General features: G+C 41.9%; 2 protein-coding genes across 2 annotated transcripts; both read left to right on the top strand.

Moving 5' to 3' along the window:
- The first annotated feature begins 63,011 nt into the window (after positions 1 to 63,011).
- On the top strand, positions 63,012 to 99,231 carry GABRP (gamma-aminobutyric acid type A receptor subunit pi). Its single transcript, XM_089477825.1, has 10 exons — positions 63,012 to 63,097; positions 72,807 to 72,911; positions 77,743 to 77,858; positions 78,960 to 79,027; positions 82,589 to 82,806; positions 84,880 to 84,962; positions 89,179 to 89,316; positions 90,723 to 90,875; positions 95,122 to 95,315; positions 97,366 to 99,231. Exons 2-10 carry the CDS (start codon positions 72,856 to 72,858, stop codon positions 97,666 to 97,668), a joined length of 1,329 nt encoding a protein of 442 aa, XP_089333951.1. The 5' UTR covers positions 63,012 to 63,097; positions 72,807 to 72,855; the 3' UTR covers positions 97,669 to 99,231.
- A 16,722-nt stretch (positions 99,232 to 115,953) lies between these two features.
- Positions 115,954 to 133,184, top strand: LOC149305260 (kazal-type serine protease inhibitor domain-containing protein 1-like). Its single transcript, XM_089478013.1, has 4 exons — positions 115,954 to 116,431; positions 125,508 to 125,668; positions 130,255 to 130,399; positions 133,042 to 133,184. Exons 1-4 carry the CDS (start codon positions 115,969 to 115,971, stop codon positions 133,179 to 133,181), a joined length of 909 nt encoding a protein of 302 aa, XP_089334139.1. The 5' UTR covers positions 115,954 to 115,968; the 3' UTR covers positions 133,182 to 133,184.
- The last annotated feature ends 7,700 nt before the right edge of the window (positions 133,185 to 140,884 follow it).

Consider the following 140,884-nt stretch of genomic DNA (forward strand, 5'->3'; position numbering starts at 1 on the left):
ATGAGGTTTGGGATCCAGTTCAAATTACCAGGGCTTCGCAGTCCAGAAGAAGGCCTGGGACAAGACTACATCTGTTTTGTTTTTCTTGGTCACGTCATTATTTGTTCATTGGTTTTGACATCTACTTTAAAACTGGTGAATTTCAAAGGAACTAACGATATACAAAATTTGAAATCCCATTTAAAGATTTTTACCCAGTCCACTAAGGGTTCAAAATTAGTGCCAGGAGGGCAATAACCTGCCTACCAATCTACAGTGCTATATAAATAATAATAATAATAATAATAATAATAATAATAATAATAATACCAAGTGAAGTAGCTTGACTGGGGAGGAAAGGAGGAAAGTCTTCCTGCCACCAGGCTATTTGAGCCGGTGGTGGTGGGGATGTGCCTTCAAGTCATTTCAGATTTATCGTGACCTTAAGGTGCACCTATCATAGGGTTTTCTGGGACTGAGGGAGTGTGACTCACCTAAGGCCACCCAGAGGGTTTCCATGGCCAAACAGGGAATCGAATCCTGATCTTCAGAGTCATAGTCCAACTCTCAAACCACTACATCACACTAGCTTTCACCTGGCACTGGATACTTCCTCCCATTTCCTCCCACCAGCCACACCAAATGTCTACTTCACTCCCCCCCTCCCACACACCATCGTCCCACACGCACCCTTTGCTGCTGGGAACACTGTGGGCACACCCATTAGAAGACCCCCTGGGCATCAGATCTCTGTGATTTCTTCCCAATTTTCAAAAAGTCAGTGAGGGAGGTGAGCAAAAGAAGAGCCCCTTTCCTCTTGGGGGCACAGTTAGGAGTCTCTTTCCCAGCACAGAGTCACAAGCTTAGCCAGAGGTACTTACATAGCCACCCAACCAGCCAACCTGCAGTCAGCTAATGCAAGCCCCTACCCATTGTGCAGATCTTCTGCTGGCTAACAATGTGGTGGTGGTTCAAGTCATTTCCAACTTATGGCGACCCTAAGGCGAGCCTGTCATGGGGTTTTCTTAGCAAAATTTGTTCAGAGGATGTTTGCCATTGCCTTCCCAGGGGCTGAAAAAGTGTGACTTGCAGAAGGCCACCCAAGGGCTTTTATGATCAAGCGGAGATTCAAACTCTGGTCTCCAAAATCACAGTCCAACACTCAAACCATTACACGATACTGATCCTACTTGATTAGCAATAGGGGGCTAAAAAATTTCACTGAGGCCAGAACCCACTCTCAGTAGCCCTGGACCCTTGGTGGAGAGAAATGATGGGCTCCTTTTATAGAGGGAAAAGGGGGAAAGCATTCTGGAATGTTAAGGGAGGAAAGTGATAAACCAATGAGGGAGGAAGAAGAGGAAACAGATGCAAAATGGAGCACTGCCTGAGGATTAGGAGGGAAGCAAAAAATAAAACAAAACCAGGATGCTATTGAGAGAAGTGGGGAAAGGAAAGAGCAATAACAATATGCATTTACTCCCATCTCCCCATCTACACTAAAGTCAAGAGGGCCATTCATTCTTTCATTCTTGTGTCACCTTTGGTGTGTAGAGCAAGCAACTCTGCTAAGGCTGGTCTTTTGTCCTCAGGAGATGAGTCACTTCTTGGCCTAGCTCCCATTCTCATCCTCCCCAGGTACTCTCCATTCCCTGCTCCAGTTCATTCCTTTTTTGTCTTGCTGTCACCACATAGACAACCTCTTGATTCTCCCCTCTTGTGGTTCTATGAAAAGCAGCTCTGAAGTGCAGAGGCAGTTCATAATTCCAGGTCCTCCCTAAAAGTCACATGCATGCTCAGCTGGAAAAAATAATAATATATAGAACGAGTCAGAGAGCTGCACCCAGTTCGTATTTCAACTCCTCACAGTCTGGAGACACACCGTGGGGGAGTTGCGTTTGCAGGATGAGGCAATTTCTGGTGTGAAACCAGAAGTAGCTACTCTTTGGTTGTTTCTCAAACACTCATCAGTTTATGACAGCTTGTACTGTCATGCAGATGACATCTTATATTGATTAAGATGCAGCCTTTCTTCCACAGAACTGTGTTCCTGTGTCTCATAGTTGTTATTGCTCCTTCCGTCCTCGCTCTCTTCTCTGGAAGGTAGAGGCCCTAGGCTGGACTTAGAAAGAGCTGGTGAGATAAGCAGTGGGAGTATATATCATGTAGGCAGCTGGTGTATGTATATTCCCAAATAAGGTAAACCACATAGGTGAGGGCACTGAAGCCTTGCTTCCCAAACTATCAGGCCGGGAAGTTGGACAGGCTGTGGCAGAAAGAGAATTAAAGAACTAGCAGCCTCCTCTTTCTTTCTTCTTTCCACTCCTTTTGAGCACCTTGTATCCCCCAGGTGTTGTTAGATTGCTATTCCCATCAGCCCTATCAGCATAGGTCAGGATTTAGGATGGTGAGAACTGCAGGTGAAAAATGTCTGGTAGGCAACACAGTGCCTACATTTTCCTTAGTCCCCCCTTTCCATCTCAGATCTTCAGAGAAGTGACTGCAAAAGGAGATGGTTGTTGTTGTTGTTGTTGTTGTTGTTGTTGTTGTTGTTGTGTGCCTTCAAGTCATTTCCAAATTATGGCGACCCCAGGGTTCAATTCTCCGCTTGGCTGTGAAACTCACTGTGTGACCTTGGGGAAGTCACATGCTCTCAGCTTCAGGGGAAGGCAATGGCAAACCTCCTCTGAATAAATCTTGTCAAGAAAACCCTATGATAGAGTTGTCATAAGTCAGAAACAACCTAAAGGCATGCAACACACACACACACACACACACACACACACACACACACACACGACAACCAATCATGGGATTTTCAAAGGAGCTTTGCCATTGCCTTCCTGTGAGGCAGAGAGCATGTGACTTGCCCAAGGTGTGAGAATGCAGTCTTGAAATATTTCATGCTGAATCAGAGGGGCTCAGCCTTGGATGACAACAGGAAATCTTGGGATAGCTGAATGAGTAGTCTTCTCATCTAATTCTATCCAGTTTTGTCCATGCTTCTCTCACTTTTCCTTTCCCACTTCCTACCAGAACTTGGAAAGCTGCGTGTTACAAGTAATTCATTCTTATTCCCTTTTACAGTACTGTATTTGGAAACTATCCCATTATTGAGCACTTTCACACTTCTTGATTAAAGCACTATGAAGCACTTTACTTGCCACGGCTTCCTCCCATGGAATCCTGGGATTGGCAGTTGAGAGAGGGGTCTTTCCCCTGAGAGTTCTTCTAGTGCTTCTGACCAAACTACAAAGCCCAGGATTCCAGAGGATGGGACCACAGTAGTTAAAGCAGAATCATAGTGCTATAATTCTGTAGCATGAAAGGGCTCACCATTAATCATCACAATCAGTGCATTATTTGCATCACTGCAATGGTGCCTGTGTGGTGGAGTGGTTTGAGTGTTGGACTACAACTCTGGAGGCCAGGGTTCGAATTCTTCCTGAGCCATGGAAACGCACTGGGTGACCTTGGGCAAGTCACATTCTCTCAACCTCAGATGAAGACAAAAGCAAATTCCCTCTGAACAAACCTTGCCAAGAAACCCCCATGAGAGGGTCACCGTATGATCACTATATATCCAAAATGACTTGAAAGCAGACAACAACATTGATTTGTGCTTCTTGTTGTTGTTTTATTCATTTCCATTTCGTTCTTCATAAGCTTGTGGTACAAAAGCAGCATAAATTTATAAATTTAGTCCAAATGCCTGTAAAGATGCCTTCTAATGCTCCTCAAAAGAGTATTACAGCGCTCTATACAGCACTCTATAAATAAAGCTTAATAATAGTTAATAATATCAGCTAAGAAAGCTTCTAGGAGTAGATGGTCAGAAAGGAGCCAAACTGCATCGTTGAGAAGCAAAATCCTAAGGGTTCTGTTAAAGCCATTGGCGTAAAAATTATTTTACCTCAGTTGAAGCCCCAGTCGACAGGTTCTTCATGGTTCCCTGATGCAGCTACAATGCGGTATCTCACAATACAGAAAACAGGCCGTGGCAGCTGTGTTGGCTATTTAAAAAATACAAATAAAAATCCATTAATGGCATTTATTAGCCAAACAAAATGCACAGCTGACTTGTTGCAAGCTTTTGAAGCTCCATGGGCTTCTTCATCAGGCAAGAAGAAGAGGATCCACTGGACTCCAAATTTAGCACTGGAAAATGTCTGTGCTGCCCCCTTCCCTTGATGATAATAACAAATAAAGATAATTTTGATTTCTTTCAAAGCTCCATGCTAGTTTTGCTTCTTGGTGAATCCATCCCTGGGTCCTCCAGACTAGTGACTTCAAGCAATTTGTATTGCATCTTGAAGCTTCTCCCTCAAAATGCTCCATCCTAACTTACAAAAAATAAACTTCAATAGAAAGCTGGCACATTTTGGTTTATTTGTGAGTGTCTTGCTTGTGACATGAATTGTGACCATAGACGCTGGTGTGAAACCATCTTCTTTCAGTTCCCCAGATCTGTTTCCAGATTGTGGCACCAAGTCTCCTTCTGCTTCTTTCCGACAGGGACATAGCCAAGGGGGGGGGGGTTTCTTGGGGTCCGGACCCCCCCTTCCATTAGAAAAATGAATGGTGTGTGCTGCTGCGCCGCCACATTCAAGCCCCATTATAATGGTGGCACTTAGTCTGGGCCTCCCCCTTCCCAAAATCCTAGCTACGTCCCTGTTTCCGAACACTTCCTTCTCACAGCTGGGCTACTTTTGTTCCCTGAGGTTATCAGAAACACACACATACACACTATGCTGTCATGAGGTTCTTAGTGCACAAACCCTGTCTATTCATGAGAATGTTAGTACATGAAATAGGAAAAGATAGACAGAGTTGAAATACAACCCCCGCTAACAACACCTTCCTAGAGAGATATTCTTTCAGGTAAAAAGGGAAACCCGTATGCTTTTCTTTGCAGTTTCCCCACTATCTCAGGGCTCTTGTGTCCCAAATCCAAGAGAATGTGGAGGGACCACTGTCTGTGAAAGAGGAAAAGGCAGAAAGAGGAGAGGAGAAAAGAGCTGCATTGGGAGGAAAGCAGGGCTCCGCAGGGACTTGAACCCCGTCCTGGAAACCAGGAGTGCCAACCACCAGCGCCTTTTGCTTTTTTTCTGGCAATGCAACAAGGAGAAAAGCAAAACCTGAGAGAACACAGGAGTGTTCTCTCAGGAAAAAGAAAACCTGACAGAGTTAAAACAAGAACATTTGAGTCATAAAGCTTCAAATGTTTCAGGTATTCACTTTTTGCAACCTAAAAAGAGTCATGAAATCTTGCAGAAACCTCCTTATTGACATCATAACTGCCTTTAAGATGCATCCTAGAGATTGGTTTTGTTAGGGATCTCTTCCTAACACACTGTTGTTGGTATTTGTTGAGCCTTGCTCTTAAAATACAGAAAAGATAACTTACCTGATCATCCAACTACAATGGGAATCGATCTGGGATGATTTCGGATAAACGGTTGTGTGAATTCTTCAAAGGGACCTAGAACCCCAGAAAAGGAGAGAAACCCCCCCATACAAACACACCGGGGAAGCATTCCCACTGTGAAATAAAGTGAATGACCGATCGGTTTAAACGACCATTGTTCCAATTTGAAACCGGTTCCTATCGTAATGTGATAGATTCCTTTTGGAAAGAATTGATTCCGGAGCGTGTTCATCAACTGAGAACGAAGTTGGATCTGAAATCGCATCATTCTGGAGAGGAGGGACAATAGCAGAGGGGCTGGCCACCCAGCCTTCTTCTTGCTTGAAATACACTATATGTTCAAGTCTACCAAACGCGTGGCTTGGCTTTGATTTTCAGTTTGGATCAGCTATAAGCTAATCAATTCATCCTGTGAATGAAGTGGGCATGAATGTTTCTCTACATGTTTCTAGAGGTAAGGCGACAGTGTGATCCTATTTGGGGGGGTTTGATTTTTTTTTTATTTTAATAATATGATCGATTACACGTTTTTTTGACATACAGCAAAAATAGCACAAGTGATCAAGGACTTTCAATGGTAGAAGTTCTTTGTCCTTTGGCGAGCATTAACCTTGGGTCCCTAAAGTCAACAGCGCAGGAAGGGGAGGCGAGGGTGTCATTTATAGAGGTTTTCGGGGGGTGGTAATGACAGTATATGTGATACAGGGGCTAATGGAGAGATGGGCATAAGGGCCATTTTGATCAGCCATTTGGTCATTCCTACAGGAAGAGAGGGCGTTACCAGCTGGGTAAGGGATGCTGATGCCCATAGTTACCTGTGCCCACCCACCTTTGTGCCCTTTGTGCCTATCCCCAAACTCCTGGTATAGTGCCATTTTTAAATGCCTTCCATGCAAAGCGGGTTGTTGGGTTTGTAGCCCGGACGCAATTTAATTCTGAAGGCAGGCGCTATTTCTTCTCAGTCCACTTTTCCACAGCAGATCCCTCTGAAAAAAGTGGGAGGGGTATATCATGGAAGACGGAGGAGACCAAAGATTTGGTAGCAATTAAGGCGAAGAGGGGGTGCAGATGCCACTCAATAAAAATCACCGCAATATAGATGTGTATCAAAGAATGGAAGCTAAGTTGAGAGCCAAAAGGCATGATAGGACAGGATCGGAAAGCCAAACAAAGGCCAAAGTGAACCAGCTAGCAAACAGGAGCAGGGCTGGACCAGTAACTATGCCCCATTTTTGGAGCTGAAGGAGATCTTTGCCGGCGATTCCAGTGTAGAGACCAAACAGGTAACTTCTGTAACGGATGTTGTGATAGTGTCGGGAGGTGCTGCTCTTCAGGACCCCAGCATGGCGCACCATTGACATTTGCAGCCAACGGAGGGCTCCGAGGATCTCTCTTCAGAAGGTGCATTTCACAAGGGAGGTCACCCTCCTCAGGAAGAAACTAGTGCTGGCCCCAGTGAAGAAGACTTACCTGGACCTGCAACGTTTGACGCACCGGAGAAACTATGTTGCATTGACAACTGTCTGCTGCTCTCATCATTTGCGGGAATCCCAGAGCTTGAAAACCAGCCATCCCCTGCAAGGCAGTGTAAAAGCACAAATGGTAATTAGTAATCTTCATTATAAATCAATTACAATTACAATGCAGCATAAGAAGGCAGGAAAGCAAAGCAGTTATCAGAGAGTGGAACAGATACTGTGAGTAACGATAAGAAAGCAACTAAGTACAATTACAAAGTAACAAAAAGCAAACTGAAACTGTGCAACAAATAACAGGATGCTGTAAAGTCAAATGGCAGAAAATGGCATACCTTACTATAGTCTCCAAGGTAAACAGTTTTCTTCATGAGCACCAATTCCATGACATTAACCACTTGTATTATGGCTTTGCAGGCTGTGGACTTCCCAACACCGAAAAATGTAGCAATAGTACATAGAAGCCTCGTCTGCTTTTCGTCCTCGTCCACTGATCTCTCTCTCTATCTCCATCTGCTTCTCGTCCTCATCCGCTGTCCTCTTTCTCCATCTTCGTCTGCTTCTTGTCCTCGTCAGCTGATCTCCCTCTCTACCTCCGTCTGCTTCTCGCCCTCGTCCGCTATCCTCGTTCTCCATCCTTGTCTGCTTCTCATCCTCGTCCCCTGATCTACCTCTCTATCCCCGTCTGCTTTTCGTCCTCATCCACTGACCTCCTTTCCATCCTCATCTGCTTCTTGTCCACTATCCTCCTTCTCTCCTCTAGTTCTCCGTCACCTTCTCCGTCTGATTTCCGTTTTTAATATTTGTTTATTTCCATCATAGTCACCCTGGAACGTTTCCTGGGGAAGTGGAGTTAATTCCTATCTTTGGGAACTCCATGGGCAAATGCAAGTCCCCTTTATCTGGGGGGGTGGGTGGGTTTGTAGCCAATTGCCATTTAAAAAATTAATATGGCTAATAGGCTCCACAAACAGCATCGCTTACTACACGCTTCTGTGGTTTGCGGCTTTTCACTCTGCCATCTTACTGGATTTCCCTTGAGACATCAGATCTGCCTGGACTCCTTTCTGAGCCCAGATGGGCAGGTCTCAGCAGTGTCCAGGAGTGCATTTGAAGATCTTAAACTTCTGTGCCATCTGCGTCCATTCCATGAGACGGCAGATCTGCCTGGACTTCTCTCTGAGCCTCGTTGCCCATGACTCAGCCGTTGCCAGGAGTGTATTTGCACATCTTAAATTTATGTGCCATCTGCGTCCATTCCTTGAGACGTCAGATCTGCCTGGACTCCTCTCTGAGCCTGGTTGCCCATGACTCAGCCATTGCCAGGAATGTGTTTGCACATCTTAAACTTATGTGCCATCTGCGTCCATTCCTTGAGACTTCAGATCTGCCTGGACTTCTCTCTGAGCCTGGTTGCCCATGATTCAGCAGTTGCCAGGAGTGTATTTGCACATCTTAAACTTATGTGCCATCTGCGTATGTTCTTTGGGACGTCAGATCTGCCTGGACTCTCCTCTGAGCCTGGTTGCCCATGACTCAGCAGTTGCCAGGAGTGCATTTTCACATCTTAAATTTATGGGCCATCTGCGTCCGTTACTTGAGACATCAGATCTGTCTGGACTCCTCTCTGAGCCTTGATGCCCATGTTTTCGCAGAGGCCAGGAGTGCATTTGCACATCCTAAACTTGTCTGCCAGCTCTGACCGTTCCTTGAGATCTTAGATCTGCCTGGACTCCTCTCTGAGCCCGGATGCCCAGGTCTCAGCAGTGCCCAGGTGGGTAAGGGATGCTGATGTCCATAGTTACCTGTGCCCACCCACCTTTGTGCCCTTTGTGCCCATCCCCAAACTCCTGGCATAGCGCCATTTTTAAATGCCTTCCACGCAAAGCGGGTTGTTGGATTTGTAGCCCGGGTGCAATTTAATTCTGAAGGGAGGCGCTATTTCTTCTCGGTCCCCTTTTCCACAGCAGATCCCTCCGAAAAAAGTGGGAAGGGGATATCATGGAAGACGGAGGAGACCAAAGATTTGGTAACAATTAGGGCGAAGAGGCGGTGCAGATGCCACTCAATAAAAATCACCGCGATATAGATGTGTATGAAGGAATCGCAGCTAATTTTGAGCCAAAAGGCATGATAGGACAGGATCGGAAAGTCAAACAAAGGCCAAAGTGATGAAGTGGAACAGTAAGAAGGCAAACCAGCTAGCAAACAGGAGCGCGGCTGGACCAGTAACCATGCCCTATTTTTGGAGCTGAAGGAGATCTTTGCTGGCGTTTCTAGTGTAGAGACAAAACGGGTAACTTCTGCAACGGATGTTGTGATAGTGTAGGGAGGTGCTGCTCCTCAGGACCCCAGCATGGCGCACCATCGACATTTGCAGCCAGCGGAGGGCTCCGAGGAGCTCTTTTCGGAAGGTGCGTTTCACAAGGGAGGTCCTCCTCCACAGGAAGAAACTAGTGCTGGCCCCAGTGAAGAAGACCTACCTGGACCTGCAACGTTTGACGCACCGAAGAAACTATGTTGCAGTGACAACAGTATACCACTCCAATCATTTGCGGAAATCCCAGAGCTTCAAAGCCATCCATCACCTGCAAGGGCAGTGTAAAAGCGCAAAATGGTCATTAGTAATGTTCATTCTAAATCAATTACAATTACAATGCACAAGAAGGCAGGAAAGCAAAGCAGTTGTCACACAGTGGAACAGATATTGAAAGTAGCAATAAGAAAGCAACTAAGAACAACTACAAAGTAACAAACAGCAAACTGAAACAGTGCAACAAATAACAGGATGCTGTAAAGTCAAATGGCAGAAAACGGCATACCTTGCTATAGTCTTCATGAGCACCAGTTCCATGACATTAACCAGTTGTATTATGCCTTTGCAGGCTGTGGACTTCCCAACACCGAAAAATGTAGCAATAGTACATAGGAGCCTCATCTGCTTCTCGTCCTCATCCACTGATTTCTCTCCTTATCTCCGTCTGCTTCTCATCCGCTGTCCTCGTTCTCCGTCCTTGTCTGCTTCTCGTACTCGTCCCCTGATCTCCCTCTCTATCTCCGTCTGCTTCTCGTCCTCGTCCGCTGTCCTCGTTCTCTGTCTTCGTCTGCTTCTCATCCTCGTCCCATGATCTCCCTCTCTATCTCCGTCTGCTTCTCGTCCTCGTCCGCTGTCCTCGTTCTCCGTCCTCGTCTGCTTCTCGTCCTCGTCCCATGATCTCCCTGTCTATTTCTGTCTGCTTCTCGTCCTTATCCACTGTCCTCATTCTTCATCTTCATCTGCTTCTCGTTCTCTTCCACTAATCTCCCTCTCTATGTCCATCTGCTTCTCGTCCTATTTGCCAGGAGTGCATTTGCACAGCTTAAACTTATGTTTCTTCTGCGTCCGTTCCATGAGATGTCAGATGCGCCTGGACTCCATTCTGAACCTGGATGCCGAGGTCTCAGCAATGGCCAGGAGTGCATTTGCATATCTTAAACTTATGTGCCATCTGCGCCCCTTCCTTGAGACGTCAGATGTGCCTGGACTTCATTCTCAACCTGGATGCCTAGGTCTCAGCAATGGCCAGGAGTGCATTTGCATATCTTAAACCTATGTGCCATCTGCGTCCCTTCTTTGAGACGTCAGATCTGCCTGGACTCCTCTCTGAACCTGGTTGCCCATGACTCAGCCATTGTCAGGAGTGTATTTGCACATCTTAAACTTATGTGCCATCTGAGTCCATTCCTTGAGACTTCAGATCTGCCTGGACTTCTCTATGAGCCTAATTGCCCATGACTCAGCCATTGCCAGGAGTGTATTTGCACATCTTAAACTTATGTGCCATCTGAGTCCATTCCTTGAGACTTCAGATCTGCCTGGACTCCTCTCTGAGCCTGGTTGCCCATGATTCAGCAGTTGCCAGGAGTGTATTTGCACATCTTAAACTTATGTGCCATCTGCGTATGTTCTTTGGGACGTCAGATCTGCCTGGACTCTCCTCTGAGCCTGGTTGCCCATGACTCAGCAGTTGCCAGGAGTGCATTTGCACATCTTAAATTTATGGGCCATCTGCGTCCGTTACTTGAGACATCAGATCTGCCTGGACTCCTCTCTGAGCCTTGATGCCCATGTTTTGGCAGAGGCCAGGAGTGCATTTGCACATCCTAAACTTGTCTGACAGCTCTGACCGTTCCTTGAGATCTTAGATCTGCCTGGACTCCTCTCTGAGCCCGGATGCCCAGGTCTCAGCAGTGCCCAGGTGGGTAAGGGATGCTGATATCCATTGTTGTCTGTGCTCACCCCCCTTTGTCCCCTTTGTGCCCATCCCCAAACTCCTGGCATAGTGCCATTTTTAAATGCCTTCCACGCAAAGCGGGTTGTTGGATTTGTAGCCCGGGTGCAATTTAATTCTGAAGGGAGGCGCTATTTCTTCTCGGTCCCCTTTTCCACGGCAGATCCCTCTGAAAAAAGTGGGAAGGGGATATCATGGAAGACGGAGGAGACCAAAGATTTGGTAACAATTAGGGCGAAGAGGCGGTGCAGATGCCACTCAATAAAAATCACTGCGAAATAGATGTGTATGAAGGAATCGCAGCTAATTTTGAGCCAAAAGGCATGATAGGACATATTTATTTTTATTAAGTGTATTTTTAAAGTGTGTTTATCCAGTATTTATTTTTATTAAGTGTATTTTTAAAGTGTATTTTTTCCAGTATTTATTTTTATGAAGTGTATTTTTAAAGTGTATTTTTTGCAATATTTAGTTTTATGAAGCGTATTTTTAAAGTGTATTTTTTCCAGTATTTATTTTTATGAAGTGTATTTTTTAAAGTGTATTTTTAAAGTGTATTTTTTCCAATATGTATTTTTCCCAAGTGCCTTTTCTGTGTGTTTTTGGTGCTTTTAATGCTAACAAGTCTGCCTTCTTTTAACAATGATGATGATGATGATGTTGATGATGATGATTATGATGATGGTGGTGATATTGATATCAGAAAGCGTCTGAGGCATGGCCAATGTAAGTTGTTCTTATTTTTACAAACTCAGGCGCAGTGAAGAAAAACCAAAGTCCCTTGACCAAGTACACACTTCTGAGAGGTACAGTTGAATCCGAGGGCAAACCCACTTCTTGTTAAACCAGCTAGACATGTTCAATATGCATAGCCATGTTAAACCATGGTAAGTGTTAAACCCAAGGGGTTTGGTTATGGAATAAGCCTCTGAAATATGCAAGAGGCCATGTTAAGTGAAGCCATGTGAAATGCCCAAATGTGCTGTTGTGTGTGTTTTGGAATGGAGGGGGGTGGTTTGGCCAGAAAGGGAAGTCCATTTCTGCCATCTGTCTAGGAATCATGCCAAAATGTCCTCCATTTTGATCATGCCTAAGATACATGCATGTAACATTTTTTAAAAATCATCCTTTTTTCCCGTGTGTCCTCCATTTAAAAAAATGTATCCTACATTTGAAAATGTTGTCCTACATTTGTCCTACATTTGTCCCGGTTTGGAGGTCCTGACTTATGGCAACCCTAGGTGCATCTTTCTTTGCGACACACTTGGACCAGGAAATAACATAATTCTCTTCTGCTAGATGTTTAAGGAAATCAAAGCCCTCTTCAAATACTATAACCTTTCTCTGTAAGTTAAGGGCAAGCCACTAAGCTCTGCTAGATAAGGGCTTTCCCCTGTTTCCCACAACAGCAGAAATATAAATATAAATAAAGTCATAGGCCCCTTGCTAATCCTAACTGTAGTGGATAATATTAACAGCAGCAGAAATCGAAAGACACTTGGTAAACCAAACCACAGCAGAAATCAAAATGTCCTTTGCAAAACCAAAGTATTATCTGTCATCCACTTACCTACCTTCCTTCCTTCCTTCCTTCCTTCCTTCCTTCCTTCCTTCCTTCCGTCCTTTTTTTCTTCTCTCTTTCCGTAATTAAAGTCTTAAAGCACTTATTAATCCTAACTGTAGTAGATAATACTAACTACAGCAGAAATCAACAGACACTGAGTAAACCAAACCACTGATACAGATTCATTCTGGGGGGGGGGGGGGCGGGGGACCCCAACCATTGAATTGAACTTAAATGGTGGATATTCTGGCTTCACAGAAATACATACAAACCACATTTACACATTGGATGACAAATCTCAGTTCTCTCAGGAAATGAAAATGTGACACAATGGCCCAGTATATATCGGGTTTTGCGGTGCCTCGTCACATGCAAGGGTTGCCTGGGGGCGGAGCGACCACACACCATGCAACCCTCACACATGATGAGGGCGTAACAAGGCCGCGTGGCACGTATGTAACATGTGCACCAGTGGCACACTTGTTACGCCTCCACCACAGCAGAAAAAGAACCCGTTTTTGCAGGTTCATTTTCCGCCGGTGGGAAGCCTCGCGATTTGGTGGCTGAGGCTTCCCTCCAGGAGAAAAATAGGCACCACCATGCCACCCTTGTTGGGCAGTCTGTACCGTGCCAATGAGAACATTGCTCTGTAAAACCTCAACTGTTTCAGCAGATTCACTTTTTGCAACCTGAAAAACATTTATGAGCATTACAGAGACCTGTTTCCTAGCATCCTTACTGCCTTTAAGAGACATCATTGAGCTTTCTCTTGTGAGGGATCTCTCCCTAAAACACTGTTGTTGGCATTTATTGCTATTGAGAAACATTAAAGAGGGCTTACCTGGTCTTGCAGCTGCACTTTCTGGAAACGGTTGTGTGGATTCTTCATAGGAGCTGCTAGGATGCCAGAGAAGGAGAAAAGCCCCCCATACACAAATACACACAAGATGCAAAAGCATTCCCTTGTTATTCCTGGTGTGGAAAGAGAGAATAGAGGGTTCTCCTGTTCTTGGGTCCCTTGAAGCCTGAACCTCTTGCATCTGAGACTCTCTCTCCTCCTCTGGTTCTGGGAAAAGCAGCCTCCAGATCCCAGTGCACCCCAGTCCCTCCCAGTAACCCCAAAGACCTTCTCTGGCCGATTCTGGAGAGAAGGCCTTGTTTGGATGGGTCAACTCTTCCAAAACCAGGAAAGCCGAGACCCCCCCCCCCCCCCCCGACACACAACAACACAAAAGCTGTGCAGTAAAGAAGGTTACACAGGGATCAAATGCAATGTAAGTTTACTTTTTGGTGTGTATGTGATCCCAAGAGGCATCTGGAACCAGAGATTAAAGGCTTCAGTGCCCCCTCCCTCCATTGACAAAGAGCATTTTACCAAAAACACAGCATTTCAAGCAACATATTTCCCACATAATTATTGCTATGAAATCCCTGAAAAGGAAGGCACTATAACAAGGTCCCCAAATGCATTCAAAATTCAGAGGGTCACTTACTGTCCAGTTGTCTTCGCCCGCAAACATCCAGAGACTGGGACCCAGAGACTGGCACAGGGACTGGCATCCATCCCAAAGAGGCAGCGTTTGCTCCATAGAAAGGACACTGCAGGGCCAGCAAAGGATGCCCAATGTCACTCTTTTTCTGCCAGAGAATCCCAGACCAAGAGGGAGCTGGAATGTGGGCAAGATCCCAAACTTTGGGGGACGGTGGTCTTGGAACCAAATCTCAGAGGATGCCAAGGACCCCCTGGATTATCTTCATGTTTTTTGTTACTTTGTTTTGATTAATTCTTTTTAGTACTTCTCCTCATTCCCTCCTCATTACTATTTTCCCTCTGGTTTTGGTTTTAAACTCTGTACTTGCATTAATTTTCCTTTTGGGACTAAAAAACCCCAAAGTATTATTTGTCATTAATTTACCCTTCCTTCCTTCCTTCCTTCCTTCTGCAATTAAAGCCTTAAGACAATAGCCGATATCCAGAGTTATAAACTGATCATCATAGATTCCCTTTGCTGAATTTAAGAAATAGTTAGCTCCAGCTTTCAGAAGCATTCTAGCTGTTTCTGTTTTCCTCTTTGAGAGGTTGTTTTAAGCCTCCTTTGGCCCCCAGATGGCCACTTTCCCCATCAAATATCACTCAATGGACAGCAATGGACTTTTCCCTCCATTGGTCCAAGGTTTCCAGGGACTACTTTTCTGTGCCACTATGATGCGTACGATGAAGGCGGAAGGATCCAGGCTGCCTCTGGCCAACTGCCATCCTCCATGGACTTCTCTGGTCAGAAGGGAAGGGGGAGTCAGGCTCAGCAGTTAACTAAGGGAATCTATGATGATCAGTTTATAACTCTGAATATTGGCTATTACACATTGGCTCTTATCAAGGGTTAGGGGGGCAATGAAAAGAAAGGACAGAAAATGAAACAACGGAGGGGAATTTGGGGTAAGTTCAATGGCTTGTCCAAAGCAGAGTGATTCCATGGGATTTGTGCAAGTGGACTAGTTTCCTGAGTGTCTGTTGATTTCTGCTGTGGTTAGTATTATTTATTACAGTTAGGATTAACAAGTGTTTTAAGGCTTTTATGGCAAAATAAAGGCAGGCAGGAAGGAAGGGCAAATGGATGAGAGACAATACTTTGGTTTTTTAAGTCCTCAAAGGAAAATTTATGCAAGTAAGAGGTTAAAAACCAAGATCAAGGGGGAAATAGGAATGAGGAAGGAATGAGGAGAAGTACTAAAAGAGAATTAACCAAAACAGAATAACAAAAAAGTGAAGATAAGATAATACAGTCGGCTCTTGGTATCCATTCGTATCGGTTTAAGGACCCTCCTCCCGCTTATGGATACTAAAATCCATGGATGCTCAAGTCTCATTAAAAACACGGCCATGGCCTGTGATTCCCTGGCAGCGCCAGAGTGATACTGGGCATCCTTTGTTGGTCTTGCAGGGTCCTTTCTGTGGAGCAAGTGCTGCCTCTTTGGGACGGATGCCAATCCCTGTGCCAATCTTTGGATGCCAGTCTCTGGATGTTCATGGCCGAAGGCAACTGGACAGTGAGTGACTCTCTGACGCATTGCTGCGATTGGGCTTTGAATGCATTTCGGAACCTTGTTCTAAGTGCCTTCTTTTGCAGAGATTTCATAGCAACAATTGTGCAGGAAATGTGTAACTTGAAATGTGTTTTTTTGGTAAAATGCTCTTTGGCAATGTTGGGAGGGGGGCACTGAAGCCTTTAGTCTCTTGGCCCACGTGCCAGCAAGTTATCTTTGCATTTGATCCCTTATTCACTTTGCATTTGATCCCTGTGCTTTTGTGTTGTTGGGTGTTGGAGGGGGTGGCGCATCTCTGCTTTCCTGGTTTTGGAAGAGTTGACCCTCCAAACAAGGCCTTCTCTCCAAGATCCGCCAGAAAAGGTCTTTGGGGTTACTGGGAGGGACTGGAGAGCACTGGGATCTGGAGGCTGCTTTTCCCAGATCCGGAGAAGGAGAGAGAGTCTCAGATGCAAGAGGTTCAGGCTTCAATATAGAACAGGAGAACCCTCTATTCTCTCTTTCCACACCAGGAATAACAAGGGAATGCTTTTGCATCTTGTGTGTATTTGTGTATGGGGGGCTTCTCTCCTTTTCTGGCATCCTAGCAGCTCCTATGAAGAATCCACACAACCGTTTCCAGAAATTGCGGCTGGATGACCAGGTAAGCCCTCTTTAATGTTCATCAATAGCAATAAATACCAACAACAGTGTTTTAGAGAGATATCTCTCACAAGACCAAACTCAGTGATGTCTCTTAAGGGCAGTAAGGATGCTAGGAAGGAGGTTTCTGCAATGTCTCACAACTGTTTTCAGGTTGCAAAAAGTGAATCTGCTGAAACAGTTGAGGTTTTACAGAGCAATGTTCTCATTCTGTCAGGTTTTCCTGAGAAAACACAAAAAAAACCACTGAGATGTTTTCCCAATGTGTAAATGTGTGTTTTTTTGTGAAGCCAGTATATCCATCAATTTGGGCTAAATTCAATGGGGCATCCTTCCCAGAATGAATCAATGGGATGTATCAGTGGTTTGGTTTACCAAGCATCTGTTGATTTCTGCTATAGTTATTATTATATGCTACAGTTAGGATTAACAAGTGCTTTAAGACTTTAATTACAGAAAGAAAGATGAAAGGAAGGGAGGGAGGGAGGGAGGGAGGGAGGGAGGGAGGGAGGGAGGGAGGGAGGAAGGTAAATGGATGACGGACAATATTTTGGTTTTTCAAAGGACATTTTGATTTCTGCTGTCCTTTGGTTTACCAAGTGTCTGTGGCTTTCTGCTGTGGACAATATTATCTACTACAGTTAGGATTAGCAAGGGGCTTATGACTTTCTTTATATTTATATTTATATTTCTGCTGTTCCTGGAAAGAGGAGAAAGCCCTTATGGATACTGAATTTGAGGGGGCAATATAGATCTACTTAAACATCTGGCACAAGAGAATTGTGTGATTTCCTGGTCCAAGTGTGTCACAAGGGAAGCTGCATCTCTTGGACTCTCCTCATGTCCTCTTTCCCATCTGGGCTCAAATATTGCTCCTAGGTCTGTCATATTAAGGCTAATGGAGATACATTTCTGTGAATTGCTCTTGCATTCTTATGTCTCTTGTATCCCCAGTTTTTATTTATTTATTTTATTTATTTAATTTATATACCGCCTTTCTTCCCAGAGGGATCCAAGCTGGCTCACAGTTAAAACCTTTAAATTTGTTATAAAATTGAACCAATTACCAAGTCTATATATAAAATCACATCAAACATACACAGGTTAAAAATTAAAAATCCACCTGCCCCATCTGTAATAAGGGTGCAGCTGGCACACAAGTTTAAGGTGTGCAAATGCACTCCTGGCCACTGCCAAAACCTGGGCATCCAGACTCAGAGAGGAGTCCAGGCACATCGGATGGCTCAAGGAATGGACGCAGATGGCACAAAACTTTAAGATGTGCAAATTCACTCCTGGCCACTGCCAAGACCTGGGCATCCAGGCTCAGAGAGGAGTCCAGGTAGATCTGACACCTCAAGGAACGGACGCAGATGGCACATAAGTTTAATATGTGCAAATGCACTCCTGGAAACTGCTGAGACCTAGGCATCCAGGCTCAGAGAGAAGTCCAGGCAGATCTGAAGTCTCAAGGAATGTACTCAGATGGCACATACGTTTGTTGTGTCAATGCACTCCTGGGAACTGCTGAGCCATGAGTATCCAGGCTCAGAGAGGAGTCCAGGCAGATCTGTCAGCAGGACAATAAAATCTGAATTTTTATTCCAAAGTATGTGTGTATTTATATATATTTCTGAGATTTTATTCCAAAGTGTGTGTGTATTTATATATATTTCTGAGATTTTATTCCAAAGTGTGTGTGTGTATTTCTGTGAAGCTAGTCTGTCCACTAATAGAGCTATAGTAACTACTCCAGCAATGGACAGCAATGGGTGTTTCCCTCCACTGGCCCAAGGATTCCAGGGACTACTTTTCTGCGCCACTATGATGCGTACGATGAAGGCGGAAGGATCCAGGCTGCCTCTGGCCAACTGCCATCCTCCATGGACTTCTCTGGTCAGAAGGGAAGGGAGAGTCAGGCTCAGCAGTTAAAGCAACTGGGGGCCAAAGGAGGCTTAAAAACGCCTTTCAGAGAGGAAAACAGAAATAGCTGGAATGCTTCTGAAGGCTGGATCTAATTTTTTCTTAAATTCAACTAAGGGAATCTATGATGATCAGTTTATAACTCTGAATATTGGCTATTACACATTGGCTCTTACTAAGGGTTAGGAGGGCAGTGAAAAGATAGGACAGAAAATCAAATAACGGAGGGGAATTTGGGCTAAATTCAGTGGCTTATCCCAAGCAGTGATTCAATGGGATTTATGCAAGTGGATTGGTTTCCCGAGTGTCTGTTGATTTCTGATAAGGTTAGTGTTATTTATTACAGTTAGAATTAACAATTGCCTTAAGGCTTTAATTGCAGAAGGAAGGAAGGAAGGAAGGAAGGAAGGAAGGAAGGAAGGAAGGAAGGGTAAATTAATGACAAATAATACTTTGGGTTTTTTTAGTCCCAAAAGGAAAATTAATGCAAGTAAATAGTTTAAAACCAAAACCAGAGGGAAAATAGTAATGAGGAGGGAATGAGGAGAAGTACTAAAAAGAATTAATCAAAACAAAGTAACAAAAAACGTGAAGATAATCCAGGGGGTCCTTGGCATCCGCCGAGATTTGGTTCCAAGACCACCGTCCCCCAAAGTTTGGGATCTTGCCCACATTCCAGCTCCCTCTTGGTCTGGGATTCCCTGGCAGCCAAAGAGTGACATTGGGCATCCTTTGCTGGCCTCGCAGGGTCCTTTCTGTGGAGCAAACACTGCCTCTTTGGGATGGATGCCAGTCCCTGTGCCAGTCTCTGGGTCCCAGTCTCTGGATGTTTGCGGGCGAAGACAACTGGACAGTGAGTGACCCTCCAAGTTTTGAATGCCTTTGGGGACCTTGTTATAGTGCCTTCCTTTGCAGGGATTTCATAGCAATAATTATGTGGGAAATATGTTGCTTGAAATGCTGTGTTTTTGGTAAAATGCTCTTTGGCAATGGAGGGAGGGGGGCACTGAAGCCTTTAATCTCTGGTTCCAGATGCCTCTTGGGATTACATACACACCAGAAAGCAACCTTCCAAGAAAAATAGCCAGCAAGTCCCCTTTGCATTGGATCCCTTATTTACATTGCATTTGATCCCTGTGTAACCTTCTTTACTGCACTGCTTTGTGTTGTTGTGTGTCGGGGGGGGGGGGGGTCTCTGCTTTCCTGGATTTGGAAGAGTTGACCCTCCAAACAAGGCCTTCTCTCCAGGATTGGCCAGAGAAGGTCTTTGGGGTTACTGGGAGGGACTGGGGAGCACTGGGATCTAGAGGCTGCTTTCCCCAGATCCAGAGGAGGAGACAGTGGCCTGTTACAGTCAGCCAAAATAAAGCTGCTTCAAGTCACAGTGGAGGTATGGTGTTTCAATGATGCATGCGTCCTAAGAGTCCAGAAGCCACACCAAAGCCACGCTCCAGTCCTTAGGTCTGGAGCGTGACTTTGGTGCGACTTCTGGACTCTTAGGATGTATGCATCATTGAAACACCATACCTCCACTGTGACTCGAAGCAGCTTTATTTTGGCTGTCTGTAACAGGCCAGTGTCTCAGATGCAAGAGGTTCACACTTCAAGAGACCCAAGAACTGGTGAACCCTCTATTCTCTCTTTCCACACCAGGAATAACAAGGGAATGCTTTTGTATGTTGTGTGTATTTGTGTATGGGGCGGCTTCTCTCCTTTTCTGGCATTCTAGCAGCTCCTATGACGAATCCACACAACCATTTTCGGGAATTGCGGCTGGATGATCAGGTAAGCCCTCTTTTCTGTTTTCAATAGCAATAAATACCAACAACAGTGCTTTAGGCAGAGATCCCTCACAAGAGAAAGCTCAATGATGTCTCTTAAAGGCAGTAAGGATGCTAGGAAACAGGTCTCTGTAATGTCTCATAACTGTTTTTCAGGCTGCAAAAAGTGAATATGCTGAAACAGTTTAGGTTTTACAGAGTAAATGTTCTCATTGGCGCAGTACAGACTGCCCCAAAAGGGTAGCATGATGGCACCTATTTTTCCGCCAGAGGGAAGCCTCAGCCGCCAAATCGTGAGGCTTCCCACCAGCGGAAAAAGACCCTGCAAAAATGGGTTATTTTTCTGCAGTGGTTGTGGCATAATGAGTGTGCCACTGGTACACTTGTTACATACAAGCCGCACGGTGCCGTGTGGACACCGTGTGGCACTTATTTAACAATACCAGTGCCATTGTTATGCCCTCGTCACGTGTGAGGGTTGTATGTGGTCATTCTACCCCCAGGCAACCCTCGCATGTGACAAGGGCGCTGCAAAGCCCCGGTATGTGCTGGACCAGTGTGTCACATTTTCTTTTCTTGAGAGAATGCACAAAAACCACTGAGATTTGTCTTCCAATGTGTAAATGTGGTTTGAATGTACTTCTGTGAAGCCCCTATATCCACTAATTTGAGTTCAATTCAATGGTTGGTCCCTCGCAGAATGAATCTTTATCAGTGTCTGTTGATTTCTGCTATAGTTAGTATTATCTACTACAGTTAGGATTAATAAGTGCTTTAATACTTTAATTACGGAAAGAGAGATGACAAGAAGGAAGGAAGGAAGGAAGGAAGGGAGGGAGGGAGGAAGAAAGGAAGGAAGGAAGGAAAGTGGATGACAGATAATACTTTGGTTTTGCAAAGGACATTTTGATTTCTGCTGTGGTTTGGTTTACCAAGTGTCTTTCGATTTATGCTGCAGTTAATACTATCCGCTACAGTTAGGATTAGCAAGGGGCCTATGACTTTATTTATATTTATATTTCTGCTGTTGCGGGAAACAGGGGAAAGCCCTTATCTAGCAGAGCTTAGTGGCTTGCCCTTAACTTATAGAGAAAGCCTTTACACAGCTGTGCCAGTGACACAAATGAGAAAGGGGCCAAGCGGCCGCTTTCTCTTTCCCTGCCACTGTCGGGGTGTCCTTGAAGCCTCAAGGACACCCCTTTCCGGGCCATGGGGAAGCAGCCTTTTGCCGCTTTCCCACAGCCTGGAAAGCGGCGTATTGGGGCCTCAGGGCTGCCGCTGTGCCAGCTGAGGCCCCAATCCGTCGGGGAAAGGGGCAGGTACAGGCCGCCCCAAAAGGGTGGTCTATAAACAGCCAGAGATAGCTTTTTTGAATTTTGCATGCATTCTCCTGTCTCTTGTAAACCCAGTATTTATTTTATTTTTATTTTATTTTTTTCAAGGTGGCTCACAGTGAAAACCTTTAAAATTGTTATAAAATTCAAATCCAATTACCAAGTCTATATATAAAATCACATAAAATATACACAAGTTTAAAAATCCACCTGCCCCACCTGTGATAAGGGTGCAGATGACACACAAGTTTAAGCTGTGCAAATGCACTCCGGGCAACTGCCGAGACCTGGGCATCTGGGCTCAGAGAGGAGTCCAGGCAGATCTGACGTCTCAAGGAATGGATGCATATGGCACATAAGTTTAAGAAGTGCAAATGCACTCCTGGCAGCTGCTGAGTCATGGGCATCCAGGTTGAGAGAGGAATCCAGGCAGATCTGACTTCTCAAGGAATGGACGCAGATGGCACATAATTTTAAGATGTGCAAATGCAATCCTGGCAACTGCTGAGTCATGAGCATCCAGGCTCAGAGAGAAGTCCAGGCAGATCTGAAGTCGCAAGGAATGGACTCAGATGGCACATAATTTTAAGATGTGAAAATACACTCCTTGGAACTGCTGAGTCATGGGCATCCAGGCTCAGAGAGAAGTCCACGCAGATCTGAAGTCGCAAGGAATGGACTCAGATGGCACATAATTTTAAGATGTGCAAATGCACTCCTGGCAACTGCTGAGTCATGGGCATCCAGGCTCAGAGAGAAGTCCAGGCAGATCTGAAGTCTGAAGGAATGGACTCAGATGGCACATAATTTTAAGATGTGCAAATGCACTCCTGGCAACTGCTGAGTCATGGGCATCCAGGCTCAGAGAGATGTCCAGGCAGATCTGAAGTCTCAAGGAATGGACTCAGATGACACATAAGTTTGTTATGTAAATGCACTCCTGGGAACTGCTGAGCTGTGATCATCCAGGCTCAGAGAGGAGTCCACACAGATCTGAAGTCGCAAGGAATGGACTCAGATGGCACATAATTTTAAGATGTGCAAATGCACTCCTGGCAACTGCTGAGTCATGGGCATCCAGGTTGAGAGAGGAGTCCAGGCAGATCTGACGTCTCAAGGAATGGACGCAGATGGCACATAATTTTAAGATGTGCAAATGCACTCCTGGCAACTCCTAATGTCTCAAGGAATGGAAAAGATTTAAAAGTCTATGATGAACAAAAACAAATATTAAAAACGGAAATCAGACGGAGACAGAGAACTGGAGTCCAGCTCCATCAGGAGTAAGCCTGAAGGAAGGAGACTCCGCCCTCCACAACTGCCATCTGCCGGCCTGAGAAGGAGTTCGCCAGGCAAGTCCAGCTCCATCAGGACTAAGCCTGAAGGAAGGAGACTCCACCCCCCACAACTGCCATCTGCTGGCCTGAAAGGGAGTTCGCCAGGCAAGTCCAGCTCCATCAGGACTAGCCTGGAAGAAGGAAGAGCCCTCCCTCCAGTCCATCTGCCTTGGTCCTTGCCTCAGAGGGAAAGAAGAACCACTGGACCTCATCCCCTTTCCCTCCATCATTCCCTTCTCCTTTGGTTTCGTGTCTTTTAGATTGTAAGCCTGAGGGCAGGGAACTGTCTGATTAAAAACAATAATTGTAAGCCGCCCTGAGAGCCATTAGGGCTGAAAGGCGGGATATAAATACCTAAATAAATAAAAAATTAAAAAATAAACTAGAGGAGAGAAGGAGGATAGTGGACAAGAAGCAGATGAGGACGGAAAGGAGGACATCGGCCGAGGACGAGAAGTACACGGAGATAGAGAGGGAGATCAGGGGACGAAGATGAGAAATAGATGAGGACAGAGAAGGAGGATAGCGGGCGAGGAAGAGAAGCAGATGGAGAGAGGGAAAAAAGTGGACGAGGAAGAGAAGCAGACGAGGGCGGAGAAGGGGAAACAGTGGATGAGGACGAGAAGCAGATGGAGATAGAGAGAGAGACCAGCAGATGAGAACGAGAAACAGACGAGGACAGAGAAGGAGGACTGTGTACGAGGAAGAGAAGCAGATGGAGAGAGGGAAAAAAGTGGACGAGGAAGAGAAGCAGACGAGGACGGAGAAAGAGGACAGCGGACGAGGACGAGAAACAGACGGAGATAGGGAGAGAGATCAGTGGATGAGGACGAGAAGCAGACGAGGCTCCTATGTACTATTGCTACATTTTTCGGTGTTGGGAAGTTCACAGCCTGCAAAGGCATATTACAAGCGGTTAATGCCATGGAACTGGTGCTCATGAAGAAAACATGAAGAAAACCTTGGAGACTATAACCAGGTATGCTATTTTCTGCCATTTGACTCTACAGCATCCTGTTATCTTCCATGATATCCCCCTCCCGCTTTTTTTTGGAAAAGTGGACTGAGAAGAAATAGTGTCTCGCTTCAGAATTAAATTGCGGCCGGGCTACAAATCCAACACCCCGCTTCGTGTGGAAGGCATTTAAAAATGGCACTATGGCAGGAGTTTGGGGATGGGCACAAAGGGCACAAAGATGGGTGGACACAGGTAACTATGGGCATCAACATCCTTTACCCACCTGGGCACTGCTGAGACCTGGTCATATGGGCTCAGAGAGAAGTCCAGGCAGATCTAAGATCTCAAGGAACGGCAGAGCTGGCACACAAGTTTAGGATGTGCAAATACAGTCCTGGCAACTGCTGAGTCATGGGCATCCAGGCTCAGAGAAAAGTCCAGGCAGATCTGAAGTCTCAAGGAATGGACTCAGATGGCACATAATTTTAAGAAGTGCAAATGCATTCCTGGCAACTGCAGAGTCATGGGCATCCAGGCTCAGAGAGATGTCCAGGCAGATCTGAAGTCTCAAGGAATGGACTCAATTGGCACATAAGTTTGTTGTGTAAATGCACTCCTGGGAACTGCAGAGTCATGGGCATCCAGGCTCAGAGAGAAGTCCAGGCAGATCTGAAGTCTCAAGGAATGGACTCGGATGGCACATAATTTTAAGATGTGCAAATGCACTCCTGGCAACTGCTGAGTCATGGGCATCCAGGCTCAGAGAGAAGTCCAGGCAGATATGAAGTCTGAAGGAATGGACTCAGATGGCACATAATTTTAAGATATGTAAATGCACTCCTGGCAACTGCTGAGCCATGAGCATCCAGGCTGTGAGAGGAGTCCAGGCAGATCTGAAGTCTCAAGGAATGGACTCAGATGACACATAATTTTGTTATTTAAATGCACTCCTGGGAACTGCTGAGCTGTGAGCATTCAGGCTCAGAGAGGAGTCCACGCAGATCTGAAGTCGCAAGGAATGGACTCAGATGGCACATAATTTTAAGATGTGTAAATGCATTCCTGGCAACTACTGAGTCATGAGCATCCAGGCTCTGAGAGGAGTCCAGGCCAATCTGAAGTCACAAGGAATGGACTCAGATGGCACATAATTTTAAGATGTGCAAATGCACTCCTGGCAACTGCTAAGTCATGGGCATCCAGGCTCAGAGAGAAGTCCAGGCAGATCTGAAGTCTCAAGGAAGGGACGCAGATGGCACATAATTTTAAGATGTGTAAATGCACTCCTGGCAACTGCTGAGCCATGGGCATCCAGGCTCTGAGAGGATCCAGGCAGATCTGAAGTCACAAGGAATTGACTCAGATGGCACATAATTTTAAGATGTGCAAATGCACGCCTGGCAACTGCTGAGTCATGGCCATTCAAGATCAGAGAGAAGTCCAGGCAGATCTGAAGTCGCAAGGAATGGACTCAGATGACACATAAGTTTGTTATTTAAATGCACTCCTGGGAACTGCTGAGTTGTGAGCATCCAGGCTCAGAGAGGAGTCCACGCAGATCTGAAGTCGCAAGGAATGGACTCAGATGGCACATAATTTTAAGATGTGTAAATGCATGCCTGGCAACTGCTGAGTCATGGGCATCCAGGCTCAGAGAGAAGTCCAGGCAGATCTGAAGTCGCAAGGAATGGACTCAGATGGCACATAATTTTAAGATGTGCAAATGCACGCCTGGCAACTGCTGAGACATGGCCATTCAGGCTCAGAGAGAAGTCCAGGCAGATCTGAAGTCTCAAGGAATGGACTCAGATGACACACAAGTTTGTTATTTAAAAGCCCTCCTGGGAACTGCTGAGCTGTGAGCATCCAGGCTCAGAGAGGAGTCCACACAGATCTGAAGTCGCAAGGAATGGACTCAGATGGCACATAATTTTAAGATGTGTAAATGCATTCCTGGCAACTGCTGAGTCATGAGCATCCAGGCTCAGAGAGAAGTCCAGGCAGATCTGAAGTCGCAAGGAATGGACTCAGATGGCACATAATTTTAAGATGTGAAAATACACTCCTTGCAACTGCTGAGTCATGGGCATCCAGGCTCAGAGAGAAGTCCAGGCAGATCTGAAGTCTCAAGGAATGGACTCAGATGACACATAAGTTTGTTATGTAAATGCACTCCTGGGAACTGCTGAGCTGTGATCATCCAGGTTCAGAGAGGAGTCCACACAGATCTGAAGTCGCAAGGAATGGACTCAGATGGCACATAATTTTAAGATGTGCAAATGCACTCCTGGCAACTGCTGAGTCATGGGCATCCAGGTTGAGAGAGGAGTCCAGGCAGATCTGACGTCTCAAGGAATGGACGCAGATGGCACATAATTTTAAGATGTGCAAATGCACTCCTGGCAACTCCTAATGTCTCAAGGAATGGAAAAGATTTAAAAGTCGATGATGAACAAAAACAAATATTAAAAACGGAAATCAGACGGAGACAGAGAACTGGAGTCCAGCTCCATCAGGAGTAAGCCTGAAGGAAGGAGACTCCGCCCTCCACAACTGCCATCTGCCGGCCTGAGAAGGAGTTCGCCAGGCAAGTCCAGCTCCATCAGGACTAAGATTGAAGGAAGGAGACTCCGCCCTCCACAACTGCCATCTGCTGGCCTGAAAGGGAGTTCGCCAGGCAAGTCCAGCTCCATCAGGACTAGCCTGGAAGAAGGAAGAGCCCTCCCTCCAGTCCATCTGCCTTGGTCCTTGCCTCAGAGGGAGAGAAGAACCACTGGACCTCATCCCCTTTCCCTCCATCATTTCCTTCTCCTTTGGTTTCGTGTCTTTTAGATTGTAAGCCTGAGGGCAGGGAACTGTCTGATTAAAAACAATAATTGTAAGCCGCCCTGAGAGCCATTAGGGCTGAAAGGCGGGATATAAATACCTAAATAAATAAAAAATTAAAAAATAAACTAGAGGAGAGAAGGAGGATAGTGGACAAGAAGCAGATGAGGACGGAAAGGAGGACATCGGCCGAGGACGAGAAGTACACGGAGATAGAGAGGGAGATCAGGGGACGAAGACGAGAAATAGATGAGGACAGAGAAGGAGGATAGCGGGTGAGGAAGAGAAGCAGATGGAGAGAGGGAAAAAAGTGGGCGAGGAAGAGAAGCAGACGAGGGCGGAGAAGGGGAAACAGTGGATGAGGACGAGAAGCAGATGGAGATAGAGAGAGAGACCAGCAGATGAGAACGAGAAACAGACGAGGACAGAGAAGGAGGACTGTGTACGAGGAAGAGAAGCAGATGGAGAGAGGGAAAAAAGTGGACGAGGAAGAGAAGCAGACGAGGACGGAGAAAGAGGACAGCGGACGAGGACGAGAAACAGACGGAGATAGGGAGAGAGATCAGTGGATGAGGACGAGAAGCAGACGAGGCTCCTATGTACTATTGCTACATTTTTCGGTGTTGGGAAGTTCACAACCTGCAAAGGCATATTACAAGCGGTTAATGCCATGGAACTGGTGCTCATGAAGAAAACATGAAGAAAACCTTGGAGACTATAACCAGGTATGCTATTTTCTGCCATTTGACTCTACAGCATCCTGTTATCTTCCATGATATCCCCCTCCCGCTTTTTTTTGGAAAAGTGGACTGAGAAGAAATAGTGTCTCGCTTCAGAATTAAATTGCGGCCGGGCTACAAATCCAACACCCCGCTTCGTGTGGAAGGCATTTAAAAATGGCACTATGGCAGGAGTTTGGGGATGGGCACAAAGGGCACAAAGATGGGTGGACACAGGTAACTATGGGCATCAACATCCTTTACCCACCTGGGCACTGCTGAGACCTGGTCATATGGGCTCAGAGAGAAGTCCAGGCAGATCTAAGATCTCAAGGAACGGCAGAGCTGGCACACAAGTTTAGGATGTGCAAATACAGTCCTGGCAACTGCTGAGTCATGGGCATCCAGGCTCAGAGAAAAGTCCAGGCAGATCTGAAGTCTCAAGGAATGGACTCAGATGGCACATAATTTTAAGAAGTGCAAATGCATTCCTGGCAACTGCAGAGTCATGGGCATCCAGGCTCAGAGAGATGTCCAGGCAGATCTGAAGTCTCAAGGAATGGACTCAATTGGCACATAAGTTTGTTGTGTAAATGCACTCCTGGGAACTGCAGAGTCATGGGCATCCAGGCTCAGAGAGAAGTCCAGGCAGATCTGAAGTCTCAAGGAATGGACTCGGATGGCACATAATTTTAAGATGTGCAAATGCACTCCTGGCAACTGCTGAGTCATGGGCATCCAGGCTCAGAGAGAAGTCCAGGCAGATATGAAGTCTGAAGGAATGGACTCAGATGGCACATAATTTTAAGATATGTAAATGCACTCCTGGCAACTGCTGAGCCATGAGCATCCAGGCTCTGAGAGGAGTCCAGGCAGATCTGAAGTCTCAAGGAATGGACTCAGATGACACATAATTTTGTTATTTAAATGCACTCCTGGGAACTGCTGAGCTGTGAGCATCCAGGCTCAGAGAGGAGTCCACGCAGATCTGAAGTCGCAAGGAATGGACTCAGATGGCACATAATTTTAAGATGTGCAAATGCACTCCTGGCAACTGCTGAGTCATGGGCATCCAGGCTCAGAGAGAAGTCCAGGCAGATCTGAAGTCGCAAGGAATGGACTCAGATGACACATAAGTTTGTTATGTAAATGCACTCCTGGGAACTGCTGAGCCGTGATCATCCAGGCTCAGAGAGGAGTCCACGCAGATCTGAAGTCGCAAGGAATGGACTCAGATGGCACATAATTTTAAGATGTGCAAATGCACTCCTGGCAACTGCTGAGTCATGGGCATCCAGGCTCAGAGAGAAGTCCAGGCAGATCTGAAGTCTCAAGGAAGAGACACAGATGGCACATAATTTTAAGATGTGTAAATGCACTCCTGGCAAATACTGAGTCATGGGCATCCAGGCTCAGAGAGAAGTCCAGGCAGATCTGAAGTCACAAGGAATGGACTCAGATGGCAGATAATTTTAAGATGTGCAAATACCCTCCTGGCAACTACTGAGTCATGGCCATTCCGGCTCAGAGAGAAGTCTAGGCAGATCTGAAGTCTCAAGGAATGGACTCAGATGACACATAAGTTTGTTATTTAAATGCACTCCTGGGAACTGCTGAGCTGTGAGCATCCAGGCTCAGAGAGGAGTCCACGCAGATCTGAAGTCGCAAGGAATGGACTCAGATGGCACATAATTTTAAGATGTGTAAATGCATTCCTGGCAACTACTGAGTCATGAGCATCCAGGCTCTGAGAGGAGTCCAGGCCAATCTGAAGTCACAAGGAATGGACTCAGATGGCACATAATTTTAAGATGTGCAAATGCACTCCTGGCAACTGCTAAGTCATGGGCATCCAGGCTCAGAGAGAAGTCCAGGCAGATCTGAAGTCTCAAGGAAGGGACGCAGATGGCACATAATTTTAAGATGTGTAAATGCACTCCTGGCAACTGCTGAGCCATGGGCATCCAGGCTCTGAGAGGATCCAGGCAGATCTGAAGTCGCAAGGAATTGACTCAGATGGCACATAATTTTAAGATGTGCAAATGCACGCCTGGCAACTGCTGAGTCATGGCCATTCAAGCTCAGAGGGAAGTCCAGGCAGATCTGAAGTCGCAAGGAATGGACTCAGATGACACATAAGTTTGTTATTTAAATGCACTCCTGGGAACTGCTGAGTTGTGAGCATCCAGGCTCAGAGAGGAGTCCACGCAGATCTGAAGTCGCAAGGAATGGACTCAGATGGCACATAATTTTAAGATGTGTAAATGCATGCCTGGCAACTGCTGAGTCATGGGCATCCAGGCTCAGAGAGAAGTCCAGGCAGATCTGAAGTCGCAAGGAATGGACTCAGATGGCACATAATTTTAAGATGTGTAAATGCACTCCTGGCAACTGCTGAGCCATGAGCATCCAGGCTCTGAGAGGAGTCCAGGCAGATCTGAAGTCGCAAGGAATGGACTCAGATGGCACATAATTTTAAGATGTGCAAATGCACGCCTGGCAACTGCTGAGACATGGCCATTCAGGCTCAGAGAGAAGTCCAGGCAGATCTGAAGTCGCAAGGAATGGACTCAGATGACACATAAGTTTGTTATTTAAATGCCCTCCTGGGAACTGCTGAGCCGTGAGCATCCAGGCTCAGAGAGGAGTCCACGCAGATCTGAAGTCGCAAGGAATGGACTCAGATGGCACATAATTTTAAGATGTGTAAATGCATTCCTGGCAACTGCTGAGTCATGAGCATCCAGGCTCAGAGAGAAGTCCAGGCAGATCTGAAGTCGCAAGGAATGGACTCAGATGGCACATAATTTTAAGATGTGAAAATACACTCCTTGCAACTGCTGAGTCATGGGCATCCAGGCTCAGAGAGAAGTCCACGCAGATCTGAAGTCGCAAGGAATGGACTCAGATGGCACATAATTTTAAGATGTGCAAATGCACTCCTGGCAACTGCTGAGTCATGGGCATCCAGGCTCAGAGAGAAGTCCAGGCAGATCTGAAGTCTCAAGGAATGGACTCAGATGACACATAAGTTTGTTATGTAAATGCACTCCTGGGAACTGCTGAGCTGTGATCATCCAGGTTCAGAGAGGAGTCCACACAGATCTGAAGTCGCAAGGAATGGACTCAGATGGCACATAATTTTAAGATGTGTAAATGCACTCCTGGCAACTGCTGAGTCATGGGCATCCAGGCTCAGAGAGGAGTCCAGGGAGATCTGAGGTCTCAAGGGACGTCCAGTAAGATGGCGGAGTGAAAAGCCGCAACCGCAGAAATGTGTGGTAAGCGATGCTGTTTGTGGAGCGTATTAGCGATATTAAAATAATTTTTAAATGGCAATTGGCTAAAACGGTCTCCCTGAAAAAGGGGATTTAGAATGACCCATGGAGTTCCCAAAGATAGGAATTAACTCCACTTCCCCAGGAAACATTCCAGTGTGGTCCAGTGTGATCGTAGTGATGATGCCGGAGAGGATGAGGACTGACTGCGGACACAACCTGGGGCTGGGTTCTTACCTGAATAGCTCCGCCGAAAAATAACAAACCCCTTTTAATAGATGAAGGAAGAAGATTAAATGAATTAAAAGATCCTCAGCACAGATACTCCATTGGATGGCGAGAGAAATTTTGAAGGATTTATGATTGAAAAGTCTATGATGAACAAAAACAAATGTTAGAAACAGAAATCAGACAGAGACGGAGAACTAGAGGAGAGAAGGAGGATTGTGGACAAGAAGCAGATGAGGACGGAAAGGAGGACATCGGCCGAGGACGAGAAGCAGATGGAGATAGAGAGGGAGATCAAGTGACAAGGACGAGAAGCAGACGAGGACGGAGAAAGGGAAACAGTGGATGAGGACGAGACGCAGATGGAGATAGAGAGAGAGATCAGCAGATGAGAACAAAAAACATAATTTTAAGATGTGCAAATGCACTCCTGGCAAATACTGAGTCATGGGCATCCAGGTGCAGAGAGAAGTCCAGGCAGATCTGAAGTCTCAAGGAATGGACTCAGATGGCACATAAGTTTGTTGTGTAAATGCACTCCTTGCAACTGCTGAATCATGGGCATCCTGGTAACGCCATCTCTTCCTGTAGGAATGACCAAATGGCTGATCAAAATGGCCCTTATGCCCATCTCCCCATTAGATGCTGTATTGCATATATTGTCATTACCACCCCACAAAAACCTCTATAAATGACACCCTCGCCCACCCACCCCCCCGCACTATTGACTGTAGGGACCCAAGGTTAATGCTCGCCAAAGGAGAAAGAAATTCTTCATCGTTTGTGCTATTTTTGCTGTACTCGAAAAAAACGTATAATCTATCATATTATTAAAATTTTAAAAATTCAACCTCCCACAAATAAGATCACACTGTCGCCTTACCTCTAGAAATACGTAGAGAAACATTCATGCCCACCGCGTTCACATCAATTAGCTTATAGCTGATCCGATGGGAAAATTGAAGCCAAGCCTCGCGTTTGGTAGACTTGAACCAATAGCGTATTTCAAGCAAGAAGAAGGCTGGGTGGGTGACACTCCTCGGCCAGCCCCTCTTCTATTGTCCCTCCTCTCCAGAATAATGCGATTTCAGATGCAACATCGTTTCCACATGATGAACACGCTCCGGAATCGATTCTTTCCAAAAGAAATGCTGGAAAACTAGTGTCAGGAAAAACTGGGTGTTTTGAGTTTGCCTCGCTGTGTCATGACAGGAATCGATCACATTACGACAGGAACCGGTTTCAAACGAGAATGATGGTCATTTAAACCGATCAGTGATTCGCTTTATTTCATAGTGGGAATGCATCCCCAGTGTGTTTGTGGGGGGGGGGGGTCTCTCCTTTTCTTGTGTTATAGCAGTTCCTATGAAGAATCCACACAACCGTTCATCCGAAAACATCCCAGACCTGTTCCCTTTGCGGTTGGATGATCAGGTAAGTTATCTTTTCTGTATTTTAAGAGTAATGCTCAACAAATACCAACAACAGTGTGTTAGGAAGAGATCCCTAACAAAACCAATCTCTAGGATGCATCTTAAAGGCAGTGATGATGTCAGTTAATGAGGTTTCTGCAACATTTCATGACTGTTTTTAGGTTGCAAAAAGTGAATACCTGAAACATTTGAAGCTTTACGACTCAAATGTTCTTGTTTTAACTCTGTCAGGTTTTCTTTTTCCTGAGAGAACACTCCTGTGTTCTCTCAGGTTTTGCTTTTCTCCTTGTTGCATTGCCAGAAAAAAAGCAAAAGGCCCTGGTGGTTGGCACTCCTGGTTTCCAGGACGGGGTTCAAGTCCCTGCGGAGCCCTGCTTTCCTCCCAATGCAGCTCTCTTCTCCTCTCCTCTTTCTGCCTTTTCCTCTTTCACAGACAGTGCTCCCTCCACATTCTTTTGGATTTGGGACACAGGAGCCCTGAGATAGTGGGGAAACTGCAAAGAAAAGCACACGGGTTTCCTTTCTTACCTGCAAGAATATCTCTCCAGGAATTTCTAGGTCCTCCAGCCCAACTCTTATGTTCAACATCTGCTGGAAGTTCAGAAAAGAATTGTGCGGGAGGACATGCAAATGCCTAGAGAAGTGGTCTCTCTAGGAATCTCTAGGTCCTTCCATGCACCATCTGTTCAAAATTGCCCATAGAGTCACAACGGAGGACCTATAGATTCCTAGAGAGAATGTATTAATCAAATCTGCAAAAGTCAAACTTGGAAACATATAGAGGGCTGACTGTACTTCCATTGAAATGAATACATAGTTTCTGTGCACCAAGATCTTAGTGACAGCAGTGTGTGTGTGTGTGTGTGTGTGTGTGTGAGAGAGAGAGAGAGAGAGAGAGAATTTCAGGGGGGGGGGAAGTAGCCCAGCTACTATTGTAGGCTTTGTCATGAGTTTTTCACAATCAGCACTAGTAGCAAATCTTGCTTTATTCATAGAATCATAGAGTTGGAAGAGATGCCAAGGGCCATGCAGTCCAACCCGAGTCTGCCATGCAGGAATTCTCAATCAAAGCAACCTCGAGAGATGGCCATCCAGCCTATGCTTAAAGACCTCCAAAGAAGGAGACTCAAAGGCAGCAACTTCCATTTTTGAACAGCTCTTACTATCATGAAGGAAACATATTGTGACAAAACAGATAATACTGGCCTCCTTTACGTGAGTGGGATTAGGTTTTGTGAACCAATACCAATGACCACCACCTCCTCCTCCTCCTCCTCCTCTTTGCTGGCTCTAGATGAGAGGCCAAAGTTCAGCTAAAATGATGGTCCTGTTAATCACTGAAAGGTTAACTGGAGCAGTGCATCCATCAGCAAGTTAAAGATTGTCTGGTCCAAAGCCCACATCCATTCTCAAAGGTTTCTGGGAACATGTGATTATTTAAAATTCCCTTGGGGCCAAAGGGGGAGGTTTTTCATAGAAAGGAATAGATCTCCAGTCAATACAATATAGTGTTTAAGTGACTTGGGAGAAAGGGAGGTTGGGGAAGCCATCATCCAAAGAATAAGAGGATCAAGAATACGGAATGATCACTTTCCATTACTTTATAGTGTGCACACTGCCTTTGTTGTTGTTGCTGTGCACCTTCAGGTCATTTCTAATTTATGGCAACCCTAAGACGAACCTGTAATGGGGTTTTCTTGGCAAGATTTGTTGAGAGGAGGTTTGCCATTGCCTTCCCCTAAAGTTTAGAGTGTGTGACTTGTCCAAGGTTACCCAGTGGGTTTCGTGCCCAAGCAGGGAATCGAACCCTGGTCTCCGGAGCCTTAGTCCAATGCTCAAACACTACTACACCATGCCAACCCATAGGGATTTGCAATTTAGCCCTCAGGATGGAGGACGTGGAATCCTCTTGTTCAATTGTCCCTGTTGTTAATTGCCACCAAGTCAACTGCAACCAGATGAGGGTGACCAAAATGATGAAAACTCTGGAAACGACCAAGCTCTATGAGGAGTGGCTTAGGGCACTGGGTATCTTTAACCTGGAGAAGAGAAGGTTAAGAGGTGATATTATAGTCCTGTTTAAATATTTGAAAGGGTGTCCTACTGAGGATGGAGGAAGCTTGTTTTCTGCTGCTGCAGAGACAAGGACACAGAGCAAAAGAGATTTCACCTTATAAAGGACTTCCTGGCAATAAGAGCTGTTGGACAGTGCAAGTCAGTGCCTTGGAGAGTGGTGGAGTCCCCTCTTTGGAGGTTTTTTAACAGAGGCTGGATCTGTCGACAGTGCTTTGATGGTGTCTTCCTGCATGGCAAATAAGGGTTGGGCTGAATGATCCTTGAGATCTCTTCCAACTCTCTATGATTCAACTGATGGTGACCCCATGAAGGAGAGACCCCCAAGTCATGTTGTTGTCCACAGCCCTGCACAAGGCCTTGCAAACTCAGGATGGCTGAGAGTGTGTCACTCACCCAAGGTGACAGTGGGTTTCTGTGGCCAAGCAGGGAATCAAACCCTGGTCTCTGGAGTTGTAGTCTGATGCTCAAACCACTACACCACATTGGCCTAGTAGTGCCAGGCGGAACTTTATTTGCAAGAATAGACATGTCTCTGTAGTCAAGGGGCTTACCTTCAGAGATAGGGGAGGGGAAACATGACAGTGGGAGAGACAAGTGGGGGAAGAAAAAAATTGTTGTTATTTGCCATGGAGTTGGAGTTGATTTATGCTTTGACTATAAATTAGACACCTCCACAAGACCCTGTTCCTAAAAGCCTAGCTCAGGTCTTGCAAAGTCAGGCCACTGGAGGATTTTTTGATGGAGGCAATCCAACCATAATGCAGTTTTCTTCTTTTCCTGCTGCATTCAGCTTTACCGAACAGCTTTTCCAGTGGGTCATGTCATTTCAGTTGAGATATTTTGGCTTTTAGGAAGAGTCCAGGGCTGATTTGATTTTAGACCTATTCATACATCCTTTGACAGGTCATGATACCCACAAAACTCTCCTCCAGCATCATGTTTCAAATGAGTTAATTTTCTTGCAGTTCACTTTCTTCACTGTTCAGCTTTCATACAATCTTAGAATTTGGAAGGAACCGCATGTAGTCCATCCTCCTGCCATGCAGGAATACACAACCATAGCACTCCAGAAAGATATCCATCCAACCTCTGCTTTAAAATCTCCAAAGAAAGAGAGCCACAGCCCTCTGAAGCAGTCCATTCCATTTTTAAACAGGCCTTACAGTAGAAGAGTTCTTTCAATAATAATAATAATAATAATAATAATAATAATAATAATAATTTATATCCTTCTTCTCCAAAAGACTGAAGCAGCTAACAGTAAAATCATCCATAAAATGCAATAGTCACTTTTACCCTTGTATCCCAAACCCCCCCTAACCCTCCCATCCACAATAAAATACAGTTAAATTATTAGTAGTTATTAAAACAATTATTAAAAATACAAGGCAGAGGTAGTTAGGACAGTTGTTGAATGATTAAATACAAGGTTGCTAAAATATTAATCTGGGAAGGCCTGCCGGAAGAGCTATGTCTTGATTGCCTTTTTAAAGCAATCAAAGCTAATGATACATTAAATCTTCTCCAGGAGGCTATTCCATAATTTGGGAGTGGTAGAGGAAAAGGTTTCTAATGTTTAGGTGGAATCTCTTTTCCTGTAATTTGAATCCATTGCTCCATGTCTAGGTTTCTAGAGCAGCATAAGCAAGCTTGTTCCATCTTCTGCATGACATCCCTTCAGATATTTAAAGAAAGACAGCGACCATGTCACCTCTTAACCTTTTCTTCTCCTGGCTAAACCTACCTAAACCACTCCTCACAGGGTTTAGTGGTTTCCAGACTTTCCACCGTGTTGGTTGCCCTCCCCTGGACATGCTCCACATCCTTCTTGAATCGTGATGCCCAGTACTGGACACAGGATTTCAGTTGAGGTCTGACCTGGGCAGACTAGAAAGGCATTATTATTTCTCTCCATCTCTCACAATCATATAATCAGCAGCATTTGAAGCAGTGTCGAGGGTCAGTGTGAGACAGTGATTAAAGAGCCGATCTCAGCTTCTAGACTCCACAAAGCCATGAAAGTGACTAAAGCCCAAAACAGATGGGTGGAGAAATGCCGCCCCTGTGTGCTGCGCAGAGTTACCGCAGCAACCAAATGGCGCGGTACCGCTGCGCAGTAAAAAAGGAGTCACTTAGAGTGGCTCCTTTTTTGCACCATCATAAGGTCTGCAACGCAGCCCTGTGATGGCCCTTCCTCCAGAAGATATGTGGGCCCTTGGATGCCCACAAATCATAGACATGCCCCCCATGTGGGCGGTGCCATGCAATTATGGCACCGCCCGCATGTAGTAGGGCTTGGGAGCATGTGGTTAGTGTGCGCTCCCAAGCTCTACTATCGCCACCAGGATGTTGCTTCCTGCCAGTGTGTACCGGGTCTAAGTGGCCTAGGACCAATCTACTTGAACTTGACCTACCTCACTCATTTGTTGTATGGACGAAGGAGTTAAGAGAGTCATAGAGTCATAGAGCTGGAAAAGACCTCAAGGACTCTCCAGACCAACTCCCTGCCATGCAGGAAGACACCAGAAAAGTCCACCACATTCCAAGGCAGCATCTCCCATTGTCAAACAGCTCTTATCCTCAGAAAGACCTTCCTAATATTGAGGTGGAATCCCTTTTCCTGTAGTTTGCATCCGGTGCTGTGTGTCCTATTCTCTCCATCTCCCACAATCATATAATCAGCATCATTTGAAGCAGAGTCAGAAAACAAGCTTGCTCCATCTTCAGTATGACATCCCTTCAAATATTTAAACAAGGCTATCATATCACCTCTTAACCTTCTCTTCTCCAGGCTAAACATCCCCGGCTCTCTAAGGCACTGCTCATAGGGCTTGGTAGGTTCCAGACCTTTTATTTTGGTTGCTCTCAGTTTGAGATTTTGGGTGAAAGGTGGGGTGTAAATCTAACAATCAGATATTTCATTTGTTAAATGGCTGCAGTGGGGATATAAAGCATTAACAATATACAAATGCAATATAAATTATGCAGTTGAATATTGGATGCCATTGGTGCATGTGCAGCTTTGCATGATAATCCATGGAAATTTTGCAAAGCAACTGATGATTGCAGTCAATGGAGTTTGAGTGTACAATGGTGTTAGGGAAGGGATGACTCTGAACACAACTTGGATGCTGAATGCAGATGATAACTCAAAATCTGAAGCTGATTGAAACAAGGCAAAGTGAGCAACTTTGCATATATTTTGTGGAACTGCTGGTGCTGAATATTCACTTGACACTGAGATATGGGGCTGGATTCATCCTGACGATGGTACTGAGAGAAAAAGCTTTTATTCACAGCAGTCTAATGTGATCGCTGAAGCCTTTATAGGAGTCAAGAGTCAGAATTTTGTTGGGGTGTAAAAAACACAGTAGGCGCTTGTTGTTTGGTCCTAGGAATTTTTTTTAATTAATTGAATAACACAAACACAAATACAAAATTTAAAAATAACAAAAACAGTCTCTATTCATCCAACATCTCTATAACCTTATCCTACATTTTACACTTATTCTCTCGTCCGCTATAACATTATTTCTCCATTTCAACTATATATTTTCTCTTCCTCTGGCTGTACTCCAGGTCTCTCGGTTTAGTATCCTTACAAATCTAACTAACTCTCCCTATAAAATACTATATTTTAACCATTAAAACCATTAAGTCAAACACATACTACTTGGTGCTATTACTATTCAACATCTTTATCCCTTTTCACCCCTGTTTCCTTTTTCCATTTATATACTATTGTTATTATTATACTCCATAATTTAAGTGAATCAAGTTCTCTTTTTCTCTCTTTATATACCCCTTCTACGGAGTCCATACTTCATAATATCTGTCTATTGTGTCCGTTCCCACCAGTGCAGTCAATTTTTCCATCTCGCAAAATCCCATCACTTTTAGTCTCCATTCATCCAATGTTGGTATTTCTTTCTCCTTCCAATGTTGTGCGAAGACAATTCTTGCTGCCACAATAAAGAAATAGAGTAACTTGTCCTGTTTTTTTTCTAGATTTAAACCGTCTGACATGTTCAAAAGATACAGTCTTGGTTCTAATTTCCCTTCCCATCTAATTATCTTCTTGATTTCTCTATGTATATTTTTCCAGTAATCTTCCGACTTCTTACAACTCCACCAAACAGTGCAGATATGTTTCTACAGCTGATTTACACTTCCAACATCTATTATTTTTTTGTTTATACATTTTTGCTATTTTGTAAGGTGTTAAATGCCATCTATACATCAGTTTATACGTGTTTTCTTTTATTAAAACACATGGTGAGTATTTAGTTTTATTCTGCCATAATTTTCCCCAAGAATCCAATTGTATTTGCTCCTTCAAATCCTGCGCCCATTTTATCATAAATTCCTTAATAGTCTCATGTTCTAATTCAAACTTTCTAATTAAGTTGTATAATTTCGTAATTTGTTTTTTGGGGTCCTTCATTATTTTTTCCAATCCATCTTCCATCGGGCCAATTCCTTTTTCTTTTACATCAGCTAAAAAGCTTTCCTTTATCTGTCTGTATGTAAACCAGTTGCATGAAAATCCTTCTTTATTCAGTTCTTCTTGTGTTTTTAATATTCTCTTCCCCTCACACATTTTCGTTAGGTCTCCGTATAACACCCAGTAATTTCTTTTCAAGACTTATCTCTTATATATTGCTTCATTTGGAGATGTCCATAATGGTATTTCAGTACACCATTTTTCCTATACTTATTCCAAATTCTAAACAAATTTTTCCTTATCAAGTGATTATTAAAAATTTTATCTATTTTTATTTTATCATAAAAGAGATATCCATGAATTCCAAATTTTAAGTCAAATTTTTCCAAATTAATTATTCTTTTCTTTTGCAACTTTATCCAATCTAATATCCTCTCCATCACACACACTTGATAATACCATTTAAAATTTGGTAACGCCAATCCACCTCTATCTGTAGAGTCTTGTAGAACATTTATCCTGATTCTTGCTTTTTTACTATTCCATATGAATTTCACTATATCTTTTCCCCATCTCTTAAATGGTGCATCATTATTAATTATAGGTAAATTTTGGAATAAGTATAGGATTTTGGGTAAAGTTACCATTTTTATGATTGCCATTCTTCCCATCCATGATACATTTAGGTTGGCCCATCTTTGTAATTCTGCTTTTATTCTTTTCCACATCTTTTCATAGTTATCTTTGAATAGTTTTGTATTTTTATTCGATAATATTATTCCTAAATACTTCACCTTTTTCACCAACTGAAAACCTGATCTCTTTTGTAAACATTCCTTTTCTTCTTTTCCCAAATTTAAAGTCATAATATTTGTTTTCTCTATATTAATTTTGTACCCGGCCACTTTACCAAATTTCTTGAAAATTTTTAATATATGTCCTATACTCTCATTTGGATTAGCAATTGTTAACACCAAATCGTCTGCATATGCCCTAAGTTTGTATTCTTCACCTCCTAATTTATATCCCTCACTTTTTGGATCATTTCTAATTTGATTCAATAAAATTTCTAATGTCATTATAAAAAGTAACGGTGAGAGGGGACAACCCTGTCTCACTCCTCTTTATATTTCACAGGGTGAGGTTTTTTTCTCCATTTACAATAAAACAGGTATCTTGTTTTCCGTATATAGTTTCAATTACTTTCTGAAATCTCTCGCCAACGTCCATCTTTTTTGCAACCCCAAACATGAAATCCCAATGCACATTGTCAAATGCCTTTTCTGCATCTATAAAAAATATTGCCAATTGTTTATCAATTCTCTTTTCATGGATTTCGATTAAATTTATCAAAGATCTAATATTATCAATCTACCTGGAAGGGATCCATTTTGATCAGGGTGTATCCAATTATCTAAAAATTTTTTGAATCTTTCTGCCGAAACCATCACAAATAATTTATAGTCCGAATTTAATAATGCAATAGGTCTATAATTTTTAGGGGATGCTAAATCTTTACCTTCTTTTGGTATCAAAATTGTTGTGGATTGAGACCATGTTTGGGGTATTTTCCCTTTTAAACCTTCGTTCATCAGCTGTAATAAGGACTTTTGGAATTTTAAAAAAACCTATTTTCAGTTTGTGGATGGTGGAATCTATGGATCCAGGGATATGGAAGACTGACTGTATGTGCAAGTTCTCCAAAGGAAGTGGTGGGACATATTTTATTTTTCCTAATTGGGGCAGTCCATGCATTCCATATGCAGGTTTTAAAGCTGAATTTTAAAACACTGAAATGATTTGGGAGGATATACTTTGGATTGGTGGATCTGCCACCCCACTGATGTGGAAGCCACCTGCCCCCACTAGTTCCAATATCCTGCATGTATGAAGACCCCTTTGCCTGATCCTTGGGGCACCTCTTCTAGACAGAGTAAATTTCTCAGGTGATTGTAGCACATGTTGGTGTAGTTCTTGTGTTCTTTATTTGTTGAAATTTAGATCACACATTTCTTGCCATCTGGAATGAAAGGCGGCCTTTAAGTTTAAAGCACAAGATAGTTAAAACAATAATACTTTGGTTCCTTGGCATCTGCTGAGTGTTGGTTTCAGGACCTTCCCATGGATACCAAAATCCATGGGTGCTCAAGTCCCATCATGTACAATAGCATGAAAAAATGGTGTCCCTTATATAAAATGGCAAAATCAAGCATTACTTTTTGGAATTTATATATTTTTGGAATATTTTCAAATCTTGGATGCTTGTGACAGAATAGCAATTGTTAATGTGACATAGTTTCCTAGATTTGTTATTGTTATGTGACTTCAAATATTTCCCACTTATGCTGACTCTAAAGCGAACTGCTATCACACAGGTTTCTTGGCAAGATTTGTTCAGAGGGGTTTGCCCTTGCTTTCCTTTGAGGTGGAGAGAGTGTGGCTTACCCAAAATCACCTGGGTAGGCTTGCCATATCCCGCTTTTAGGTGGAACAATCCCAGTTTTGGGGGCCTTGGGAGTGTCCCGCCATGGGTTTGACAAGATGTTCTCCCCCCCGTTCAAGCTCCCAGTTTCGGCATGGCGGCAGGAGGCCTAGGCCTTCAGCCCCTGTCTCCGCTGGCAGGGGGAGTAGTTGGAAAATGCCTAGGCCTCCTGCCGTTGCTTTTCGCGGTTTCAGCATAGTGGTGGGAGGCCTGGTCCTTTGGCCCCTGTCTCTGATGGCGGGGAGGGGGGTTGGCGAAGGCCTAGGCCTCCCGCAATTCCTCGCCATGGTTTTGGCGTGGTGGCACAAGGCCTAGGCCTTCCCCAACCTCCCTCCCCGCCAGCAGAGAGAGCGGCCGAAGGCCCAGGCCTCCGTCATTGCTTGCTGCGGTTTCGGTGCAGCAACGGCAGTGGAGGAAGGAGAGAGGGGGGCCGGGGGATTAGGTTTGTTTGTGTGTAAGGAGGGTTGACTTTGCCTTCCTCTGAGGCTGAGGGACTGTGATTTGACCAACAAGGAGTTTTCTTAGAAGATTTGTTCAGACAGGGTTTGCCTTTGCCTTCCCTTGAGGCTGAGAGTGTGTGACTAGCCTAGTGAAGGCACACAACAACAACAGTGACAACTTGGGCAAAGCAATACTACTGTCCTTGGAACACTGAGAGGGAGGAGGAAGCGATGGCTGGCATTCTGCTGGTTAATCCTAACTAGAATAGAAAGATTCAATAAATTCAATATGTAGGTAAACCCTGCTGATTGAATGAGTCTAACAGCAAAATCTCATTGCCCGCCCTGCCATAGTGCTATGAGCAGGATGGGGAGTAGTGGTGAGACTATCATTTCCTTTACTTTTCCTTGGAGAACAGTAGGAGGAAATTAACTGTGTCGACCCCTGGACTGAACTAACATTTTACCAAACTGTGATGAATGTGCCGGGGACGAAGGATTATGGGTATACTCTGACAAAAACCTTGCATGCCCTTCTCTCTTGCACAACTAGTGGTAATCTGCTCCAGAGAAAGATCCCATCAGTGCCACACAAATGCTACCCTTCTTCAGTGCCACGCAAATGCAACCCTGCTGGCAGGCCTCCATCTTGCTGCTTTAAAGTTCTTTATTTAAAAAAAAAAATCAGGTAGTTTCCCATGACATCTGTTTAGGCCTTAGTAACAGTTACTGCTCCTTGTGCTGCTGCTTTCACTGCTGTAGTTTTTAATCACAAAGAAGCTAGTAATATCCATGGATGCTGTCAAACTATATGCATCTAGCCTGACAACATGAACTTACATTGAGATTTACATCGCCAAGAACTTTTACTTTGCCACTGGAGGCTTACAGAAATGTAAAATCCATTTCAGTTCATTTACACGGTTGAAACTGGGCATGACATACACTCATTTTCAAGCAGAGCAAGGACAAAAGAAGTGCTCAAAAATTAAAGACTAGCAGGATGCATACGGAAGAGATGCAATATGTACTATAAATTACATCTGGGGGGAAAAAACAACTGCTGTTAAATAATTTGCTATGAATATGTTTAGTTAAAATATAAGGCTTCGTCTGTTTTAATGAAAATTCAAGGACCATTCCCAAGTGAACAGCCGAAGCGGTGGAATGCAGTATTTCTCACTGGCAATAGCCCATAAAACATTCATGCTTATGTAACAGTATTAGGGTTCTTACTCTTTTCAAAGTGAAGTTGCTATTTATTTAGTTTGATTTATGAAATATGCCTAAGCCACACTTTAGTAATACAGATTTTATATATATATGGAAACACATGTAGCCTAAATTACAAATGGAACTTGTTTATGGCAGCACAATCTGGCCCACTGATGATGCTCATGAAACACAGTCAACTAGACAAGGGCTTGTGATGATAGCAGTTTGAACACAACTATTCCTGAAAATTAGCAAAATATGTACTGTATCCAACACTAACTGTTTGCAAGTAAGAGTGATAATAGTTAATGGCTGTGGTTGTAGTCCCTTATATTTCAGGCTGCATCTGCACTGTAGAAATAATGCAGTTTGACACAGCTTTAATTGCCACGGCTTAATGCTATGGAATCCTGGGATTTGGAGTTTGTTGTGGCACCAGAGCTCTCTGAGAAACAGGGCTAAATGCCTCATAAAACTAGTTCCCAGAATTCCATAGCATTGAGCCACTGCAGTTAAAGCAGCCTCAGGAGATATATGCAGTCATTTGAAAGGGATGGATGAGTAATTCAATGCAGATGTGAATGCACAGTCTGATTGATACTGTGGTTCAGACTTGAATACACAGGTCTGTGATTATTTTGATGAAGATGTGGATGTGCAATCAAATGAATATCATGAATGTCTTTATGTATATAAGCACCGGAATGCAAAAATAAGTCTTATTACCTCTTAAAGACAGATATTCAAACTGAGAAAGTACTCTGACAGCCCTTTGAAAAGAGAACTGTCCTCTATAGTGTACGAGCCACCCTAGCTGTGCAGAAACTCTAATAGAGGCAGTGCAAAATTTTATGCATGCCTACTGTGAAGTAAATCCCACCGTTTTCAATCAGGCTTGCTCCCAGTGAAATACATAAAGGTTTGGATCTCAAGTTACGCCTTCTTCCTTTACTTATTTATCTATACAGTATTCTTCTTCCATCATCTTCTGGAAGGCGGTTTCTTGCTTCTCACAGCTCAGCTCCAGAGCCTCTTCTGTGCTAGAGCTCATATCTGGAATACCCACAAACAACTAAGAAGCTGTAAACTTTAAACAGGATTCTGGACTATACTTACCAGGCTCATTACCCTCAATCTTGAATGCTTATAAGGCAAAGGTGCTGTCTCTATTCCATTTTTGGTGCAGCTATCTGGGGCTGCACTAATAATAGGAACATTGAAAAGGTTCAGAACCAGTTTTATGTTTGATACTGGAGTATCAAGAGTCTACCTAAATCATATAATTAGATCTGGATTTGGAAGAACAGCTGTTTCAGACCCAATACATCTCCAGTTATTTAATTATTGCTATAAGCTGGGTGAAATGGATGAAGGCAGGCTCCCTAAGAAATGCTTAAATGAGCAAATAATCAAAACATCAGAAAAATCCTAGCTATCTGACTTCTCTAAAGTGCTATCCAATTACATGTGTGAAGGCCTTGGATGTCTCCAAGTCTAATATAAAAACATTTTAAAACAGAGAATATTAGATATTAGAATACAGATAGATATACCAACCTTGGATAGCAAAAAGCAAAAATTAAACTTCAAGAAGAAAGATACTTGTCCTTCCCAATAAAATGTGAACAGTGTAGGGCCTTTACTTGTCTGCACTTCAGGTAGATGGACACAATGATGCAACAAGTAAGATTCCAGGGCATCCCAGTATCCAATAGACTGTGTATATGTGGTGTCTACTTACTAGAATGCTGGTTGTATTCCACTTAGAGAACATCATTTATCTGCTTTTTTTTAAGTGTATGGGATATTGAGAGGACAAACTGAAATTTCTTCTGCAAGGTCTAACCAGCTAGTGACATAGAAGTTTGCCCTTATTGCCATTAAACTATCCAATTGAAATGGAAAAAAAATAAAAAAAATGTTTGATGAAAGTAGTGATATAATAGGTGCCCTCTGCTTTTCTTTCCAATAAAGGCCCGGTACAGACCAGCACAAAGTGCCAGCCTGTACGAGTCACGGTGGAGTGCCCCCCTCACACCATGATGCCATGCACTATTCTAGACAGTGCGCAGCATCATGACGCGACCCTGGCGCTGCATCTAGATGAAGCAGTGCCAAAAGGGTGTCACAAAGCCGCACTGCAGTGGCTGTGACACCTTTTAGAGGGCGTAAAAAGGAGTTGCATTTAGGGTTGCGGCGTGCGATGGCAGCAGGCCTGATCTGGCCAGTAAATGGGCGGCTGCATTCTGCCCCTTAGGGGCTGTTCGTACAACCCCTTAGTTTTTTGTGGGTTTTTCGGGCTATGTGGCCATGTTTTCGCAGAGTTTCTTTCTGACGTTTCGCCAACATCTGTGGCTGGCATCTTCAGAGAATGCTTTGTCTGGAAAAATTGGGTGTATATATACTGTGTGAGCCTGGGAATGCTGGAGTGATTTGCATGTGTATTGTTCTGTGTTGATGGCTGGCCTCAGCCTGGGAGGCTAATGCAAAAGAGGATTAATGTCTGCTAATTGGTGATTATTATCTGCTGGGAAAGCCCTTGACTCTGAATGGTTTCCCATTTGCATTTGCTGAGTCCTTATTTTGCTATTCCTCAGGACTGGTAGCTAAATTTTGTTCACTTTAAGGGTTTCTTCTTTCCGGTTGAAATTATCCAGATGTTTATGGATCTCATCTGGATAATTTCAACCGGAAAGAAGAAACCCTTAAAGTGAACAAAATTTAGCTACCAGTCCAATTTTATAAATTTACAATCAAATCAATATACATCCATCACATCTGTCAAACATGAAGCTTTGTACATCTAAACATTCCAGCCTTAATACCTTGTCACAGCTTGAAACATTTTGTCAATGAAGAAGAAGAGTGTTCTTTAGATATTGCTATGATAATAGTAGCTTTCTTTCTTTACCACTCTAATCGAATTGGCATCTTCGTTCTTTCATCTGCTTCCTTAAGTCTCTTCCCTTAATCTTTCTAAACTTTCCTCCTCCTATAATCTTCCTATGATATCCCCATTGGCTTCGTAAGTTAAACCCTCAGGTTCTCTCCTTTGCATCTTGTCCCTTCTTCCTCTTCTCACTGAACTGAAATTCTCATTAGCTTCCAAAACTTTGTAAAAAATAAAAACAAAATACACCCCTACAGAAGAATAGTTACAGTACCTAACTGGAACACCAGATGGCATTAAAACCTTTTCAATTGCGTCTCGTAACCAAAATGAGCCAAACTGTTTACATTGTAAGAGTTGTTCAAAAAAGAAAAGAAAACAAAATCAGTATTGAAATCACTTCTGCCTCTGGAGTTTATCACATGCAAAAAGCAACTTCCCCCTTCCGGGATACAGTCACTTACGGGATGCAATTGGGAATTATTGCATGAAAAATGCCGTCAATACTGCTGGCCGACTGCATCCTGGCTACATCCAGCTCCCTGCTGCACTCAGCCGACTGACTTGCAAACACAGGAAGCTCCTGTTTTTGAAAAGCCGCAGGTTAAGAGTGTCTGGGAGCCGGGATGCAGCTGGGATGCAGCCACCCGGTGGCATCAGCGGCATTTCTTGTGCAATAATTCCCAACTGCATCACGTAAGTGAATGTATCCCAGCAGGGGTAAGTTGCTTTATGTTTGCATGCAATAAGCTCCTCTCTCTCCAGTGCCTTAGCTTGACAAGAGATAGAGTTGGCCAGGAAGCAGGATGCACTTGTAGTAAGTGGCAACATGAGTTCCAAGCAGCATCACAAAGAGCTTCCCACCAGTATGTTTCCTTGTCTGGCGAATTGATCCTGTTAATCAGGCTAAACTGTTTACAGCATTATACATCTGCATGCTAAGGTTCCTGTGATTTTCTGCCATCCTATATCAGCTTGAATACAGATCCTGAGTGGTCAATCATAAAATCACAGAGTTGGAAAAGACCACATCGGCCATGCAGGAATACACAATCAAAGCACCCCTGACAGATGACCACCCAACTTCTGTTTAAAAACCTCCAAAGAAGGAGACTCCATCACTCTCCAAGACAGTGTGTCCCACTTTTAAAAAGCTCTCACCATCAGGAGGTTCTTCATAATGTTAAGGTGGAATCTCTTTTCTTGTAGCTTGAATCCATTGCTCTGAGCCCTAGTCTCCAGAGCAGCAGAAAAAAAGCTTGATCCAGCCTTAGTATGACATCCCTTCACATAGTTAAACATGGCTATCATGTTAATTCTTAATCTTCCCTTCTCCAGCCTAAACATTCCCAGCTCCCTTCATCATTTTGGTCCCCCTCCTCTGGACATGCTCCAGGTTGTCAACATCTTTCTTGAATTGTGGTGCCCAGAACTGGACACAGTATTCCAGGTGAGGTCTGACCAAAGCAGAATAGAGTGGTACTATTATTTCCCTTAGTCTAGACACTATAGTCCTATGGCTTGAGCCTAGAAGTGCATTGGCTTTCTTAACTGCCACATCACATTGCTTATTCATCTGAAAGCAATGTTATCACATTGTTGGCTCTTTCACAACCCATGAAAGAGGTGAAAAATCCTAGCACAGGGGTTAGTCTGCAGTTCCTACCATCCTGCACCATTACTTATGCATTGCAGTCTAAGGATGTCTAGAGGTCCACATGGTCCTTCCCTTTAGCATGGCTGCTGTGCTGCCAGGAAAATGCTATACATCTACAAGTCAAGCACCCTTTCTTACCCCCAAGTTAAATGGTATACACCAGGGCTGAGAAACATGTGCTTACTGCTGATGCTGTTGGACTACAACTCCCACCCTTCACTACCATTGGTTATGCTGAAAGGGCCACACATTCTACACTCCTGCCATAAGTCGCATCAGTCCTAAAAGCACAAAGGAACTTTATGATGATTCTGAACCGACTATTTGAACTGTGCATATTTTCTATAGTTTGGTGATCCCAAATTGTAGTCTAGGAAATTATAACAGTTGACTGATGACCTCTTTAATTAATTTATGATTCACCATACAGCGAATGGGTAAATCCTGTGATTCACATACAGTCTCAGGTTTCACTGGTCCTTGGCAGGGCCATCCCAAGTCATTTTGCAGCAAAAAATTCATGCAAAGTAGTTTGTTGAACCTTATTTCAACACTGGCAGTGGGAAATCACCCCCCACAATACTTGACCATAACAGCAAGACAATTTGGGGGTGGCATATACACCTCTCCTGCTATAGTTTTCCATTATTTTTTGTCTTTTTCTTATTTTGGAGGAAGACGGAGGGCTTGGGAGGCTTTGAGGGCTTTGGGGATGCAAACTGCTACACTTGCAGGTAGTTTGGGTTTTTTTGGCTGGTTTTCAGGCAAAACAATGGGGTATCATCCCATTATTTTTAAAAAATAGGGTTCTGGGGGCACTGGGAGGCCACACTTTGGGGTCTCAAGAGCTGCATGCAGCCCATTGGGTGCACTTTGGAAGAGCTAGGTAATTGGAACGGCTCTTGCCCTTCAGTATCTGCTGGCTGAGGTAGCTTTTTCAGTCTACCTGATGACAGGGCTAGCTCTGGACCTTGAGCAAGATGTCCCCCTCCACCTCACACCAGCTTGTAATAACAAGTGATAGCAAAACCTGAAAAGAAAACTAGCACGCGTGTGTCTGTATATAAGGGAGGGAGAAAAAGAGAGAGAATTTGTGTACCTGAAAGAGATTTATATAATTTAAACCCCATTTTAATCCATTTCTATCTTCCTTCCCATTCCTTTCCTCTTCTGTGATGCATATTTTTTTTTAAAAGATGGTAAGCCTGAGGGCAGGGACTGTCTTGTTTTCATTCATCTGCAAGCTATTCTGGCAGCCTTTCCAACTGAAGAGCAGGTTATTTATGCTTTAACTAAGTTTGAAAGTGCAAGCCTTCATGGCAGTGCTCATAGCCAAACCCCTAGGAGATTCTGAGGATGCATAACATATCTGTATATGTATATGCAATGTGGATTTGTGTGTGTGTGTGTCACAAGAGATATCAGGAAGCAGTGGGAAGCAAGCACAAAATGTCCACTGTTGGCTTCCAGCACAGCAATGGAGGTGAAAGAGTGATTCGTTGGTTCTCTGGTTCTCTCAGCAGACCAGCAACCTGACCCTGAAACTGAAGAGGAAGGCAGCAATTAACAACATACAGTACATGGAATGGACAAGCTATGCTGTCCTGAAGAACTAGGTTGGGTGCATGGCCTCCTGGCCACCTAGCACCAGGAGAACCTCTGTTCCTCCCCAAAGCCTACTGGAGGCTACATTTCCACCAAATTTGCCATTGCTGGTGCTGCCAAAGGACTATAGCTGTTCTCGTTGGTGCAGGGTGGTAGTAGAGAGTCATCCTGTCATATTAGTATCATCTATTATTAACTTATTTTGTTGTTTGTTGCTGTGTGGCTCCAAGTCATTTTGACTTATGGTGACTTAAGGGAACCCTATCATAGGGTTTTCTCAGCAAGTTTCTTCAGAGGGGGTTTGCCATTGCCTTACCCTGAGGCTGGGTGAGTGTGACTTGCCCAAGGTCACACAGTTGATTTCATGGCCAAGAGGGGAACCAAATCCTGATCTCCAGAGTCACAGTCCAATGCTCAAACTGCTATACCACACTGGCTCTCAATTACACTGGCACATTGGCTTTATTTATATCCCACCTTTTACCCCAAAATGGGACTCCCCAACCAAAAAAACCCATTGAGCCTTGTGATCCCACACTACATCCCCCACCCTTGCTTTGTTAAATGAAGGGAGAAATGTGCTGCAGTTTCCAAACTGTAGATGGTGATGGTTAGGCTTCCATGGTGACTGTAAAAAGGTGTGCAAGGGCCTCATGGACTCACATGTTGTCCATCTGTGCCCTATCCATTCCACCTCTTTCCTGGCTACCACACCCTGCCACTGTACGGACAGCCCCAAGAGCAGACAGGTTTAGGAAGACAGGGAGCATGAGCAATCTCTTCTGCTCTCTCTGATTATGAGTGCCATGTTTGTACATGCTGAGCAAGTATTCTGTGTGAGAGTGTTCATGAGGGAAGGTGGGGTGTATCTGGGTGTGGGTAGGAATGGCCGAAAGAAAGAGAAAGAGAGAGAGAGAGAAAGGTGGCTGCACAAGTATATGCACAAGAATGGAAGGGCCATAGGTCAAATGGCAAAGTACTTGGTACTGTATGCATATAAAAAGCCTTAGTTTCAGTCCTTGGCAGCTCCACAGAGATTGAAAGTGAGGAAAGACCATTGTCTGGTGATCTTAGAAGGACATTGCTAACCCAATGCAGCAAAACCAAGCTGAAGAGGGACCATTCTTCTCTTAAAGCAGTGGCTCTCAAACTTTTTGCCCTTGTGACCCCCTTTACATCTACATGTGGATGTTGTGTCCCCCCTGCTCAATGTAGTGTATGAATAAAAATATTTTGTTTGTATATTAGGTACATTGAAGTATAGTAATATTTAAAAATTTTATGAAGAAATAGCTTGCCTTTCCCTCCAACCACAGACAGATTACTAGTTTGCAATTAGCAGTTTCAGGAATTGGTATTGTTAAGGGGGTCCTTTACTTAAAGCAAAAGAACAGCAAAAAGTTAGATTACTGTATATACTCATGTATAAGTCTAGAAATTTTAGTTAAAAAAACCACACCAAAAAACCTGGGTCAACTTATCCATGGGTCAAAGTAAATGCTGTGCCTCAACACTTAACAAAATGGAAACCATCCTCTTCTCTGAGTAGAGTGGTGAAAGGTGAGAACCTAGTCCATCCAGGGAGAACCTAAAACAAGCATTGGCCCCCTCTTATCTCTCCACTGCAGTGCCACTTCTGGCCTTTTTTGAATGCGTGGGCAGGAAAATAGCAGTGTTCTTTGGTATTGTTTTCTTTTGCTTTGTCCTTTACATCCTTTGTTACCTGTCCCAAACTTTTACCCTCACCATTTACACACGTTATATCAAAATCCATAACTTATTTTACGTCCCTGGAACAAACCATAGTGGTTAAATATACACATTTAATTTTTTATAGGTAGTCTGTTTGCATTTGCAGAATAATTTTTCCTTGCAGTGTGAATCAGAATAAAGTACAGAATATTATAGACAATTATAGCAAATATCACTATGAGATTCCAGTATATTTTGGAATATAAAACATTCATCTTATTGAAATGAAAATGGAAAATCTAGAAGAAAATGAAGTGTCTGCAATGACCAGAAATAAGGAGTGAAACAAATTTCAACCTTTTCATATTACAGCACATTTTTTGGAGATGTTTTTCCCTTTTCCCTTTTGAACAAAAATATTACAAAGCAAAGCTCCGTACAGGTGTTTTCACACAGATTTTTTTTCTTTTGGACTTTGTTTACGTGTGTTGTGTGGTATCCATGGTATTTACAAGGTGCCGGTGTTAACAGCCCTCCAGCTGAGTGTCCGCTATGTGTGATGGCCTGGCACTGCTCCAGGTACAAAAAACACAGCAATGCCATTTTGACAGGGTCAGGCAGTGACTATCTATGAGTTACATGCTTACTTTGGATAGATGTGAAAAGGGGATTAGACAAACATATTTATTTTGCATTTTACACTAAACATTCATATGTTGATTGCCCATAATCTGTTTGGTGACAACTCTGTCAGTGTCTACCAGCTATCATAGGGTGATGGAGCTTCTTGGCTCAGAGGCAATATACCTCAGAATACTAGTTGTGGAGAGGAGTCAGTTTGTCAGAGATTGCTTGCATATCACAGACCAAGGGAGTTTCCTTCTGCAAAGGAAAGTCTTTCCATCTAAGAACATTTACACCAATTGTCCAGTTATTACTGCATATCACACCCCACTCTTCTCTCCTGTAAGGGTTGTTTAGGAGTCTTAGGAGACCCTTAGGAGTCATTTCTGGGTATAAATGTAGGTGCTTTGGCACTAGCAATTTGGTCTAGTTTGGAGCAGGACAGAACTTCTGTCAAACTTCTGCTAGATTCCTCAATAAGCTGGCCACCCACACTTGCTGCGATGCCCCCAGACTGGAGCTACACTTCAGGAAAGGTAGTATCACCTCTTAGCAACCCCCAAAGTCACTATTTCTCCCACCTTTGCTTCGCTAGTTCATGTGTGTGTGTGAGAGAGAGAGTGTGGGTTTTTGTGTTGATTATTTTACTTAAAAAACGATGAAACGTTATTTGGAATTGCCTCTGGAGTTCTGTATGATTTGGAACTGTTATACAATGGGTCAGATCCTAAGCTGAACATTGCCCCAGCCAAGGTATACTTTTAACTGAGCTATCTTAATTCCCCTATTAAACATTTGTGGGTGCTCTCCCAGGACCCCTAGTTTTTGGGTAACACTATCCAGGGAACATTATGTTTTTGTACTTCTGCAGCAGTCACTAAATCATAACAAATGTAAGGTGACTTGCCAATGAAAAGGCCCTGTGTATAATCTATTTTATCATCTTGGGAAATCTGATGGAGAAGATCTCTATGTCATGGACAAAGATTGTTGGATGGTTTTGTTATCATAAAACAGTAGCAAAGAAGCCATTCTGATGTCGTGGCCACCACTGTTGTTGAATATGCTATAACAATGGGCTTCTAAGACAGGGGCAGGAAATTTTTGACCCAACAGATACTTTATTCTACAGTTCCAGTGCATTGCCTTTTGACTATGCCTTTTTGAAGTTGAAGTCCAAAATGTCTGGATGGCCTGAAGTTCCACACCTCGGATCTAGAGCCTAATCATTTTATATTAACTCTGCTTATATTCTGGCTATCTTCTTTGAAGGAAGGGAATGTATAGGAGTGATATTGTCTGTAACAAATAGCTTCCACCATCCCATCCATTTATATTTATGCAGCTGAAATCTAGATCGGTCACATGTCATGCCACATGAAGTGTGTTATGAATTTAGGGACCGCTCATTGACTGTTCTGATTGCTATGAAGTCCTCAGCCCCACTAGATGAGTTGATAGGAGCATGGAAGACCTCAACAAAAATCTAATGCAACTTACATCAGCTCAAGTAATATTTTCTTTTGTTCGCCCATCTAATTCTGTAAGACCAATCGCTGTTATTCTTTATTTTCTGGTGGGAAACGGAAGCAGCCACTTGGCCAAGATCCTATAGCCTGCTCATGATAAACAATATTCTCAAATTAGAATCTGCAAAATTTAAGCTCACGTCCTTAATGTCGCGGAGTATTGGTTCACACAGTATGTTCATTCTTGACAGCAGGTTTCTTTATAAAGTAGCTTCCTGGTCCATATGTAGAAGCACAGTTTAGGGTTTTATATTACCTTTACTGAGATCATGAAAATGTCACAAACATGGAAATTGGATTTTGGAGAACCAAAACATGCCACCTTCTGACATTTTAGTGGTCCAAATAAAGGTATTACAGGATCTGTTCCTGGTGCTTCAAGTTGTTCAGGGGGAGGTGGTGTGGGGAAGACAAATGCTATTATTAATTCACTGACATTACATATATACTGCTCAGTTTACAGCGTTTAAAATAAAGACTATAACCTAAACACCCAATAAAATCTAAAAACCCAACACAGTTCATATTAAACAGATACACTGAAAGCATAACCGCAACAATGAGAACAATACTCACAGAAGGAAATTAAATGCTGATGATCTTGAAATGTTGTTACATAATCTTAAAACACCCTTAAAGAGATCTTTTTGAAACTATTGCCAAACCTTCTTTATCTATTGTGTAAATGTTGTAGGGGTCAACTTTCGCGAACAGAAATTTCTCAGAAAGCTGTCAAGTGACATGAAATCATGCTTTGTGAAAACATACCACTGTGCACATTCCTTTCGAAGTGAATGTTGCCTGGAGGAATAGCCCATATGTGTAATCATTCTTGATCCAATCATCTCTCCTCCACCCCCACTGCCATTTTTTCCTGGGCATACCTAGATTTCATTGAAGTATCTTTTCCTATACACAAAGGACAGAACAGAGATACTGTAGTTTTCTTCTGTTGGTGGAAGATGTCTGGCAGTAGGACAGTGGATACTTAGAATGGCCTTGAAGTTTATCATCAAGGTTTAATGTCGTTATGCTCAAGTCAATGATGAGGCCAGCCTTCCATCTACACCTTCTATCTTACACAGTTTTTAGCATCTGTGGTATTTCTTATAGCCCTTCATTGCAAACATATTGGTGCTATGCCTCAAATAATATGTGCAAATAATCCATGTTGTTTAAATCCTGCACTACTCACTTTTCATTAGGCTTTCTGCTTGATAGAAGCAGCAGAAGAATTTAAAAGAAAGTAAAATAAAGTCACCCAACTTGTTATTCAGGACATTTGGTATTTCACTAAATATAGTTGCCTAGACATGAAAGGCCAACTCACACAATCCATTTAGGCTTGCCTTTGACATGGTGACATCAGCTCGGGTTGGGAACTGATGTGCAATTTGAAAATTGCTGGAAAGCAGCATAACAACTCACTTTCTTCCCCTCACTTGTTTTATATAGAGTGTGGGAAAGTTAACTTTTTGGACTACAGATCTCATATTTCTCCATCCAGCAGAACCAGTGACTATGCTGGCTAGAGAATTCTGGAAGTTATTGTCCCAAAAGGCAGCTTTCCCACTCACTGGATTTACATGTTCAACAGCAGCCTTAGAAAATGATAATCCTGGACCACTAACCAAATGTACACTTGGTTCTTCATTTGGTTCTTGGTACTTTACTGCCACATTCCCAAAGAGGAGTTGATGTAGCTTTAGTCAGAAAGTTAGCAGAACTACTCCAAGGGCCTCTGTTGAAAACTTTGAAGAGCTGCCACCAGCATAGATTGATCTTCACTATGGTCACTTCAGATGGTAGCTTAAACCTGTCCAGTGCAGACTTATCTGGGGGAAATGTTATCGAACCTAGTTACTCAAACACCTACTAAGATTTTGTAATGCTGGTTAAGATGCAGAACTGGCTTATTTAACTGTACCCTAGCAGAATTCTTGTTGTCACGGTGTGACTTCAAGTAATTTCTGGCTTATAGTGACCATAAAGTGACCCTATCACAGGGTTTACTTGGCAAGATTTGTTTAGAGGGGATTTATTTTTTCCTTCCTCTGGGGCTGAAACTGTGTGACTTGCCCAAACCATAGTTCCCAAGAATCCAGAGGATGGAGCTGTGGGATTTAAAATGATATCAAAGTGCTATAATTGGAAGACATTGGTGATGCCATGGAATAGAAAGAACTTGCTTACCCTTCCAGCCATTAACATTTATTCAGCAAGACTGCCAGTGCTGGTGGCAAAAGATTACTTCCAAAAAGTGGGACTTGGGATGTCATTTTGATGAATGCATATGCTACTTTAACTTAAAGGAAAAAAACTGGTATCAGTTTCAGGGCAGCCTTTTCAATTTAATTTATCCTCCTGGAACATATACTATATACTGGAAAGCACTCTGCAACTGAAGTTTTGCAATATCATTAGTAGTCCTTTGAGGAATCCCTTAACCTTCTTGCACACACCCTTAAAACATTCATAAAGTCAAGAAAGACATGTTTTGAGGAAAAGGGTACACATTGTATTTCTTAAGATTGCGTCATCCTATGAAATATGGGGATCTTATTATTAGTTGTTATGTTTCTGTAAGAGTCATCTTTTGCATCTTTCTGTTTGTCACTGTTGATCTGGCCCCTTTCATGGGTGGAAATGAGGTCACTTGTGTCTCCCCAATTCCTGTTATGAAGTAGTGCTCTGTAGGACCTTAGCGTTATGCTATGCAATACAAATGTTATTCTGAAGTCCCTAAGTTTGTTCTGAACAAATTTCTTGTATGCAACACATGTCAGTGGGAAACTGATGTGTTGGTTTGTTGGGTGGATTACTTTAATGTGCCAAAGAATATAAAAATTGACTAGCCAACAAATGAACCCTTGATCAGAAGAGTGACAAAAGCAACTGGGCTAACATGCAAAAATGCAGGCTCATACAACTACACTCCACAAATTAAATTACATAGCTTCTGAATACAGTACTCTGAATTAGCTGTAATTAACTGTATGTTAACAAAAAAATACTCCCCAAAAGATGCCCTATAGGTCGGCGGATGTATTGCTTCAATGAAACACAGATATAATAGTGTTACTTAGTGATAAGTGTGGTGGTATGGTATGTTAGCAAGAGTAAAAGCTCACAGTAGTCAGTAATCCATCCATTACAAGATTTGAAATGTGATTTTTTTGCCTCTTTTGATAGGTACCTTGTAAGATCTGGGAGACAGGCAGGCCTAAATAAGGTCTGCCCACAAAGGGCTTGGCCCATGACCTACTCTTCCTCCTTCAGCTTCAGGACTGTATCTGTTGAATACTGGCCATCCTTATGGAGACTGGCAAGGATTTTATTGCAGGCCAAACTAGACTGAATGTAGTTATACCTTTTGCCTTTCCTCTTGTGCCCACCTGTTGTTGTTGTTTTAGTCATTTATATTCTGCTTTCCTCCCACAATGAGACTCAAGGCAGGTAACAACATATCTAAAACAATATGGATTAAAAACTATACAAAAATTTTGATAAAAGTATAAAGTTATTTAAAATGCAGTAAAATAACGGTTAAAACATTAAGCATGAAAAACATTAAAATTCATTAAAAGATTATACAGATCATAAAACATAAAAAGCACAGCACATCCTTGTAGGCCCATCTGATTCAATTTCCAAAAGCCTGGTGACACAAGAATGTTTTCAGTTGCCTATAGAAGGAAAGTAAGGAGGGAGCCATTCTGATCTCCCTAGAGAGGAAGTTCCAAAGACTGGGAGCAGCCACCAAGAAGGCCTTCTCCCTTGTTTCTACCAAACAAACCTGAGAAGGTAATGGGACAGAGAGAAATGCCTCCCCAAAAGACTGTAATGTTCTAATGGGTTCATAAAAGGAGATATGGTCCTTCAAACAGCCAGGACCCATGCTGTAGAGGGCTTTATTGGTCATCACCAGAGCTTTGAGTTGGACCTGGAAACAGAACAGCAGCCAATGGAGCTGTTGTAACAGAGGTTGTATGCTGTTTGTCGCCAACTCCACTTAGCAATCTGGCTGCAGCTCTTTGGACCAATTGAAGTTTCTGAGCACTTTTTAAAGGTAGCCCCACATAGAGCCCACTTCAATAATCCAAATGGGATATAACCACAGCGTGTACTGTCATGACCAGATTTGACTTGTCTAGAGACTGGTGCAGTTGACACACCAGTTTTAACTGTGCAAGTGCACTCCTGATCACTGTCAAAACCTGGGATTCCAGGCTCAGGGAGCATCTCCAAACTGTGAACCTCTGTTTTTACGGAGCATGTAACCTCATCTAACACAGGCTGAATCGCTATTCCCAGATTTGTCTTTTGACTGACCAGGAGCACCCCTGTTTTATCTGGATTAAACTTCAATTTATTCACCCTCATCCAGTTCATTACAGGGCCCATTCCCACTGGTGGAATAACCTGAGTTCGATTTGGGCTCTGCCCCGGTATTGCAATCGCTTCCGAAAGGCCCCTCATTCCCACTATGAAAAGGGGGCCTGTTTCAAAGTGATTTTTTCCTTTGGGACGCATGTCGTTCCCATCGGAGCCCTTCAGCCCTTCAGCCAGTCCCTCCCCCCCGACCCCTTCCAAAGGTCCCAACCGGATCCTATTTATTCTCTGACTTCTCTCCCCTCTCCTTTTTCAATTTCCTCATTCATTTCTTCTCCCTCTCCCCCTTCTTTTCCTTCCTTCCTACCTTCAGTTTCCTTCCTTCTTGCCTGCTGGGCCTCCGCCACTTCTCCCTGGCTGGTGGGGTCTGCAGCACTCCTAGCTAACCTCCGCTGCTTCTCCCAGGGCTACTGTTGCTTCCACTGCTATGCTGCCGCCGCTTGCCCCATTCTTGCCTGGTACGGCAGCAGTGCCAGAAATCCCACCTGCACTGGGGAAGCGGCGGAGGCCTGACAGGAGTGCCGTAGGCCCTGCCAGCCCGGCAGAAGGCAAGGAAGGAGGGAAAAGAAGAAGGAGATGGAGAAGGAAGCCCCGCCAGCACCGGGCAAGCGGTGGCAGCTTTCCCTGGAATAGGAGGAGGAGAAGGAGGAGGTGGAGTAGAGTGAGAGAGGGTTTTTTTGCGATAGTACTGATCGCAAAATCAATCTATTGCTAAAGCAAGTAGTTGCTTTAGCAATAGATTGTTTTTGCGATCAATTCTATGGCAAAAAAATGCCCCAAAACATGATTCTGATCTGGCGTTCCCACTTACTGGAAACAATTTTTACAGAAAACACCTCTCCCAAACTAGTGTCGGGAAACCCCAGACTATTTGAGTTTGCCTCGGACCTTTCCTCCTCTAATCGATCAAAGGAGGATCAGAAGCGTGGTCAAATGGGAACAAGGGTCATATAGCCCACATCAAGCTTCGCAGCAAACTGTAGTGGGAATGGGCCCACAGTTGCCAGGCACTGGTTTAGCCACAGGCACAGCTTTCTTAGAATTAGGTTGAAAGGAGTTATAGAGCTGTGTATCATCAGCATATAGGTGATGCTTGACTCCAAAACTATGGACAGCCTCTCCCAGAGATTTCATGTAGATGTTAAATAGGGGACAAAACAGAACCTTGAGGGACTTCATAAATCTATAGCCCTCAGCACCAACCTCTAAGAGTCCCACTCCAAGAAAAAACAAGTCACTGTAGAACACCACCTCCAAACCTCATCCTACCTATGAAATAAATAAATAAATAAATACATTTCTATCTCGCTTTTTGCCAGGCAATCAAAGCGGCATTCAACAAGCTAAAATACATCCATATATACATAGTACCCCCCCCCCCTTAAAACAAGATTAAACAATATAAGATTAAAACTAGCATGCTAAAATCCAATTAAACCAAATAATAACCATGGGCAGAGTTCGACAGATGGGAAGTAATGTAATTAGATATGCAATTGTAGAGAACACATTTGCTGTACAGTTGGTCCTCCTTCTCCACTGATTGAAGCATCCACTGCTTGAAAAATATATTTTTAAAAAGTATAAATTCCAAATAGCAAACTTTGATTTTCCATTTTATATTAGAGACACCATTTTCCTTTTCCATTATATTTAATAGGACTTGAGATTTTGTTATCCACGGGGGGGGGGGGGGGTGGGTGGGGGGGTGGGGGTGTCCTGGAACCAACCTCCAGAGGATAACAAGGGCCCACTGTACTTAAGTTGCATGGTTTTATGGATGAGTGGCATAACTTATCACAATGTGGCAGATGTGAGGGAAGGGGAAGTGGACCTGTCTGGTTGGCAGCTAGACAAGGAATAAGAAACCCACAGAACAGCTGGGAATATTACCCAACAGATTTGAACAACCATAGTAGCCATGTACCTCTGCCTGGCCTTAGGCTAGGATGCATGGATAAATGGGGCTCAAGTATGAGCAATCTGATTCGGAGATGCTAGGCCTGATTGGCATGGGCAATTCATTCTACTTGTACAGGTTTTCCTCTCTCTCTTTGCCAGTTTGTTGTTTATGCACAGACACATTCAATAAAGTCATGACCAAACTGTTTACCTAACTTGTCATCTCACTCATTGTTTAGTGGTGTAACATGGGCATTCTTTAGCAGCAGAGCCAAACCACAACCATAATCAGGGTGTGGAGCAATAAGTTAAATTGATGGGAAAGTAAATATAGGTTAGATATTTGGGAAATAGCAAATCTGTGATGGAACACTGATTCCACCACTGTCACTTTCCCGTGGATAGGTCAAGGTTAAAACTTATGGGCATGTAACAAAGGATTTAAAGGATAAAGCACAGGAAAACAATGCAAAAGAACATACAAAATCCCAACAAGCATAACTGTTTATGCTCACACAGAAGACTGAATGGATGAGAGGGTAGCAGCGGGGTTCAGTGCTTCCAGGACAGATTACACTCTTGCCTTTTACCAGGAGATGATTCCTTTTGAAATAAGAGTTAAAGTATAGTACATGCATTGACCCATGGATAAGTAAACTCAGGTTTTTGCGGTCAATTTTTGGACAAAATTTCTAGACTTATACATGAGAATATACAGTAAAACACAAGTTGCATATTTCCTGACCTGAGTGACTTACAACTTAAGAGTGGTATTTTTCTTAGCAGCTTATGGCTCTGCTTAAATAACCTGGCTTACCTCATCCGAATTCAAGCCTAAATCGGGAGGCAGCCGGGTACTACTACAAGGCTTTTGCCGCCAAAGTTGTCAGGCAAGTACAGCCTGGTTGCAGCCCAGGTCCCAGGCGAGCCAAGAAAATCCCATAGGTTCACCTTAGGGTTGCCACAAGTTGAAGGCCCACAACAACAAACCACCATTGCTTTCCTGCTCTGGAAGAAAATATATGAGTCCCAGTATTTTTTTCTGTCACAAGAACAAAAATAATTGTGGGGAGGGAGTGGATTTAAGCAGACAAATTACTGACTGAGAAGAGGGGAAGAAATTAAGCAATCTTCCCCTCAAATATACAATTTAAAAACAACAGAGGAGTGAGGAATAATAACATCACACACTGATAAATATCATATAATCTCTAGTAATGATAGCCATATAGCACATACCCAGTATGTGAGAGCTTGATGAACATAAAGATTTTATGCAATACCTGTGCCATTTAGAACACTATACTATACTGTACTATATAGTTTGGCCCTTTGATTCCTACCGGTGGGAGAAAAAACACATTAAACTATGGTGTACAAGATACCTTGCAACATTTTTGAGAAGCTGAAAGCATTGTGTTCCTTCTTTTGGACTTCAGCTCAGCTGTAGATACTCATCTGCTTCAAACTGGCTTTACACTGGGATGCATTAAATATGTTCACAAGAGAAAACAATAGGTCTGAAACAATAGATAAATTTTGGCAAGCGGCTGAGTTTCATTACCATCCATAGCCGAGAGTGTGGGAGTAGCTTGTGTTCCAGGAGGAAAGTGTTCCTCTGGGACAAACTGTAGTTACAGGAAATTAACAGTCTGCTGCTAATGGGAAGATCTTTGTGTTCTGAGCTGGCAATTTCATCCCCTGTTGTGAAATGACAAGTGGGGAAGGACTATTGATTTACATCAAGACCAATGTGCTTAGATTTGGAATCTTCTCCCCTCTTCCCTTCACTTCCCGAGTATATTGAGAGATAAATCTCCTTCCCTCTAGAGTAGTGGTACCCACCCTGTGTTTGTTTTCAGCTACTGTTGGGCAACATCTCTCTGATTCCCTTACCACTGGCTACAGATTGGGATTTCTGGGAAAGGGTTGCCATATTCTAGTCCCTTATATCTGGGCATCTAATTAGCATAGTCCCTCATATCCGAGGTTCTAATTTGCATATTATGCAAATTCTTATAATTATGCATATTATTAATTTGCTTTCTGATTATGCAAATTCAACACATTAATAATTGCACATTTTCTACCATTATGTTTCAACCTCAGTACCAGCACCAAGTTAAGAGCTCTTTTTTACTCCTCCCCCCCAGCTGCTGTGAAGAAAGTGAGGGGTGAAGAGCAGATGGGGCAAAAGGGGACAAATGGCAACTCTATTCTGGGAGATGAAGTTGGACAACTTGTAGGGATTCCAGAATGGAAACCATTGTTCTGGAGCCTGGTCTGGTCTCTGATCCTATTTGAAATTATATAGCCAGGGTGAGCAAAGTGCAGCCCACCTAACATCATCCCAGGGCCTCCCCTCTCTGATGACCTACCCCCTCAATAGAAAAAGGCCAATAGTGGCCACCATGGGTGCAATATGGCATTTCACTTGGGGCAGGGAAGTCTTACCACCAGCAGTATATGTGTTGGAAAAGGGGAGGAAGGGAGGGAGAAGATGAAAAGAAATAAAAATGAATCAGAAAGAAATGTGGTGGGGAAACAGTCCTCTGGCTGGTGGTATATATATACTGGAAATCTAACAGTCAGCTAGGCTGCAGGCCTCTGCTACTAAATTAATGGGAACTGCAGCATGAGAAAGATTTTGGTGCTGTTGGCTTTTCTGATATTGTAGACTATGGTCTATATAGGAACTGTAAGTCATTCTTTTCATTAAAACTTTGGCCTAGGCCAGGGTTTGGGAATCATACATCCCTGTAGGTACTGTTAAATATCATTGAAGATCATTTCCCATTTCTATGTATGATTATGAAAGCTGGACAGTGAAGAAAGGTGATAGGAAGAACATCAACTCATGTGAAATGTGGTGCTGGAGAAGAGTTCTGCAGATACTATGAACTGCCCAAAAGACAAATAAATGGGTCCTAGAGCAAATACAGCCTGAACTTTCCCTAGAAGCCATGATGACTAAACAGAGGTTGTTGTTTTTTGGACATAACATGGGAAGATATGACTCACTAGAAAAGATAATTATGTTGGTAAGGTAGAAGGCAGTAGGAAAATAGGAAGACCCTATTACAGGTGGGCAGACTAAATCAGAGAAGCCAAAGCCCTAAGTTTGCAAGGCCTGAGAAGGACTGTTGATGTCAGGGTGACCCGGTTGTCTGTTATTCACAAGGTCACCACAACTCGAAGTTCGTTTGATGGCATTTAACAACAAGAAATAATTTCATAACAAATTGTAATAGTCAATAATTCAAGTTGCTGTATCTAATTAGCTGGCACAGTGATAACAAATGTAGAGATAAGATACCTATATTGTTTAAAAGCGGTATATTTTAGTTGGAGGAAAAGGCAACATTTGCATCTTCTTCAGTTCTTTTATAGGGACTTACATGTGCACTTAGAAATAATCTCCCCTGCATAGTTTTTTGTGGGGGTTTTTTCAGGCTATGTGGCCATGTTCTAGAAGAGTTTCTTCCTGACGTTTCGCCAGCATCTATGGCTGGCATCTTCAGAGAATGCTTGCCTGGAAAGAACTTCTCTCTCTCTCTCTCTCTCTCTCTCTCTCTCTCTGTGTGTGTGTGTGTGTGTGTGTGTGTGTGTGTATTGTGTGACCTGGGAAGGCAGGAGTGATTTGCATGTGTCTTGTTCTGTTGCTAATGGCAGGCCTCAGGGTGTGAGGGTCTGCAAAAGAGGATGAGTGTCTGCTTGATTAGTGCTCATTGTCTGCTGGGAAACCCCTGACCCTGGGAGATTTCTCATTTGCATTTGCTGAGTCTTCATCTTGCTATTTTTCAGGACTGGTAGCCAAAGCTTGTTTACTTTAAGGGTTTCCTCTTTCCTGTTGAAATTGTCCAGGTGTTTGTGGATTTCAATGGCTTCCCTGTGCATCTCCCCTGCATTTGGCAAGATTTCCCCCCAGGTAAGTGGAACTGCAAGCTTGCTCTGTGGCATGAATGTTTTGCAGATTAATCAAAACCAATGTCTTATTCTGTTTAAAGTGTGATGTAAGAAATCCTAGTTCTGGTCCGCACTGAACTATAAACTCATTGGGTGACCTTGGGCCTTCCAGAGGTTCTCACATGAAAGAGTCATTGTGAAAATAAAACGGGGAGGAGAAGAGCCTCGAACTCATTGGAAGACAATTTAAGTGTAACAAACTCTTTTATAAGATCTCTATGAACTATTCTAGGGCTAGTGATCTGAATATAGCACAGAAATGGGTTCCAGAAAAGAACAAATGTGTTTTCATATCATTATCTAGCCTATTGTTAAAGACCATAAATGCCAATACAAAAAGGGGGCCTTCTTCATTTCTAAAAACGGAATTTGCTTCTTTGTGAGTTCAGTAAGCACAGTCTGCGATGATCTAACTGAGAAAAATTGTCTCATTATTAAAAATGTTGGAGCCTCCATCGTGACCTGGGCTGGAACAGCGGCAGAGGCGGGGAGGGGCCATGCAAATAGTGTTACAACTAAAATCCTAGGAAAGCCCACAGGTGGGTGCTTTGTCTACAGTTTGTGTCCTTTTGAGGAAAAGGGATCTCTACCTGCAGAGACCAGGTGAGAAAACATGTTTACTTGACTGGAAGAAAATTGCAGCACCAGAAAGAACAGGAAACATGCTTGATCTCAGATAGCAGTGACTAGTGAGAAGTGAAGTGTTATTAGTTGCAACTGGATGAATGCTGACAATGAGTGTGTTTGGGAGACCTTTGTTTGAAGAATCCAAATTATAGAACAGCTTGACAAACAGATGAGACATACTGTATTTGTAGATGGCAGCCTTAACTCTCAATTTGTTACCATGAACTTCTTTGGTTATGCTCTGGCAATGCATAAAAATGGACTGACGGGAACAGAACTGGGCAGTTTGAGAGGGGACAGAATAAACCCAGTGTAAGTAAATTCTCTTTCCTTCCTGCACTTTTTTTAGTCCTTTGCTCTCTCATACTCTCATCCTTCCTTTCTTTTAGCAAATGAGACCATAGGAGGCAACTTAATACACTGAATATGCATTTCTTGAAGAACTTTCCACAGACATAGTGTTTTGAATTTTTGAAATCAAGTATTTCCTCATTGTTAAAAGGGAATGGGCTATAACTGAGCTCCTGGTAAAGTGAGAGTACTAGCAGAGAAGGAACATACTGTAAATACAATGAAGTAAATGGAGGTATGCTAGGAGTGTCTTTCAAATTGCAGAGCCGGTTCTCTCATTGGCCAGATGCTACCAAAAACAACAAGTTTCAAGATGTCGTGAACAAGCCACAAATTGTTAGTTATAAATTTTGTATGACTGTGTTTTTACTGCTGGTTAGAGCTGTTTGTGGTATTTTAAAAAATGTTTGCCCCTGGTGTCAAAATAACTTGATTGGTTTTGAGCACTCATAGGTTCCAAGGCTTTGGAAGGAGAGGGCACCATTTGTTGTGTTGACTCACGCAACAAATGTCTTCTGCTAGCCTCAATATTTTATCAACTGTTGTGGCATTTGTCTGAATCCCACCTTCATTCTAGTCTCATCTTTTGTTTGTATAAAATTTGTGAATCTGATACAAACAGTATAACCAAAAGTAAGGAATGTAGGGAGTTGCAGTTCAACAACATCTGGAGAGCCACGTGATTCCCAACTTGATTTAGATTAAGAGCAATCCCCAGAGTTTAGTTCTTTATTGTAACGCTGCATGGTATGCTGAGGAGGAGATTGAAACCTGCCAGTCAAGATGTTGAATAGATGCTGCGACCTGGACCGGAAACATGGACAACTACCATTAGTGGCATTCAGTCTCTCTTGACCTCATTGTATGTGGAATGTTAAATTTCAGTGTTACCTAGAAATGCCATTCACTATCTCTTATCTGGTCAGGAAAGAATAACCCTTTTAATTATATGCTGAGCCTTTTCTGTGGCTGCTTCCAGGCTCTGGAAATCCCACCCATGGGAAGCTAGAATGACCCCCTCTCTGCTTTCTTTTTGCAAAATTTAAACAGGCATTTGATGAATAACTAACTGGTCATGCAAAAGGCTTGTAAATGTGTACTGCATTTTTTACCTTTATTGCTGTGTCTTTTAAATGAGTTTTATACTGGTTTAAATTATGGGCATTTTGGCTAATTTAATAATTTAAAAAACCTTAGTTAGTTTTTTAGTTTTTTAAAATTTTTTTGTTTGAACCTTGTTGTAAACTTGTCCTGGCTACCTGGAGAATGGGAGAATGACAGGATTAAACAAACAACATATGGGGATGTGTTGATTAACATCCAGGCCCTGTGCCCTTAAGTTTAGGCTGCCTTCTACACAGGCCTGCCCTTCAGCACTCTCAGGAAGATTAATGTGATAAAGAATACTATGTTCCTCTGACAGGGATGGGCCATCTAGACAAACGTCATCATCAGTATTTTTGGACTGGTTACCAGTTATTTTCCAATGTGATTTTAGGCTAATATTCTGGGTTGCCAAGCATCTAAGGCTGCAGACCACCATACTCCCCAAAACCAGCCATCCTTAAACCGTCTGGATGCTTTGAACTATAACTCCAAGCAGCCAGAGCCAGCACAAGCAATGCTCACTGAGACAAAGAGAAGTGTTGCTGGCTATCATTAGCACAATGTCCCCTGCCCTGACATATACTCAGTCCCATTAATGACCTCACCCACGGATTCATATTAAATAGCATGAGTAGGGCAGAAGGAAACCCTGAAAACCCCAGGTTTCTGTATTAACAAATGGAGTAATTAATTCCAGAGGTTCCCATGCTACCTCTGGAACTAAACACTTGGATAAGAGAAAAATCCCTTAACCATATCTTCAACTCCCATATCAAAAATGTGATCCAAAAATAAGATACCATGGTTGATTGTCAAGAGTCATTGAGAGATCCAGGAGGATCAACTGAATTGTACTGTTGCTGTTTCTTTTTCAGAGTAGGCCATACACTAGGGGAATGAAGGATGTTTCTCTCTAAAACCCTGGCCTGAGACTACACTGGAATGGGTCTATATATAGTTGGCTTCTTCCATGAACATGTGAAGCTGGCTGACCACCACTCTCTCAGGCACCTTGCCCCAAAGCAGGATCTTAGCAACAAGGCAGTAATTCTCATCGCTCTGTGGCAAATGGTGGTTTCCATGTCAATGGGATCAAAACAGCTTGAGCTTATGCAAAATATAGGTTTAGTGTCTCTATAGTTCAGACCAAAGAGGTAAACATTTGATTATTTCGTTTTCCAAAGCGATGACAAATGATTTCCACAATTATTCCCCATTCAGAGAAAACCAATATTTCTGCACAGTTCTCATTGAAAATTGAACTGAATGGCATTTGCACATCCCAAAGTGTTTTGAGAAATTATTACTTGCAGAAATGCATGTGGGCATGGGAACAGTGTGTGTGTGTGTGTGGGGGGGGGTATGCACAAACATGCTAGCAATCTTGCCCTGAAATTGATGGGGCTACTTTTTTATGTGTGTCTGTGTGCAAAATTGCTGGGGTTTGTGCAAGATTTGTGTTTTGTACAAGATTGCTGGGTTTTTGTTTTTGTTTTTTTGTTTTTCCCCCCAAAATACATGCACACAGTCTTGCCCACAGACCACATGCCTATCTGGAAACAGTGTTTTATGTGCAGTTTTCTTTTTCCTCTCCCCCCCAGCACCATTATGATTATGCAAACAACCAATGAGTATTTCTAATAAGAATAATTTCCTGAAAAACTTGGGGATATGTGGAAACCAGGCAAAAACTGTGCAGAACTCTCACCACTGTGCTATTTTTTCTGAATGAATCCCTGAGAGTTGCAAAACCCATTTTCCTTCCAGGAAACAAATAACAGGCAATTTTTCTTCCAGTTCTGACTAAAACCAGAAATTGGTTTACAGCTCATTGATATGGAAGTTACCAGCCACCTCTGGAAAAAAGAGGGGTTGGCGATACTTATCACATGCCAGCACCTCGGACCCATAACTGCTGCGTCCCCAAAGCACAGTTAGAGGATCCTTTCCAGGCCGTGAGGAAGCGGCATTTTGCTGTTTCCCCGAGCCCAGAAAAAGCGGCGGATCGGGGCCTCCGGGGCTGCCGCTGTGGCAGCTGAGGCCCTGATCCATCGAGGAAAGGGGTGGGTGCAGGCCACCCCAAAAGGGCAGTTTGTATCCCGCCAATGTTGACAGTTAGTAGGACATGTTAAATAGCTACTATTTCAGATGCTCCACAAACGCATGTTCTCTCAGTGTATACACTTGGCAGAATCATCTATGTTTGACTATGGCCCGAAACAGACAGGCAGTAAAGTGTGGCTTCCGGTCGCTCCAAGGATGTAGTGTTTAGATGACCCACGCCCCCAGACCAGACAGAAGCTGCACAGAAAGCATGCCCAGCCATGAAAAGCCAGCCGCAAAAAGAGCAGACAAAGTCCGCTCTTTTACTGATATACCCTTCAAGACAATGGCGCTATCCCAGATTGGGGCTGGGTGCACACTGTTGCCATGGTCCCACAGCATTCGGGGTGGGAGTGCCCTTTGGCTACTACATTTGTCTGTTTGGGGCCTTTAGAATCTAACTGCTCAAATCTTGCTCTGGTTAAAACTATCCTATGGCACTGAATCAAACCCATTATCAGATAGTTTATTAAGAATCTTTGGCATGTGAACATCCATAAAACAAAGAAATTCTGGAATGTCATTGACATAGGGGTGAAATGGATTGTCATGAAAAGCCAGCTTCCAGGTGGCTTGGGAATGTGGCGTACAGACACCATGTGTCCCCAAGATGCCCGGAAGTCACACTGATACCCAGACATGGGCTGGCTTCTGGGCGTTCCAGTGGTGCAGAGTTTACGCACCACACACTCCCAGAGGAGCTTGAAGCCACCCATGGCCCATGTTGGACATGAAAAGCCACCTCTTTGCTGGCCCAAAAAGGAGCAGCTCTTTGCTGCTCCTTTGTCAGCTGGCTGCAAGGTGCATTGGGGCCGCGGTATGTGTTCCACATGTAAGTGAAAATAAAAATGAAATGAAAGGCATGCTGGATAAAACAGAGAGCAGGGAGATACATGCCTTGTCAATAATGGCTGCTCTGAAACCAAGGTGTTTCCATTTTAAAAAATTTGATGTGATTTGCTCTGAGAACAATGCTTGTGTGATAGTGTCCCTAGTGGTAAAAGTGAGGTCTAGTGCTACCATTTGGAAGAGTGAGGTGGCTGCCTCTGGCAGCAGATTTGGATTGTCATGAAAGGGCAGCGTACTGCAAATTATTTAATGTGTTGCTGTATTTTTATTGCTGGGGTGGAGGAGAGGTACATAGGGGATTTTCTCCTTCATGTGCTAAAATAATTTAACTGCTTTGAGTAATACTCTGCATCCTGACTTTAGTAAATGCAGAAGTCCACATTTTGTACCACTTTTATATAATCCTTGCTCATTGTATCATATGAACCAGAGATTAGAGTTTAAAATAATCATTTGTCAGTTCTCAAACAAGCCATCTTAAAACCTTAGATTGTAGAAATGGATAATTTAATTAAACAGTCTAGTTTACATTCCAGCTAATCAAGATGAGAAGCCAAAGTTCTGTGAATGTGTAAGGAAACTTATGAGAAATTTGAGGCTTGGCATGTATGGTTCGCATAGTTTCCCCAAACTGGGGTCCAAAGATGCACAAGAGTGTGTAGCTTGCATCACCTCCAGCCCTGCTGGCTTGAGATGGCAAAAGTTGCTGACCAGCACATCTCGAGGGTGCCATGTTAGGGAAGGCTGCTTTTGTATGATGTGCAAAACCAGGCTAGAAATGTTCCAAGGCAGTTTAAAATATAGGTAGACAAATCAAGGAGTGGTAATATTTACTGGTAAGTCTTTAAAATTTTAAAAGGTCAAGAGAAGATGAGGTGCTGTGTGATTACATTGATCAATTCATCTCATTGATTTCTGGAATGTGACTGAAAGAGAAGGTGGCAGAACTCTGACAGCTGCTTTATCCAAGTCTTTAATTTTTGGCAAGAACATCCATCTCTTCCCAGATCTCTGATACCAGTATATCTGATACTAGAATTCCCTACCCACATCCATCCTGACAACAGTTCTCTCTAAATATTTGCATATTTCACATTGTCACATGTTTTAAAAACTGATTTCATTCTGCATTCACATATTTTCACATAGAAAAAATAGGCCTTCATTCGCCTTTATGAAAATCTGTAATGATCTGGGGGAAATCTGTCAGCCATATTCTTTTTATTTCAGATAATAACCTTGCATGACCCATCTAACTTCAACTGGACAAGGCTTTGGCTGTGGCTTTGCCCACTAGATAATGGAGTCCTAATAAGGAAGCCAGGCGTGACCTTACCAGTAGGCAGAGGAAGATAATAATCTTGTTGTTTTTCTTGTGTACCGTCTTGTGTTTTTGACTTATGGTAACCCTAACGCGACCCTATCACCGGGTTTTCTTGGCAATATTTGTTCACAGGAGGATTGCCATTGCCTTCCTCCTCAACCTGTGAGAGCCTGTGACTTGTCCAAGATTACCCAGTGCTGGAGGTAGACAGTCAACAGTGGCAACCTCCTTACAATTCCTCCTAAGCTCTTTTTAGAGAACAAAGTAACTTCCAACTAGCCTGACACCCCCCTCCCCCCAGCTAGTTTATTTCTCTCAGTTGCAATCCTGTGGAATGAGGAGAAAACGCCAACAACTAGGGCAATCCCTGAATGAAAAAGCTGCTGGATGAAATCCAGTAGTTGGAAAAGTCAGTCCTTTGGACTACATCTCCCAGAATCCTGAAGTCAGCATGGCCACTTACTAGTCATGCCAACTGGGGAATTCTGGAAGTTATAGTCCAGAAAATGAAAGTTTCCATGCTCTAAGAAAACCTCCACTGCATGTTCTGTCCAGGAAGCAAAACAGCAACCAGTTTGAGTACTCTCCAGTTTCGCCCCTCAGCCAAAGTGACACTGAATATTGCAGTACAATGAAAAGAGGGTCACTGCGACCAAGTACGCAGGAGGCCTTGAGCAAGGAAAAAGTGATCAGTTTAACTTTTTTGACCTTTGAATGCTAATGAGTATGCCCAACTCAAAAGTAATGTCATAATTGTGTAATGGATGATATCCAACATGCTTCAGTTATAGTGCAGGATGGCCAGTGGCAGCTGGTGACTCCTGCATCCGTAGAGCAGTGAATCTGCTGCAGGTTTAAGTCTGAATTTGGGTGGCACTATCCAAGATGCTGCCTGCATCTGTTTTGAGGATATGCCTCATCATATTGTCTGGCTTCTTTAAAGTTCAGATTACAACCCAGATCAGATTCACCATCCTGCTGAGATGGGAGCTACCACTGATGGCAGGTGAAACCAGGAATGGTAGACCAAATGTCTTTCAAAGAAGTTTGTCCATTAAAAGTGTTCTAGAGAAAGTCTCCCGAGGGAAACCACATGAAACCCACTGTTGGATTGCTTCAACCAGGCAAATGCAATCCCATTGTTCTGTTCTGGTAAGCAATTGTGGAGTGGGCAGTACAGAACCAGAGGCTCAAATGATCACATCATTGAAGCTTTAATGAGCACAGGACTAGGTAATGTCTGGGATGGGTGCCAAGAGAGCCATGTTGACTCTCAGAAAAGGCAATAAAAACACTCCAAAATACATTGTTTCCTACTCCTATTTCAAAGAACAATACTCATTGGAATGAAACAAGGATATGGAAAGTCCCAAGATTTCCTTTTATGCCACAGAGATTATTTTTGTCTGATTTCTTGGGTCATTCTTTTCTCCTTTTAGATACAGTTACCTTCCTCAGCGAACCTGGTGTATTGAATCCGTGATCATTGGCAGAGCTGGGAGTGGTCACCCAAAGCAAAGTGGGGGGGAGGGGTGGTCATCCAAAACTGCAGGGTGTGACATCAGGGGAGGCCGAACTGGATTTTTTAAAAAGTGAAACTCACTAAAGTGAAACTCACTAAGATTCATTTTCTTTAAAAACAAAACAGCCCAGTGTTTTTCTAAAATAAATTTTAGCACCATTTCTTTCTGTGAATGAAACATGGAAATATCTTGTAGTGCAGATGCTGTTCTTTCAAACAAAATCATATCTTGACAAGAGTGCCGTTGTAAATTCTTAAGTGCACGTGCTCCTCATGACAGTCTCCATAGCCAGCTTCCCCAAGGAGAGTCCAAATGTGCAGGCTGTTCTGTTGATCCATATCACTCAATCAGTTCTAACAGCTTTCATTTCTAGCAGGAACAAGCCACCCCAAAGTACTTTGATTACAGCAACACATGGTTCCTAGGAAAGTCAGGGGGTGTAGAGACCAGCACTTTATGCCAGCCTGCAGCCGAACTAGGGCTCAGATAGAGCTGAGTATTCACATGCTCAGAGCCCTTACCGCACACCATGGGCACCATCTTGGCGCATGCCTGTCGAGATGGTGCACGCCCTGATGATGTCCGTCGTGTGCAGTGCCCAAACGGCACTGCGCACAAGGGGCGTCATAAGGCCTTATGATGCCCATTCTAGGGCGCAAATAGGAGTCACGTTTCGTGGCTTCTGTGTGCACCGGGTTGGGGGTGTGGCATGCAGCTGCTGCGTCCCCAACCCAGCGCTTCCAGGGGTGGCATAGAGCCATCCCTGAATGGACTGTCTGTTCAGCCTCTTAATCCCTCAGTGATTCCCAAACATTGGTCTGCCAAGTGTTTTGGATTTCAATTCCCAGAAGTCCCAGTCAGCATGGCATACAGTCAGGAATTCTGGAGCTGAAGTCCAAAATATCTGGTGGGCCAAAGTTTGGGAATCCCTGCTCTAGATACTATGACGTTTTCAGATAAACTCAGAAGGGACAGGGGTCATAGTGAGACTGAGGTGGCAGGTATTATAATTATCTCTACGAATTATAAACGACCTGGTACTTTGCCTCTGTGAATTCTGGCTACAATACAGTTCTTTCTCTAGGGTGTAATCCATCAGGATGTTCTCCTGAATAGTTTCCCATCAGTTTTCTTCCGTCTATATATTGAAGAGATTTGAAAATCTTTATGCCATGCTTATTCATCACATATAGGCAACATAAAGGCAGGCTCTTACATCTAAGGCAAGGGCAGAGAAGCTCTGGCCCTCAAGCTGTTATTGGACTAGATCTGCCATCATCCTTGGCTGTTGTCCATGCTAGCAGGATCTAAAGGGATGTGAACTCCTGGAGGGCCACAGGGTCCAAACTGCTTTGGCCACGGACATCAAGCAGTCTGATGTCACTTTAAGTGGGCACTGCAGTTTTACAAGGTCTTTAGTCTTCTCTGCCAAAGGGTACCGGTGCCTCACAAAACTACAAATCCCAGGTTTGTGTAGGATGGAGCCATGCAGTTTAGGTAGTGTCAAACTGCATTATTTCTTGCACCCTATGATGTGGGTTATGTGTTAGGATTAGCATTCTCTCAGCACCTTGCCTCTGACGGTGGCTAGCCAGGTATCTTAAACTGGACAATTAAAATTGGAAACCAGCCTGACCAGATTATTCCTGTTGATTTTCAGTTTAATGTAGAAATGGGTGGAACAAAGTTATGAGGGAACAAATGGAAGGTTGTTAAAGAAATGAAACAGACTGATCTAACTATCCCTATTTAACTAGATTAAATATTTATGTGCTTTACTCCCACAGATTGATTGATAACTGAATCATTGCAGCCGGTGGTGAACAATCTTCACAAATGCACTGCAGTTATTATTTTTCCACCCCTGTGTGGCTTTTTCTTCTGTGTCAAGGGTAAGTTAAAACTTGTGAGGATATCTGTAGTACATATGGGAAGAAATTTATTCAGTTCATATTGTAAAGTAAACCTATCCAATTGTTACTTTTCAAATTAAATACAAGAACTGAATTCAATTGACTCCTTTTATTTGGACATCTTCAAATTTTGTGATATACTTCTCCAGTTAAAGATGTGTGGGAAAATGTATAAGAGATATTGGAGGAAAATGCATCAAAAGCACATATATTGGTGAAAAACACACACACAATTATCATAGTAGGGGAAATTACTTGCAAAAATGGGTATGAGGCATTACTGTATAGAAATGAATATAAAAGGAACTGCACATTGAAATTTGTGTAAATGTTCATGCAAGTTTCTTTAAAAATATTATAAACTAATACATAAATGGGACAAGTTGAATGTAACATTAGAGGAAAAAGCAGAAACCACGAACAACCAAAATTGATAATTTTGGAAATTATCGCATTACATTTGCTTTCAGGATAGATGCAGAATATAACTTTAAGAAAGTGGATCTTATCGCATTCATCTGTCGCCAGGCAGCCTGTTTGCAACCCGGGCTTCTGCTGCAGCTTTTCAAGAATAAAAAAATCCCGCTCATTAAAAGATTTGAGAGAAGCTTGGGTTGCAAACAGGATGTCTGCTGCCCAGCAACAAGTGAATGCGATAAGATCCGTCTTCTTAAAGTTGCGTCCCATGTCTATGCCAGGAGCAAAAGTAATGCTATAATCTCCTTTGTCTATGGCTAATCTTTAAGAGGCAGCATGGCATAGTGGTCTAAGGGCGCATTAACACTAGTGCTTTTGTAGCAAGGAGATCTGAGGAGATTTGATGTTGCGATTCCAAATTGAAGTTCCCACTGCATTTGCTCTGATCAAATATCTCTGGTGCAATTTAACCCTATTGAGATTCACACTAACATAAGTATCAATTTAAAATAGAGCCTCCATATTGTGCACGTTAGATTGTTCTCATTTTTTTAGAACTGTCAATCAAATGATGCGTATCTGAGTCATTCTGCTTCCACTATCATAGTTTGCAGCATGACTCTGTATCTGCAAAAATATGGCACTTTGCCAGAAGGGGTGGTCCACATGTCCGCAGGTGGGTCAAGTGGAATGTTCTGCCCCTCTGCACATAACCCCTCCCCTGTGAGCCTTGGAAGATGGCAATGGCAAGCCCTTTGAACAACCCTTGCCAAGAAACCCCCATGATAGGTTCACCTTGGGGGGATCACACTATCACAGCCTCAGAGGGTGGCGATGCCAAGCCCTTCTGAAGAACCCTTGTCAAGAAACCCCCATGATCGGTTCGCCTTGAGGGGAATCTCACTGTTTCAGCCTCAGAGGATGGTGATGGCAAGCCCCTCTGAAGAACCCTTGCCAAGAAACTGGCAGAAGAGGGGAAAAGCTGCACAGTGATTTAAAGGGACCACTTGACAGTGCAGGAAATTTAAATCCATTGGATTTAAAGAGCTGGCATCTTCACCCACCAACCAAGAGGAGAAAAACAATGGCCGTTTGCCACCAAGCCGAGACCTGTGTGATGAGATGGATATTTTCCGCCCCTCTGTCCACCCTCCACCCATTACCCCTCCCTCCTGGGTGCCCTGAATGGGATTGGCAACATTTTCCCATTGGTAACTCCCTAAAAAACCCCAGTGCTTTTGAAAAGACTCAGATGGTGCCTTAGTTTCAAAAACACCAGGTTAAGGGGGATTTGCGCCACCGCCCTTCCCCCAAATTCAGGTCGGGAGAAACTGGTGCAAGTAGGAACAAACCCCTTTTAAACTGGTTTCCAAACCAGTTTATGACATAGTGTGAATGCGCCTTAAGTGTTGGAAGAGGATCCAGAAAGACCAAGATTTTAATCCCTGCTCAACTGTTGAAACCTATTGAATGACCTTGGGCAAATCACACTCTCTCAGTTTTAAGAAAGAATTAACTTCCTCTGGCTAACTCCCTCTGAATAAATTTTGCCAATGTAAAAACCTCTGTGATGGGTTGGTTGTAGGGTGGAATCAACTTGAAGGTACATAATAACCATCTGTAGTGTAATTAATCCATTTTAAACTGACCATAGGCATACTTCACAAATATTGCAAGCAGGCATGAAGGCGCAGTACAATTTCCTCACATCTTGGACACAAGTTTAGAAGCTAGCAGAGACTTGCTGTCTCCCAAATGTACTACTGTGGCTGAAGAACCTACAATTAGAAAATGCAAGCAGTGAGTTATGTCACCTTTTTAGTGTTGCTGCCTGGCTAGTATCTGATCAGAGTTTCATTCCTCAGCCAAACTGCCAGGACTGGTGGTAAACTGGGTATGGCAATGGTTATGCTTCTCATTTACTCCTGCTGTCTCCTACTTCTGCTGCATGTCATTGCCATTGAATAATATGGGGTGTGACTGTCCAAGTTTTTTGCCATCCACGGGGGCTCTTGAAACCAAACCTCCATGGATGGGAAGGGTCCACTATACGTCCAAGTGCTATGAAAAGTTCATATTCCAATTTAATTCAAAAGGTCTCTTGCATAAGCTTTCAACAATTTGGCATCTTCCAGAGGTGCTGAACTGCAGCTGTCATCCTACCAAGCCATCACTGGCCATGGTGCAGTTCACCACAGGTGGAGGCAAATATTGTTGGAGGGCATCTGGTTGGGGGAAGGGTGCATAATGCCTTCATGGTGTGAGATTCTGCCACTCTTTCATGCACAAACCATAACTCATTCCTGTACAAGGCCTGTCTTACATGTTTCTAAACAGTCGTTGACAGGGTAAGGAGTGTCAGTTTTATACAAGAAAATCTGGATAATCTCTCATTCCACAACATTCTGATGGCTGGCCATCCTGGCACTGAATTGGAGCAGCTACAGAGTGCACATATAAGCATTTCCATATGTCAACCTTTAAGCATTGTTATCAGAGTCATCCCACTGCATGGGCCTTGGACCCATGTGCTTGAGAGATCATAGGTGGAGTAGAAAGAAGCCGATGATTTATACTGCAGACAGGGAGGGGCCCTTATTTGGCTCATATACCAAAATTTCATACTTTCTGTCCAAGGCCATATAGGGTGTTTGTGTCTGGTACTTTCATACTGTGCTCTAAAATTAATCTTGGTTGATAATTACATCCTGACAAGTGGGGGCTTATGTAATTGCAGTGAGAAGGGAAACCCCATTATCTTTCATTACATTTGCTTCCTTGGTCCTGAAAGTGAGACCTAGGAATGGCATAGCACTCTCTGCTACCAAGAATATTTCCCCGGTGACATTGGGAAAGAATGAATGTGTACATCTCACTAGCTATGACCTCAGGAAAATGCAGAGGTAGTTCTTTCGCCTTAGGGTGAATCTGAAGACCTGTGTCAGAGAACTGTTGAATCAAAGGTTGCTCCCATGCATGGAGATTCCCTCATACACTCCTACTTACTCCTACATCTGTTCCCAATCCCACTTTTCCACTGTTAGAGAAGTCTGAACTTCATGAAAAGCTTTCATTTTAATGTTCTAGTTGTCAGTATTTAGAACTCACTTTAACATGTTTTGGAGTTAAATAAAACTCCACAATCTGTGTTCATGACTGGTGGGAGCCCCCAGCCTGTATCCCCACATGGCTTATGACACCTTATATTCTACTGTCCCCCAAAATATGGCTCCACTCGTCTCAAGGCCTGTCTGTATACTATCAGAGAACAGGTGAATCAAAGTTCACCATTGAGCAAACCGAGACAAATGTTTCAATATTCTATCAGAAAGCTCCTTCTGCTGGTAGGAAATGAGAAATGCTGGAAAACAGCTTTCTGAATCTGGGATGTATATGTTAGTTGAGGATGAATGTGGTGTAATTGTTTGGGTGTTGCACTAGTACATTGAGAGACAGCTTGGCCATGGAAAGCCACGGGGTGATCTACAAGCCACAATCTCTTAGACTCAGAGGATGGCAATGGCAAAAACCCCTCTGAAAAAAACTTGCCAAGAAAACCCCATGATAGGGTCACCATAAGTTGGAAACGACTTGAAGGCACACAATAGTAACAAAAGACTTTACGGTACGTGGTTAAAAAGTGGAACATTAACATGATAATAACACCCTTAGCCAGTACGTATCACACAACATCATGTCTGTCCTGCTGCTGCCTTGCATTCCATTCATTTCTGTTGTGTACCTTTTCACTTTTTCGCTTTCAGTCTCTTTATTATGCCTTCATGCAATAGGTCCCTTCTGGGAGTCTGGGAAGGGACCAGTTTTGGGACTGGCCACTAATAACATCTTCAACCCATTTAGAATGTGGGCAGTATTTCTTCTGCAGTCAAGTTATTCAGTCAAGGTTTGATCCCAGCTCACCTGGAATCACAGATTTTTCTCCCTTTACTGAAAATAGCTGAAACGTATTTGGATCTAATGAAAATGTCCACAAAACAGCCACCTTCCCTCAGCCTTAGTTCCTACAACATGATTGAGAAATGTTATTAAAGCTTTGCGTAAGGTTCACAGTGGATTGCTTCTGGGCATGTACTGATATCTTCACATACCCCTATAGTCTTTCTTCTTTAGTCAGTACCATTCTGCATTTGTTTCTATCACTATCATATATTTAAGGAAAGGTTGCGTTTAATGTCCCTAGTCCTAATTAGGCATAGTTCATCCTCTTAGGCTAATAATGGTGGCTTGAAATCTTTAATATTAATACTATATAAATTCAGTATGAACATTGGTAAGCATGCATGAGATACGAGAAAGAGTGAAGCTGCAGCTGCATAGCAAATGGACTGAGTATTCACTGCCACACCTAACTATTTACATTTTTCATTTTCAGAAAATTTATCTTGAGTCACAAAGTTGACACCACAGACTATCGGGTCACACCATCACTGCCTGGGTTTGGAAACCTCACCAAGGGATACAATAGATATCTCAGGCCAAATTTTGGTGGTATGTCATTGTTGGAATCTTTTAGTTGTATATATTTTTTGTAAAAAAAAAAATCATCTTGTCAGGAAAGAAATATTGTCTTGGTCGTTGTGGTTTACTATTGAATGTGTCTACTTCTATAATGTTGGCCTATCAACTAAAATTAATTCCTAAGAAAGAGCCTTTGCCCTTTTCTGCTTCCATTCTATTTTATGACAAGCCTGCCTTAGCTCTAATTTAAATGTTGAGGAAGATTGTGGGACAAACCATTGCATGACAGGGCAAAAAATCCTGAATTTACATGTAGATGGATGCAGGCTAAGCTGATTGTGACTGAGTTGTGTTGGAAACTTACTGAAACCTAGTGTGCTATTGCTAAGTGAAAAAGATAAATTCCATGTTGAGGGTTCTCAGAAAAGGAACTGAAAACAATTCTATCAGTTTTATCATGCTGTAATGCAAATCCATGGTACACCCACTTGTAAGCCACTCTGAGAGCCTTTGTGGCTGAAGAGTGGGGTATTTAAATAAATAAACAGACAGACAGACAGACAGACAGACAGACAGAATAACTACATGTGGAATTCTGGTTACTGGACTTCTGAAAGTATATTATAGACATGGAGGAGTTTCAGAAAATGGCAAGCTAAATTATAAAGAAAATCAGAGCAACCCCTTTATGCGAAAAGGATAGAATGTTTGGGGCATTTTGTTTAGAGAAAAGGTAAATGCGCATATAAAAACTATGCACAATGTTAATAAAAATCGATAGGGAGAAATTTTTCTTCTTGTCTGATAATATTAGAGCTTTGGGTCCATCCAGTGAACTTCAATTTGCCTGGTCACCCAATTCTTACTCCTCTTCTATCTATGGAGTCAGTCAGCACCTAGATTTTTATGCCCAGCACAAGGATACCCTTAGCCTATTTATTTACCATAAAGTTATTATGTTCATTCATGACAAGGATGTGCATGGTGGATGTAACTTTCATCTTATTGCTTCATTTCCACACGTTCTGGGTTCATAGGGAGAGTTTGTGTAGTAGCTCCCCTCTGATGTAGCCTCCTAACCTTCTTCAGTCTGTTTTCCTTTTGCAAACAACTCTCTTTTCACTTTCCCAGGAGCGCCTGTGGTGATAGCAATGAGCCTTAATGTCGCAAGTATTTCCAGCATCTCTGAGAGTGATATGGTAAGCAAATCAGCACCTCAGCTGTTTTTTATGCTGTTTATATAGGAAAATAGGATAGTACAGCTCGGAGTGGCATTACCAGCACTTCGCTGTCTGTGCTGATCAGGAACTGAGAGTCGTGTTAGAAGAGGTATTCTGCTTTTTCTTCCCAGAAAGAATGTGGACCTGGCTCTATTAATAGAGGCTGTAAAGGTTGTGTCTCTGACCAAGAGGGCATTTGCCCAGATTGTGTCTCTGACCAAGAGGGCATTTGCCCAGATTTCCAAAGCCACTGTCTTTGGAAAAAGCCCATCTGCCACTGGTACATATGGCATGAATCACTAGAAAAGATAATAATGCTTGGAAAGGTAGAAGGCAGTAGGAAGAGAGGAAGACCTTATATCAGATAGATAGATAGATGCAAAGAGGCCATGGCCCCAAGTCTACAGGACCTGAGCAGAGCGACTGAGGATAGGGTCGCATTCACAGGGTCACTATAAGACAAGGTCAATTCAAAGGCAGTTAACAACAACAACACTGGAACAAAGTGTACATGAGGTCTGCCTTTGAAGAATTTGGGAAATGGTCCTTGTCTCTGAGTGTTGCTGGTACATTTAAAGCTCTGTACAGGGATGGGGAACCTGTGGCCTTCAAGATGTTGCTTGACATTATCTCCCATGGTTTCTGCCCATTGGCCAGAGCTCATGGGGATTCAATATCTGAAGAGTCACGAGGTCCCCACTGTGGCCATCCACAGTTTGAGCCTAGAATATTGAAAGGACTAGTTGCTCTTTGATGATTTTCCCTGTCTTTTAAGATCTGAGGAGGCTCTGCTAACTACCACCTGAGATCTACTCTGTGAGTGGATGGGGCTCAGCCTTTTTGAACTTCCTGTCAAGATTTAGGCAGAAAATATTTTCTGGGTTACAATTCCCAGAATCTCTGGTGGCTAGAGGAATCTGTAAATTGTAGACCAAGAATCTACCTTTTCGAGCAAATTCTCCTGTCTTAGGAGAATAATTTAGTTTATTTTCTTTAAACATACCTTTGATGCTATGTGAGCACCATTATGTGTTCACAACAGTAAACTGCTTTAGTAAGTTAGTTGTTCGTTTGAAAAATCATTTTAAAATTTATTTTCTGGTTGTTATTTTTTTCATGTTTGTGAGTTACTTGGAAGGCCCAAATGGAGCCCAAAGGTGACATTAAAATGTTTCTATAGACCAGATGAACTCTTTTGAGCATGAGACATCACTTGTATCTTTTGAAAATAAATGACTGTTTTGACAAATAGATTGAAAGTGCCCAAATTCATGTACATGATTGTGTAAACTGCTTCCAACATTATTTAAATACATATCTTGGAATTTTTATTATAACTGCCAGAAGAAAATGTCTATGCTGCCTGGGGGATTCTGGGAGATGTTGTTCACAAAAGGAGCTTTTCTAAACTCTGGTTTTATTGCAGCACTCTGTTGAAAGCTGGAGTCCAATCAAGTTTGGACATGTAAGAAATCTTTGATAGTTTGGCACAATCCTTCATGCAGCTAACTTTCTTGGTATTCCAAAACTATTAATCTTCAAATATTCTCTTTATACAGAAGCATTCTCCTTGCTATAACACTTATATTTTCCAGGTCCCATGCAGAACATTATAGAGCTGTACTCTCTGGCTAGATAAATAATTGAACTACAAATGACCCAGGGGTTTTCACCTTCATTGCTGGGATTAATAATTCACTGGTTTGAAATGCATAATACTGCATCATCTCAATCATTTAGGTGAAGGGGTTTTCCCCTGAACAGCACGAGAATAAAATCTAAAAGCTAGCAATGAGATACATGAAAGCTCTCTGCATGGTGTTAACAGTTTTCTTTCCAAAGGCTGTTAACAGTCTATGCACTTAGTACAAAAGAAGTCCTTTCACCCAGCACTGAAGTGGTGCAAGACATGATATTTTGAATGTTCAGAGCAATGAATCAAAATTTACCTGACACATGATTACCTGAGAACCATGCTGACGTTCAAATGGGGCAGACAGTATAGTCACTTGTTTTATTGTAGCTGCAGAGGATGACTTCAAACCATTTTAGCTAAGTCATATTAGATGACTTTATGTTAATGAGATGCAGTAGCCTGGAAAGTTTGTCAGGGTATCACCACAGAGGTCATCTAGTCTAGCTCCAGTGATCTAATAATAATAATAATAATAATAATAATAATAATAATAATAATAATAATAATAATAATAGATAAGCTAAAGTTGATCTGCCAGTTGTGACATTTCTTGGAAATGATCTGCAGGGGTCATCTAGTCTACTAATAGATTTCTGCTAATAGAGTTGGGTCCACATTCCTTCTGGGAAGAAAGAAGCAGAATGCCTGCCTAACATGGCCCTCAGTTCCTGGTCAGCACAGACAGAGAAATGCTGGTAATGTTATAAGAGAACTAGCCATAATTATACAAAGATATAGCTGTGTTAGTCTGTAGAATCAGTATGTAGAGAGATCTTGTAGCACCTTTGACACTGACTGAAAGAAAGAAGTTGGCAGCATGAGCTTTTATAGGAGGTTATTGCACTGGCTTTCCTGCAAGCCTCAGCACAGGCTGAAACTTTTGAAAACTTTTTTTAAAATGGGTGTTGTTGCACACCTCCATGCCCAGTCCCGAGGCATCGCGTACCCAATCTTGGCATCCTGTCCGTGATCCGTACTTCTTCAGCACTTTTTGAAAGAATAGGAACTCGGGGAACAGGAGTGCAACAATTAATATGAGTTACTTTTTCAGTAATGGGACGAGGAACAACAACAGGTTACATTACAAACACTGTAATTAGTAAAGGGAATGTTTTACTTTTTATTTTTAAGAAGGAATGTGCCAAGCCCTGAAAGGAGTTTACAATAACTAGAAATTTTATCAAAATTTCAATGAACTGATTATTTCCCCCTCCCAACCTCATACACAGAGAGACACACACAAAATGAATAGCATGTGATGCCAATGGTACTGATAAATTACAATGAGTTGACTGTTCTGTCTTTCTACATTTCTAGTTATAATAGTGTTTTTATATCACCACATTTCTTAGCTCCCATGGCAATCTTCAGTATTAATACCTGAAATATTGTTAACTATACCTTTCTAGTTAATTAAGGTGTAAAATAGAAAAACAAATACAGATACAGAGCAATCTGAAAGCAGAATGTATAAGACACTGAAATATCAGCAATATCTATAGGACAAGGGAGTCAGTTCAATAAGTATGTGTTCAAACTCATCCTTTGCAAAGTAGGTTACATCAAAAGCTCTCTCTCAGTGCTTCCAGACAGAAGGCTTTTGGTACAACCAGTCAAAAGGCATTGTCCATCTTAATGGATTTCTTGTGGTAAGCTGAGAAATGGAAGAAACAGAGGAAAATGCGGGAGGGTTAGAAATGGTAGACAGTACAATTAGGACCCCACTATTAACATCAAATGTTTAACAAGAGCTGTTTGCAGAAGGGCCCCTGGACTTTGAGCGATCCCCTTTAACAAAAACATTACCCTGATGAATATATTTTAATGTTTGCTATCTTTCCTAGGACTACACAGCAACAATATATTTGCGACAACGTTGGACAGATTCCCGTCTGGTATTTCAGGGGAACAAAAGTTTTACACTGGATGCCCGGCTAGTTAAATACTTATGGGTGCCCGACACATATATTGTGGAGTCAAAAAAGTCTTTTTTACATGAGGTCACTGCAGAGAATCGGCTTATACGACTGTTCTCCAACGGCACCGTCTTGTATGCCTTGCGGTAAGTCTAAAAAAATTGAAAGTTTAGAGAAAATAGGAATATTTTCCCCTGCCTGATCCTGAGTTTGTCTGTTCATATTTAGGAACCAGTTTGGGATGGGGGTGGAATGGAAGGGTACAGGAAAACAAGACAAGAAAATCGCTGTACAATTTTTTTGAAGGTATTTTTAAATGATTGAAAATTGGGTTTCTTGAGTGTCATGAAACCCTGACAAAAAGAAACCTAGATGGGTGAAAATCTTCACAATTCAGAAGGTTTTCTGTGGGGAAAAATGCATTTGGGTTTATTTGCCCAGAAAATCACATTGTCTGAGAATGGGTAAGTTTCCTGAAATGAAGGCAGCATTTTCTGCACACACAAAAAAACCAAACAGGTTTCTTGCATAGAAAACAGCATTTGCTACACAGAAATGTGTTTTTTGTGCAGAAAATGCAGCTTTCTGTGCAAAAAAATGAATGTTTTGCACAGTGCAAGTTCCAAACTGCAAACAGACTTTGAAAGCTAGTTTTTGATTACTTTCTGACAAAGAAGGAGAAAAATGGTAAAGTTATTCATTCTTGCCTGTAAGAATGAAATTCATTAAGATTTATATCTCTAGTCCCATCATGCTATCAGATGTCTACTAACACAATCTATGATGTAGGCAAATTCTATCCAACTAGGTCCTAGATACTCTAAAGGCACCAGATCCTGTCTGATTTTGGAAGTTAGGCAGAGTCAGCCCTGGTTACTACATGGATAGAAAATCACCAACTAATACCAAGTCCTGGTATTTCAGAGGAAGGAGTTGGCAAAACCTCCTCTGAGTATTACTTGTCTAATAAAACTCTGAAATTCATGGAGTCACCATAAGTTGACAGGCAAGCTGAAGTTGACAGATAACCTGAATACACAGACAAAGGGAAGTAATGCATTATACTCTGTTTATGTGGTGAAATATTACAGTGTGGCATAATGTTGCACTGTATGTCTAGCTCTTCATAGTAAGCAGCCAAATCTTCTTTGGAGAATGATGGGTGCATCTTTGATCAAACACAAAATGTTCAGTGAAAACTATAAAGCTGGCCTTTCAATTCAGTATTCTGCTTCCAGATTCTGTTATTAGTTTGTGTATTAAAAAACAACAACAATATTTGACTGACATTCTGTTAGTCAGTTAAGTATCAGAAGCGATTTCTATTCACAACTGTTTTGCATTCATATTTACAATTGTGACACCATGCAAATGCCCTTAAAACCCACCCAAAAAGCCAACCAGCCATATTGAGCAAAAGAGTCCTGTGGTGTTGGAGAGAAGGGCACTGAAGGATGACACATTGAGTCCCCTCCCACAATTAAGCTGTCATGGAACTATGGACAATATCACATCACACTATTATATAGCTATTATTCCACTGTAACTGTTAGGCTGCCTTCTGTGTAATCTTAGGATTTGCAGTTTAAAAAGGGGCATTTAGAATTCTCACTCAGAGAACCCATAGGCCTCACTAAACTCCAAAACCCAGAATGGAACAGGAAGCAGCCATAGGAGTTAAAGTGGAATAACAGGACTATAACAATTTAGTGTGATCCCATCAAAACAGTTGTAAAAGGATCCCTGCTTCTGCTCCTTGTACCACAGGGCAATGGTGGGGGAGAGCTGGATGCATCTTTCTTCATATCCCTGCTCACCAGTACTTCAGAATTGCTCTGCATGGTATGGCTGCCTTCTTTTAGAGGTGGGCTATAGGGGGTTGGATTGGGAGATGGAGTAGAGGTATGATGTTGAAGGTACATATCCCATGCAATTTCAAAACCATTTCAATATGTGTCTCACTTTTTGTCCTCATTAATTACTTATTTAATACATAGCTTCACTTTCTTCCTGTTATGAAAGTCACATGAGCTTTCATTGCATCTTATCTTACTTCTACAAGTATCAGTTATCCTGCTATGCAGTGGTAAGAGAAACCAAGGCTGCAGAGTCAAGGGTTGTTTATTCTTCAAAGCAGAAAGGTTGCCATGTCTGAATGGAGATGAAAACTGCAGATTCTTTGTAATAAATGCCTTCACACTGGGCTGTCTCATTTGCAGGATCACAACCACAGTTGCATGTAACATGGACTTGTCAAAATATCCTCTGGATACTCAGACGTGTAAATTGCAAATGGAAAGCTGTAAGTACCACATTCTATAAGAAGGTGAAAAATATTCCTCCCTTAATTGACTTTCAGTTTGTTTATTCATATGTAGGTGACCAGTGCAAATATTTCATTTCTGTCTTTGACATCTTAACCTGTCGTTTGAAAAAACAGGACCATAAAAGGGAAACAGTTCCATTTCACTTTGCACTATATAGGATTATACTAGAGAAGCGCCCTACTGGATCAGACCAAAAGCCAGTTTAGTCCAGTGTTTTGTTTTCTTTATTTATGGGTTATGTTAATACACTTTCTTTCTCCAATGAACACAGGGCAGAATATATACTCTCCTGAGCCCAATTTAATATTTCCAACAAACATGTGAGGTGTCTCAGGCTGAAAGAAAGTGAATAGCTGAAGGTCACTGGTGACTTTCATGGATTCATGAAGACATAGGTCCGACCAAAACACACTGTTTAAGTCATATTCTGGTATGATGACTGGTTTTGTTCTCTTCTTGAGTTTTACTTTTATTTTTAATATGAGTAATTCAGCATCTGGTCTAGTCTTGGCCACTAGTATGGAGCTTCGTCATCTTTTATTTCCGATGATATAATCTGTTTGGGTTTTGTGTTAGCCATCTGGTGATGTCCATGTGTATAACCTTTCCTCTGATTGTATGAAAAATGTGTCTGCAATGAATAGGTTGTTGACTTCACAAAAATCTATCAGATGCTCACCTGCTTCATTTCTCTTGCCTAATTTGAATCTACATACTGTTTTTGGTTCTTCTTTGCTTCCAACTTTGGCATTCCAATCTCCAATGATCACCTTGATGTCCTGTGTTGGTGTGTTATCAATTTCTTCCTGTACTCCTTCACAAAATCTATCAGTTTCTTCCTGTCCTGCCTCAGTGATGGGTGTATATACTTGAATTCTGGTGATATTCATAGGTTTCCCGTGAAACCTTGGGTGTTCAAAGGGCCGGCTTCAAGGAATGGCCGCCCAGGCACTATCTTGTGTGGATCCTTGGGGAAATAGAACAAGTCAGGATGGCAGAAGGTTCACTTTCATTACTTGAAGAATGAGGCAACCCCCCTCATCTTCACTGTCTTATTTACAGTCATTGTGAGTCATAGCAAAACCCTCTAGTACCTTTCCAGTACTACAGTGGACTCTTGCCTTACGAATAATGCGTATCCTCAAGCCCCATTGAATATAATGAGGCTCAGGTGTGGCAGTGCGACATAGGCATGCGCCACGGGCGCACGCACCATTCAGTGTATTGTACCGCAGCTTCAGTGTAAGCTGAAAGTCGCATATAGTGTACCTGCGTATGGTGCGGGCACACTGTATATCCTCTTTACTCTTTGCCTTCAGCTTTATTGCTAAGGATAGTTCTATTCTGATGAGATCCAGTGTGGTGTAGTGCTTTGAGTGTTAGAAGACTCTAGGAGATCACAGTTCAAATCCTTGGGAAAGTCATACTTTATCAGTCTCAGATGATGGCAATGGCAAAACCTCTCTGAACAAATCTTGCAAAGAAAACCCTACGAGAAGGTTGCCATACGTCAGATTTATCTTGAAGATACATTATAATGTGGTTCTACCCTGAATGAGAAGTGTTCACCCTCAGACTGATTTAAGACAATTGACTTATAGTAAAATAAAAAGATTAGAGGAAACTCCTTGTCATTTACACACATATTAGAGATTAAGGATGTGACCCTGACTGTATTGGGTTGTCTGGTCCCATTCACCAAAAGGCCCTATAAGTCATAAACTGCTGTAGGAGCCTTGGTCTTCTCTCATGTTTACTAATATCTCATAGCTGAAGCACAGCTCCCACTCTCTACTCTAAAATAGAAGGTACATTCATTCCCCGCACCCCACCAGGTTAACATTTAGACTGTGTAAAAAGAATTAAGCAAAGCATTGAACCCTCTGTGTACTTGTGGAAGTTACTGTCCTGGGCTCAGAGTTCATTTCTAGTTGTCACTTTTGTGTGGTTTGCCTATTATTCTATTACATTTTGTTATTAACTGGCATTTTAAAAAAAATACAAGTATTTCAGCATTCATTTAAATGCACATTTCTTCCCAAAATTCATTTAAATGTATAATTTGGAATTTATACTGTGTCACAACATTAGGAGAACTGTGAAATCTGATGACTAGCTAAATTCCAGTGCAGAAGTTAAAAGATGTGGATCACTTTTATTTTCTATTAGAATTTGCAAAGTCTGGTTTCCTCAAGCATCCCTGGTAAATAGAAGGTAATTGTGCCATGTCTTGGCATTGCAAGTAACTGAATGATCAAAACCAGAGACAGGGCAGAATCACTCATCTTCATTGGAAGGCAAAATAAGATTGGTGGATCCAGAAGAGAATTGTTGGGGGACTCCTTTCTTTAGTACTTTTGGCATGTGGCACTAGAATGGCTTTATGGTGGTTCCCGGGCCCCAAAATGCAATCTTGGAAATTATGAGGACACAGAGGGTCTTTAAAAAGAAACTACTTGGGCATATGTGAGGATTGACTGTCCTGAGGAATGATCTTTCTGTTACCAATTCAATTGATATCTGAAATCCCATTATTTTAAAACCAGGTTTTACTTGCCAGCTCCTAGAATGGAGTTCCAATGGAAGTGCCTATTATTTTCCCATTAAAATCATATTAGTTTACCATGATTAACTTTATTACAATGTGCAGAAGCTGAAATAATAATGATTAGCCTCTTGTTTTAAAATGTATCTGGGTTTAGCCTTAAAAGGAGAGCGAGAGAGTAATTGGACCCTATGTCAAGTTCCTGTGCCATATTATTCTTATGAAATTATGCGCACGTTGCCAACTAGAGATGCCATTAGGATAAATGCCTGGAATTAATGCTATTTAAATATATGCTAGATGGATTTACAACAGTCAGTCATTTATTATCAAGTTCCCTAAGTGACTGCAGCTATTATTATAAACAGGGCAGAAACTTTGAAAAAGTCATATTTGGATGATTTGTACTTGGGGAACCAGCACGTCTTGTACTATCAGATGCAAGATTTTGTCATTTGTGTCTAGTGGAAAAGACAATTCATATTTATCTTTTTTGTTGTGGAGACAAAGTGGTGGATATGAATGTTGTCATGTTTATTGAATGTCAGATCTTTAAACAGCTAGGCAAACTAAAACATTAATGACCTGTTTATTAAAACAAATTGACATTTCTGAGAGTTGTATAACTACAGTATTTACATTTGCAGTCACTTCTGTTTATAAAGTGGCAGGAGATCTGTTCACCATTAGTTTATCACATGAAGGAGATCAGGAGTTTATCTTGTGAATATTCCAGAAAAATCGCGTAATTAGATGAAACGATTCCACAAGACATCGCACAAAGCCTGCCATTAAAGTGGTCACAAAGAAGCATTAACACACATCTTTTTACTTTTGGGATTTTAGTAACAATGCATTTCCAATATCACTTTATTTGCGCAGTTGCGTGTGATAATTATTTGCTCAATTACTCGCCATTTTGCTTTATTTGTGGGATGCTTTAAGTGCTCTTTAATCTCTCTTTAATCAGAAATTAGCTCCAGTGTGATAAATACCTAAATCAGTTATATCCACACGCCTGTTCAAATAGCAACTGCTACTTAAAGGAAATCTTAAAGATTTAAATAGATTTACTTAAAATGGAGCTTCATATTTGGCCTGGGCTTCCCATTTCTAACCCCGAGCTGGGTTGCAAAAGACTCTGCACATCTCAGAGCTAATACTACCTGTCCACATGCCCAACAGGAAAAAAAAATAGAATTGGAAAGAAAATGGATTTTGGATGACTAAGAGGAACAACTTCTATATTGGTACTGGAAATGAATCAACCCTATTGGGTTACCATGACTTCTGTTAAAAATGGGTCTTCCAGAATCCAGTAAAGGCAGCAAGGACAAAATATTAATATTTGTCTAACTGGCAGAAGATGTACTATCAGGCTTAAAAATTAATCCAAAATGGGGAAATTATTATTTTTAATTAAATAGTTATATAGTTTAAAAATAAAGCATGATATTTACAAAGCATGGTGTTGTCCCCTAGTGGCACATTTTATTATTGATTCTTTTGACAGAGCTCTTTTTTGCAGTCTCAGGGAAAGGGACTAATTTGCACAGAATAAGTTAAACTTGACTCATTACCTCTAAGCACTTCTAATTAACTCAGTCCTTTGCTCCACTCCCATTCCTTTTGAATGTTATCTCTAGGGGGATATGATGAAAACGATGTGCTGTTCACATGGCTGAGGGGGAATGATTCCGTCTATGGCCTTGAGAACTTGCGACTATCCCAGTATACAGTGGAGCGTTATTGCACCCTTTCGACAATGTCCCATCAGGAAACAGGTAATGAACCTGAACAATGAGTTGAAGTAAATATTGGGAGCAAGGTTCATAACCCCCTAGACCCAATTATTCTATTCTATTCTATTCTATTTCCTAATCCAACTGTAAAGATTCTTCTAGTTTTGCGAGATTTACTGATGAAATTCTTTCATGTGGCATTTACTGATTGATATGGCCCAAAGGCTGGGTGGGTGGGTGGCGGAGCAGATACAAACAAATAATGCTAAAACACTAGTGACTAGTTGATAGGTCCCTGCCCACACTGTTGCATATTATATCATCAAATCACCTGGCATGATGATTTGATGAAGGTCAAATTGGGGACAATCTGCTTAGCACATTTTTAGAAGAACTACATCCCCAAATGGTAAAATATGTCTATTTCTCATAGCATGTGATTGTGCTCATCTATGTAGATTGTATTTGTTATGTGATGGATCATTGGAAGGTTAAGATGGACTTGATTTGCAACTCTGATTTCCTCTGCTGCATCTGCACTGCAGAAATAATCCACTTTGACACTACTTTAACTGCCATGGCTCAATGCAATGGAATTCTGGGAATTGCAGTTTTGTGAGCTATTTAGTCTTTTCTGTTGGAGAGCTCTAGTGCCACAACAAACTACAGTTTCCAGAATTCCATAGCATTGAGCCATAGCAGTTAAGATGATGTGAAACTGGATAATTTCTGCAGTACAGATGAAACCCAAGAGATATTTTTCTAATGAAATCCTGTTGCGGTAAGAGAAAATAATGTTTACCAGGGCATGTGCATTCTACATCTTGTCTAATTTGTTCAAGAGAAGCTGCAGCCTGTCCTCTGCTTCTTAACCACACAGAAAGCTCCCCCCTCACAGGCCCTTATCACACGAGCAAAATTTGAAGTTATCCCTGGGTCAATGTGAAGGTAATGCAGGGACAATCATGGGGTTTCAAGTTTGTTTATCACACGACGCCAAACGCAATCAGGAGCCATCCTAAACACAATCGGGGTCATTCCAGGGTCATTCCACGGTTAGGTAAATTCGCGGGAAAAGAGGATTTACCTAACCCTGGAATGACCCCTGATTGTGGTTAAGATGGCTCCTGATTGAAACCCCACAATTGCCCCTGCATTGCCTTCACATTGACCCTGGGATAACTTCAAATTTTGCTCATGTGATAAGGGCCACAGTCACTTCCCAGGCCAACAGTAATGCCATGGACTTATCTTTTTCCTTATATTTGTTGTCAAATATGGCCCTGCCATGCCAACTACTGATGATGGGGCTGACTTCTGGCCAGCTACAAGATTATGTATCTTCATTGCCTCAGAAATTTTAGAACAGTGGAATAAACCTTTTGGCTTAAGAGCATCTACTCTCTTTAGATGCTTTATTTTCAAGCTTTTTTGTTTCCTCTTTATAGGCAATTACCCAAGACTAGTGTTGCAGTTTGAACTCAAGAGAAATATCCTTTATTTCATTCTGGAGACGTATGTTCCGTCCACGCTACTGGTTGTTCTATCTTGGGTTTCTTTCTGGATCACCCTGGATTCAGTTCCTGCAAGAACATGTATTGGTGAGACGTTCCTTAAAAAGGAGTGCTCATTATCAGAGCTTGGAAAAATTACATCTTGGGGTACATGCTGCCTGGGGTCCTGCAAGTTATGATCCAAAAAAGAAACTTCTCCAAGCTCTGCTTATTACAGAAATGCCCCATAGAGGTGGGTGGGTTGTATTGAAGACGTGGAAGGAGAATAACATCTTATTCATATTGATGTACAGACTATACTGAATGTTAGAACTGAAATTTTCATACTATCAAAATTTTGAGAGATGAAAAAATAATCACAAATATTTGACATTGGATAAGCTTTCAGTCTGGCATTGCAGATTTAGAATAAGAAAGGTTTAGTGCATAATTTGAAGTCACATTTTGAATGCGATTATTTTCCCCAGCTCCACTTTTGAATGCTTTGAACTTGTTGGCATCTCTTGATTTTATTTTATTTTTATTTTGGCAGGCTTCAAATATGAAATCTCATAAGCTGCCAAATGTCTGGTACTAATTACCACTATATGTTATCGAATACTGTCAATGTCAGATGGAAAATATCATTAACTGTCAACAAAGAAATGCTATCAGATTTCAAAAACCATTACATGCCAACTATGAAGCATCATAAGCACATATGATGTGTCAAGTATTCCACCCATAAACTGTTATCCTAAGGTGCCTGCTTTTTTAGTATATTATCAGGGGTTTCTCAAGGAGAGGATCATCAAAACTACCAGTGGTGGACAAAAATAGCTGAAAACAGTCTGCCCACCACCTACAATGCAAAGGAAACCTAGGTATTTTCTAGAACATCAGTTCATATAGATGACAGTTCATGGCCTAGAATATATCCCAGAATCCATAGTATTGTGAAAGAGCACCACAGCAAACAAGCTGATGTGGAACACATTTCTTGAAGGCAGGCGGGCTGCAAAGTTCTGTGATACATGATTGAATATCAGCTTTCAAATGGAAGCAGATACTAAAAGCCATAGTATTGCAGCTGTCAAATACATTGAATATCAGAGAGTGTCTGGAGCATAGTTGATGTCAAAATTCACCAAAAGGAATTATGAGTCAAATTCTTGGGAGGCAATTCATTTCAGTCTAAGAAATATCATAATACTTCCCTGAAAATTTCTATTCAGCCAGACTTCCAGTTCAGAATTAAGGATTGTAGGTGCCATGGGAAAAACTATGTTTAGTCTAGGACTGGGGTGAGGAACCTTTAGACATTCAGGTCACGAGGACTACCACAGTCCCTTAAAGGTGTCCATGCTGGTTGGGACTGACATGAGTTGTATACAAATTGTATGAGCTGTAAAGAGTTGTTTACTCCAAAGCGTCAAAGATTCCCCACTCTTGTTATAGGACTGTGGTTGTTTTACAGAACTGAAGTTCAGAATGTCATTCATCCAAATTCATGCCTCCTCAGCAGCCTGGGGTTATTCAGAAAATGAACTGTCAGGCCAGTGAAATGCATCTGCCCCTTCTCCTTCTGAACATCTGTCTGTTGGCCACTTTTCCCATTTCACAGCTGTAAACAGTGAAGAATTCAAATTGGGCAAGGTTTTCTTTAATAAGATTAAAGTTTAATGTAATTGGTAAAATACATCTGAAGAGATCCTGAAGTTCCTGGCTCACATATCCACTCAGTGATAAACTCTTATGTTGAACTCAGAAATAACAACAACAACAACAATATATATTTATCCCACCTCTCCATCAGGATTGAGGCAGCTTACAGTAACAGAAATTCATACAATACAAAGTAATTCCCATTATCCCCTCCCTCCCTTAAACACATAATAATCCCTACATAATAATAATGCAATTATTCTCTCAACCTCACCCACCCATGAAGTTAATAATACCTATTTTATACAGTAGGTGATTTGAATGGTCATAATAAACTTATGGTGACCCTTTGAATGAGAGCTCTCCATGTCACTCTATAATCAACAACTCTGCTCAGGTCTTGCAGACTCAAGGCTGTGACTTCCTTGATTGAGTCCATCCATCTGGAATGTGGTCTTCTTCTTTTCCTTCTGCCTTCTACCTTCTACCTTAAAGGTAAAGGTAAAGGTTTCCCCTTGGCATGGATGTCTAGCTGTAACCAACTGTAGGGGGTGGTGTTCATCTCCGTTACCAAGCAGAGGGAATCAGTGTTGTCCAAAGATGACTCTATAATCATATGGCCAGCATGACTGCACAGAACAATGTTACTTTCCCACCTAAGTGGTACCTATTTATCTATTGCATTTGTATGCTTTCAGATTGCTAGGTTGGCAGAAGCTGGGACTACTGACAGGAGCTCACTCCATTCTGTGATGCTTAGGCCTCAAACTTTCAATCTCCTGACCTTACGATCACCAGATTCGGTGTCAACCACTAAGCCACCATTTCCATGTCTTCATTACTGTCTTTTCTGGGGAGTCCTGTCTCCTCATGATATGGCCAAAGTATGATAGTCTCAGTTTAATCATCTTGGTTTCTAGGAAATGTTTAGGCTTGATTTGCTCTAGGACTCATTTATTTGACTTTTTAGTGGTCTGTGGTATCCACAGAACTCTTCTCCAGCACCATATTTCAAATGAGTTGATTTTCTTCCTGTCAGCTTTCACAACCATACATAGAAATGGGAAATATAATGGCATGGACAATCCTAACTTTAGTATTCAATAATATATTTTTACTTAAGGATCTTGTCTAGTTCTTTCATAGCTGCCTTTTCAAGTCCTAATCTTCTTCTGATTTCTTGACTGCAGTTTCCATTTTGATTAATGACTGAGCCAAGGTATGGAAAACCTTGAACTGCTTCAATATTTTTATCATCTACTTTAAACTTATGTAAATAATCTGCTATCATTATTTTTGTTTCCTTAACGTCTAACAGTAAATCTCCCTTTGCACTTTTTTCTGTGAGTTTCTTCAGTGATCGTTCCAAGTCTTTGCTATTTTCTGCTAGTATTACGGCATCATGGGCATATTATAATTTGTTGGTGTTCTTTCCTACAGTTTTCATGGGTCCTTCCCCTGAGTCCAATCCTGCTTTCTGTTCAGCATACAAGTTCAACAGAGAAGGTGATCAGCTTTGCCTGACCCTCTTGCCAACTGGCAACCATTCTGTTTCTCTGTATTCTGTCCTAATAGTAGCTTCTTGTTTGTAATACAGGTTAAGCATCAGAACAATAAAATGTGACACACCCATTTCTTTAGTTTTTCATCGTCATTACAATCAAAGGCTATAACCTATAAAGTACAGACTGATTTCTTTTCACATTCTTTGGTGCACTCCATTATCCAAAGTATGTTTGTAATATGTTCCATACTGCCTCTTCCTTTCCTGAACCCAGCTTGAACATCTGTTATTTCTCACTCCATATATGGTAAAAGTCTTTCTTGTAGAATAGGGCTTATTCCTTCGTATATATCATTGGTAAAAGTGTGTCAAACTGCAGCCAAAGAAAATTGCAGTGCGATCTCAGAAGGCAGCTGAGTTTGCTATGCAGCCTGCCCAATGCCTTCAAAGCTAGCTTCTGTCCTCAGGCCTGGTAAAAGTGGCTTTCTATTTGTTACTGAAATAATAGTCAATTGCTAATCTGGTTGTTCTCTGCATGTGATATGAGGGAAGTGCCATTTTGCCCTTTGCCATAGGCTGTGCAATATCTTGGGCCAGCCCTGGAAACTTTTATTGTTATTGTTGTTGCTGCTGGTGCTGCTGCTGTGTGCACCTCAAAGTCATTTCCAATTTATGGTGACTCTAAGAGAAATGTATTAAGGGGTTTTCTGGGGCTGAGAGTGTATGACTCACCTGAGGTAACCCAGTGGGTTTCTGTGGTCGAGCGGGCAATTGACCCTAATCTCCAGAGTCGTAGTCCAATGCTCAAACCAGTACACCAGATTGGCTCTCTTTGCAAACGTACTACAGGGGGCCCTTGGTATCCACTGGGGTTTGGTTTCAGGATTCCCCCATGGATACCAACAAATGTGGATGCTCAAGTCCCATTAAATACACTCTGATATTTCTCAGAGCACCTTTTCCAGACCACCTAGGCCACAGTGAAATGGTGTCCCTTATATAAAATGGCAAAATCAAGGTTTGCTTATTGGAATTTATATATTTTTAAAATATTTTCAAGCCATGGAAGATTGAATCCATGGATAAAAAAATCTGTAGATACGGAGGGCCGACTGTATCTGCTAAATTTCAAAGAAAAATGCTCATTTGCTTTGCAATGAAAATGTTTTCTGTTCTGCTTTACAGGAGTAACAACTGTATTGTCAATGACCACTCTGATGATGGGCAGTCGTAACTCAGCAACGAAGACCAACGGTTTTATTAAAGCCATTGATATTTACCTAGGCATTTGCTTCAGCTTTATATTTGGTGCTTTGGTGGAATATGCAGTCGCACACTATATCATGTCTCAAAAATGTGCATCCAATAAACCTCAAAAGGTGAGCAAACAATATAAAAGGTTAAGCAAATCTTGCTGACAAGAAACATTTACAGTGAAATTCTCTGCATACGTGTGCATGTGCACATGCCTGCACGCACATTTATATGTACAAATGTTTATATGTATTCTTGTGTGTATGCATATGCTTTTTTGGTTGTGGAAACTAACACAATGGGAAAATTGTAAGGATGAATTTTAATATTTAGTCAGAGGGCTTGTGTGCTTCCTTAAAAACATAGTCTGAAAGTGTCAGATTTTTCAGTGGAGGCAAGCAGGGAAATGCATTTTCCCTTTTTTGTGCTTAGATGGAGGAAAGATTTTACCTTCTAGACATCCACCTTCCCAGAGAAGAAACTAGTGAACCATCATATATCATAACAAAGCCAAAGTCATTTCACTAGTCTGCAATTATTATTTCAGATTATGTTTACTCTTGTATCCATAAAGTCAGGGCTGGTTCCAAGTTCAAAGCATCTTGGGGCAAAGTGTGCTCTGGTACAGTTGTCTCTTATGATGGTGGACATAGGTGGTCTTGACTGCAGAGAAGGTGCTCTGAGACGTATCAGGGTGTTGTAGCATTGCTTTAGGGAATTGTGGAAAATTAAAATGGCAACTAGACCTAGCCATCACATTTTGGTTAGAGCAGCTGTGTGTGTATGTGTGTAAAACGTACTATAATAAATGGAATATAATATATTAGGGACCTGAACAGTCATTTACATTGGATCCTGATGAGGCAATTGGATGGTAGCAGCTGGCCAAGGATAAACAGTCACAAGATGCTCAAAAGTTTATTGTTCAACAATGAAAACCCCTATGTGTACCCTTAAGCCTTTTTCAGGGGGCTGCTTAGAATAAAACGTCGGAAATTTCTGAACCAGGAACTCTCAAATCATTTATTGAACAAAATCAATAAACATCATCCAGTCAATGGTTTGAGAGTTCCTGGTTCAGAAATTTCTGAAATTTGATTCTAAGTAGTCCCCTAAAGAAGGCCTTAAGAATACACTTAGTGTGAAACCATAAACAACCATGTTTTGAGCACCTTGATATGTGTCTTTAGTTTCTTTAATGGATTCCACTGGATCCTCACCAGTTTTTGCTTTTTTACCCATGGACACCAGGTTATGCTTCCCACATAGTCAATAGTATCTTTCATTTTGCATAGGCCCATATTGAAATCATATTCATCCATAATCTCTCCCAGTTATAATTTCTCAAAACCTAACAGAGTAATGACAACTGGCAGTATTTCACTAGCAGTTTTAAAGAAATTCCAGAGCTGCTGTTTCTGTGAGTGGTGGTAAAAAGCCAAAAAAATCTTCTGTGATATTGAAGTAGGTGGGGGAGAATTTTATTGCATACCCTTCAACATTTCACAGATGAAGACCAGGACACATGGGCCAAGCAACAATAGTGATCAAGATGGAAAAAGTTATTAATGAGGAAGAACTCACAAGTTAGGAGTGGCCACAGCAATATGCTTTTCTCTGAGCCTACTGGGAAGAGCAAGATTCTGACCCCTCTCTTCTGTCTCTAGTTGAGTTAGTTGAGTGCAAACCACGTTTGCATTTTGAATTCAGTTTGTAGCAATTGAAGTAAGCTGAGGAGAAAAGGGAAAGTAGTAATAGGAGAATGAAAAATGGGACATTTTAAAAACAGCTGGAAGAGTACAGTAGCAAAGGACTAATCAGGACTGTCTCTGCTAAATCAGGATAGTTGGAGGATATGTTATTGAGACTAGGAAATTCCTAAAAATTATAAGCCATCCCCCCAAAAAAATTATAAGCCATCAAAGGATATGTTCATTGAATGACTGGGCAGGATATTAATATTTGGTCCCTCAGGCTCTAATATCAGTGAATCAGAATTTGGCTTTGACTAAGATTTCCAGGGATTTTAAAAATCCCAAACAAATGGTGTGTTGGCAGCCAAGTTATGCCACACTCTTGCCATTTGCAGTTGCATTATCTTATATTCTGGTGGATTATTTACTAAATAGTGAGACAGTCACATCCTCACCTGTTAGTAACTTTCTCCTGTTCTAGGGTTCTCCAGATGATGTTTGCACAGAAAACGAGGATGTCACTATCACCAACATCCTGAATACTTCTGTCACCAGCTACAATCAAAAGATAAACTTCTCTGCCATTGATAATGTCAGCTATGGTGGCTTAACCATGACTCCAAAGGACAAAATGAGAGTCATCTTGAAGAACAAAATGCACAAAGTCATTGACTCTCTCACCATTCAGAATCCATGCAACATTGATCACTATTCAAAACTGCTATTTCCTTCTTTTTTTGTATTAGTTAATTTGGTATACTGGGCTTATTATCTGATGTTTTAGGAAAGTGTCTCAAAGAATAGTATTTGTCAGTCTGTCAGTATAGCATACACAGAAGTTCATTTTTCAACAAGTGTCAGTATTTCAGTGGATGCAGTATGTGTCAGATGATTTCCTCTTGGCAGGACAACTAGAGCCTGCTGATGAGACCCCTTGTAGAAGGAAGGGACTTTGGGGACAGTCTTGCATATGTTTTTTCTCTGGCACTTCAAATGTTGATGTGTATTACTGTGTGTGGCTGCATTGCCACATTCAGGGTTTGTCCCAAACCCAGCACTGACAGGGTTGTGCCAAAAGCAACGTCTCATATGTGGCAGGTGGTGATCTGCTGGCTGCAGCAGTGTGGTGGCAAATTCCAAGTGAACATCATGTCAGTCTCCGTAGCCATGCTCTCAAGGGAGAACCCAATAATTTAAACATCTGTGGCCTTCCATATCAATGAATTTATTCTCCCCCAGGAGTAAGGCTTTTGTAAATCTAATGGGTCTTCACTGTCCACTCATGGCTAAGGCAACCAGAATTGCTTTGCATTACAACAGGGACAGCTGCAACAGTATTTTGTTACTAGAAAAGCCCATTCCTTACCCAAGTGCAGCATCTGTGAGGATTGTAGCTGAAGGCAAAGGGAACAGGAACACTTGACTGGGATGTCAGAGATGATAGTATCATCATCTCTGCTGAATAAAAAGTTCTAATCCTGTGAACCTGTTTCCACTATACCTCTGGCTGGTAGTGGGGACAAAGCAGGTGAGGAGTCAACAAAGGTAAGACTCTTCTTGTGTTGTTGTCATTACATGCTAAAGCAATCAGATTGTTTTAACAAATAAGTCCAGTTCAGGGTTGTAGGTGTATGTGTGAGGGGTGGGGTGAATGAGAGCATGGCTCCTTCCAAATAAAAAATCTGCCCAGAATTAAATTTTCATTCAGTACCCAAATGTATATCATTGCAGAGAATAAGACACTGAAAAAGGTTCATACATAGAACTCTTCTATTTGCTGAGTTCACATTGCCTTGATGACTTTACTTCCTTCTTTCTTTGAAAGCCTATACATACTGCATTTCTAAATGCTCTAATGAAGTGTTAAGTTACTATAGTGCTAGAAATTTGGGGACTGAAGGGAAATTTCAGTGGGGAGGCAGAATTGCTATTGCGGGAGAATACGCTCATTTCTCCCCGCATAGCTACCCCCTCCCAGTTGTATTAATGACCTTCCCTTCTCAGTTCAGCAAAGCTCCAGCAGGCCATCTTTAGTCACAGGCATTTTACATTTTTGTGAACAGCCATTTTAATATACAGTTGGTCCTTGATATCCTCTGGAGTTTGGTTTCAGTACCTTCATGGATGATCAAATCTCATTAAAAAGAATGGCATAGTAAAATGGTGTCTCCCATATAAAGTGATAAAATCAAGGCTTGCTTTTCAGAATTTATATATATTTTAAAATATTTTCAAGCCATGGATGGTTGAATCCATGGATAAAGAATCCTTGGATACAGAGAGACTGCTGTAGTTCTTTTCAGCCATTTGTCTGATATAAATGTATGACCGAACTGACAATGGCTGTGTTCACTATTAGATATCTCCCTTATCTATATAATACCAAAACCAGTTTGGCACAGATAATGACATTATATTATTCTCAAAATTCAAAATGAAAGCAATAAATAAAATAAAATAAAAATTGGAGCAACATTGTGCAATGACCAGGTTTGTTGAAAACATAGTTGCACAATACATTTCCAATATAAACTTTTGAACTTTATTTCATTTGGGGACTTATAGCCTCCTAATTCTCCAAGAGATATAAGAAGTGTGATCTTTCTCCTGTGGAATACATTCCTCTCATATGATCTCCAGTCTTCTATTTTGGCTTTTTAAAGAATGTACTGAAACTCTTCTTTCAGTACCTGGGAATAAGCCCCACTGAGTTTGATGGGAATAATTTCTAAGGAGAGACAGATAGTATCCCATTGTGATTCATGACCAAACTGAATGGGACAGTATGTACAGCTTTTCTGCAAGTAAACAATACATGAGGTAACCAATCTAGATCAGGATCTTGGCAAGAATCCCAGTCAGTGATGTGACCCCAGTCTCGATCAAGCCCCATGGGTCTGGTATATTACTTGGGAAGAAAAACTCTCACTGGTACAAATGGAAGCTTTTTTTTTCCAGTGCAAACACGAGGTACACGGCTGGGTTCAAGCCTGGACTGAGGCTAGATCGGGGTAAATGGTAAAATCCATGCTTCCTTCACATCAGGTTCCTAATCCAGACTGGGATTTGGATCAAGTCTCCCAAACTTGTGCTTTACTTGTTTCTGCCCATAGAATCATAGGGCCATTTAGTCCAATCCCATGGCATTCAGAAACATGACTAATAAGACACTCCTGAAAAACAGTCATCCAACCTCTGTTTAAAGACCCTCAAAGAAGGAGGCTTCACTATTCCACTGCAGAACAGCTCTTACTCTCAGGCAATACTTCTTAATGTTTAGGTGGAATCTCTCTTTTTGCTATTGTGTGTGTGTGTGTGTGATAAAAAATCCATCCACTCCATTGATGCTAATATGCACAATAACTCTTCTAGATGTGGCCCTCTGTGCTGTACATTAAACATGTGATTTCAGAATATTTCTTACACAGTTTCACTCTGTTTGTCTTACTAAAGCCATAGGAGTAATCCTGCTTTGCAATGTAGATCTTCCTATATGTCAAAAAGATATTGACAAGATGAAAGAACCTTGGTCTGTGCCACAGCCATCACACATGCACCAGTGGCCTCTTAAAAGGGGTGAAGGGTTTTAACCTTTGCATTTAATCATTCAGTAGACAATTGGATCAAAATTCAAGCAACAGAGCATTGTGTAGAAAATGAAGGACCCCGAGTCTCACAATGTGAAATTATGGCAATTGCATTGCTTGAGTTCAAAGGTTTATGTAGATAGATAGAGTGCTGCTGTCTCCCAAGGATGTCTGTGATGGTGACAATATGCCAGGGCACACTTGGGCTGATGTAGGGTGTCTAGGAAGATTTCTCTATGACACCTGTCAAGTTCATCTAGCAGGCACTTACCATGTGATTGATTAAAGTTACTCCAGGGTCCTTGCTCTATGAAATGAGCACAACATATGAAACACTATGGATTTTTCTTTAATAACCTTTTATTGAGCCATTTCTCCCGCAGCCCATTGCAAAGGATCAAAACCGCATATTCATAAATCATACATTTTATAAAGTGCAAGACTTCAGGAAAATAACGCCAGAGCAGTACTAGAAATTGCAAGGTGAATGAGCACAAATGCTAGTAATGAAATGTGGGTTTGAACATCTTGGCATTTAAAAAACAATTCTATAAAATGTAATAAAGAGAACTGCTTTTAAAAAATATCACAAACAAGGATACTTGCTCTCTCTTTATCACTTCCTTTCCATTCCAAACAAACTATAGTGCCTATGCTTTACCCTGAAAATCTCTTTAGGCCTCATATTTATATGATAAATTTTGGTCTATAGTTTCGGTATATTGTAAGAGGGTCACTCAGGCCAAAGTAGAAGATTCAGGGTCACCATCTTTTTTACTGCCCCTGTCAGTGGCTGTTTTCAATGCCTGTTCAGGATTGCATCAATGGCTTATCCTTTGAAGGCTAGTAAATTTAACTGCTTGTATTTGGGGTTATTGACAACCTCAGAACTTGGAAAAGTACCTTTCTTTGTACTGCAGCTCCAAGAACAGTAACTTATCAAAGCTCTGGTCGATATGCATATCTATATTCCTGTATTCTACTTGACATCCTACCCTTAACTCCTTGCTTTCCACTATTAGTCTTACACTATTTCTACATGGTAAAAAATCCACCAAGAAGTGTGTTTGCAAGACCTTTTCTTCACTTGTTAGTTCTCCTGGGTCTTTGCCATGCACATCATTCCCATGACAGCAACAGCTTTATGGCACTAATGAAGTGTCAACAGGAGCTTCAAGGAGCTTGATTTTAATATTCACTGACAGGAAAGAGCTCAGCTTGTGCTTTGTATTTTTAAAAAAATAAATAAATCTACATGTGGCTTTCATAATTGTTTGAAAACATAGTGCCAAGCATAAATGTTTCCATCTGTTGACATGATGCTCATGCATTTTTCATAAAAGATGAGGCCCAACCAACAGTATCTTGCTGGAGTACTAGCAGTTCTATTAGTCTTTTCTTTGCCATCCAGAATTAAACATGATAGCCTGAAGAGCCACATTTTATGTAAATCAAATATGTACAGTATTGATGAGGTAAATTTATAATAAAGCTGTTAGGTTCTGCTGAATCATATGTATTTTATATACTTTCTACTTGTTGGAGATGGGAGAGAATGGAAAAATGCCCACAGAGAAGTTTCTCAGTATTGTCAGAGGAAGCAACTTTAGCACGCCTGTAGTCAGTAGCTGCTAATTTATATGTCTCTCCAAACATTTAGGGATTGAATGCATTAATGTCATTTCCTATTTGTTGGTCTTAGCCTCATCCTCTCATGCCGTGCACCAGTTACTCTGCAGTTTTGAGTTGGTTAATCCTTCATGTTGTAGTCTGCTGTTCTCTCTCTCTTTCCTCCATGTTTGAAGAGCGCATATTACAGAGCCTCTTATTATAATATGTTTTGAAACCTTAAGCGTTTGTAAGTAAAGTCACTTCATAAAGCAGACTAAGGCCGCTTTATTTTTTCCTACACTCTGTGGGGCTGGGTGAAGAGGTGTGACTGGTTGTTGCTCAGCTTCTGCTTGTGAAGACGAATTACAACCATCCCTCCGAATCCATGGATTCTTTAATCGTGGATTCAACCTTCCATGGCTTGGAAATATTTTTTTTAAAAGCCAAAAAGGAAAGCTTGGTTTTGCCATTTTATATAAGGGACACAATTTAACTGTGTCACTGTATTTAATGGGACTTGAGCATCCTCAGATTTTGGTATCCATGGGGGGTCCTGGAACCAAACTCCAGTGGATACCAAGGGTCCACTGTACTCTGAGGACTTTATCACATCAGGCTGCTAAGACCCCACAATCACATTAGTGTAGGAATCACAGATATACCAGTTCAGGGACAATAATTTTCACACAGCTCTTCAAAAGTGCCTTAGTGCTGCTATAGCTCGGGCTCTGCTTTCTGTATGCGAGTCTTTCAGCCTCTGTTGTTTCTCCAATTGCTCAGTTACAGCAAATCATAAAAGAAAAAAGGAAAACAGCCTGCTTGGGAACAGTGAGTAGATGGCTGCCTGCATATCAGAAGTGCAGCAGGAGGAACTTATCACATGTGAATCAATAGTGGAAAAGCAATTGAGAGGCATTGATGAGTTTTGGCCATCAGTGAAAAGAAGCACTCCAGAAACAGATGGAAGACAAAGCAGCTACGGGCCAGAGACACTATTATCCTGCTGTAATTCTGCTTTGGCAGCCTCGTGTCATGAATGTCTATATGTTAACATGGGAATGAAAAAGAGTGAGGAGATTATCACACACCAAATCCGTGCCGGGATAAAAGCAGGTTGTAACCATCACCAACAGAATTTTCCCACTCTTGAAAAGCTGCCGGAGAAGCCTGGGTTGGATATGGGCTGCCTACTGCCTGGGCACGGGGCAGTGAGATAGAATCCATTGGTGATGGTTACAACCCTATTGTGGTATGGATTTGGCAGAGCTCATAAGGACCTTATAGTAATCTTACTGTTGCATGAATAGAAGCATGACAATTTTAAAAAGTCTTTGATACAAATCCCAGAATTCTGTAGGACAAAGAATTAAATTGGTATCAAACTGTTACATCTGTGGAGGCGGAGATATAGGAGATTATCACATTGTATTTAAAGCAACTTATCCCCAATGGGATACAGTGGCGTTTAATTTTAAAACCAGGTGTTATCTCACGCGGCCACGGCCAGGTGATGCAAAAACAGCAAGCTCCCATTTTTGAAAAGCCACTGGATAGGCGTGGCTGGGATCTGGGATGCATACGGGTTGCATTCGCTCAGCTGCATCTGCATGCGATAGCACCCTATTTTAAAATTAAACACGACTGTATCCCATTGGGGATAAATCACTTTAAATGCAATATGATAATGTCCGGAATTGTTGACTTGCAATACTGGATTTAGTATTCCTTAAGTGATAAAACACTGGAGCTATATCGTATGGTTGTAATATTTTCACTGACTCTTTCTCTTGCAGACATGTGAACATGTGCACGCACACAAATACACAGCATAAGTGAAGGCAAAGCTATTATGTGAATACGGAGATCATTCTCATCCAGTCACCCAGTCATAGAAATAACTACTTGTTTAAGCTTGCACATTATTCAAAACATAACATCTGAAATACTCCAGCTTTTATAGATGACGTATAGGAGCAAATCATTAATAAGACATTAAATTGCACTGGATATTTTTCTGGAGATTTTTTTTTTTAAGATAAGAGTCCATAAGCAGTTAAAATAGCCTAAATATATATGATACAATAATAAAGTAGAATTTTGCAGTACCATGGGCTACAATTATATTATCTGAAATGAAACTTGCCATGCATATCTTGACTATGAAGATGTTCTATATAAAATGAACATACATAGATAAAGAGCCCATTGGCTAAACTCAAGGCAGCCAAGGAGAATGTTTTATGAATAGTATCTCCCAATTTTTCAGATCTGGGTTTTGGAAACTATCAGCATAGCTACGCTGCAGAATTAAAGGACTTTGGCACCACTTTAATTGCCATGACTCTATCCTACAAAATCCTAGGATTTATAGTTTAGTGAGGCACCAGACGTCTCTGACAGATGAGGCTGAATACTTCACCAAACTACAATTTTCAGGATTCTGCAAAATAGAGTCATAACAGTTAAAGTGTGTCAAACTCCTTTAATTCTGTATTGTGGTTACACCCTATGAAATGAATGTTATGAGAGCTTTGAAATGCTGAGGTGGTGCCAGTGGGGGGGGGGGGGGTCAAACTACATGTTACTTTGGATATCTCTATGTATTTTATTTTCACTGAAAAGCTACTTGAAGTGGCCCTGAATTTATTTGGAATGGAACCACTTTTTTGCACCATTTTACTGATTTGAATTGAGGTACCTGTATTCACCTCTCCCCCCTCCTAAATAGGGGAGAAAGAATCTGAGGGGAGGACAATTTAGATCACAGAAATGGCACAATAGGTAAGAATTTAAAAAATATTTTCCTCATTGCTCTATGCTGCTGATCTAAGCCAACTCAGGGGCCCTTGTTAGTACTTGCGAGTAAAAATAAATCTTTTTGGAAATTTAATACAGTCTCTGTTTTTAATTGTATCTGTTTGCTGCTCTGTGTTTTTAATTTGAATTGTTATTGTTTTCTACTGTATTTTTGTGTTGCATTTGTCTGTGAGCTGGCCAAAGAACATCTGTAATGCATAATGTTCTACAACAGAGCTGGCAGCTAAAGATTTAAGGTGGCTGGGCCTAACAATGTCCCTAAAGAAGGTATTTAAAGCCCACTGGGCTCATCGTTTAGATTTCTGTGCATCTGGAGCATCTTTCCCCCTTTATTTAGTGCCTTTTAGGCATGCCAGAATTATACTGATTCCAGAGCCAATATCTGAGACATAGGGATGGCCTCTTGTTATGCCAGAGGAGGTAGATCTTGGTGATCATAGAATCGTAGAGTTGGAAGAGACCACAAAGGCCATCCAGTCCAACCCCCTGCCATGCAGGAAATCTCAATCAAAGCATCCCTGACAGATGGCCATCCAGCCTCTGTTTAAAGACCTCCAAGGAAGGAGGGAGTGTGTTCCACTGTCGAACAGTCCTTACTGTCAGGAAGTTCCCCCTAATGGTGAGGTGGAATTTCTTTTCCTGCAGTTTGCATCCATTGCTCCGGGTCCTAGTCTCTGGAGCAGCAGAAAACAAGCTTGCTCCCTCCTCAATATGACATCCCTTCAAGTATTTAAACAGGGCTATCATATCACCCCTTAACCTTCTCTTCTCCAGGCTAAACATCCCCAGCTTCCTAAGTCGTTCCTCATAGGGCATGATTTCCAGACCCTTCACCATTTTAGTCGCCCTACTTTGGACAGGCTCCAGTTTCTCCACATCCTTTTTGAATTGCGGTGCCCAGAACTGGACACAATATTCCAGGTGGACCCTGACCAGAGCAGAGACTTCTGTTGATCTAAACACTGCAGCCTAAGATTGCATTGGCCTTTTTAGCTGCTGCATCAAACTGTTGACTCATGTTCAACTTGTGGTCTACTTGGACTCCTAGATCACTTTCACACATAGTTTCATTCAACCCGGTGTCCCCCATCCTATATCTGTGCATTTTATTTTTCCGCCCTAAGTGCAGTACCTTACATTTCTCCATGTTGAATTTCATTTTGTTAACTTTGGCCCAGCTTTCTAGTCTATTCAGGTCATTTTGAATTTTGATCCTGTCTTCTGGAGTATTTGCTGTTCCTCCTAATTTGGTGTCATCTGCAAATTTGATAAGTATGCCCCCAATTCTGTCATCCAAGTCATTGATAAAGATGTTGAATAACACTGGGTCCAAGACAGAGCCCACTGGTCACTTCTCTCCAGGATGAAAAGGAGCCATTGTTGAGCACCCTTTGGCTACGGCCGGTCAACCAGTTACAAATCCATGTATCAGTTGCCTTGTCTAGCCCACATTTTACAAGCTTGTTTGCAAGAATGTCATAGGGAACCTTGTCAAAGGCCTTAATGAAATCAAGTTATGCTATATCCACAGTATTCCTTTCATCTACCAAGCTGGTAATTTTATCAAAGAAAGAGATCAGATTTGTCTGGCATGACTTGTTTCTCTGAAACCCGTGTTGACTTTTTGTGATTATGGAGTTGCGTTCTAGATGTTCATAGACTCTCTGTTTAATGATCTGCTCTAGAATCATTCCTGGTATTGATGTCAGACTAACTGGACGATAATTGTTGGGATCCTCTTTTTCCCCCTTTTTGAAGATGGGAACAATGTTTGCCCTTCGCCAGTCTGCTGGGACTTCTCCTGTTCTCCAGGTGTTTTCAAAGATTATTGCCGACAGTGATGTCATGGAGCAGGCCCCAGTGTCCTAATTTAGCTGCTATATTAAATGTCATCCACTTTTAAGCAGAGTATGTCAGTCTTTTTAAAAAGTCCTACAAAAGAGAATTATGTACACAGACACACTTTGCAAAACAGTGCACTCACTCTGAGGTTCTTCCCCCTCACCCTGAGGACGCGAGAAAAGAAGCCAGACCTGAAAAGAGGGACTGAGCTTAAAGATATGGGAATTAATTTGCTCTTTCTTTTCATGGCTTCTTTAGCCCTGCTCAGAAACTACAGTTCATTTTGAATGTGATCTACTGACTTTTGTTGGGCATTTGGCACTGTGTAGCTACATCAGGCTCATTTCCAACAGCATTGTTGGCTGGTATGAAGAAGGCGTTTTTCACCTTTGTTGAAAAGAAGCTAATAACTGCAGGATACAATGTTCTCCATTACAATGATTTCCTCCACACACAAGTGTGGTATATCAGTCCAATACTCCCTTGCAGTATTACAGGTAGCAACAACAACAACAACAACAACAATAATTTGTATCCCGCCTCTCCCTTTATTGTATCGCATACTTAATATTGCTCTCTCTTTCAGTAGTTGCAAGTTTCTCTATGAGTTTAAGTGCAGGATATATTCATGTCATTCCATGTACGCACCATGTTTTCTGTGTTCCTACATCACTCAGTCTGCAGCTAATCTGTTTGTGCTCCATTTTTGTAGTCTGCAGTTCTTTCTCTTTCCCTCGTGTTTAGAGAGCATGTGTTAAAGAGACTCTCACTGTGAGATTCTATGAAAACTTTAGTCTTTGTAAGGTACTGTATTTAATATGTTTTTACCAAAGAAAACTGCTATATTTCTCTACTATACCCTTGTGTAGGTGGTGATGGTATGGGACTGGTTGTTGCTCATCAGCTTGTGAATACTAATTACTCTGCTTGTGAGATACACTACAGTATCTCATGTTGCTATGAGGCTGCATTCTCTTATGGGACTTGCTTTGTTGCCACCCCAGATTTGTAAAATGCCTTTCCTCAGCAAGTGTGCCAGTCACTTTCTTTGGCTGTGTGTGTGAATGCATTTACGTAAACTGTTTTACTACTCTGTTAAGCTTTGGGGCATTGATTTTGACTGATATGCAGAAACTGATCTATTTCTATTGGTGTCACTTTTAGTATTTTTGTATTACATTAAACTAAAAGAACTCTAGTCTCTAAGGTGCCCTAGAGTGTAATTGGGTATTTGCTTTACTCTGGAACATGACAATCAGTTGTTTAACTTCCTAGACAGGAATTACCTCATAACTAAAATTTCTTGTGACAACTGTCTTTAGAAGGGAAACAACAACTATTTCCAATAAAAGTCATTTCACATTGTTATCAGTAGCAGTGATGTTTCCCCACCAGAATATTTGTGAAGCCATATTCCTCAGGAACAGCAGTGCCTTTAAGTAAATTGTTTAGGAAATTGTATTTTTATTCATATCCTGCCTTTCAGTCATTTCACAGTATTCTATTAAGAATTGTATTCTGTTGCATTATTCTACTCGGCTTGGTAATGCATGGCATATGATGATAAAATTGCATTTTGACCAAAAATGTCTTTGAAGTATAAATTAGTGTCAGGTGTTGTTGATCGCAGACAAGGCGAACGTTTTTTAAAAAAATCTTCAGTGAAGTCATAAGTACTTCAGGACTTTGTGCTGAATTTGAATAAGCATAGGATGAACACAGCTTTGGCAGGGAATCAATCAATCAGAGAAACCAACCAACCAACCAACCAACCAGGAAAGAAGCATAAGCAAAGATGAGATACATATATTTGACTCCTCTGGCCATAGAAATAAAACTGCCCCTACTGATTCTAAATTCATTAAGCGCAATACTCTTATATATGTGAAGCCTAAAACATTCAGGTATGGCCTTGGGTTTCTTCATTTCTTTGTCCCCTGGTTTAAGGTGGGCATGATAGTCAACACTCAGAAAACTTAGGGGCTATACAGATTGCCCCAAAGGGGTGGCATGCAGCCGCCGCTTTCCTGGCTGAATCTGGGCCGTGGCAACCTCACAATGAGGCCCCGATCCAGATTCTGGAAAGCGCAAAAAGGAGCCGCAAAAAGCAAGTCCTTTTTGTGCCCTGCAAGGGGTGGCATAGCAGCAGCATGGCTTTATGATGCCCCTTTAGCACTGCGTCATGTGAATGCAGCGCTGGAGCTGCATCATGATGGCAAGTGCCATGTGGGCCGGCACATGTCAAAATGGTGCCATGGGGGTGGAGGTAGGGCATCCAGCGTCGGGACACTGCACCCTGACTCTGCCCACGGGCCCTGCACTTTCTGCCAGTCTGTACAGGGCCTTATTTTATGGACTAAAACTCCCTGAATCTTTCAGGCAGCATAACTATGTGACTGGAGAACTTGAGAGTTGTAGTTTCTGTGGAGAAAACAAACTTTGGGTCATTCTCTGAAGATGCCAGCCACAGATGCTGGTGAAACGTCAGGAAGAAACTCTTCTAGAACATGGCCACATAGCCCGAAAAACCCACAAAAAACTATAAACTTTGGGTCATCAATTGTTTCAGAAAAGTCAGACTATACAAGATGTGGTATATTGGCTTATTAAAACATTTCCATCCAAATGGCATTGCATGCCTCCCGCTATCTCAACTAGCCAGTTAATCCTCGGCATCCCACTTTTCAGCTGCTTTTAAAATGTCCCGGTTTCTCTCTCTTCCTCCTAATTCCCAATTTGTTTCTCAGTTTATTTCAATTGTTGCTGAGTTCCAAGTACAAAATAATGTTATTGCTATTACTACTCTTATTATTATTATTGTCATCATCATGTTTATCACTATCACCACTATCATCATCATCATCATACCACTTTCTCCCAAAACTGAAACTCAAAGTGGCTTACAATGCAAAAAGCACAATGTAATAAAATACCAAAAATCAAACATTAAAATAGGATTTAAACTTCTGAAAATATTAAACTGATTTAAAACTACAATTACAAATATAAAAATACTATTAAAAATTAAAAGCTATTAAAACGGTTTTGTCTAAAACAATACAGCAGCCTCAGACAATTCCTTTAAAACCTCCGGTTTTAAAAGCCTGCTGGGATAAAAAGGGTTTTGCCTGCTGATGGAAGGCCAGCAGGGAGCAAGCCATTCTGTCCTCCCTGGGAAAGGAGTTCCAGAATTTAGGGGCAGCCACTGAGAAGGCCCTCTCTTGCTTCCCTGCCAGCCATGCTTGTGATGGTGAGATGAAAGAGAGAAGGGGCTCTTTAGATTATCTCAGGGCCTAGGTTGGTTCATATAGGGAGAAATGGTTAGCCTAGATCTGAGCCATATAGGGCTTTGTAGGTCACCACCACTCAACTGAGCAGAGCAGAAAGGACAGAAGGGGGTAGAGTCTTGCCCTTCCCTGTAGACTGAGGCAAAAGCAAACTGCTTCAGCCTGTCCTGCTTGTCTTCAATAATAATAATAATAATAATAATAATAATAATAATAATAATAGGATTTATTTATATGCCGCCCAATCACTGGGAATTTGGGTGGCTTACAACAGAGGGGATAATAGACGGATAATAATAATATTATTAATAATAATAATTTTGCCACTTTGATTACACTCTAGTGTAACCTGGTCACATGTATCCTAGTTTTTATCCCTGAAGTGATGTAGGGTAAGATATTGGTACGATACAGGAGATTTGGGGCAGCTTTGTAATTGTAAATGATGAAGTACAGGCACACAGCCTCATAGTTCCCATCACCGTGCCCCCAAGCTGAATCTAAAAATGCAGGCAGCTCTGTTTTGTATCAGCAAAACACTTCTAGTAGTTTTCATCTCCACTGGGTCTTTTGCAAATCTGAGACGTGTTAATTCAACCATTGCAGACCAAGTCACCCTAAAATGCTTTGAATTACAACAGGCATAGATCCAGTGGCCGATGTTCTGAGCAGGGGACTTCTTGATTCTGTAGCACTAAGATCCATCCTGCTTAGCCCACAGGCCACCAGTAGATAGCTCACAAGAATATATTATTGGTGGAAAAATCCAGTTCCTATCTAGCTATTCTGGACTTAAGGTCAGAGGAAATAGACAAGGTCAGTGCCATAGCTACACCAAAACCCTTTGACCCTCTAAAGTCCTGGCTCGACTACACCACCAATTCACATTTCACCTCCTGTTCACTTTAAACACATGAAACTCTGTATATGTAAATACATTTAGACTGTGAATATGCTATTGTATTTTAAAAGTACAATTTTAATTGGGCTAGTTGCTTACATCACAACTGTTACCATTAGATTCAGTGACATATGGGAATAAAGATTTATGGGTAACATTAGTACAAGAAACATTCCTAAGGATTCTTCTGTGTGGTGTGGTAGTAGAGGAGGTCAGTTGAGGGAGTGACACCATGAGTTACTGCACCAGGCGACGCCAACCCTAGTGACACTACTAGCTGGTGGAGGGGAGTAGTTGGGAGGTGCCAAGCCACTTTGCCAGGATAAGGAAGGCAATGAGGTGGTCAGGAAGGGAGGACAGATGGTGAGTTCCCCTCCCTGTCTGCTGCCACTTCTCCTTCCACTGCCCTCTCCCCTCCTGCTCTCTTTCCACCTGCCACTGCTGGGGGATGCTGTTTCGGGCAGCAGGTTGTTAATAGTTGCATTCATTTTACAGCAGAATAAAGGGTTAAATGAAATTAAGTTGTGTTAAGCAAGACAGGTGAGTACAGTCAAGTAACAAGAAATGCTGAAGCAATCTGTAGATGCTATAGAAAAAGGTATGCCTGAAACCATCCTCTACTGCTGCTGCTGGCAAAGGGCTACTAGGAAGGTTTTCAGTTTGTTATATGCTGCTGTGAAGACTTTGTGGAATTTATGATGCAAGTAATGTTGAATGTCTGAATTCTCAAGGAGTATGTTTTCATTTGAACTGCAGCTAAGAATCCATGGAATTAATGGACTAAATACAAAGGACTAGTACAGTATTCTACTGGGCATAGAAGTATGAGACAAAGGATGTATGCATTATGTGTAGAATTAATACACGTTGCTTTATTATTGAAACTTGCTGGGTAAAATCAGCTTCAAATCTGGCATCAGGACTTGTTTCTACATATGGGTTTCAGGGTAATGCTGCTGAACGTTAACATCAGGCTGAGTGGAGTTGTTGCTACAGTGGCGGCATCCTCCTCCTGCATCCTCTTCCACATCCATCCCTTCCGTAGGGCCGGGTGGTCCCTGGGGGCCTCAGCCTGGGGGTCCTCCCACCCCATCTTTAGTCAGTGGGTGGCAGAAGGCAACCAAGGGCAGATCCCTTCTTCTGCCAGCAGCTCCCATTCACTGGACCTGTGGGGTGGCTGCCTGCCTGGGGGGTGACCTCCTGAGTTTCTGCACTGTCATGACACCAGCCCTAGTGATACCACTGAATCTACACAAGTTATGCTCATATGACAACGTGCAGCCCCCCCCTTCCTGCAAAACATTCTGCAAATACCATTGTTCTGTAGGGCTATTAAATCTCAGGGCTTAGCCCCTCTACTCTGGTCCCCAGGAAGCAGGGGCGGGAGGGGGGGTTCTCAGGATGAGAGCACTGCTTTGTAAGTCATGTGGATTTTCCATGCTTGTGGTGTTTCTTATCTGAATGATGTATTCTGTGCAAAAATGCTTAATGTGTCATGCTCAATTACATATGTCCCTATCAATGTTATCTTTGTAACATCACCAGAGCTTCCCTCCTGTGACATCCCATGTGTTCATCCCTAGATTTCATGCTTTGGTTCTGAAATCTCAGGAACTGGAATAGTGCGGATGTGACAACACTCTTGATCTGGCTCAGTATAAGGTGGCAGCTTATGTTTCTGAGGGGGGGCTAAATGTGGAAGAGAGGAGGGAAGTGGCTGGACATCTGAATATGGAGGATTCCATGTTCGACTTGTGTCACTAAATAGGATGGGGAAAGCTTAATGCACTCTATACCTCTGCTGATGAAAGTTCTATTTTCCTCATTATTTCATGGGAATGGTAGTACCACTGGATATGTTAATTGGCCATTCATGGCATTTACAGTTTTTAAGCCTTGCTTAAATTGTTCAATTCAGCTGTAGGATAATTCTTTAAAACAACAACAACTTGTCCATGACAAACAAGAGACAGACCAGTGTAGTATAATGGCCTGAGTGTTGAACTAGGGCTCTGCAGGGTGTGGGTTCAAGTTCCCACATATCTATGAAACCCACTGACCTTGGGCAAGAAAACCCCAGGATAATGTTACTATAAGCTGGAGTTGATTTAAAGGTGCATAGCAAGCAAACAAAACAGCCACAAAGAACATCTACACTTTTTGCTTGTAAACTAGTAATTGTCTTGAGATTTTGGTAAAAAAATTAGTAAATGAATGGTGAGGATAAATGAGAGAAGAATCAGAAGTGATTGGATACCCATTAAACATTCTCTGAGGAGCTGCTGTATTTACAGGCAGCTTTTTCATGCCAATTTTGCTTTGAAGATACATAAATTTTATAATTCTCATCATTAGTAGTATAAGCATAGTAAAGTATAAGTTAATTCTACAGTAATGTGATTATTAAAACCATTAGTCAAAGCCAAGGGATCCATAATTAACTTATTCTCCAGCATCAAGTAAATGATTCTACTGTGTGCTTTAAGGAAGCAATTGTTCACTGTTATGCAAAATACACCAGAGCTATTAGACTATAAAGCTCTGCAATCTTATAATTAAATTATAAATTTTACATATTTTAATAATCCGCTCTATATATTTTAATTGTTTTCTACATATTACTAGTAAAAAGAAGAAATGACAATTTGGCTTTTCTGCCTCCCAGCCAAAGTAGAACAGTTCACTGTGTAATAAAAACAATGGATAGTCTAACCACTGGGATAGATAGATGTCAATCATTAAGGCAAGGCTCAGACCCACATGTATACCCACATGTATTGCTCTCTTAGGGTGGAAACAGAGGTCTTATGAAAGCAACAAAGGATTAGGAAGTTCTTCTTGAGCACCAAAATTATCTCCAAATGAAAGTAATAGGAATGAAATATAATTCAGTAGTGCAGAATGTAATGTTAACACACTTCTGTTCACCTGGGGCACATTCACAGTACAGTGCATCTGCGTCATACTCTGGTGCCTTTTACGCGGCTTTCAGCTTATGCTGAAAGTCATGCAATGGAACTTGCAAAGGTGCATGCGTCCATGGCACATGCACATCATGCATATCATGCACAAGTCCCATTATTTTCAATGGGGCCCGAGCATACACGGTATTTGCCTTACACAGAAGAGTCCAGAATGGATCCCTGCGTAAGGAAGGGCACACTGTACACAGTTATTCCACTTTAATGGCTGTGGATGCATCCTATGGAATCCTGAGACTGGCAGTTTAGGGAAGAGCCTTTAGAGAGCTCCTCTAGCATTGCCCCTACTACAAATCTTAGGAGCCTTATCGCATGAGAAAACAAAGTAGAAACAGAGATTGAGAGCAGTGGCTTTCCAAGTGCCTTATTGCATGATGTTATAGCACTTCAGTTCTCTTTTTGCAGGAGACGATTGTAAAAGTGCATCTTTTGTGTAGCTGGAAAAACCCACTAAAGAAAAGACACGCTTCTACAACTGTCTGTTGCAGGAACAGAACTGATGTGCTACAGTGTCATGTGGTAAGACACAGAGAAAGCCGCTACTCTTCAGGTCCATTTCTATTTTGTTATCTTGTGTGATAAAGCTCTACCATTCTGTAGCATGCAGCCATGGCAGTTAAAATGGAATCATAGCACTACAATCATGTAGTATGAATGAGACTCTGGTAACATCAGCTAAAACCAAAAGAGGAAGGTGAGTATTTCATCATTTTAGTCCCTAACTGCCCTTTGAAGTGGTACACTCTGTGTAGAGGTTAACCACCTATAGAAGCACCTGGCCTAGGAATTAGAGCACTGTGTGCTATGCCTATGGAATAATGCCAGTTGGTTTTGTAGCACTCACTGGCAGGAATGGCCACTGACATTTTATTGCCTGAAGTGAAAGGCAAAATGGTCCCCATTCCACATGAAGAAGCTTTACTCCCTCAGAGTGTGGTGGAGTCTCCTTCCTTAGAGGTCTTTAAACAGAGGCTGGATGGCCATCTGTCAGTGATGCTTTGATTGGGAGTTCCTGCATGGCAGAATGGGGTTGGACTGGATGGCCCTTGTGGTCTCTTCCAACTCTATGATTCTATAAGCATCTTTGTTCTTTGATCCAAAGCAAACAGACTGGGGTAGGAAAGTGGGCAAAATTTCCTTCCAAGGAGCAAACTTGTTTTTTCTGCATAAAGCCTGAGAGATTACTTTTTTAAATCCCTTTAATAGCTATAATATTTAATTACTTTAAAGTAATTAGCAAATGTTACTCATTGCACCTGTAAATTAACATTGTTCCCACTTATTCTGTTACTTTTGAAATATAACTTTATTAGAACCTTTGTACCAGAAAAAGGGTTACGCATTACAGGAAAACCAATAATTTGTGGCTAATATGTTAACAGATGCAGTGATTTGAATAATGTCTAAGTGGCTGAAGTACACTGGAGAATGTATCTTGACTGTGTTAGGGATGATGAGCACTGATGCAATAATATTAGAAGAGGTGGAGGGATTCTTTTCTTAAGATCTGGGTTTTATTTTTGGTTCTTGTAGGGACACCAGATCCAGTACCAGCAAAGTATGTGAAGGGGAAATTCTTCTTTTATTGATTTTCTTTTGAAAAATGATCATTATTGCAGGAATATATGTGTAACTTTTTTCTTTGTTTTGTGACACAGGTTTCTTCTTTATCTGTTACGTTTATTACTTTATTTTGTGCTTTCCTTGTCAAAAAGGAACAATGCTTTTAAGAAATGCAGAAGGAGATATTTTATGAGAATGTTAGGGAATCTGTAAGGGGACATTTTCTTTGCATGTACAGTGGTATTATAATCATCATATTATTATTTTGAAAACTGTGTTAAAGATCTCTGTCTGTCTGTCTTCACTGTTATTGATTTGGAAGAATCAAGAATCTGGTGCTCGGTTGTCTTTAAAAGTCTGTGCTTTTGCTGTAGACTTATATTCCAAAAGCCAAAACTGGAATGCGACATGCTCTCTCCCCTCCGCCTCCTCTCCCTTTTCCTTCTGGCTAGACTCCAAAGGTCTTTGCTTCTTATTATGCACCTCAGTCTCAAGATGAAGCCCCTGCTGGTTGTAGTTGTGCTGGTAGGAGCCTTGGTGGCGGTTTCTCAGACTGTCCCTGCCTGGTACCATAGAGGTTGGCTGAGATTGTTAAGAGAAGGTGATGGCTGTGGAACATGCCATTCGGAACACTGTTCTGTGCCCACAAACTGTCGAGCTGGGACTGTATTAGACCTGTGTGGCTGCTGTCCCGAATGCGGGAACGTAGAAGGACAAATCTGTGACTTGGACCAAGGCAGCAATTTCTATGGGCACTGTGGAGACAACCTGGAGTGCCGACTGAATGTTGATGACATAAAATCTGGAGAAATCCCTGAGCCACAGTGTGTGTGCAAATCACAGGAGACTGTGTGCGGGCCTGATGGGAAGACCTACGAGAACATCTGCCGGTTCAAGGAGGCTTCTGCAGAGAATGGAGGAAACAGCAGCATAAAGCACAAAGGACCGTGCAAATCAGGTAAGGAAGGGCAAGACAGAACAGATCCTAATGAAGTTAATATTTATTGTGCTTCATGGAGAGCATGGGGATGCTATGGTCACTGGGGCTTGCTCTCAGAAACATATCTACAGGATTGCAATCCAAAAGAGCAACCCCGCTCATGTCTATTCAGAAATAAGCCATGCTGAGTTCAATGGGAGTTACTAATGGGGAAAAAAATCTATGTAGGATTTTATGTAGCCTACTGTTTTAGGTGCATTTTCACTGTAGAAATAATGCAGTTTGACCACTTTAACTGCCATGGCTTCATCCTACAGAAGCCTGGGATTTGTAGTTTTGTGAGGCAACATCACACTTTGGCAAAAAGGCTAAAGACCTTGCAAAACTACAAATCCCGTGGCAGTTAAAGTGGTGTTAAATTGTATTTTTTTACAGTGTAGATGCACCCTAAGTCTTTAAATTGTATCTTTGGGCTATATTAGGCCATAATCCCAAATGTAATCTCTGTTTTTCTAGAATTGGGAAACATCCTTCCTGGTTCCAGTCCTTACAGTATCAAAATTTCTTCAGACAAATCTCTGAATAAAATAAGAAACAGCAGCAATGAGACATCTTCTCCCAAGTATTTCTGTAACAATATAAAAGTTGGGATGCAGCATAACTTTTTGTTCATGTTCCAAAATTCTACTCTACTCTATTTTGTTCTGTTTTAAGTATTGATATCAGTTTCCAGGCCACAAAGATTCCCAAGGGGTTGCACAACAAATAAAAACAATTAAATCAGTAAGAAAAGGTAAAGGTATTCCCCCTTTGACAAGGTTATCAAGTTGGTCTGACTGTAGGGGTCAGTGCTCATCTACGTTACTAAGCTGAAAAGTCAGCGTTGTTTGAGACTACTCTGTGGGTCATTTGGGTCATGATTGCACAGAATGCTGTTTACCTTCCCATTGAAGTGGTACCTATTTATCAACTTGCATCTGCATGCCTTTGAACTGTTAGGTTGGCAGAAACTGGGACTGGTGATGGGTGCTCACCCCATTTTGCAGCACTTGGGCCTCGAACAGCCAACCTGCTGATCTTACAATCAACAGAGTCAGAATCTTAACAGTTTGAGCCACCAGTAAAGACACAAAAATTAAAAACACGTTAAAATGCTCTTTAAAACCTTTTAAAAACCATCTTAAAATAATGTTAAAATATAATTTAAGAAAAAATAATTAAAACAGAACAATTTCAGACATCAAAGGCAACATGGAAAAACATTCTTTTAGCTGTCCACTGAAAAAACAGGTGGAGTCAGCCAACTTCCTTTGGCAAGGAGTTCCATAATCGCTACAGAGACATGTTTGTGCCTTTTGGGTTAGCCTCATAAACCTATTACTAGAATCTGGATTTTGGAATTTTTCAAATAGTCAACATAGCAACTTCTGCTTTCTGTAAAATATCTATGATTAACACAGTGAAAGAATACTCATCTACCACACACATTAATAAATGGTAGGATCATAGACTAAAAGAACATGCAGCAAAGTGTAGGAAAGTATGCTCTTTATTTAATAGCTAGGATGTAGTGATTCCCATATTTGTGGAAAGAGGAGCACATGGCTGAAAGCAAGTTTAGAAGCACTTATGCAATGCTTAGTCTCAGTCAATGTAGTCACAATGATAATATTGGTTCAAAATGTCTAAACCGATTCTCAGACAATTCACGAAGTAGAAATGCTGAGGATGCAACAGTAATAGTGATAGTAGCAGTAAAATCAGCAGTAGCAGCAGCAATGACAAAATCCAAACAACAGTAACATTTAAAATTCTGAGAATATAGGTATAATGGTTCAGAAATTTAAGATGCCCCAAATTCCTTAGAGTCTTAATACAGAATTAAATGCATCACATGTTCAACAATCTTTCCGTTTTACATCAAGTAACAAAAAGTCTGCATGAACGAACATTGCATGTGCGGGGGGGGGGGGGGGCAAAGTCAAAAGATAACTGAATGGAGAGATGAGCTTGGGGACAGTTTTATAGGCCTATCTGCAAATGAGTCATTCTTTAGCAATTAGCATCATTGTTCCCTTGTATTCCAAGTGATTTAACACTGCCTTGGTACAGAGGTCCAAAGGGCATATGAAGCGGAGTCAAAATGAATTTATGTACAACTCTCATATGTGATTTGGACCATCTTCAAGGCGTGTCAATTGTATATAGCTCTTACTACTTGTTCAGCAGGCACCCTGTTCCTAAGAAAATGATTCCTGGTTTATTGATCTGCAATATCAGTGAAATATTCCTGCAATACAGGCATATATTCTGATATCGCCCTGGGTTTAAGAAAAGTTAGGTCTATTGAATGATACCAACTGGTGATACCATTTACCTCAGTATGTTAACAGTGTTTGACAGGTAAAAAAACCAAACAGGTGTCTGCCCATGGAGCTTACAGTCTAAAATTAAGAATTAGGAAATGTGGAGTAGGAACATAAAAGACGATGCTGATAGTAACAAAGGTGAATGCTTAAAACTCAGTTACAGTTAGAAAAGAGGGGACAGACCAGTCACATAACAGTAATATTACTCACTGATGCAAAAATCTGTAATTATATTTTATTCATACTATTCAAATACTACAGGTTGAATATCCCTTATCTGAAATTCCAAAATCTGAAGTACTCCAAAATCCAAAATCGATCACATGGTTGGCTGATATAGTAACAACTTTGCTTTCTGATCATTTATTGTACACAAACTTGGTTTCATGCACAAAATTATTTAAAATATTTTGTATAAAATTGCCTTGAGGCTATGTGTATGAAACATAAATTAATTTTGTATTTTGAGTTGGGTCCCATCTCTGAGTCATCTCATTATTTATATGCACATTTCAAGCTCTGAAAGAATCTGAAATCCAAAACACTTCTGGTCCCAAGCATTTCAAATAAGGGAGACTCAATCTTCATTCACTATTGACATGCTATTCACATACTATTGCCCAACTTTGCAAGGCTGCTGTGCTTTAAAACATTACACTGTGCCACAGATGATCAGGATTAGATAGCTCTGTTGACTGCACAAATATATTTGCTCCTTGCTTTGCACTTTCATTTGATCATGTGAGTTTGCAAGTCTCATTCTGTTTTCCAATTTTTGACAATCTGGAAATTTTTGTCTGAGTAGGTAAGGGTATGAAGTCAGTGTGTGGTGTAGTGGTTTGAGTGTTGGACTACAACTCTGGAGACCAGGGTGCAATTCCCAGTTCTGCCATAAAACCCACTGAGTGACCTTGGATAAGTCACAGGCTCTCAGCCTCAGATGAGGGGAATGGCAAACTCCCTCTAAACAAATCTTGCCAAGAAAACAAATCTTGCCAACCCTGTTGCCTTAGGGTTGGCTTTAAGTTACACAACAACAAAAAAGGTAAGGGTGTGCACATATGAAAGAGGGAGGGAGGGGTGCAGAGTAAGCATTTTACTCTTAGAACAGATTGGAGCAAAGAGACAGCAAAATGTGGGCGCCATGGGGGAAACCGATTGGCTAGAGCAGAGGGGTATAAAGTGTGGCCCTAGGGTCACATATGTCCCCAAGGCTCCTTTTACACCTCTCCACTCCTTTAGAATCCCTGAGTCACCCTTTTCTGGTCTCTCAAAAGGAGACCTGTAGAGGAGACCATTCAACTTTTAAACAAGTTGCAGGCCTTCCTGGTACTGTTTAAAGATCAAATAACACCCATTTAAGAAACAAACAAACAAACAAACAAACAAACAAACAGATGTGGCCATGGCCACCTGTTTTAGGCTCTTTCCCCCAGTACCTTTTGGTAGTTCATGCAGCCTCTAGAATGTTGAAGAGGCAGAAAATTTGGTCCCAAACCCACTGCATTTGGCCAACCCTTGACTAGATATTGCTTTTAAATTGTGTGGATAATTGAAATATCTTCAGGAAAAATTCATTCCTGACACAGAAGTTCTGAGATGTTTAGAAATTTAGTGAACAAACTGATACCTGTTTATTTAGTGAACATGGTGAAACTGAAGGGCTGGCATTTCAAGGTTACCAAACTGACTATATTGTCTTATGAATTACTTTTCGGAAACTATATGACCATCCTCCAACTGTCTCGATATGGCAGGGCCAGTCCTGATCATTCACTGCCTAAAAAAACCCTGTGAAATTCATAGGGTCACCACAAGCTGACAGATGACTTGAAGGTACAGATACAAGCATGAACATTAGTTCTGGAATAACCACATGTTTAAAAGAAATACTAGTTTAACTAATTTCAGGGTAACTTTATAACTCAAAATAGTTTAAAGAAGCTGATCCTGTGAAATGATTACAGAAACACCCCAAATCCACAAAACAGTAATACCTGTATTAGTGATACTCAATAAAGGTATCACTCTTTTATGAAATTTTCATGTTATTGTAGTATGCTACATGACTAACACAACTACCTCTGGATATGTTTTCTTGAAATAATTAGGTGTATTACTAAACCCATCATTTTAGTCATGTTAGTCTATTAAAACAAAAACAACTATGGGGCTTGTGTCATCTTAAAGACTAACAAAATAAACAAAACATGCCAGTCTATAAGTCTCCAACAAATATATTTGTTGCTCAGCTTAATCATGTTACAGGATGGAGATAGGGAGTAGGAACCATTCATTATCAAAAGCATGTCTAAATGTAGGCTAGATGTGGCACTGATACTGAAAACTAAGCCAAAAATGGGATTTGGAATAGTTTCCAATAGATAATTGGCCAGTGATTGGGGTGATCAGAGATACCTTTTAAATTCCACGTCTTCAAAAGCCCTAATCATTACTGTAATGGTTGTTCACTGAGTGTGCTCAAAGGACTCAATAGACTCCCTCTAGTGTCTAGATTTAAACCATTACATTACAAAAGCAGCCAAAAAGAATCCACATATTTGTCTGTTGTACCATAATTGTAATAACTCTAGAATTGTACAGATTTAATCCAAATGTTGAATTGAAAACTACATTGTAATTACATTAAAATGTGCTCCCACCTTGCAAGCATAATAACTTTAATAGCATGATCAAAATGAAAGTTATAAAACAGAATTTAGTGCCTAAGTGAAATGGCAGCAAATCACACAGTTCACAGTTATAACTGTCCTTCACGCTGAGTTCAAAATTAACAGCTACTATTCAGTGTTTGGGATGGAGGGAGAAAGATCTGACGCTCTTGTAAACAGATGGGATATGCTGCCTCACTGTGTGCACAGCAGTAGTAACAAGAACAAAAACAGTGTTTTAAACAGACTTGAATTACCAGGGTAGAACTGTCTAGGTATTGGATTGCATGCACTCTTCCTATGTACAGTAGCCTGCCTGAATTCCCATGTATGCCTGAGGGATTTGAACAGCTTTAATCCTACTGAGGATTGAACTTTGGGTCTTGGGTGTGGGTGTCTCAACCAGATCAGTGCTCCTTGGGTCCATGTTGGATAGTTTTTCTATTGCAGCATTCTCTGACAGCATGAAGCGTTTTTGTAATATTTAAAAACAGCACCACAAATAAAAGGTATCACATTATTCCACCCAGGGAGGCATTTTAAGCACCATATTCCAATCTTCCCTTTGTAGATAGAGATAACTATTGAGACTGTCAATAAATAAAATTGATTTTATTTCAAAAGCTCTGATGAAGGTCAGCATCTTTTCTTTGCTGGAAAACATTTTTTTCCAGCAAACACAATAAATTTTTCATAATTACTATTTTCACACATAGCTGTCATTCCCTCCAACATTTCACAGACGAAGGGCCAGGACATGTGTGGCTAAGAAATATGGCAAGAGTTATTAATGAGGAAGAAGAGACAAGCTAGGAGGGCTGCATCAGTTTGCTTTTGCCTAAGCCTACTGGGAAGGGCAAGATTCCTCCATCTCCTCTCTTATCTTTCTTTACTGATTTAACCGAGCACAAACTAGAGCACATCCAGACTGATTAAAAACACAAGAAAGTCCCAGATTTTGATCCTGTTCTTTCATGTTTTATTTTGGAGAGCCATACAAATTTTGTTTATCACAGAATATTTTCTTTCAGCGCCTGGTATGATCAGAGACTTTTTATGCCACTTCCCTAAATCTGGGACTTTTCAATTAATCTGGATGTGTCCCAGACTGATTGAAAGGTCCCTGATTTTGTTCCTGTTCATTCCAATTTTATAGTAGGTTAAAATAAACTGAGGCCCTGTACAGACCAGCAGCTTACACCGGCCTGTATGTGGATTAGGGTTTGGCAGCCACACGGCCAAGATCCCATCTGCTGCCCAGGCACCATCATGGCACGTGCTCATTTACACGGGGTGGAGCATGATGATGCAAGGGCGGTACAGTGCCCAAATGGCACTGGCTGGAAGGGGCGTCATCATGGCGCGCGAACATCATTATGGCGCCCCTTCCAGGAAGCTGCTTAAAGAAGCTTCTTTTTGCTTCCGAGAGGGAGCGGATCGTTGCCGTGGCATGCGATTGCCACAGCAACAATCCAGCACAGAAAACGGCTGCATCTCACCGCCCCTTCCTGCCTGTCTGTCAAGCCCCTGACTTGGTATAAAAAGTCTCTTATTTTAGAAGTTACTTTTTTGGACTATAGCAGGGGGTAGGGATTATGCAGCCATCCAGATGTTGTTCAGCAGAAGCCATTCCTGTGCTGGCCAGAGCTACTGGGACTTGTAGTTCAAACCTACCTACCTACCTAAGTATTCTACTTTTTTCCCATCTCTGGGACTCAAGATAGTTTACACTTACAAAAGTTATAATAGATATAGAAGTTCATATGTTACAAGTTTAAATACAATTAAACTGTCATTAGAATTAAAAGCAATTGAAAAGTTTGTGTTTGTGTGTGTGTGTGTGTGTGTGTGTGTGTGTATACAGTGCCTATGTTTCAGAGGAAGAAACTGGCAAAACCACCTCTGTGTATTCCTGTCCTAAGAAAACCCTATGAAATTAATGGGGTCATCATAAGTTGACAGGTGACTTGAAGGTACATAGACAGACAGACAGACAGACAGACAGACACACAACTTTTCAATTGTTGAGGCTTGTCTCACTAGTTCAAGGCAGTGAACAACCATGAGATGTTTGGGGCCTATTTCCCAAATCAATACTTTTAAGTTCGGCTGGAATCCTATTGATTACTCCTAACTAGAGTAGTCCCATTCAATCAATTGTTACATGGTAAGTCAACACATTAGCAAATCCTTAGCAATAGAATTCAGGCCTCGAATCTGAAAAGAAGGCATTATATAACTGATCCTGTCAAAGGGCAGAAGTGAATTCCTCACAATATATTATCCACGGTTAATATTTCACTATCCGTAATACCGCAATCATTGGCATGTTTATTCAGAGGTAAGCCCCATGTTTGTCCAACAGATAAAAGGAAGCCATACAGTTAAAATTAAGATAATTCTATGATTAAAGCACAGTCTATTTAGATCCTCATACCTCTTCCCAGTTTTTGCACAGGTAGTCAAAAGAATGTATTTTCTATCTCTTTCATGACAAGAAAAGCCCTTAGTGGCTAATATTGACTTATATTAAGCCTGATCAGCACTGTGACTTGATAAGCACTATACTCTACAGAGGTCACATATCTTACTTCACAGAGAGAAGTCCTTTGAACATGTCAAAGGTCAGTCTTCTGTTTTAAATACCATCCCTTCTAGTTCAGTTTAAAGATTACAAAGAAATGAAAAGGGAGAGCCAATGGGGACCTTGTAGTTGCCCATCCACACTATGCACTTGTGCAGCAAGCTGAACCTAACAAATATATGCACATTTGGAAATCTCTGCTATTATATAAATAGAAATATTTACATAATAGCAGAGAGATTTTCAAATGTGCATACATGAACATAGCAACCAAATCCAGACTTTCCTTTCCATTTCACACATGGATATCTGTTCTGATTGGGATCTGTGTCTGGACGTATTGGTCTTTAACCTTTTGTTCCCTCTTGTTTTTCAAATCCAGATTATGTAGCCTTGTGCCTGAAATATACATTGCCTGCACCCTGGATCCATTAATTAGATCCTTTTACACACACACACACATCCTCAGTCCAAATTAGGCAAGTTTAAAGTTCCCTCCACCCCAAAGATCCCAATCTAGGGTAGAGTCATGAATGATGAGAAGAGACAGGGCCACATCAGTGGATACACTCAAATTCTGGAATTTCTCATCCTGAGAGGCTAAATCATTATCAGGGCAAATGTGGCCTCTGGCCTCAAGGAGATGGGGCAAAAGGAGCGGCCAGAGGCCACATTTGCCCTGATAATGATAATTCTCTGTTCAGCACTGGACTGCAGTGACCAGACACTGTGGTTCCAAGGCTGGCCGCCGCTGCAGTCCACAACAGACCTCTGGCAAGGAGCGCATCTTTTGGACTCATTTTTGCTCCAGGTTTAAGCCGCCTTAGGCAACCACAGCACAACTTTGGTTCGATCTGGTGGTGTGCATCATCTCAACACCATGCCTCTGGATTGAGCCAAAGCCAGCACTTTGGACCCATCTGTAGCCTCTATTTGACTATATTTTATCATACCTCTTTGTTCAGGCAGGCATCTCCTTCATGATTCATATCTACCTGTGTTAATAATATTTTGTATAGTTACTGCATTTTATTACTTTTTCTTGCTGTTAGGAACTCATAACTAGTATGTGCTGCAAATACGTTTTTGTGAATCGCACTTAAAGAGCCGGGAGTACATTTGATTGTCCTGACATGCAATCTATACTCAGGACAAGAGATTACAGTTAGAACAGAAAATGGAGAAAAAGAGTTGTTCCCAATTGGTAAGGGAGTTAGACAAGGATGCATCTTATTGCCCTATTTGTTCAAAATGCACAGAAAATATCATGTGAAAAGCAGGCTAGGATTATGAGGAATGAGAGGGTAAAGACTGGAGGTTGGAATATCAACAACCTAAGATATGCAGATGACACCATAATACTAGCGGTAAACAACAAAGAGTTGGAAGAACTGCTAAGGAAAGTCAAAGAAAAAAGTTTATGACAACTAATTCCATTCTATAACTTTCCCCAAATCTTTTTCTTTTAGCTCCTGTTATTTCTTTGCCACCTCAAGACACCCAGAATTTCACAGGAAATGATGTCATTTTTGGCTGTGAGGTATCTGCGTATCCCATGCCACACCTTGAATGGAAGAAAAAAGGAAATAAAATGTTTCTGCCAGGAGATGATGCTCATATTTCAATACAGGTATACAGTGTAGAAAGACTTTCCTATATATACAGGTCATCCACCATTAATCGGTAGGGGCATAAAGATGTGCAAAGAGCATTATGTTTTTTAAAATGTGTTTAATATGTTTTAATTGTATTAAATTAATGTTTTGAAAATAGTGTTTTAATTGGATTGATTGTTTAATGCTTTGCAAACGTTTGTCCCACATACTGTTTTAGCTATTCTGTTTTAACTTATATTTTAAGCCACTTTGGGGTTCATTTTCAGTGAAAGACAGAATATAAATCAAGTAAATAAACACAAACAAACAAAAATGAAGGGACCAATCTTTTCCCTGCAAGCTACAGGAAGAGTAAGATTTTTTTTCACCTTGCACAACAAAAATGGTAGCAGTATCTCTTCTCTTACTCAGTCTCACCCTTCTTCTCCCATAGCCTTGAAAAAGGTCAAGCCTGTGTCAGCACCAGATTTTAGGAGTGAGAATTAGAGTTTTAGAGATCAGTTGCTCTTTCACTGCAGAGGTGGACAACTGTAAGGCTAGGTTCCACAGCACAGTCACAAATTGGACTTCATTATAAAGCAGAACCCCATTTAATTTTGGGCCACTCCAAGAACTCCTTGATATGCAGGTGGGGTACACATACACACTCATAAAATGCCCCTCCAAGGTCCAACCAGAGAGCATAGCCTGACATGGCCTGGAGTCTGAGACAGAAGTGGTGAAGGAGGAGGAGGGCATCCGGGAATTGCTGCTAGGGCCTGGCCTGCTGCAGCTCTTCCACTGCACTTCTCCATCCCTCATGTCCTCCTGAGCTTTGAAGGAAGGAGCCTCCTTCACCTATATATACCCTTGCTCTCCTGCACCAGCCTTTCCCCTGCCTTAGCTGTCCTATTCCCACTTACTGGTAAATCTATTTCCCGAACCAGTTCCTGAAACTGATTCAGAAAAAACATAGTTTCCACTATGTTTGCGCTGGTTTCAGGAATTGGTTCAGGAATTGGCAAGTGGTGGGGGACAGTTTGTTGGCCCAGCCCATCACTGGCCCCAAAATCCCCAGCCCAGCCTCCTTACTGGCTTATTTGACCGCTGACCAGCTTCCCTGCAACCTTTTTTTTTAATTTCCCACGGCTGGGGAAGCCAGAAGGAGGTCACAGAGAAGCCAAGGGGAAGCTGACTTCAAGGCATCTGGCTCCTCTGTGACCTCCTTCCAGTTTCCCTGGAAGTGGGAAATTTTTAAAAAGGCACAGGGAAGCCAGTCATCAGCCAAAGAAGCTGGTAAGGAGGCTGGGCCAGGGATTTTGGGGCCAGGAGAGGCCAGTGACAGGCCAGGCCATGCCAGCTGCCCCCTGGGCTGGGCTGCCAGTGGGAACCACGGCAGATTCGATTCAGATGTAAATCCGCCTAGTTCCCACTTGGGCTGAATTGATTTATTTCCAAATACAGCGCGCCCGCGCCATACACGGCCTTGAGCATACGCGCTCAAGCTGCGGGGCGCGCGCAGGGCAGAAGGGGCGGCGCGTCCCATTCAATTGAATGGGCGCGCGTGCCCATTGTGCCCCGCGCGCTCCTGCGTCGCTGCGCCGCCGCGCACAAGCCCCATTGTTTCCAATGGGGCTCGAGCATAGGCGGAATTCGCCTTACGTGGCAGAATCTGGAACGGATCCCCCGCGTAAGGCAAGGACGGACTGTAAATCAATTCAGCCCAAAAAACACCCCATTTTACCAGTGTCTTTTGGACACGGGTTAAATGGGTAAAAATGGTAAAAAAAAGCATGGCCCCCCTTTCTGAATAAATTTCTAAAATTGGATTCAGTGGGAACCATGCCCATTTAACCTAGATCCTGATCCCGATTTAAATGTAGTGGGAACAAAGCCAACATATGTGCATACATGCATGCACATGTACCTCCAACCTTCATGCATGTACTAAGAAGATTAATTCAATGTAGAGCATGGGTAACAGGACTTTAGCATTATTAGACAATACAATGCCACAATGGTTCTGAAGGTGTGGTAGTAAAAAAGAGCACTCCTGCAGTTTTAAAGTCAACTCAATTGTAGCTGGAGAGGAATCTCATGCGGTAAGGTCCTCATAGGAGATTTTCACACAGGCAAAAATGTCGGGAGCAACTGCACAAAGATTATCAAACAACGTTGTGATAACTGCATTATTATCTTATGAATAAAAAGGAATTCGCCTATCGCTTTTTATTCACAGGATTTTCCTATGAATAAAAACTGATGCTAGAATTCCACTTTATTCACAGGATAACGATGTAATTATCGTGACATCACGCAAGGTCATCTGATAATCTTTGCACAATTGTGCTATGCTCCCATCACTTTTTCCCTGTGAGAATTTCTATAGATATTCCAGTCCCAGGACTTTGCTTAATTCTTAAAAGTCTAGGTTTGAATTCCACATTAATGGCAAGATAGAGTAGCCATCTTTTTTTTTCTTAAAAGCTCCTCTTCTTTATATGGCAGGCAGGTACAATATGGTCTTCTCCATGCTGGAAAAAGATCTATCTTATTTCCCCTGATATGGAAGCTATGCAGGGTTAGCCCTAGTTTGCACTTCGATGGGAGATTGCCAAGGAATACCTGCTATTGTAGGGTACATTTCAGAGGAAGGCAATAGCAAACTACCTGTGAGTATTCTTTGCCTAAGAAAACGCTATGAAATATGTGAAGTTGCCATAAGTTGATAGGCAACTGGAAGGCACAAATACATATACAGTACACAATGAACAAGGGGAAATCAAGGGAAATGTAATTTTAGTTTATTTTTGAAAAAGTTATCAAAATTGATAAATTTCCTTTTATGCAGTATGGTGAGGACTAGAGAAATTGCCAGATTTTATCACTCTTGTTAAAACATTTTCCTTCCAAGCTGTTGTCTGACTGCTTTTCCTTGGTCCAGGCCTGAGAGGGAGAGAAGAATGCTGGACCTGATTCCCTCCCTCCCTCACCATTCCCTTCCCCTTTTGTGTCGTGTCTTTTAGATTGTAAGCCTGTGGGCAGGGAACTGTCTGTTATCCCCTCTATTGTAAACCGCTCGGATTCCCAGTGATTGGGCGGTATATAAATAAAACCTATTATTATTATTATTATTATTATTATTATTAATTTTCCAAAGCCTTTGGAAAAGCAGAACCCATAGCAGGAAAGATAATCTAATCCCTGGAATTGCAATGAACCAGAAGTGGTAAATTTGGAGTTCTGTGTCATGTCTCCTTCTAGGATAGCTGTAATACAAGTGAGTGTTGAGTAGGGCTTGGCACATCTGCAGTTTGAGTGAACAGTCAGCCTGCTTAGATAAAGCAGACAGCAAACAGTGGTCACTCTCTGGAAGCAACATCTATCTCCCACTAAGTGGAAAAGATACCCAAGCCAACTTGGAGACTTTGGGGCTTGACAGACGGGCAACTCAACACCACCCCTTTCAGCCCTGGAAGCAGGCTGTGGCAACCACATGCCATGGCCTCCTCATGGAGAAGAAAGAAAGAAAGAAAAAAAAGCCCTGAAAAGGGGCTTTTTTTTGCGCCGTAGAAGGGGTGCCATAACTGCTTTCGGTGAATTGGAGCCTTTGCTTTCTCCCAAATAAGTTAAATGCTGTTATCCGTTCTTGTAAAAAAATGTACAATATTGCATTATTGTACATAATTTTAACACCCCCTAAACAAAATTATTTTCAATAATATTATGAAACTCCCTGTCTCTTTGGGACACTGTGGACCTACAAAAATTCAGGCATTGGTGGTGGCAGGTTTGGTGGGCTGACTCCACCACCGCCTTCTCACTGCCTCCCTCTGCCTTCTTTTCCTACCCATCTGGCAGCCCCTTCCAGGCCTGAAAGGGCTGCTGGTCGGGTGGAAAAGGGAGCCAGAGGAAGGAGAGGAGTCCATGGCTGCCAAGGCTGAGTGAGTAGAGAAGGAGACACTCACCTGACTCACTGATGGTGGCTGTGAGTGAGCATATCCTTTCTCCCGTCACCTGATGCCTTCAGTGTTTGGAGAGCAGTTAGGTGTCACCACAATTAGGTGTCTCCCAATGCAACTCCCTCCCCTGCATCACTCTAGTGACACCCCTGGTATGACCCATCTTTGAACACTGGGATTTTGGCATAGTTTTCACAGGCATAGCTGTTTTTTTACTCATGAGCTGCCAATGGGACCCAGAACTTGGAAAAATTAATTTAGAGGGCAATTATTCCCAGATTCCCCAAGCCAAATTCTGGAAAGATCTGTTCTGTACAATCCAATTAAGAAGTTTATCACACGGGAGGAATTTCTCTTAATTTTGAATGAAAAGAAAGTGAGGCCAGAACGCATTCATGTGAATTCGCTAGTTCAGCGAATTTACATGAATTCAAATTGCATTCGAACTGACTTCCCATTGCCCAAAAATAGCTTCCCATTGCTTGAAATTGCGTGTGGTAGTCTATCACACAATAATGTGAAACCCCATGATTACATTCGGATTGCCATTGGATTATACTTCCAATTTCCCTTGTCTGATAAACTCCCAAGTCAGTGCAAGGTACATGTCCAGAGGATTTCATCCTACATACTTACTATTTGCCTTTAATTTTTCACAGGCACGAGGTGGGCCTCAGAGATATAGTGTGACTGGATGGTTACAGATTGAAGGAATCAGGAAAACAGATGAAGGTGTCTACGTGTGTGAAACAAAAAACAAATATGGGTTTGCCTATTCGTCTGCTAAGCTGAAAGTTATTGATGGTAAATTCCTGTATTTATGTATCATATTTAAAGTTGGTTGCCTAATGTAATGGTAATCCAAATGGCTCATTTTAAATCTAAAGTAGTATATATAATAGGAAGCTGTCACTGTAAATGGCTTGGCAGTTGTAGATGTTTCAATGTAGGTGGCTGGATATTGGATAAACCACATGATTAATTACTTCCTTATTTATTGTGTAACCTTTGGACAATCTATGGCTGTCAAAAGTAAACACTGTATTATGGATTGTTTTTTGAACCTGGAAGAGGCTGAGTTGCCATAGTCTCAGAATTGCTTAAATACAACATAAGGTTTTTACATGTGTGAAGTGAAGCAGATACAGGGAAACAAATTCCAAGAAGCAAAGCTAGACTGGAGGTAGTGTGGCAGAAGCAAATAGGTCTATAAGGAGCCAGAACAGAAAACAATCTATTTCTCAAACCAGACAGCCTGACCTGGAACCTCATGTGACATCCTCTGATCTTAGGGCTGACCCTCCCATGAGATTTTTATTGCTTAATGGTGGCAAAGATGCTGAATCTTTGCTTCAAGATCTGGCAGAGGATTAAGATCAGTTATGTGGCTGACACTATATGCTTTGGCAGATGCTCCTATTTTCATTGTGATATGGCAGTGCTATATAGCATAGTGGGCAGACTTCAGGCTTGCAGCAAAATCTACTCTGATTTTTTTTTTTTTACTAAAACCTTAAGATCTACAAACTTTCTATAATAAACACTTGAAAGAATTAAAGAACTCTTAGCCCAAGAATTCATTCTGAGTATCAGTAATGAACGCAACTCATAATCCTTCCATCCAAAGATGCTTTCCTTGTGGCAAACTCTTCTCATTAGCAGTACAATTTAGGATGGGAGGGCAATTGTAGGATGTCATATTGTTGCTGATATTGCTAAATTATTTGAAACCAGAAATAAGTTCTTGCTGACCCTTCCTAACAGCCAGGTTGGCTGGTAAGATTATGGGAATCCAAAACATCTGGAGGGTATCTTACATTAGGATGGTATCCTTGCCTATTTATGGCAAATCACCCAGTAGATCCAAATATCTACCAGTAGCAGATCTATCTTTTGTCTGTTCCTGCTTTAAAAGGGCTCCATGGTTCTGAGTATGACAGGGCTCCTTCATCCAGCATTATATAAATTGCTGGTTAATTTATCTTGTATGAAATTAAACTGTGGTAGCTATGTCCTTGTACACAACTGCTTTATCAACACAACTGATAACTGGCTTAACTTCTTTGAAAACTGAGGCTTGAGATTTTGCATCAGGAAATGTCACTACAATAATCTCCCATCCAGCCCTACCCCAAACCCAACTTCTCAGCTCCAGGCCCCCAACCCCACCCCTCCTTTTCCTGGTTGGTGGAGAGTGTGTGCAGACAAACATCTGACTATCTTTCTATAGTTGGAAACACATAGCTGGACAGGTATCTTCAGGGGCTCTGAGGGTCTTCTGCTGGTCACTGCAATCATATGATGCAATCACTCTGCATCTAACTGTAGGAAAATGTGGGGATGCTTGTTTGCTGCTCCTCCACTCTCTGTTTACAGGAAATATCCAGGTTTGGGGGCTGCAACTGAGAAATGGTTTCAGGGTGGGGGGAAGAGGAGGGAGATTTTGGTCATTGTTGGTAGTGAATTCTGATCTATGCAGCAACCAAAGAAAGTGAGTTGCAGTGGTATAAATTCAATCTACATCATTGTAGATTATCATCATCAACAATGTATTCAAGTCTTTTACCCCAGATCTCAAGTCAAGCCTCAAGTCTCTACCTTCAAGTCTCAAGACAAGGCTTAAGTCCTTGCAAGATACTTTCAAATCAATTCTCAAGTCAAGTCTTACGTCTGGGATTCAACTTTAATTGAAAAAATGAGGTCTTATGTGTAGGTGAGTGGGCTTGAGGCAGAAGAATTCTTCTAAAGTTTTTCTAATGGGCAGCAGGAACAGTCTGCTGAGTAGACCTCAATCACTATCTCAAGCCCATTGCCTAACACATGTGCTATTTCTGGATGAGGTTAGGCCAGCAAGTTGGTCACTACAAATATACAAGTCTCGGGCTGAGTCATGTCAGTGCCTTATTTCCTGCTGAGTCAAGTCCAAATCAAGTCATTCATGCAACTTCAGTCTAACTTGCGTCCGAGTCAGTCGACTCAAGCCTACATCACTGATCATCACCTTCATCACCATCAGCCTGCTATTTTCAGTTCAGCAGATGAATCATTGTTTTATGTCTTTCCAGGTTTTGATTGTTTTAATACATGTTTTATTTGATGTGGAAATCATAACATACTTGTTTTTCTCTCCTAGTATTTCTGTTCATATGCAGCTGCCTTAAAGCAGACCAATGGTATTTATAACATAGTGGTTGGAATTTTACAGCCCTCCAAATGTTGTTGGACTACAGCTCCCAGCAGCACTGGCCAACATAACCAGTAGTAGAATGCTGGGAGTTATGTGAATCCTACCTGTCTATTCTGACTAGTTGTAATTGTTAAAGATCTGCTTCAATATACTCTGTATCCCAGCTCTGATATATAAAATCCTTCTAATTACAGCTGCGAAGGAGCAAAGCCAGCCTCTAATTCAATGGAATTAAGAGTACTTGTGACTTATTTTACAGACTCATCATCACTGCAGAATATCCCTGGCAGCTGGATGACAAGGGGCAGTACAGATTATGGAGACTCTTTTGACTCTGCTGAAGAAGACGAAGAAGAAGAAGAAGCACAACATGCATCTTCTGGAAACTATGATAAATGAAAGAAGTGCAGATTGTGTCAAGGACAGTCTGTGTCCAACCCTTTCCCTTCCATCATTTTTTACTTATTTGATCTTCACAGTTCTACAACCTCACATTGTATTAAAGTCTAAAAAAGACCAGCTGTATGTAACAAAAATGCCTAGACTGTTGTACTGGGAAGTAATTACACTCACCGGGTGATCCAGGGCTAGTTACCCTCTCTCAATCTGATCTATTTTATAGGGGTGTTGTAAGGATAAAAGTGGAGAGGTGGACCACTATATAAATATAACAAATAAATTAAAAATAAAGATATTCAATTTCAATAATGTTAGAATAATAATACTGCTCCATATTGATTATGTTTAATATATTGAACACTCATTATACTGTATAAGTGGAAAAAATAGAATTGTGAAATATATATTAAAGTTGCTTGGACATCTGCATATGAAAGACAATTTTTTTGGTCTATAGGTATAAGGTATAATGGACACTGGAAGGCTTAAGACCACAAGGAGTTTGTGAAGACCTTCTATGGCTTTGGGATACTTCAAGAAAGTGAATAGAAATGGATGAAGAAATCCCAAGTTCACATTGTACTTTCCATAATCAATAATCCCTTATTTTTCTGATTTGCCGGCAGTGTGGCAGGGGGAGAGAAAGGGCAGAAAAAATGATGGGGGGGGGGGGCAGTGGCGTTACCAAGGAAAATATTCTGAAATCTCTTGTACCAGGATATAAGAAGAAAATATCTATGCTATTGAGGGAGATGAAGCAAATTAGATATGTGTTGGAAGGCTCTGCACTTCAAATCTGGTTTAAAGATAAAAGCCTTCAAGGGTCTTGAAATTGTCCATCAAATGTGGTATTTTTTCCTTTGTTGGAAGTTCATTTAAAAAAAGGCTGAATGGCCCTCTCTCAGGAAGGCTTTTGTAGTGGATTCCTACACTGGCATGACCAGAAGACACTTGATTCCCTTGAAACTCTACAGTTCTGTGATTTTATGATTCATTTAGAAAACCAATGCCTAAATTTCTCAATGCCTAAATTTCTTATGTGCATAAGTATTCCACTGTGTGATCTTTTACTTCATTGGCTTACTACAAATAACTGACAATTTCAGTGAAAACTAGGTCTTCATCTTTATCAGGGCTCACCTAGACAAAATACACTTTAGGCGCAGGTATGCATTTATGATGTTCAATCCTACTGTGTAATAGAAAATATGTCTATTACTACTGTGTAATAGAAAATATGTGTAATAGAAAATATGGGCATAGACAGGGGTAGCATGTCCCTGTTAGTGCTCTTGGACATCTCAGCGGCTTTCGATACCATTGACCATGGTATCCTTCTGGAGCGCCTAGTGGAGCTGGGAATCGGAGGCACTGCGCTCCAGTGGTTCCGATCTTATCTCTCTGGGAGGTTCCAGATGGTGCAGCTGGGGAACGTGTGCTCCGATAAGAGGGCCCTCACATCTGGGGTCCCTCAAGGAGCCATTCTGTCCCCCATGCTCTTTAACATTTACATGAAACCGCTGGGAGAGATCATCCGGAGGCATGGGGCGCGGGGTTATCAGTACGCCGATGACACCCAAATAGTCTTCTCTATGTCTCCAACTGATTCAGTGACCAAGGATGGCATCTCTCCTCTCGTTGCCTGTCTGGAGTCGGTAATGGGCTGGATGAGGAAAAACAGACTCTGTTTGAATCCAGAGAAAACGGAAGTACTCGTGATAGGTTCCCCTGGCCCAGGGATGGTGGTGATTCCACCTGTCCTAAACGGGATCACGCTTCCCCTGAAGGACTCAGTACGCAGTCTGGGGGTGCTCCTTGACTCGTCGCTCCACCTTACTTCTCAGGTGGACGCGACGGTCAGGAGCACCTGTTATCAGCTTAGGCTGATACACCAGCTGCGTCCCTACCTGGACCAGAGAGACCTTGAAACGGTAGTACACGCTCTGGTAACCTCTCGGTTGGATTTCTGCAATGCGCTCTACATGGGGCAACCCTTGTACCATACCCGGAAGCTGCAATTGGTGCAGAATATGGTGGCAACACTGGTCACTAATACACCTAGGACCAGCCACATAACACCAGTCCTCAAGGACCTTCATTGGCTGCCTATTCGCTTCCGGGCGCAATACAAGGTGTTGGTTATTACCTATAAAGCCCTAAATGGCTTGGGCCCAGGGTACTTGGAGGACCGCCTCTCTCCATACAATCTGCCCCGCACACTCAGATCAACCCGGAAGCAATTGTTAAGAGTTCCGGAGGTCAGATTAGCTACGACCACCAGAAGGGCCTTTTCCATCTCGGCCCCCAACCTCTGGAACTCGCTTCCCGATGAGCTCCGCTCGGCCACCTCACTGGACCTATTTAAGAAGGGGTTAAAAACACACCTTTTCGAGCAGGCATACCCCTGACTCTTGACCTCCGACTCCCAATGTGCTCCCCTCCCTCGTCAGCATTGTTGGGCTGGCATGAGATGGGGTTTTAATGTGGTTTTAATTGTGGTTTTATTATGGTTTTATTGTTGTTTATGTATATGCTGTAAACCGCTTTGATTTTTAGAAAAGCGGTATATAAATAAAAACTTTATTATTATTTATTATGTTAGCAAGTAGTACAAAATAAAGACAGGAGTGCTTTCTCCCATTTGAAAGAACCTTATTGTCATGGAAGGTCATGGCCTAATAGGATTTAGATTTGCTGAGACTCCTAATCTCTGCAGCTGTGGGGGATTTATTAAAATGGTTCTAGAAATTAATAGATACAGAATGTTTAATCTGGACTGGGATTAAGTTTGTTTACCTACATCTAGTCCTTCACTGCATACAGGTGATTAGATTTGTAAGGGGAAGTCTCCTCACATGACATTGGATAACTGTATTTGTTCTTCTTCTGATGTGGATTATAATTTGCTTTATAATATGGCATGATGAGGCAGCTAATTTCATGGCAGGCTTATTAATGTTGCTTTTGAGACTAAGGCTGAATCCACATGAGACTGAGCTATATTCCATGTATTATGTTTTATATCATCCATTACTTGGGACCATGCAGCAATGGAATTTTGTTTACTAATTTAGATAATCTACTGTGGTTTTGCGTATTGTTATATATTATAATTTGCAAACAGCATCACTTTGTATAATTTATTTATTAAGTGTACCATTGCTAAATTTGTGTTTATTCAGATATTTTCTCTATGAAATCCAATTGTACACTGACATTATACTGACTTAGAATACTGTATAAATCTTTGGAGCATGAAGTGAACCAAACAGGGTGCTTTTAGTACAAATGAACTAGATGTGAAGCATTATTTCAGGATGCTTTGTTTTGACCAGCTGGTTTTGAACATACAACAAATTTGCAAATCTATCAAAGAACAGTTGAATGACTATTATGCTAGGATGGACACAGAACCAATTAGGGTATCTAGATTCTCTTCCAATTTTCCTTTAAAAAATACTACAGAGAAGAGAAATATTTGACTGAGATTTCCCTACCGTTACTCCACAAGGCATTTACAGCTTTGTGTTTTCAGACTATGAAGACTAACTTTATGAAGGTAGATGTAAGAATATTCCCCGAGAGCAGTGGCTCTGCATTTATGGAAAACAAGTGGATGACAATACTGTAGACTACAGGTTATATTGTCAGTTATATGATATTGGAAGAGATAAATACTTGGTAAGGTGTTTAGAGCCTGCAGCTAACTTTAATTATAGGAATAAAACTATATACTTGCTATCCAGTTCAGTTAGATCAGTCCTGGTAAATGAATCTAGATTTGCAGTGAAAGCAGCCCACCTTAGAATTGCCCATGAGAATAACTGAGAATAGTTTTCTCTTATAAGAAATGTGGATTCAGTAAACATATTTGTAAGCATTGCATTCGTGTATTTTATTTTCAATATTCCACTACATATTTTAGAAAATTTTAAACCCTGTAAAATCACATTTTATTATATTGATTGATTGCTTATTCATTTTTTAAACATGGCTTATATTTTGTTACCAGGGGGGGGGGGGAACAGCATCATTTTACTATGTCTGAATATATTTATGTGTTATCTATGACATTGATTCTTAACGTTTTCTTTACCAGGGATCCCCTAAAAATATATTTTGTTGCCACCAAGACCACCAAGACTTAACTCGAGATTTAAAAATCTGGTGGTGATGATGATGATGTTAACTGCCACCAAGTCAACTTCAATTTATGGAGAGCCTATTAATGAGAGACTTCCAAGTCACCCTATCATCAACCACACTGCTCAGGTCTTACAGACTCGGGACCATGGCTTCCTTGATTGAGCCTGTCCATCTGGAATGCGGTCTTTCTCTTTTCCTACTGCCTTCCACCTTGCCCAGCATTACTCACTTTTCTGTGTTCCCATGATATGGCCAAAATATGGCAGTCTCAATTTAGTCATCTTGGGGTGAAGCAGACAACCCAACCTTGAACTATTTCAATGTCTTGTTAATGGTGTGCTTTAAAGTTATGTAAATAATATGTAGTAATTCTTTTCTTTTCTTAATGTTCAGGGGTAAACCTGCCTTTGCATTTTCCCCCTTGACTTTCTTCAGTAATCCTTTCAAGTGTGCTTTTTTCTGCTAGCAGTATGATGTCATCTCCATATCTTAAATTGCTAATGTTCCTTCCTCCAAATTTCACACCTCCTTTCTCTACATCTAATTCTGATTTATGTATGATACGTAGGGTTGCCATATCCCGCCGGGGGGCGGGACAATCCCGGTTTGGGCGGTGCTAACCCGGTCCCGGTCTGGTTTGGCGCCCAAACTGGGACGGCCCCGCCCACCGCGGCCACCTCAGCCCCCACGGCGGCTCCAAGGCCTTGCTGAGGCCTGGGAAGGCTCTCCGCGGTTGGAGCTCCAGCCGCGGAGACGCTCCCTCCCGGGCCCCAGCGAGGCCTTCGAGGCGGCTCCGCGGTCGGAGCTCCGGCCGCGGGGTCCTCCAAGGCCTGCGCGAGGCCAGGGAGGAGGAGGAGGCCGCTTCCCACCGCGGCAATCGCCGCGATGAGGGGCGGCCCCCGCCTCCTTCCCGGCCTGGGAGCCGGCTGAGGCTTCTTCCCAGGCCGGGAGGAGGAGGAGGCCGCTTCCCCTCACGGCGATCGCCGCGATGAGGGGCGGCCCCCGCCTCCTTCCCGGCCTGGGAGCAGGCCTAGGCTCCCTCCCAGGCCGGGAGGAGGAGGAGGAGGACAAAGTTTAAAAATCTAGGACTTTTTTTTTTAATTTCCTAGCCAGGAATTTTTTTTTTAAAAAATGTCCTACATTTTCAAACCTTGTCCTACATTTGTCCCGGTTTGGAGGTCCTCCATTATGGCAACCCTAATGATACGTTCAGTGTATAAGTTAAACAGATAGAGTGATAAACTGACTTCTTGTCAGTTGGAAAGCCTTCTGTCAGTATTTGACCTAATGGTGGTCTCTTGTTCAGTACAGGTTATGCATCAGGATGATCAAATATTATGGCACCCTCATTTCTTTAAGGAAGACCCATAGGTTTTCATGATTTATACAATCAAAGGCTTTGTTATAATCTAGAAAGCATAGACTGTTTTTCTTCTGAAAATCTTTGTAGTGCTTCATTAGCCAACATATATTTGCAATATGATCCTTAGTGCCCTAGTGATGCAGTGGTTAAATGCCTGCACTCCAGCTACTCACAAACCATAATGTGCTGAGTTTAATACCAGCCAGTGCTCAGGCTTGACTCAGGCTTGCATCCTTCCGAGGTCACTAAAATGAGTACCCAGCTTGTTGGGAGCAATTACTGTAGCTTACAATTGTAAACCGTAGAGACTGCTTAGGTGGTATGAAGCAGTATATAAATAAAGCTGTTAATAGCTGTTATTCTTTCGCTGAAAAAAGCTTGGATATCTGCCATTTCTTGTTCTTGCTTCATTTATGGTAGAAATCTTTGTTGTAGAATTTTAAGTATCACTTTGCTTGCGTGGAAGTTTAATGCAATAGTCTTGTGGTTATTGAAATCCTTGGTGTCCCTTTTACTGGGAATTGTAATATATTTTGAGTGTTCCCAATCTGTGGGCAATTCTTTTGTTTTCCATATTTGTTGACATATTTTTCTTAAGACTAGACTAGATTCTGCCCCTCGAGCTTGAAACAGTCTATTGGTATCTGGTAATCTGTCATCTGTTTCTGGTAATTTGTTTCTCCCTGGTGCTCTGAGTGCAGCTTCTACTTAACTTTCTAAAATTGTAGGCTCATTTTTCCTTGAATGAATCTGTCATCCTTTCACCTTTGCTTTCTCAGATGTTGTGGAAAAGATCTCTTGTTCTTCCTTTATTTTTATTTTTTTGTAATCTCCTATTTTTCTGCGTTGATTATTATAGTATTTTTCTTTCTTCCTGTGCACAAGTAGCTAAAGAGTTGTATTCAGGGTTCTTATTTCTGTTACCTTTCACTTTTGCTTCTCATCAGTCCTTAAATGCTTGAAGAGTTTCATCTGTCCTCTGTTGAGGCTTCTGTTTCTTTTTGGCTGCAGATAGCATCTATTTCTATTCCTCCCCAATAATGTCTCTGAGGACTTTAATACAGGGAAAATGGAAGGAAAATCGGGGCTTTAAACAGTGATTATCCTGTATAAATTGTGCAATCGCAATTAAGATTTTCACACATTGCGATTAAAGAGCCATTGTCCCAGCAACAAACAGGCAATAAACAGGCAATAAACAGGGATTTCATGGGATTTCCCTGTGATTGATTTGTTGCTGTTTATTGCCCGTTTATTCCTTGGATAATGGCTCTTTAATTGTGATGTCATGTGAAAATCTTAATCGCGATTGTGTGATTTTCACGGGATAATCACTGTTTAAAGCCTTCATTTTCTCCGTGTGATAAAGTCCTGGCTTCAGTCCAGAGCTCTTCTGGTTCCCAGTTAATTAGGCTTAATAGTGCAAATCTATTTTTACACTATTTTTTCATTCTATGGGGATATACTTCAAGTTGTATTTTGGTACAATGGTTGTTTTAATTTTCTTCTTTAGCTTTACACTAATTTTTGATATCAGCAATTGTAGCCAAAATCTATGTAGGGGAATTTTACTTATGGAGGTGATGATGATCCGATTTGCAACTCCCAAATTACCCGCTGGGCCATATATTTATAGGAGTGCTTTGACCTTTAATTTGGTCATGTCCTCACTTTTTCTCAAATGTCCTCCATTTTGAGCCTGACTAAGCATGAATTTATATAAGTCTATGAGTGCTTTGACCTTTCATATGGTCATGTCCTCTCTTTTGCTGCCATGTCTTACATTTTGAGCCCAAGAAGCATGAATTCATGTATTCCTAGTCGTGCTTTGAGCTTTAATTTGGTCATGTCCCCACTTTTCCTCCAATGCCCTCCATTTTGAGCCTAAGCAGCATGAATTCATATATTTATATGAGTGCTTTGACCTTCAATTTGGTCATGTCCTCACTTCTTCTCTAATGTCCTCCATTTTAAGCCTCTGTCTTTCCCCAATGTCCTCCATTTTAAGCGTTGACCTTTAATTTGGTCATGTCCTCATTTTCCTCCAGTGCCCTTCATTTTGAGCCTGAGAAGCATGTATTTATATTTACAGGCGTGCTTTGACCTTACATTTGGCCATGTCCTCAATCTTTTCTCAATGCCCTCCATTTTTGGCCTAAGAAGCATAGAATCATAGACTCATGGTCATGTCCTC

Source organism: Sceloporus occidentalis, unplaced genomic scaffold, assembly GCF_023333645.1.
Source record: "Sceloporus occidentalis isolate IW3139 unplaced genomic scaffold, rSceOcc1.0.p SCAF_12, whole genome shotgun sequence".
Lineage (NCBI taxonomy): Eukaryota > Metazoa > Chordata > Lepidosauria > Squamata > Phrynosomatidae > Sceloporus > Sceloporus occidentalis.

What these genes read in the sequence shown, in the direction of transcription:
- GABRP (XM_089477825.1), top strand. Translation starts at nt 72,856, where the DNA reads ATGCACTGCAGTTATTATTTTTCCACCCCTGTGTGGCTTTTTCTTCTG. An exon ending in TAAATTGCAAATGGAAAGCT is followed by an intron (nt 84,963 to 89,178) that starts GTAAGTACCACA and finishes TGTTATCTCTAG; the next exon opens with GGGGATATGATGAAAACGAT. An exon ending in TCCTGCAAGAACATGTATTG is followed by an intron (nt 90,876 to 95,121) that starts GTGAGACGTTCC and finishes TCTGCTTTACAG; the next exon opens with GAGTAACAACTGTATTGTCA.
- LOC149305260 (XM_089478013.1), top strand. Translation starts at nt 115,969, where the DNA reads ATGAAGCCCCTGCTGGTTGTAGTTGTGCTGGTAGGAGCCTTGGTGGCG. An exon ending in CAAAGGACCGTGCAAATCAG is followed by an intron (nt 116,432 to 125,507) that starts GTAAGGAAGGGC and finishes TTTTTCTTTTAG; the next exon opens with CTCCTGTTATTTCTTTGCCA. An exon ending in TAAGCTGAAAGTTATTGATG is followed by an intron (nt 130,400 to 133,041) that starts GTAAATTCCTGT and finishes CTTATTTTACAG; the next exon opens with ACTCATCATCACTGCAGAAT.